The 140,840-nt window shown below is 37.3% G+C and overlaps 14 protein-coding genes and 3 long non-coding RNA genes across 25 annotated transcripts; 6 read left to right on the forward strand and 11 right to left on the reverse strand.

Annotated features, from left to right (window-relative positions):
• The first annotated feature begins 810 nt into the window (after positions 1-810).
• Positions 811-1,968, forward strand: LOC125477007. The gene has a single exon (XM_048583740.1). The coding sequence runs from the start codon at positions 811-813 to the stop codon at positions 1,966-1,968; it is 1,158 nt and encodes a 385-aa protein (XP_048439697.1).
• Positions 1,969-6,020: 4,052 nt separating this feature from the next.
• Positions 6,021-13,325, forward strand: LOC125477073 (pleiotropic drug resistance protein 1-like). Its single transcript, XM_048583841.1, has 23 exons — positions 6,021-6,358; positions 6,913-7,033; positions 7,145-7,233; positions 7,352-7,436; positions 7,538-7,697; positions 7,817-7,893; positions 8,437-8,490; positions 8,577-8,667; positions 8,765-9,066; positions 9,151-9,432; positions 9,523-9,839; positions 9,922-10,082; positions 10,162-10,265; positions 10,356-10,512; positions 10,588-10,775; positions 10,876-11,208; positions 11,331-11,621; positions 11,701-11,784; positions 11,874-12,007; positions 12,152-12,379; positions 12,469-12,640; positions 12,720-12,974; positions 13,068-13,325. The coding sequence occupies exons 1-23, from the start codon at positions 6,021-6,023 to the stop codon at positions 13,323-13,325; spliced, it is 4,281 nt and encodes a 1,426-aa protein (XP_048439798.1).
• A 7,018-nt stretch (positions 13,326-20,343) lies between these two features.
• On the reverse strand, positions 20,344-24,365 carry LOC125477074. Its single transcript, XM_048583842.1, has one exon. It carries the CDS (start codon positions 23,713-23,715, stop codon positions 20,494-20,496), a length of 3,222 nt encoding a protein of 1,073 aa, XP_048439799.1. The 5' UTR covers positions 23,716-24,365; the 3' UTR covers positions 20,344-20,493.
• A 747-nt stretch (positions 24,366-25,112) lies between these two features.
• On the forward strand, positions 25,113-31,062 carry LOC108867522. Of its 2 annotated transcripts, XR_007258324.1 has the most exons (4): positions 25,113-25,305; positions 25,387-26,180; positions 29,091-29,131; positions 30,998-31,062. It is a non-coding gene; the product is annotated as an uncharacterized LOC108867522 (long non-coding RNA). The 2 variants fall into 2 exon arrangements; XR_007258323.1 differs by lacking the exon at positions 30,998-31,062 and having other exon boundaries at positions 25,114-25,305; positions 29,091-30,094.
• Positions 25,635-30,100, reverse strand: LOC125477138. Its single transcript, XR_007258325.1, has 2 exons — positions 29,978-30,100; positions 25,635-26,903 (listed from the first exon to the last, which is right to left on the reverse strand). It is a non-coding gene; the product is annotated as an uncharacterized LOC125477138 (long non-coding RNA).
• Positions 31,063-32,140: 1,078 nt separating the features above from the next.
• LOC125477027 (heat shock 70 kDa protein, mitochondrial-like) lies at positions 32,141-35,596 on the reverse strand. Its single transcript, XM_048583772.1, has 6 exons — positions 35,352-35,596; positions 34,637-34,701; positions 34,437-34,515; positions 33,764-34,330; positions 33,060-33,680; positions 32,141-32,957 (listed from the first exon to the last, which is right to left on the reverse strand). The coding sequence occupies exons 1-6, from the start codon at positions 35,424-35,426 to the stop codon at positions 32,325-32,327; spliced, it is 2,040 nt and encodes a 679-aa protein (XP_048439729.1). The 5' UTR covers positions 35,427-35,596; the 3' UTR covers positions 32,141-32,324.
• Positions 35,597-49,204: 13,608 nt separating this feature from the next.
• Positions 49,205-58,905, reverse strand: LOC125468281 (heat shock 70 kDa protein, mitochondrial-like). Of its 2 annotated transcripts, none has more exons than XM_048583791.1 (2): positions 58,589-58,905; positions 49,205-50,039 (listed from the first exon to the last, which is right to left on the reverse strand). In XM_048583791.1, exons 1-2 carry the CDS (start codon positions 58,598-58,600, stop codon positions 49,557-49,559), a joined length of 495 nt encoding a protein of 164 aa, XP_048439748.1. In that variant the 5' UTR covers positions 58,601-58,905; the 3' UTR covers positions 49,205-49,556. The 2 variants fall into 2 exon arrangements, with proteins under 2 accessions (XP_048439748.1, XP_048439747.1); XM_048583790.1 differs by lacking the exon at positions 58,589-58,905 and adding an exon at positions 50,146-50,243.
• LOC125477040 (U3 small nucleolar RNA-associated protein 20-like) lies at positions 50,960-51,698 on the reverse strand. The gene is made up of 2 exons (XM_048583792.1): positions 51,350-51,698; positions 50,960-51,272 (listed from the first exon to the last, which is right to left on the reverse strand). The coding sequence occupies exons 1-2, from the start codon at positions 51,475-51,477 to the stop codon at positions 50,975-50,977; spliced, it is 426 nt and encodes a 141-aa protein (XP_048439749.1). The 5' UTR covers positions 51,478-51,698; the 3' UTR covers positions 50,960-50,974.
• Positions 58,906-60,447: 1,542 nt separating the features above from the next.
• On the reverse strand, positions 60,448-64,576 carry LOC125477075 (U3 small nucleolar RNA-associated protein 20-like). Its single transcript, XM_048583847.1, has 6 exons — positions 64,237-64,576; positions 63,880-64,159; positions 62,952-63,236; positions 61,711-62,232; positions 61,385-61,517; positions 60,448-60,968 (listed from the first exon to the last, which is right to left on the reverse strand). The coding sequence occupies exons 1-6, from the start codon at positions 64,362-64,364 to the stop codon at positions 60,700-60,702; spliced, it is 1,617 nt and encodes a 538-aa protein (XP_048439804.1). The 5' UTR covers positions 64,365-64,576; the 3' UTR covers positions 60,448-60,699.
• A 3,268-nt stretch (positions 64,577-67,844) lies between these two features.
• Positions 67,845-69,140, forward strand: LOC125477076. Its single transcript, XR_007258287.1, has 2 exons — positions 67,845-68,113; positions 68,843-69,140. It is a non-coding gene; the product is annotated as an uncharacterized LOC125477076 (long non-coding RNA).
• Positions 69,141-69,285: 145 nt separating this feature from the next.
• LOC103948797 (heat shock 70 kDa protein, mitochondrial) lies at positions 69,286-71,670 on the reverse strand. 2 transcript variants are annotated; one of them, XM_048583849.1, is made up of 4 exons: positions 71,140-71,670; positions 70,698-70,972; positions 70,316-70,591; positions 69,286-70,209 (listed from the first exon to the last, which is right to left on the reverse strand). In XM_048583849.1, exons 2-4 carry the CDS (start codon positions 70,968-70,970, stop codon positions 69,946-69,948), a joined length of 813 nt encoding a protein of 270 aa, XP_048439806.1. In that variant the 5' UTR covers positions 70,971-70,972; positions 71,140-71,670; the 3' UTR covers positions 69,286-69,945. The 2 variants fall into 2 exon arrangements, with proteins under 2 accessions (XP_048439806.1, XP_048439805.1); XM_048583848.1 differs by having other exon boundaries at positions 70,698-71,670.
• Positions 71,671-74,724: 3,054 nt separating this feature from the next.
• Positions 74,725-98,669, reverse strand: LOC103948763 (small subunit processome component 20 homolog). Of its 4 annotated transcripts, none has more exons than XM_048583844.1 (31): positions 98,534-98,669; positions 98,299-98,421; positions 98,023-98,180; positions 97,859-97,903; positions 97,578-97,656; positions 91,018-91,091; positions 90,562-90,668; positions 89,862-90,044; positions 89,100-89,303; positions 88,617-88,818; positions 88,442-88,516; positions 88,010-88,356; positions 87,458-87,650; positions 87,084-87,339; positions 86,659-86,998; positions 85,787-85,967; positions 85,528-85,668; positions 85,175-85,436; positions 84,326-84,802; positions 83,004-83,467; positions 81,907-82,043; positions 81,640-81,821; positions 81,155-81,541; positions 80,689-80,814; positions 80,436-80,501; positions 78,515-80,316; positions 78,158-78,437; positions 77,230-77,514; positions 75,988-76,509; positions 75,662-75,794; positions 74,725-75,245 (listed from the first exon to the last, which is right to left on the reverse strand). In XM_048583844.1, the coding sequence occupies exons 1-31, from the start codon at positions 98,600-98,602 to the stop codon at positions 74,977-74,979; spliced, it is 8,169 nt and encodes a 2,722-aa protein (XP_048439801.1). In that variant the 5' UTR covers positions 98,603-98,669; the 3' UTR covers positions 74,725-74,976. The 4 variants fall into 4 exon arrangements, with proteins under 4 accessions (XP_048439801.1, XP_048439800.1, XP_048439802.1 ...); XM_048583843.1 differs by lacking the exons at positions 97,578-97,656; positions 97,859-97,903; positions 98,023-98,180; positions 98,299-98,421; positions 98,534-98,669 and adding exons at positions 91,198-91,276; positions 91,456-91,500; positions 91,620-91,777; positions 91,896-92,018; positions 92,131-93,158; XM_048583845.1 differs by lacking the exons at positions 97,578-97,656; positions 97,859-97,903; positions 98,023-98,180; positions 98,299-98,421; positions 98,534-98,669 and adding exons at positions 91,198-91,276; positions 91,456-91,500; positions 91,620-91,777; positions 91,896-92,018; positions 92,131-93,157 and having other exon boundaries at positions 87,084-87,336.
• Positions 98,670-104,316: 5,647 nt separating this feature from the next.
• LOC125477102 (titin homolog) lies at positions 104,317-107,663 on the forward strand. 2 transcript variants are annotated; one of them, XM_048583945.1, is made up of 7 exons: positions 104,319-104,741; positions 104,879-104,994; positions 105,094-105,212; positions 105,324-105,486; positions 105,580-105,806; positions 105,915-106,236; positions 106,347-107,663. In XM_048583945.1, exons 1-7 carry the CDS (start codon positions 104,583-104,585, stop codon positions 107,425-107,427), a joined length of 2,187 nt encoding a protein of 728 aa, XP_048439902.1. In that variant the 5' UTR covers positions 104,319-104,582; the 3' UTR covers positions 107,428-107,663. The 2 variants fall into 2 exon arrangements, with proteins under 2 accessions (XP_048439901.1, XP_048439902.1); XM_048583944.1 differs by having other exon boundaries at positions 104,317-104,741; positions 105,324-105,806.
• Positions 107,664-108,182: 519 nt separating this feature from the next.
• On the reverse strand, positions 108,183-111,307 carry LOC125477101 (pentatricopeptide repeat-containing protein At1g15510, chloroplastic). Its single transcript, XM_048583943.1, has one exon. It carries the CDS (start codon positions 111,178-111,180, stop codon positions 108,514-108,516), a length of 2,667 nt encoding a protein of 888 aa, XP_048439900.1. The 5' UTR covers positions 111,181-111,307; the 3' UTR covers positions 108,183-108,513.
• Positions 111,308-115,882: 4,575 nt separating this feature from the next.
• LOC125477165 (root phototropism protein 3-like) lies at positions 115,883-118,828 on the reverse strand. The gene is made up of 2 exons (XM_048584120.1): positions 118,007-118,828; positions 115,883-116,628 (listed from the first exon to the last, which is right to left on the reverse strand). Exons 1-2 carry the CDS (start codon positions 118,745-118,747, stop codon positions 116,086-116,088), a joined length of 1,284 nt encoding a protein of 427 aa, XP_048440077.1. The 5' UTR covers positions 118,748-118,828; the 3' UTR covers positions 115,883-116,085.
• A 5,538-nt stretch (positions 118,829-124,366) lies between these two features.
• On the forward strand, positions 124,367-128,847 carry LOC125476991. The gene is made up of 7 exons (XM_048583706.1): positions 124,367-124,861; positions 124,957-125,053; positions 126,803-126,964; positions 127,198-127,244; positions 127,745-127,871; positions 128,458-128,521; positions 128,654-128,847. Exons 1-7 carry the CDS (start codon positions 124,658-124,660, stop codon positions 128,703-128,705), a joined length of 753 nt encoding a protein of 250 aa, XP_048439663.1. The 5' UTR covers positions 124,367-124,657; the 3' UTR covers positions 128,706-128,847.
• A 3,672-nt stretch (positions 128,848-132,519) lies between these two features.
• LOC125477078 (plastidic ATP/ADP-transporter-like) lies at positions 132,520-136,078 on the reverse strand. 2 transcript variants are annotated; one of them, XM_048583852.1, is made up of 6 exons: positions 135,163-136,078; positions 134,407-134,661; positions 133,807-133,950; positions 133,372-133,719; positions 132,748-133,126; positions 132,520-132,714 (listed from the first exon to the last, which is right to left on the reverse strand). In XM_048583852.1, the coding sequence occupies exons 1-5, from the start codon at positions 135,928-135,930 to the stop codon at positions 132,770-132,772; spliced, it is 1,872 nt and encodes a 623-aa protein (XP_048439809.1). In that variant the 5' UTR covers positions 135,931-136,078; the 3' UTR covers positions 132,520-132,714; positions 132,748-132,769. The 2 variants fall into 2 exon arrangements, with proteins under 2 accessions (XP_048439809.1, XP_048439808.1); XM_048583851.1 differs by having other exon boundaries at positions 132,520-133,126.
• Positions 136,079-140,840: the final 4,762 nt, after the last annotated feature.

Below are 140,840 nucleotides of genomic sequence, written 5' to 3' on the forward strand. Positions count from 1 at the left end.
TCAATTGGGATTATTTATTGGAAATTTTAGGGGTAAATTATCAAGACCATGTCCAGTAATATAATCGAAATTCAAGTCATGTAAAAGTAGTTTCATCCACGGCACAATTTGGAGAACCTAAAAAAGAAAATAAGCAGAAGCTGCAAATCAAAACCATTTTTGTGAAGGAGAAGCTGCGGGAAGCCATACCTGCCCCAGTGAAGGAGCTTCCGTGGAGAAAAGCAGCAGATGCAACACTGGAGCAGTTGCTTCTGCTTGGAAAAAAACATTCATATGGTCATATGTTAGTTTGGGCACCCTCAGCTTCTTATCAGACATCATATTTTCCATCTCCAGAAACTATAAATTGGTGATACCATTATTAGTGTATAAGCTGTGAGCTAAGTAAAGTTAAAGTAAATAAGCCTTGTTTCTAATTGTGTATTCACTTAGTCTTAGATTATGACAAGTGTAAGGCTGAGATTGTATTGATGGTAGTGTGAATCCAATTAAGGCTATCAGTTATGTACTCATGCTTGTGTGCGTGTTCATTTGAGAAATATAAGAAAAGCTTCTACTCTCAGACTTTGAGAGAGAGCAGAGTATAGTTTCTTCATACTGTTTCTTTCTCAGTTAACTCATTTTTTCTTCTTCGCATAAAACTCAATTAAACATCAATACTCTAACATGGCCTCAGAGCCTGGTTCGATCATTTGAGGTCTGGGCGTAAAACCAATCGAGCTACACTCGAACTCGTTCCGGGTTGGGTGACGTTGCCGGAAATTTACAAAACTCGATTTCGATTTGTATTCGCATCATCAAAGCTCGAAGATGGCTGGATCTGGAAGTTCTGAGGTGAGAACTCCGATCTTCTCCGGTGAGAACTACGAGTTCTGGAGAATCAAGATGGTGACGATCTTCAAATCTCATGGGTTATGGAGATTAGTTGAAAAAGGGATTACGATCTCAGAAACAAAGAAGAAGAAGAAGGCTGAAGGAAGCTCAGAGGAAGAAGAAGACGATGAGAAAATGGTCGCAGCATGTATGCAAGATGCAAAAGCTCTGGGTATTATCCAGAACGCTGTCTCAGATCAGATATTCCCTAGAATAGCCAATGCAGATTCTGCGAAGATGGCATGGGATCTGTTATATGGTGAGTACCATGGTGGTGATCAGGTAAGATCTGTGAAACTACAAAATCTGAGACGTGAATTTGAGTATGCTAGGATGCGTGATGATGAAACTCTGTCTGGGTATCTTACTAGGCTAAATGAATTGATCAATCAGATGAAAACGTTTGGTGAGATTTTGTCTAATGAAAGGCTTGTACAGAAAGTTCTCATTAGTCTCAGTAAACCATATGATCCCATATGTCTAGTTATTGAAAATACCAAGTGCTTAGAAACTGTAGAATTGCAGGAAGTTGTAGCAATTTTGAAAAGTCAAGAACAACGGTTTGATTTGCATACTGTTGATGCATCTGAGAAAGCATTCTCTTCACTTTCTGTGAATCCAAAGGAACAAAACAAGAGTAGTGCATACTCTAGTTCATCCAGATCTCAGAAAAACTGGAATTCTAAAGGCAGGAAATGGGAGTCTAAGCCTAAGTTTCAACAGAAATCATTTACTAATTCTGCACAGAATTCATCTTCTTCAGGATTCATGAAGCAAGATATAGTTAAACCACAGTGTAAAGTGTGCTCTAAGTTTCACTTTGGAGAATGTCGATACAAGGGGCAATCCAAATGTCACAACTGTGATAGGTTTGGGCATTGGGCTAGAGAATGCACAGCAGGCAAGGTTGTTCAGAAGGCAAACTGTGCTAATCGGGCAGAAGTGACAGGTAATCTGTTTTATGCTAACAGTGCAATTACTGAGGTCAAGGTGAATGAAAACTGGTACATTGATAGTGGTTGTAGTAACCACATGACTGGAAATGCTGAGCTACTTAGGGATGTAAGGTACAAATGCCCACTGGAAATCTGGTAGATGTTGCTGGAATAGGTTCACTTATGATTGATACAAATTCTGGTAGTAAATGCATCAAGGAAGTCATGTTTCTACCTGGTCTGAAGGAAAATCTGTTGAGTGTGGGACAGATGGACGAACATGGATATTATTTGCTATTTGGTGGAAGAGAGTGTTGTATCTTTGATGGTCCTTCACTTGATTGTCTGGTTATCAAGGTTAAGATGAAAAGTAATAGGTGCTACCCTTTGTCTTTAATGCAAACTGATCAAGTTGCATTGAAAACTAGTGTAGCTGAATGTACCTGGACTTGGCACAAGAGACTAGGACACCTAAATCTTAGAAGCCTCAAGCAGCTTAGAGAAAAAGAAATGGTGCATGGTCTTCCACACCTTGAAGATGTTGATGGTGTGTGTGCAGGATGTCAAATGGGAAAACAACACAGAGATTGGTTTCCAAAAGGACAAGCTTGGAGAGCCAAGAATCCTCTAGAATTGATACACACAGATTTGTGTGGTCCCATGAATACTGAATCACTTGCTGGGAATAAATATTTCATGTTGTTTATTGATGATCACACAAGAATGTCATGGGTTTATTTCCTACGACATAAGTCTGAGGCACTAATCTGTTTTAGAAAGTTCAAAACAATGGTGGAGTTACAATGTGGATTTAAAGTAAAATGTCTAAGAAGTGACAGAGGGGGAGAATTTCTCTCAACTGAATTCAGCAAGTTGTTGGAATCTGAAGGCATACAAAGACAGTTATCCATTGCTTATACTCCACAGCAAAATGGAGTAGTGGAGAGGAAAAATAGAACAGTTGTAGAGATGGCTAAGGCAATGCTTCATGATAAAAGCTTGCCATACTTTCTGTGGGCAGAAGCTGTACATACAGCTGTTTATATTCTGAACAGATCACCTACAAAAGCTCTTGAGAACATGACTCCTTTTGAAGTCTATAGTGGGAGAAAACCAGGAATTGGTCACTTAAAGGTGTTTGGATCACTCTGTTATGTTCATGTACCAGCTGAAAGAAGACAAAAGCTTGATGCAAAGTCTGTCAAAGGTGTGTTTGTGGGTTATGCAACTTGTGAGAAAGGGTACAGAGTATTTGATCCATGTTCAAGGAAGTTAATTCTATCAAGGGATGTGGTCTTCGATGAAACTGTGTCTTGGAATTGGAAGGAGAATTCAGAGAAGTCTATTGCAATAACTAACATTCAAGATCGGTATAGGACTGTGGATGATTTCAGTCTACAAGAAGTGAGAGAAATAGTAGACAGTAATCAAATGGAAGAACAAGATAGAGATGTCTCTGAAACTGTTGAGATCACTAGTCCATATGACCATACACCTGTTAAATGGAGAAATATCAGTGATATCCTAGCACAATGCAATCTTTGTATTGTGGAGCCAGAGAAGTATGAAGAAGCTGCACAAGATAAAGCTTGGATAAAAGCTATGAAAGAAGAATTGTCCATGATTGAGAAAAATGAGACTTGGAAGCTTGTAGACAGACCAAGTGATAAGCAGGTTATTGGTGTGAAATGGGTGTTCAAAACCAAACTAAATTTGGATGGCTCAGTACAAAAGAATAAGGCAAGGCTGGTTGCTAAAGGATATGTGCAGAAACCAGGACTTGATTACAATGAGACGTTTGCCCCAGTTGCCAGATTGGACACCATCAGAACACTAATTGCACTTGCTGCACACAGAAACTGGAAGCTATTTCAATTAGACGTTAAGTCTGCTTTCTTAAATGGAGTATTGCAGGAAGAAGTATATGTTGATCAACCTGAAGGGTTTGTGATTAGTGGCAAGGAAGATAAGGTTTACAAGCTGCACAAGGCTCTTTATGGCTTGAAACAGGCGCCTAGGGCCTGGTATGGAGAGATTGACAGCTATTTTGCTAAGTGTGGGTTTGAGAAAAGCTTAAGTGAAGCAACTCTCTACACTAAGACAAGGGGCGAAAAGGATATACTAATAGTTTCCATATATGTGGATGATATTGTGTATACTGGAAACAATCAAGATATGCTGGATGAGTTCAAAGATGATATGAAGGAGAAGTATGAGATGTCAGACTTGGGTCTTCTTCACCATTTTCTGGGGATGGGGGTGATTCAAACAGAATCTAGCATCTTCATTCATCAAAAGAAGTATGCCTCTTCTCTGTTGGATAAGTTTGGATTGAAAGAATGTAAATCTGTCTCTATTCCTCTTGTGGCTACTGAAAAGTTAAGTAAAGAAGATGGAAGTGGTGCAGCAGATGAAGAGAAATACAGAAAACTTGTAGGCAGTTTATTGTATCTTACTGCTACAAGACCAGATGTGATGTATGCAGCTAGTTTGTTAGCTAGATATATGCATGGTCCTTCTAACAAGCACTATGGGATAGCTAAGAGAGTGCTCAGATATATCAAAGGAACACTGGACTATGGTTTGCATTATATGAAAGGTGAGAAGGCAGTTTTGGTTGGTTTCTGTGATAGTGATTGGGGAGGATCAATAGATGACAGCAAGAGTACCTCAGGCTATGCGTTTTCTTTTGGCAGCGGAGTGTTCTCATGGGCTTCTGTGAAACAAAATTGTGTTGCACTATCCACAGCAGAGGCTGAATATATAAGTGCTGCCGAAGCAACATCTCAAGCTATATGGATCAAGTTTGTTCTTGAAGATTTTGGAGAATTACAAGCTGAGGCAACTCCCTTGCAGTGTGACAATACATCTGCAATCTCAATAACTAAAAATCCAGTGTTTCACCAAAGGACTAAGCACATTGACAGAAGATATCACTTCATAAAGGATGCCTTGCAGCAGGGAATTATTGATTTGGTATACTGTCCAACCAAAGAACAAGTAGCAGACATTTTTACCAAGGCTTTACCAAAAGAGAGATTCAACTATCTTAGAGACAAACTTGGAGTTGTATCAGCTCAAAGCTTAAAGGGGAGTATTAGTGTATAAGCTGTGAGCTAAGTAAAGTTAAATTAAATAAGCCTTGTTTCTAATTGTGTATTCACTTAGTCTTAGATTATGACAAGTGTAAGGCTGAGATTGTATTGATGGTAGTGTGAATCCAATTAAGGCTATCAGTTATGTACTCATGCTTGTGTGCGTGTTCATTTGAGAAATATAAGAAAAGCTTCTACTCTCAGACTTTGAGAGAGAGCAGAGTATAGTTTCTTCATACTGTTTCTTTCTCAGTTAACTCATTTTTTCTTCTTCGCATAAAACTCAATTAAACATCAATACTCTAACAACCATTTGGTCTGTTTGTTGGGTGCTTCTTAACTGATATTTTGAAGGAGACATTGTAGGAAGTGCTTTCCAGGTCGGAGGAGAATGCCAATGGGATAGCAGTTTGTTTCGCCGAAAATAATGGAGGGGTGGAGTGGTGCGCTAGGTTTTGGGTCATTGGGTGTAGAGATAGAAACATCAATTTTTATTTTCTTATTTAGCAGATAAAACTTTTTAGTTAGATGTAGAGATAAGATAACTGGATTCAAATAAAATTTCTCTTTAATTAATGATCGAGATTAATGTATTGTCGACAATAGAACATTTTATGCATCTCAACGCAGTTTAAAGCATTGTATGTGTTTGATTAAATGCTAGAATTATATCCTCTCTCGTTTTTTTTCACCAAAAAGGAGGACGATGGTTTAATGTTTTTTAATTTATTTTTTTTTTATTTCTGGTTTAAAATCATGCATCCACAAAAGAAGGTGGCACCATTTCTGAAAAAAAGCAAAAAGAATAGTTCCCTTTGTATATGGTCACCACATATATCTACAACGCGAGAGAAAAGGCGATGACATCTCGATCCCTCTAGTTTTGTTCCTATTCCCACCAACCGTGGAAACATATATATTCTAACGAGAAAATCTTCTGAAAGTCTTTGGTGTAAAAGCTTTTCTCTCTGCTGGATATAAATGAATCTCACATGCAAAAAAAACTTCCTTCAATTATATCTGTATATGTACACTTAATCGTCTTAGGGTTGTTGATACATTAGAGTTTTAACCTTTTTCCTTACATATTAAAGAATAGATTATAGTTGAGGTTGCAATGGACACAAGAAATAATCTTTACGAAGCAAGTCAGAGTTTTCGAGCAAACAGTTCTTCGGTTTGGAGGGACACTGGTATGGAAGTTTTCTCGAGGCCCTCCATGACTTCCAACCATGAAGATGAAGAAGAAGACCTCAAGTGGGCTGCACTTGAAAGACTTCCCACATTCAACCGTTTAAAGAAAGGTTTGCTCACTTCTTCAAGCGGCGAGGCAAGTGAAGTTGATGTACGTAAACTTGGGTTTCAAGAAAGGAATAATTTAATTCAGAGGCTTGTGAAAGATACCGAAACCCAGAACGAGAAGTTCTTAATGAGGCTGCGAGAGCGACTCGATAGGTAATTAATGTACTAACATACTTATATATCAGTCATTCTACAATGCGGTTAACTACAGTTTAAAAAGGTGTGGTCAAGTTTATCGACTGCCTAAGTATCAATAATATCGAATACATATAAGAACTTTAACAAAGTGCAGTTTACCGCACTACAAATGGTTGCTATGGCTGCATTGTTTATATTTGGTTGCTCTTCAAGAGAGTATCGAAAAAATGTACCAGTTTCAAGGGATACACAGCGGAATTTTCCCTTTCAACTGTCGTATTACTAATAAACCATTATTCAACGATTCCCTTTAGAATTACTCTTGTTATCAATTAGCGCTGAAGGAATCACATGAATAGAACCACATTATGGGGATGTCGGCTGTTTTGAGAATATCACACATGTTAGATGGAATACTGCATCAAAAGTTCAAAATTTATTGAACTTCTCCACCCATTGTCAATTGCTTTTGGGTGGATGCTGACATTCTAATGAACCGATTAATTGGTTTTGTATTGTGTTGGATACTTGAACTTTTTAACACCTTTAACTTGTTGGAAATATGTCAGAGCTGGAGTGGAAGTTCCAGCACTGGAGGTAAGATACGAGCATATCAAAGTCGATGCAGAAGCTCATGTAGGAACAAGGGCATTGCCTTCATTCTTTAACTTTTACATTAATTTTTTCGAGGTAAACCTGTAATCGAATCAAGATTACTTCTTTCTTGCTGTTCTAATTAAACCTGGATTTTCTTAATTCTTCCTCCTGCTTATGTTGCCCTTCAATTTTTTTTTTCTTCAGGGCATCTTGTCTAGTCTCCACTTGCTTAAGAGTAGGAAGAAACACGTGTCTATCCTCCGTGATCTTAGTGGAATCATTAGGCCTAGCAGGTAAAAATGCAAAGACTCTGATCATCTATACCTGAAATTAATGACATGTTATAGCTATTACTTGGTTCCCAAATTTTGTTATTAACTTTTGTTTGGGGGGCTGATGCAAATTTTGCAGAATAACATTGCTTTTAGGTCCTCCAAGTTCTGGAAGGACCTCGTTATTGCTGGCTCTTGCCGGGAAGCTTTCACCAGATGTAGAGGTAAGTTAATATTCCTACATATAGAGCTTTAGCTGTTCATGCTGTATTCAGTTAAGTAGCTTCAGAACTAGAATCCATAAGTTTTCAAACTTTACTTACAGTTCTCAGGGAAGGTGACATACAATGGCCTTGACATGAATGAATCTGCACCTTGGAGAGCTTCTGCCTACATCAGTCAGCATGATATCCATAATCCTGAAATGACTGTAAGAGAAACCTTGTCCTTCTCTTCTAGATGCCAGGGGGTCGGACATCGTCATGGTTAGTTTTTTGTTTTATGACTTATGAGTACAGATTCTATTTATCAGAATTCAGATCACTATATCTACTATTTCTAACTTATTCGCAGGATGACTAATTGTTAATATGGCCATCTACAGAATGGTTAGCAGAATTGTCAAGGAGAGAGAAAGCAGCAAATATTCAGCCTGATCCTGATATTGATGTCTTCATGAAGGTAAAAAACTGAAGCTAGATATATTATGTGATTTTCGGGCTAATAAGGATGTCCTTTTATGGACATTCGATTTCCAGAATGTGATTCAACGATCGTTACCATTCAGTTTTTAGAGTCTCTTTCAAGGATTTGCCCATCCCAAAAATTGGCTACATCGATCAGTAATTATTTAGCTGTTTGATTATCCGTAATTTCATTTCTGTAATCTAATAAACAATGTTTTCCGCACATTTTGGATGACGGTACAGTTTTTTTGGTACGGAGATACGCTTGAATAAGGACCTAAGATAAGATATAAACGTTCCGATGAAATGGATTATGTTGTGGCCCTAGGAAGGATGTCCATAACTTAGACTAATGGGACTGGTTGTGACAATCTCATGAGTCCATATTTAAAGCTAAAATATGTATGTCAAGATATGTAGCTTGTGTAAATATTCTCCATTCTTAAAGTCACCAAGATTAAAACCAACTTTTGGTGATTTTGCAATCTTAAGGTGGTATTACTAAATGCTAAGCTTGAGTTGGTTTCAAATATTTCAGGCATCAGCTATACAAGGCCAGAAGGCAAATGTTTTCACAGATTATGTTCTGAAGGTATCATCTCCACATCACAATCCATTATTATTCATTGGTTTCAAAAATTTATCAGATTAGTCATCAACTTCGCTTTCCACTCGCAGATTTTAGGACTAGACATATGTGCAGAAACCATGGTCGGGGATGGAATGCTAAGGGGTATTTCGGGTGGTCAAAAGAAGCGTGTCACAACCGGTATTTAGGCACAAGCTTTTATTTCAAGTGATGTGTTGTACTTGTATGTCTCCTAGACCTAGTAATTGTCTGAATAACTCTACCGATTACATTGCAGGTGAGATGCTGGTTGGACCAGCAAAGGTTCTGTTCATGGATGAGATTTCTACTGGTTTGGACAGCTCAACAACTTATCAAATTGTGAACTCGCTTAGGCAATCCATGCACATTCTCAACGGAACTGCTGTTATTGCTCTCCTCCAGCCACCACCAGAAACTTATAACCTTTTTGATGACATTATACTCCTCTCCGATGGTCAAATTGTGTACCAGGGGCCCCGTGAACACGTGCTAGAGTTTTTTGAGTCCGTAGGCTTCAAATGTCCTGAAAGAAAAGGCGTGGCCGATTTTCTGCAGGAAGTAAGCTTAGATATACATGATTGATCTCTTACCTATGTGAGCCCTTCTCCTTTATGTTTTCGCATAATTGAATTATTGTTGTAGGTGACTTCAGAGAAAGATCAGGAGCAATATTGGGCTCATAGGGATAAGGCTTACAAATTCGTCACGGTCAAGGAATTCACTGATACATTTCAGTCTTTCCATGTTGGGAAGAAAATAAAAGAGGACCTTTCGGTTCCATTTGACAAGAGTGACAAGGGTGCAGAACTTTTGGCTCCCCAAAAATATGGTGTTGGAAAGAAAGAACTCCTTAAAGCCTGCATGTCAAGAGAATACTTGCTAATGAAGAGGAACTCATTTGTCTATGTATTCAAGTTTGTGCAGGTTAATCAGAATTCTACTTTATTAAATTTAGTTTTAGTTATACATTTTTGTGCGTCTATAATATTCTCTTAATCATCTTTATTCTAATAGCTTATAGTGATGGCATTCATTACAATGACACTCTTCATACGGACAAGGATGCATCGAGATTCAATAACAGATGGAGGCATTTTCACTGGTGCCTTATTTTTCTGTATGATAATGGTCATGTTTAATGGAATGTCTGAGCTCAGTTTGACCATTGCCAAGCTTTCTGTTTTTTACAAGCAAAGGGACCTCATGTTTTTCCCTGCCTGGGCGTATGCACTTCCCGGATGGTTGATCAAGGTTCCCCTCTCATTCGTGGAAGTTGGAATTTGGGTTTTCATGACCTACTACGTCATTGGTTTCGATCCAAATGTGCATAGGTAATGCTTGGATTTGTAACTGTGTTGGAAACTTTTGTTTACATTTTTTCACTTTCTGTTCTGTTAATCTATGTGTGTGCAGGTTGTTTAGACAATACTTTATATTCATACTTGTCCATCAAATGGCTTCTGGATTATTCCGACTTATTGCAGCACTTGGTAGGAATATGGTTATTGCTACCACAGGCGGATCATTTGCACTGCTAGTACTCTTTGTAAACGGTGGCTTTGTTCTTTCAAGAGGTATGGTACATACAAGTTTGACACAAAAATAGACTTGCGAAGCAAGACAATCCTTGTAATGCACCTTTCTTTGCTGCAGTGGATATAAAGAAATGGTGGATATGGGCTTACTGGATATCGCCAATGATGTATGCGCAGAATGCAGTGGAAGTAAATGAGTTCCTAGGGAATAGCTGGAAACATGTAAACTATTGACTTAGCCATGTATAAAAATTAAAGGTTTTTTGTTTGTCTCGTAATCTCTCTGAAGTTTGAATTGCTATCGTATGAAAGGTTCTTCCAAACACAGAACAGCCGTTGGGAATTTTGGTTTTGAAGTCTAGAGGATTCTTTACAGAACAACGCTGGTATTGGATAGGAGTTGGGGGCCTGATTGGATTTATAATACTATTCAACTTGGCTTATGTCTTGGCCCTCACTTATCTCGACTGTGAGTACCTTACTTTGAATTAATAACTTGAAATGTGAGAGCTCATGTTTTCACATTGTTCAAATAATTGTACAGCTTATGACAAGGCTCAAAGTAGTCAATCGGACGAATCTCAAGAAAATGAACAAGCTCAAAAAACTGCAAATGAAGGGAACAGAGCTAGCGCTGAGATAAACTCCAGTAAGAAAAAAGGAATGACTCTTCCATTTCAACAACAATCTCTCACCTTTAATGACATTGTGTACTCTGTTGACATGCCACCGGTAATTAACAAATTTTAATGTTTACGATTCAGATAGCAAGTTGTTTTTACTTTTAAAACAGCACATTTACAAAACACAGTTGTTTTAATTGAACTTGCAGGAAATGAAGAATCAGGGTGTCAGTGAGGATAAGCTGGTGCTTTTGAAGGGAGTGAGCGGTGCTTTCAGGCCTGGCGTCCTTACCGCTTTGATGGGTGTCAGTGGTGCTGGTAAAACTACCCTCATGGATGTGCTAGCTGGTAGGAAAACTGGGGGTTATATTGACGGTGATATCAAAATTTCTGGATATCCCAAAAAGCAAGAAACCTTTGCTCGAATTTCAGGATACTGTGAACAAAATGACATCCATTCTCCTCATGTTACTGTCTATGAGTCTTTGCTTTTTTCAGCTTGGCTCCGCCTACCCTCTGAAGTCAATTCTACAACAAGAAAGGTTGCATTCCGGAAACCTCGTCCTTGCTCTTTTACCTGGCTAATAAAGGATGGTTTTATAACTTCGACTAAAAGTTTTAGTGTTCAAAAGCTATAGCAATTCTAAATTCTAACTGATGGCAGATGTTTGTGGAGGAGGTGATGGAGCTTGTGGAACTAAAACCTTTGCGGAAAGCGCTAGTTGGCTTGCCAGGTGTGAATGGTCTCTCAACTGAGCAACGGAAGAGGCTCACCATTGCTGTTGAACTAGTGGCAAACCCTTCCATAATATTCATGGACGAGCCAACTTCAGGGCTAGATGCTAGAGCTGCTGCAATTGTCATGAGAACAGTTAGGAACACTGTGGACACTGGAAGAACAGTTGTCTGCACCATTCATCAGCCAAGCATTGACATATTTGAATCTTTTGATGAGGTGAGAAATGTTGGTACATCACTAAAGCTATATGTTCGCACAATTATCTGACAGTAATACATTCAACAAACTGTTCCAGTTATTATTGATGAAGCGTGGAGGAGAAGAAATATATGTAGGGCCTTTAGGCCACCATTCTTGTGATTTGATCAAGTATTTTGAGGTATGTGATGATGATAATCTGCAATGGAACAACGCGTTTTAGTTATAATCTACATGCTTTTGGTGACGTAGATGTTGCATTATGTCTAGGACATTGAAGGAGTCAGTAAAATTAAAGGTGATTACAACCCTGCAACTTGGATGTTGGAAGTTAGCTCTTATGCACAAGAACAAGCTTTGGGAGTTGATTTTTCCAAAGTGTACAAAAATTCTGAACTGTATCGGTAGGTTTTATCATAAATGCATCATCAGACCTTATGGCATAAAACACATCTAACTGTTTGAAATTCTGTATTTATCTTAGCCTTCATGGTAATGCAATTGAAATATAGTAATGAAGTAGTACGACTGTCTGGCGTGTGTCTCAGGAGAAACAAAGAACTTATTAGGCAACTGAGCACACCTCCTGCCGATTCCAGAGATCTCCATTTCCCTTCTCAATACTCTCAATCATTTTATGCTCAATGCATAGCATGCTTTTGGAAACAAAGATTGTCGTATTGGCGCAATCCACCATACACTGCTGTAAGATTTTTGTTCACAGCTATCATAGCCATCATGTTTGGCACAATGTTCTGGGACCTGGGCTCCAAAACGTAAGCTACATCTATCATTTATCAACAAAAGTTCAACCTTTAGTCATTCCAATCAACATATAAACACATTTCCATCCTCCCCATTGTAGGAAAAAGCAGCAAGACCTGTTTAATGCGATGGGCTGTATGTATTGTGCTGTTCAATTCATTGGAATCCAAAATGCTGGTAGTGTGCAGCCAGTCGTTTCAGTTGAACGAACGGTTTTCTACAGAGAAAAAGCTGCTGGAATGTATTCACCCTTAGCGTACGCCTTTGCACAGGTAGTCGATTTACACAAATTTCATGATTCGTCTACAACGAGGTAATATTTTATGTAAGCAACTTCAATGTTCTATGCAGATTATAATTGAGCTCCCGTACATTTTCATCCAAACTCTGGTTTACGCTGTCATCGTGTACTCCATGATGGGACATCAATGGACTGCTGCTAAATTCTTTTGGTATTTGTTCTTCATGTACTTCACATTGCTATATTTCACCTTTTATGGGATGATGGCTGTGGCTGTGACGCCAAATTTCCACATTGCTACTATAATTTCCTCCGCATTTTATGGAGTGTGGAACCTCTTTTCCGGATTTATTGTCCCGCGAACTGTAAGTATTGTTTTCAAATGCCACCTTTCTTTTGCTCATTTCGTGCATAGACACTAATGAAAGTGTTACTTTATACTTTCTTGTTCGTAACAGAGAATGCCCGTGTGGTGGAGATGGTACTATTATATATGTCCAGTTTCGTGGACCTTATATGGACTAGTTATATCACAGTATGGAGATATGGACGACATGCTTGACAATGGTGTAACAGTTAAACAGTTTTTGAAAAGTTACTTCGGCTTCGAACACAAGTTTCTAGGACCAGTTGCAGGTATTGTTACAGCGTTTGTTATTCTCTTCGGACTTATTTTTGCCGTTTCCATCAAGGTTTTCAATTTCCAGAAAAGATAGAAATTTATTTACGTTGGATGTCACGGGCTAGAACCGTCACTGACCTCGTAGATACGATGAAAGTTATCATCAATCTGTAATTTTGCTTACCATTTGTAGCATGTAGACCTTCAAAATATAAACGATATTATCAGTTTGTGCATCTTGTATTACCACTGATCCCATTCTTGTACGAAGTATTTACCAAAGCACGAGGTTTTGCAGTTCTTGGATTGGCTCGATTTCTTGCATTGCAAGATTTCTCTATCTCCAGGGTTTACTGCAAATTATGAAACTTCAAACCATTTGGATTATCTTCGCATATCTTCGCGGTTAAGATTGATTAAAGGAATTACGATGACTTGATATGTAACTTGTTTTAGTAATCTAAAATTGCTCTTCGCAAATAATACAAAGAAACATCTATCGATTTGAAAATTAAACGCCCAAATACGGAAGGCAAAGATGAATCCAAAGAGCATTGTAACCCCAACACGCACTGCTGCAACAACTACCACAAAATCATGTCTGAAACCAAAGTAATGTGTCAGGAATTGTTCACAGTTTGACGGCCATTACCGAGCACATCGTTCAGATCTCCAAAATGTGATGCAATCAATCCATACAAGGTCCAAGCCACCGGCTGTGGGATGATGAATCCTGAAAAGAGGTTCCACGTTGCATAAAATGCAGAGGAAACAATCGCAGCAATATGATGGTTTGGCGTCACAGCCACAGTCATCATGCCGTAAAATGTGAAGTACAGCATTTTGTATCCCGAGTAAGAGAACGGCAGCATACAGCGAACCCATTTCATTGAACAAAATCTTGTTGCCTTTTTCTGCATCAAATAACACAAAGAAAATTTGAACACATGAACAATGGAGAAAAAAGAAAAATGAAAGAAGAAGAAGCCGAGGTTCCAGAACATTGGCCCCAACATCAATGCTACGACAGTTGTGAAGAGAAATCTTACTGCATTGTATAAAGGTTGCTCCGATATGACCAATGTTGTTTCCATAAGCAAGCAATGGACTGGACGAGAAATGGTTGAGTATTGAGTAGGGACATACAAGTCCTTTGAAGAAGAAGCAGGTGTGCTGAATTCAAGTGATTATTTCCTGCAGTGAACGAACCATATAGAGGGAATTGCATGTCCATCTGAATTGGTACTGAAATTGTTCAAAAACATACCACTTGGTTTATACCTCTTGATTAAGAGACACCACTTCATATGAAACATGTCTCTTCAATTTGAATTGTGTGGAAAATATGGAAGAGAATGCTTTTTCTCATTATATTTCTCTACAAGATTACAAGGATTTATATACATGAAACACTTAAGGGATACAAGTGTGTAGGTTGGACAAGGTAGGACGGCTTGGACAAGGTAGGAGACAAGGTAGGACGGCTTAGGAGACAAGGTAGGACGGCTTGGATAAGGTAGGACGGCTTGGACAAGGTAGGAGACAAGGTAGGACGGCTGCTTGGACAAGGTAGGACAGCTTGTTCTTCCAATACTCCCCCTCAAGCTGGATCAAGGAGGTTAATTGATCCAAGCTTGGAGAGCAGACTTTGAAACTGAGGAGAAGCAAGAGACTTCGTGAAAATATCAGCAAGTTGATCTTGGCTTCGAGTGAATGTGGTTTGAATTACCTTGGACTGGACTTGTTCCCGAACGTAGTGACAGTCAACTTCAATGTGTTTGGTGCGTTCATGGAACACCGGATTGGAGGCAATATGCATAGCTGCTTGATTGTCACAGAAAAGAGACATAGGTGTGTTGATTGAGAACCCCAAGTCCGAGAGAAGGCCCTTGAGCCAAATGAGTTCACATGCAGTGGAAGCCATGGCTCTATACTCAGCTTCGGCACTTGAGCGAGCAATTACATTTTGTTTTTTGCTCTTCCATGTCACGAGGTTTCCTCCAACCAACGTGCAGTAGCCAGTAGTGGATTTTCTATCAATAGCATTCCCTGCCCAGTCAGCATCGGTGTAGGCAATGATTTGAGTATGACCATTGTTTTTCATGACGATTCCCCGACCAATGGAGCCTTTGAGGTATCTGAGAATTCTTTTAACAACATTTAAATGAGCTTCAGTGGGTGCATGCATGAATTGGCTTACAAGACTGACGGCGTAAGTTATATCCGGTCTGGTGATGGTGAGATATATAAGCTTACCCACCAATCGTTGGTAGTAACTGATATCACTGAGAGGTTCTCCTGTCAAGTCCAACTTCAATTTGCTATCAAGAGGAGTACGAGTTGGTTTGCAATCCATCATCTTCACTTCTTGAAGTAAGTCAATCACATATTTCCTTTGACTCAAAAAAAGTCCCTTGGGGGAAGTGGCCAGTTCAATCCCAAGGAAGTATTTTAAAACTCCTAAGTCTTTAATGGCAAATTGTTGATGAAGAGAATGTTTAAGAGTGTGAATCTCATCAATGTTATCACCTGTGATGATGATATCATCAACATAGATTAGTACAACTAATTTGCCAACTGATCCTATTCGAACAAACAGGGAGGAATCAGCATGACTTCTCTTGAACCCAAAATTTTCAAGTACCGAGCTCAATTTGGCATACCAGGCACGAGGAGATTGTTTCAAGCCATAGATTGACTTATGAAGCTTACAAGCCATACCTGAATTCTGTGCTTGTGGATGACCCGGGGGTAGTTGCATGTAGACTTCCTCTTCGAGGTCTCCATGTAAAAAAGCATTTTTTACATCCATTTGGTACAATGGCCATTCATGGTTCACTGCAACAGATAACAAAACCCTTATTGTGCTCATCTTAGCCACGGGAGCAAATGTCTCCTTATAGTCCACTCCAAAAGTTTGAGTAAAACCGCGAGCCACCAATCTTGCCTTGTGCCGTTCAATTGAGCCATCAGAATTAAACTTGATTTTATAGACCCACCGACTGCCTACCACCTTCTTGCCCTTGGGAAGTTGAACTACACTCCAGGTTTTATTTTCATTCAAGGCTTTGAGTTCTTCTTCCATGGCTAGCCTCCACACAACTTGACGATTGGCTTCTTGAAAGTTCCTTGGTTCACTTTCATAGGACAGTTTACTGAGGAAGGCTGCATGAGAGTGAGAGACTTTGGAGTAATTTACAAACTTGTGAATAGGGTACCTTGCATGGTAAGTTTCATAGTCTTGCAGCCTTGATGGTGGATGTCGATCTCGAGTCGGATTCCTGCGGGGTTGAGCTGGGATCACAATAGGTTCAGCTCCACTCTCTTGTATAGATGTTGTGTTATGGTCATGGGGAACTACTTGTGCTTCTGAGGCTTCAGTGTCGTCTCCAATAAGCAGGTTGTCATTAAGGGTTGCATGAGAGTCCCGGTTGTGAGGTAGTGAATGGACACAGTCACTTGATTCGACTGGATTTGGCAATGGGAAGAGATCTGGGAAGTGCTCCCCCTGACGATTTTGATCTGATGATTTGTTGAAATATGGTTGGTTTTCATCAAACCGTACATCTCTTGAGACAAACATCTTCCTGGAGCACGGATTGTAGCATTTGTACCCTTTTTGAGTGGAGGAGTATCCCATGAAAACACACTTGACAGCTTTGGGATCAAGCTTGTCTCGGTGATGGGATTGAATATGAACATAACAGGTACATCCAAAGATTCTCAGATGGGAAAGATTAATTTTTTTGTTTTGCATAACCTCAGATGGTGATTTTGTATCCAGAACACGACTAGGCAGTCTGTTGATAAGGTAGGTGGCTGCAAGAACTCCTTGAGACCAAAACCTCTTAGGCACATTCATTTGCAACATTAGCGCCCTGGTTTTTTCAAGTAGGTCCCTATTCTTCCTTTCGGCAATTCCATTTTGCTGAGGAGTACCTACACAACTTGTTTGATGTATAATTCCATGGGTGCTCAAATAGTTAGTCATATTTTTGGATGTATATTCAGTGCCATTATCAAACCTTAGTATGTGGATTTGGGACGAAAAATGGTTCATGACAAGATTATGAAAGTCCTTGAAAGCATCCATAACTTCACTTTTGAATTTTAGGAGGTACAACCAAGTGGCTCTTGAGAAATCATCAACATAGATAACGTAGTACCTATAACCATCAAAAGACTCTAGAGGTGCAGGTCCCCAAACATCGGAGTGTACCATCTCAAAAAACTTGCTAGTCCTAGACATGGAAGAATTGAATAGGAGTCTAGTAGATTTTGACAAATGACAAATTTCACATACAAGGGAGGATTTGCATAAACTAGGGAACAACGTAGACAACACAGATTCTGAGGGATGGGCTAGGCGTTGATGCCACAACCGATGTTCTAGGTTTGAGCTGACTTGGAACCCCTTTGGAACATTGAGGTCCTCTGAAAAATAGTACAGCCCATTTAAGTAGTGACCTTCACCAATCAGCTTCTTGGTGGCTAGATCCTGAAAAACAACATTGTGGGGGGAAAAAATTGCACGACAGTTTAGAGAGTTTGTAATCCTTCCTACGGACAATAATTGAAAAGGAAAAGATGGAACATATAACGCTGTGGACTCAACAGTTTCTGAGATCAGTTTAACTTTCCCTCTACCTAGAACTGGCACACCTCTACCATTTGCTACAGAAACTAGTGATGGTTTAGTGTAGCTTTCAAAATCGTATAGCTTTGAATATTGATTTGTCATGTGATCTGTGGCACCTGAGTCTATAATCCAAAAATCATGAGAGTGACTAACATTTAGAGCAGTTGAAAGAGCACACATGATACCTGGAATGTCTCCTTGAGGTACATGACCAGATTCAGCTAAGAACCCTGCAAACTGTCCAAGAAGAGCAATTTGACTTTCCCCAGTCGACGTTTCACCTGTGCTTCCTTTTCTGGTTTGAAGGTAGGTTGAGAACTCATTCAACAAGTCAGCCGGATTGGCTGTAAAGTTCATCGACCCGCCGATGGATGTAGCATCAGCAGCATGGTACTTGTTTGTATGTGGTCTAGCGTGTGAGCCCTTATGATCTCTTAAAGGCTTGTTCTCAACCCTTGGCTTCAACTCAGGGTGCAATATCCAGCATCGATCTATTAGATGTCCAACATTATTACAATGTAGACACTTCAGATCTGGCCTTTTTCCCTTGTATACTTTATCTCCAAATGACTTGTGATTTGTCACAAAAGCTTTAGCCTCAGACACACTAGGTTTTACGTCAACATTCATGACTTTTCTGCGTACTTCTTCTCGCTGGATAGTAGTGCAAACACTTGCAAATGATGGAAGTTCGGGATTCATTAGAATATGGCTTCTAAGATCTTCATATTCAGAACCCAAACTTGCAAGCAAATGAAAGATTTTGTCTTCCTCGGACCTTTTTAACAGTACGGCAGCATCGATAGTGTGTGGTCGATACATATCTAGTTCGTTCCACATGTTTTTCATGCAACCGAGATGATGAACAAAGGATTTATCACCTTGTTGAAGACTTGCGAGATTCCTCTTAAGCTGGAACACTCGAGCAGCATTGTTTTGATTTCCATACATGTCTTTGACTGCCTTCCAAAGAGCACTAGAGGATTCTGAAAAACTGAAAATTTCAGACAGCTTAGGATCCATGGAGTTGAGGAGCCACGACATGACCAGCTGGTCTTTGCACAGCCATGCTTCATACTCCGGCGATGCGACGTCAGGTGCTTCAATACTTCCATTGACGAATCCATGTTTGGATCTTCCTCCAAGGGCAAGAGATATTGATCTGGACCATGGAAGATAGTTAAACTCATTTAACAACACAGAACACAAACGTTGGTTTGGGTTGACTTCAGCTTCTGGAAAACTAGGGCGAGGAGCTGTGAAGCTTTCAGCTTCTGAGCCAAAAAGATTATCTTCTGCCATTATCGAAACGAATGTGCAGAAGAAGAGAAGGGACAACAAAGGAGTCAGGCCGGTTAAGGTTCCGGCTCTGATACCATGTGGAAAATATGGAAGAGAATGCTTTTTCTCATTATATTTCTCTACAAGATTACAAGGATTTATATACATGAAACACTTAAGGGATACAAGTGTGTAGGTTGGACAAGGTAGGACAGCTTGGACAAGGTAGGAGACAAGGTAGGACGGCTGCTTGGACAAGGTAGGACGGCTTGTTCTTCCAATAAATTGATATTCGAACTACTAGAACATGTTTCTAATATAATAGAAAGGTTAGGGAGAAGAGCTTGCTGTCTGCTTCACAAGCCTTCACTGTCCCGTTCTGTAACTTCCCTTCTTTCGTCCATCCACGAGGCTGTAAAAAGAGAGAAAGGGGCGGCTATCCAACGGGAGTCGTTTGGGTTGTATGCCACGAGATCCCTATGGACAAGGGGACAAGTGAATCATTGCTTTTGGGTGCGGGCAGCCCTCTACCATCCATCCCATCGCATTCCATCATATCATATTTTACTTAAGTGTTTTATGAGTTAGATATGGAGTATCAACCTTTAATACCAAAAGGACACAACTCCACCTTCGAAAAGGAGTGAGAATTTGAAATCTACAGAGTAGACCGACCGGTCGCCCTTGTCCAGGTGCACTGTTTTGTGCTTTGATGCCTAGGCCGACTCGTTAGCCAGAATACGCCGACCAGTCACCCGTGTCTGAAGTTCCAGACAGAGGCCACAGCCTTTATTTGACCGGTTGTTCGTTTTACCTCAAATGTAATCCAAAAACAAGTCACAAGGTAGGTTAGCAACAAGTAACAACCATAACAATATACCTTGAAGTCTACTATATATTACATTGTCCTGAGTAATACAAATCAGGGTTTTGGTCTTGAGACAAAACGGTGAACGCGCATTTGATGTTAATTTACCGCCAAAGTCCTGCGGCCGGCCTGGGTGATGAAAAAATCGAATACCAAACTTCGAGTGCAAGAATAGACGCTTTTAACAAAGAAAAAAACAGCACACAGAATCTACAAGACACAAAAAAACCACAAAAAAAAAAAAACAAAAAAAACAAAAACAAAACAAAACGAAAATACCAGTACACAGAATCTAAAGGAGCAGCACAAGAAAGAACAGGAAAATTGGAGAATTTGTGTCTTATCATTCTTTTAGAAGCCAACATGAACATGCCAAAGTGAGAACAAACATCAAAGTAACACCAACCGTGCATATATTTTTACAACACCACCTTTTTCTGTATGTAATCTTAAAGGGTTTTACACATTACGATTCTACTCTCCATCATCATTCTCCTTCTCCTTCTCGTGTCTAGCATTACCATTGACACCGGAAACAAGCTCAGCTTCAAATGCCATGGAACTTGAAGGCAACCTCTCATACATTCTCGAACCCAAAGGAAGAAGCCTATATTGCCCCACAGTAAGAGTCTGGCCGATCCTCTCGTAACTCCACCTCTGCTGAGCATAGACTATACCTGCAAGGATGATTGCTGTAACCGGAATGGCAATATCCCCAAACTTGGAGTAAAAATCCGTAGTCGGGTTGACAAGCTCGTAGTCCTCTGCAAAGTAAGGATTGAGAGCAGGAGCTCTAATATAATCATAAATGTGAGGGAAGATTCTGACCAATGTGATTGCAAAGAAATAGAACTTTCTGAGCGGTTTGCAATCAATCTGCCACACAACGTTGCCAATGATTTGTGGGATAAGGAAAAAATCTTGAACAAGACCGACATACTCCTCTAGCTCAGTTTCCCACTCCCACAGTGCATGAGAATTTGCTCTAGCTATTCTATAGCTTTTTGTCCGAATATATCTTCTGCTAGTCGTCATACTATGAATGATTAAGACAATGACATAGCCAATAAAATGTATTGCAAAGGTAGTCAGAAGCACCCGTTTATCACTAGGTACACGATGTGGCTCAAGAGGAGTTTGCGTAAGTAATCTGATTCGAGATTTCCACACCTTTTGACAGAGCCTTAAAGTCAGTAAAAGTGAAACCATCACCAGAAACTTTACCGTGTAATCAAGTATATGGAACCACTGATTGTTCTCAAGGTCATACGAAGATATTGCATTGGAGTCAGAAGATATCCTCTTGAAGAGCGCTTCAGCGTCAGTGACCAGAGGAATGCTGTACCCAATGGATTGGATACCTAGCATGACCAGAGAGATGTAAGGAACAGAATCCACATTATGCCCGATGTAAAACAGTTGGCTTAAAATGCCAGAAATTGCCAGGGAAAGAGTCAAAATCCGGAGGATTCCCTCAATACCCCGACGAGAGAGTATGCTTTCCCGCTGTTTTCTGTACATAATTGGAAGAGTTCTGAGCTTGACTGTACTAAAGAAAAGGGGGTCATCTTCATTCCTTTGACTGGCTACGGAAATACTTGCTGTTGGATTGCCTAACCATAGAGATGTAGTGGGAGGATACGACACAACCACCTCAATTAAACAATCAAGCCCAGCCTCAAGATCCATGCTCTCATACAAGATCTTCCACGAGGCTCGAACATCCCTGCAGCCAACTAGATACATCTTTCCCACATGTGGGTCATAAAGACCCTCCAGAAACAGAACTGAAAAATTGCTGAAACCTTTCCCAGTGATGGTGAGTTGTGCGGATACATTCATAAGGAGCTGCTTTTCAGTGTATTCAGCCTTCGTGTGGTAAGGAGTCTCCTCTTCTGCAGTGGAACTGTTTTGTGGAGACCAAAAGCGCCCAAACAAGGGACCAACTGACAGAATCTCCATCTGAATATCTATTCTTGATGAGTAAAGATCTCGGATTGGATCGAGAAATGCAGACTCATGAAGGGTTAGGTCTTCCGAGAGAAGAGAAAGACTGACTTGAAAAGATTCTGTATCTTCCAGTTTGGGAAAATTCAGCAGTGATTTTTTTATGACGGTTCCAACACTAAAGGCCTCATTTTTTTCCAGGATAATAGCAGCTGAATCAAGTTTTGTGTACCTGTAGTTTGGACTGGAGGTTCTGAAGTAATTCCACAGCTCTGTAGGCTGCACTAGCTTTTCAAAGGAGAGAGGAAAAAACGATGCACCACTGTTATTGATGCTGGATAAACTTCCATAAATAATGCTTCGTTGCTTTATGGAAAAAGAGACTGGTATGTACAGGCAGATTCGACTATTGCATTGACGTCCTTGAACATCAGCAAGTCCAAGGCAACCAGCCATGCAAAGCTGCCCGCTGGTAGACTTCCAAATTCCCTCTGCTGCAACGGTCATGTTGTTAAGCCCAGATCTCTTTGCCGCAGTATAGTCATTCTCTAGCGGGGAAACAGCTCTAAACACAGCTGAAACCCTTGCTGAACTGGCATTTACTGCGGAATTTTTTTGTTCACACTTGATATCCTGCATAAAAATTTTCACACCTTTAAAGCTTCCATTTGATGCCCTAATCTCTTTATCTGCCACAAATGGACCCAGCTTGCTGCAAAAATCACCCGGGAAATTACATCTCCAGTTTGGCAAGACAGTGAAAGCTTGTTCCCGTGTAACTTCTTGGAGGATTTCACAAAACGAAGGACCTTTGTAAATGCTAATGCCACCATATATCAAGTTATCATTAGAAGGGTACGGATCACATGCTCTTGACACAATCTTTTCAGCTCCAAACTCATACGTTGCGGACTTTCCCAACTGCGATGAAATGTGAACCGTATCAAAGTACTTTGAGTTTGCCTTTGAATTTAAGCTTCTTAATTCTCCTTGGATAACCCTATTTGTCAATGAGAAAGTCGCTGGATAATGAAGAACTAGTAGAATCTGATCATCTTCAGAAAGAGGAGGTTGGTCATAATTTACATCAGAAGCCTTCAACCACTCCCAGGGATTAGCAGAATCAGTCTCCCGGGACGGCAACATTGTACTCCCCAACAAACACATTACTCTTTCCCCACCATTTTTCTTGGATTCAGTGTAAATCCCTTGGAAGGAAACTGTGAGCTGAGAATGGCCGGGCCATATTTGAAATTTTGGATTTCCTTCGTACCTATAATCCGCAAAGCTACCACCTTTAGTAATGCCCAAAACCATGACCCCACTAACACTCACCGACTTCTTGGATCGATGGGCACGATCAACATCCATAACCCAAAATGAAACCAAGTTCGATGAGGTACGATTAATATCCTCCACCAAGCTCATTTCAAATTCTCTATCATCAAATGGGATAATTGGGGCATCACCCACCTCCTGCCTCCAGTCCCCATTGACAAAAAAAAGGTCAGTTTTTATGCTATAAATTCGATTATCTTCAGCTTTCAGTTCAGAAGCAGAAGAAAGAACAAAACGACATTCTTTCTTCACTTCATCGATCCGATCATAACTGTAAGTAACAGGGCTTCCACTTCTTTCATTTGTAAATTCGAATCCTGGTTCTGATTGCTCTGAATAAGTGAGCCCCAAATTAAACAGCAACCCATAAACGCTCCAAACCACAACAACCAAACATGCAAACTTCATCATCTCAAACCTTCTAAAATTCCTATCACTTTCTTCAAGGTTTCTCAGCTGCCCAGAATCTTAAACTACTCAAATTTGAAAACCCAATTCTTCAAATCTCAAATTTCTACTCAGTTTCCACAAATTTCATCCATCCACAGAGGTCAAGTCAATGAACAATATAACACAATATCCTTGAAAGGGTACTCAATCTTAAGCCTATACTTTCATGGGTAGTGTTTGAATCCAACCAAAATTTTAAAGTAAGGAACACAAACCTGAATCTGTCCACTCTTGCATGGATTACCGTGAAGAAGATGAACCCCACTTGCTGAAATTTGGATCTAGAGAAAGAGAGAGAGAGAGAGCTAGCAGAGTTGATTGGATCTAGAGAGAGAGAGAGTGAGACGGTTGAGTGAATCTGTCCACTCTTGCATGGATTACTGTGAAGAAGATGAACCCCACTTGCTGAAACTTGGATCTAGAGAGAGAGAGAGAGAGAGAGAGAGAGAGAGAGAGAGCTAGCAGAGTTGATTGGATCTAGAGAGAGAGGAAGTGAGACAGTTGAGTGAATCTGAAGTTAAACTGGTTTCTGGTGGAACACCAAACAGTGAATGTTTTTCTCAAGTTTTTGGCTTTTCGTGATTATTTTTTTCTGCAAGAACTTGAAGATATTTCTTTCTCTCTTTCTAGAAATAACGGTCAACTCCTTTAAACAAACGATTGAACTCCAAACGTCCCCTTAATTTTTTAATTTTTTAATTTTTTAATTTTTTTGACAAAGCGATAGCAATTTTAAATAGAATATTATTTTACATTTGTTACAAAAATCAGTACTGGCATGTTATTATAGTGATAAAAAGATATTGTGCTCTTTTATGACGACATGTTAACTTACTAACGTTATCGTTCGATTAAAAAAAAATTGTTACAAAAATCTATTATCTCTCTCTTTCCATTTTCACACTACCATTTAAATTTGTTAAAAATGCATCTTCTATAATTCTATTGTTATTTTCTAAGTAAACTCATAGTTGCTATTCAAAATTCTAATTAAGATATTAATGTTAGTGCACGGACTATAACAAAAATGGTTTATACCAAAAGAGTAAAATGACAGCTTGCTATCAAAAATTATTTATACCAAAATTACAAGTTTAGGAAGATTGTAGAATTATCTATTCTAAAACTAAGGAGGAATTGACTGTTCATTGGACTACAGTCAATTGTTTGCCCTTCGATTTCATCTTATTTACAAAAAAACCATGAGAATTGGGCTGGGTTTGAAGGATATTATTTGAACTGATAAGGGTGATTTTGTCCAGACGGTTTTGGACGAATTACCCCTTCATTTCACCTTATTTACAAGAAACCTATTATTTGTGGACTAGGTTGGAAGGGCAATTTTGTCCTCTCGGTTTTGAGTGAATTAAGGGGTTGCCGTGTCCTTCCCTCATAGTTTCGGGGAAATGAAGCTCTCACAGAGAGCGGAAGAAACGGAGAGACAGAGAGACAGACAAAGAGAGAAAGAGAGAGAGACATACAGAGAGAGAAAGAGAGAGAGAGACACAGAGAGAGATAGAGATGCCAAGGGGAAGACAGCGCAGGGGAGAGGTATGGCTAATGGATTTCATAAGTGGGAAAGTCGATTTTCTCTTCTCGGTTTTGACTGATTTTGAGGGTTGTTGTGTGCAGTGTCATTTGCTGTCCTTCAATGAGGGTTTCGGGGGGATGGAGACTCTGACAGAGAGCGGAAGAAAGAGAGAGAGAGAGAGAGAGAGAGAGAGAGAGAGATGACGATGGAAAGAGAGCGAAGGGGAAAGCTATCAGTCATGGATTTCAGAAGTGGGGATACGGATTATCCGGATCTACCGCTGCATGCCTGGATTTCGAAAGCTAAGTGCTTCTAAAATTTTTTTTTTTTCTATCAGCTTAGATCTGCCTTTTTGTTGTGGATTATTTTCGAATTTTTTAGTGTGTTACGTCAGATTTTGGGGGAATCATCAGAGATATTTATTTGCCTTATTAGTTTTGTTTTCTCTCATTTTGCACATTGATCTCTCTGTCTGCATATTTGTTCTCAGTCTTAAGGTCCGTAATTTTTTTTTTTTTTTTTTTTTGGGGTTTTTTGTATGGCTTTTTTTTTTCTTTTTGTTTTCCAGGTTATAGATCTAATGCTCTTTTGTGTACCAATCTTGGTTTAGTTTTCTTTTCTCTCATTTTACACATTCATCTCTCTCTCTCTCTGCGTGTTTGTTCTCTGTCTTAAGGTCCGTAATATTTTTTTTTTTTTTGGGGTTTTTTGTATGGCTTTTTTTGTTTTCTTTTTGTTTTCCAGGTTATAGATCTAATGCTCTTTTGTATACCAATTTTGGTTTTGTTTTTCTTGGAAAATTGTTTTTATCTGATTGTGGATTCGTGGGTTTTAATTCCTATCGTTTGTTGCAGGTTGCAAAGCAGGAAGTTCTTACCTGAAGATTCAGTTTAAGGTACTGTTATTATTATTTTTAGTTCTTACAATTTAATGTTTCGAACTAATACGATAATTTGGTTGTGAAATGTGGGATTTGTGTTCGGCTTCTGTTGCGTATGTGATGTTCTCTATTTTTATTACTGGGTGGAGATTCCATTTATTTTAGGTCTCTACAAAACACCTCTTTAGTTCTAGGGGAGGAACTAAATAACACATTCGTGGACTTGCGGATGTTTTTGAAAATACAAGAATTTTTTTTTAGCACTAAAGTTATATTGGTTGTAAAATGGTTTTGGAAGATGATTGTCTCATTATATAAACTGCATATATAAGGATATGGTGAGAAAACTAATTAAACTGAATCTTGGTGATGATTTTGTTCTTCGGAAGTTGTTATAAAGCTATTCAATTTAGTTGCTATTTCTGTTTATGCTTCCAAACTCAGTTTTTGAGAGGTTTTTGGTCACCGAATTTTTATTGTGTTTATGGTTCATTTTTTATTAAAGTTTTTCAATTGTTTTATATTGGGTTGCAAATTTTTATGGAAGTACAAGATTTTGTGCTTTTGTGAATGTGAAGAATTTGTGCGTGCCAAGCTTGATAATGAGTCGTCGATAGATAACAGCCCTCAAATTTATCAGAGTTTAGAGTGTGTGCATTGAACTCTTTAACTCAAACCCATAGAGATCTCTGAACTCTGCACCAAAATCCAGTGACCATGATATGGACACTTGGATACCTACGTGTATGTAATTTATTGTAAATATGTTAATCATTGTAAATGTGATTATAAATAAATTTTCACATGTATGTAAATATGTTGGTAATTATAGTTTCTGGTATCTTTTTGCTGGAATTGTTTTGGTCCCTCCTACAAAGCCCTGATTTCTGCTACTAATTGTTGCTGGAATGTGACTTTTCCTATTAGTTTTTCTATGGATCAATCCACCCATATCTTGCTTTTTCTTTCATTTGGAGATAATTGTGTAAATATGTGGTTTTGTAAACGTTACTCATGTTAAACATACGCACTCTAACTTGCTCTCTAACTTGCTACATTTATGAATGCAATTATATTACTAAAGCATTTTCAATCAATTTTCTATGAATATTATTCATCATCTAAAAACCCGCAGCAAAGCGCGGGCATTCATCCTAGTTATCTATTCTAAAACTAGGGAGCAATTGACTGTTCATTGGGCTACAGTCAATTGTTTGCCCCTCGATTTCATCTTATTTACGAAAAAACCATGAGCATTGGGCTGGGTTTGAAGGATATTATTTGAACTGATAAGGGTGATTTTGTCCGAAGGGTTTAGGACGAATTACCCCTTCATTTCATCTTATTTGCAAGAAACCCATTATTTGTGGACTAGGTTAGAAGGGCAATTTTGTCCTCTCGGTTTTGAGTGAATTAAAGGGTTGCCGTGTAAGGGTTGCACTTACTGTCTTTCATTTATGGTTTCGGGGAAATGGAGTCACAGAGAGCGGAAGAAACGGAGAGACAGAGAGACAGACAGAGAGAGAAAGAGAGAGAGAGAGAGAGACAGAGAGAGAGAGAGAGATTTCGAGGGGAAGACAGCGCAGGGAGAGGTATGGCTGATGGATTTAAGAAGTGGGAAAGTGGGTGATATCTTCTCGGTTTTGACTGAGTTCGAGGGTTGTTGTGTGCTGTCCTTCGATGAGGGTTTCGGGGGGATGGAGACTGTGACAGAGAGCGGAAGAAAGAGAGAGAGAGAGAGAGAGAGAGAGAGAGAGAGAGAGATGACGATGGAAGGAGAGCGAAGGGGAAAGGTATGAGTCGTCGATTTCAGAAGTGGGGATACGGATTATCCGGATCTACCGCTGCATGCCTGGATTTCAAAAGATAAGTGCTTTAAATTTTTTTTTTTTTTCTATCAGCTTAGATCTGCCTGTTTGTTGTGGATTATTTTCGAATTTTTTAGTGTGTTAGGTCAGATTTTGGGGGAATCATCAGAGATATTTATTTCCCTTATAAGTTTTCTTTTCTCTCATTTTGCACATTGATCTCTCTGTCTGCGCATTTGTTCTCTGTCCTAAGGTCCATAATATTTTTTTTTTCTTTTTTGGGGTTTTTGTATGGCTTTTTTTTTTTTCCTTTTGTTTTCCAGGTTATAGATCTAATGTTCTTTTGTATACCAATCTTGGTTTAGTTTTCTTTTCTCTCATTTTGCACATTCATCTCTCTCTCTGCGTGTTCGTTCTCTGTCTTAAGCTTGATTATTTATTTTTATTTTATTTTTTTGGATTTTTTTGTATGCCTTTTTTTTTTCTTTTTGTTTTTCAGGTTATAGATTTAATGCTCTTTTGTATAACAATCTTGGTTTAGTTTTCTTTTCTCTCATTTTGCACATTCATCTCTCTGTCTGCGTGTTTGTTCTCTGTCTTAAGGTCGATTAATTTTTTTTTTTTTTTTTTTTTGGAGTTTTTTGTATGCCTTTTTTTTTTCTTTTTGTTTTCCAGGTTATAGATCTAATGCTCTTTTGTATACCAATCTTGGTTTAGTTTTCTTTTCTCTCATTTTGCACATTCATCTCTCTGTCTGCGTGTTTGTTCTCTGTCTTAAGATCGATTAACTTTTTTTTTTTTTTTTGGAGTTTTTTGTATGGCTTTTTTTTTCTTTTTGTTTTCCAGGTTATACATCTAATGCTCTTTTGTATACCAATCTTGGTTTAGTTTTCCTTTCTCTCATTTTGCACATTCATCTCTGTGTGCCTATTTGTTCTCTGTCTTAAGGTCCATTATTTTTTTTTTTTGGGGTTTTTTGTATGCCTTTTTTTTTTTTTTTTTTCCAGGTTATAGATCTAATGCTCTTTTGTATACCAATTTTGGTTTTTTTTTTCTTGGAAAATTGTTTTTATCTGATTGTGGATTCGTGGGTTTTAATTTCGATCGTTTGTTGCAGGTTGCAAAGCAGGAAGTTCTCACCTGAAGCTTCAGTTTAAGGTACTGTTATTATTATTTTTAGTTCTTAGAATTTAATGTTTCGAACTGATATGATAATTTGGTTGTGAAATGTGGGATTTGTGTTCGCCTTCTGTTGCGTATGTGATGTTGTCTATTGTTATTACTGGGTGGAGATTGCATGTATTGCGGATGTTTTTGGAAATACAAAAATTTTTTTTAGCACTAAAGTTATATTGGTTGTAAAATGGTTTTGGAAGATGATTGTCTCATTATATAAACTGCATGTATAAGGATATGGTGAGAAAACTAATTAAACTGAATCTTGGTGATGATTTTGTTCTTCGGAAGTTGTTATAAAGCGATTCAATTTAGTTGCTATTTCTGTTTATGCTTCCAAACTCGATTTTTGAGAGGTTTTTGGTCACCAAATTTTTATTGTTTTTATGGTTCATTTTTTATTAAAGTTTTTCAATTGTTTTATATTGGGTTGCAAATGTTTATGGAAGTACAAGATTTTGTGATTTTGTGGATGTGAAGAATTTGTGCATGCCGAGCTTGATAATGAGTCACCGATAGATAACAGCCCTCAAATTTATCAGAGTTTAGAGTGTGTGCATTGAACTCTTTAACTTAGTAGCATTTCCTAAAAACAAAGAGCATGATGACTATTTTTCTAATACTAATTAATACCAATTTGCTAATTCATTACCTAACGCGGAATTAAAAGAAAAAGGTCAAAATTCATGGTCTTTTTTGTTGTTCTGGCCTTCAAAGTCTTCGGAAGTAGGAACTTAAAATACGACTTGCCACATAGTGGGAAGATGCAAGGATTTTCTGGATATAGATTAGTGTTGTGATATGCCTGATTCATGGACACTTGGATACCTACGTGTATGTAATTTATTGTAAATATGTTAATCATTGTAAATGTGATTATAAATAAATTTTCACATGTATGTAAATATGTTGGTAATTATAGTTTCTGGTATCTTTTTGCTGAAATTGTTTTCGTTCTTCCTACAAAGCCCTGATTTCTGCTATTAATTGCTGCTGAAATGTGACTTTTCCTATTAGTTTTTTACCCTTCATATTTATGCTGCTTTTAGATTCCATTTGAATTAAATAATGTAGTTAAACTTGATGTGAATTCTCCCTGGAACAATATCCTCAAATTTTGCTGTATCCTCAAATTTTTTATGATGTTTGTTGTGTATTTTGATGCCTTTTCTAATTTTTCCAATGTTTTATAAACATACGCTTCTAGGCGGAGGACAATAGTCCATGAACTCTTTTTCTAATTATGCTATATATGGACTCTATTATAAATCGAATTTTTTCTCATGTGTATAATAGCTCACATGCATGGTAATAAAAACAAATGTCATTGCATAAATATTTTTGCCTTTGCATACGTTGCTTTTCTTCAACTTTGGCTTTGACCATCGTCAAACCTAAAAAAAGTGGTTGCTTTTCTTCAACTTTGGCTTTCACCATCGTAAAACCTAAAAAAACTGGCCTTATTCCTTATGCCTAATTTGACATACATGACAACCGTAGGGATGAATGAGAGACCGAAAGGGACTCATCCTCCTTTAAGTGCTTCAATAATTGCTATTGATAACTGGTCTCTCTCAACGAACAACAAATTATTCAGAAAAAAAAAAAAAATTTCGTAATTTACGTACTTAATAAAATGAGTATAAGTAATCTTATAACAAACACAAATTGGTTATTCAAACATATTTATAAATATTTCTATTCATGTATTCTTTACTTATAAAAAAATAATTGATGTATTTTCTTTGTTGTTTCAGATTTTTAAGAATTTAAACAATGTTGCTCAAGTCTACAAAATTTTATCTTTTTAAAAACATTTATTGACATTATATTTAATTTTTGATTCAGAGAAAAAAAAAATGGTGAAAGAGATCGATCGAAAGGAACAACAAATTCTAGGAGGGGTTTTGGTAGACATCGTGATCGACTACTGCAAAGGATCAAACATATATATTTTTTGGTCATTCCACTAACATGGACATATACTTTTTGCGAATTCGACTACTAAAGTCAACTAATGTACATACCATAAAAACATGTTTATTATGTTTTGCAACTGTTGGAATGATACAAACCCCTGCAGAACATGTATTTTGTCATGTTGTATGAACAAACAAATATGTGTAAACTGCATGGTACTTCAGTCTTTAATGCAAAGACACTATATTTCGTCCTTGCAACTATTGTCAAGACTATCTTTCGAAAGTGAGATCACCACCGGCAAGTAATTTTGATTGTATACTGACTCTCAATATTGACTTAATACATAACCAATGTAAATGAAATTACTTTTTCTATGGATCAATTCACCCATATCCTGCTTTTTCTTTCATTTGGAGATAATTGTGTAAATATGTGGTTTTGTAAACCTTACTCATGTTAAACATACGTTCTTTAACTTGCTACATTTATGAATGCAATTATATTACTAAAGCATTTTCAATCAATTTTCTATGAATATTATTCATCATCTAAAAACCCGCAGCAAAGCGCGGGCATTCATCCTAGTTAAATCTAAAAAACACTACAAGTGGTGGACTGCCTTTGTTGTTAATCTTAAAAACACTGCGTTCTGAGTTCAAACCCGTAGTTTATAGCAAAATTATTATTGTTTTGCATTTTTTAAGTGATGAAAAATGATTAGGAAAAATAAAATAAAAGATTAGCGCGTGTGTGGCTCAAAACAAATTTTGAGTCGCGTGGATTGTTAGTTGAGAAAAAGTGCAAGTATGATTGCAAGAGAAGCAAAAGTCACCATCCCTGGATTTATTCATCTACCTTGTTATTTTGCTAAATTCTTCTTCTCGTGTTGGAACAGTTTATTGAGTTGTCTTTCTATTGGGTTAGTTTGTTCTGTTGTTTAAGATTGTATTCAATAAGTAACTAGATTGTATTGTTTAAGATTGTCACCAAACTAATCTATTTTTTCGTTCAACATACTGCTAAATCCAATCCAATCCAATCTTTGACAGCAAACGAAGCGTCTAGAAATTTTTAGACAATGACTGAATAATTCCCACAAATCAGGGAATCATTCACTACCAAAAAATTTCAATTACTAATTTAAAATTAAATTCAACAAAATAATGTTTTGAAAGCATACTTGCTCAATAGTCTAATTACATGAAAGACATCTTTTATCCCACTTTCATAACTAAGACAAGTGCTTCGCTACTCACTTCTCCATCTCTTGGTACTCTGCCTCCGGAGCTACGTCTCCTTCGTTCTGTGAGCCTCCAGACGATGAGCCACCACCGCCTCCAGAACCCTTCGACATATGCTCACCAATCTTTGACACAGCTTTGTTTGCAATGTCAAGCTTCGACTTTATCTCATCAGCATTGTCCCCTCCAATTGCCGTCCTCAAGTCAGCAACTGCATCCTCGATTTCTTTAGCGATTTCGCTCGGAACTTTGTCATGGTATTCGCTCAAACTCTTCTCAATGCTGTAGATGCTGGTGTCCGCACTGTTTTTTATATCAACGAGAGCTTTCCTCTGCTGATCCTTTTGAGCATGCAGCTCGGCATCCTTGATCATTCTCTGAATTTCCTCCTCCGTAGGCCCTGCACTTGAGCGGATGGTAACCTGTTGCTCCTTACCAGTGGCCTTGTCCCTTGCAGAAACAGTTACTATACCGTTGGCATCAATGTCAAATGTAACTTCAATCTGAGGCATTCCCCTCGGTGCTGGAGGGATGCCTTGAAGGTCAAACTCTCCAAGAAGCTTGTTGTCAGCAGCCATTTCTCTCTCCCCTTGTAGCACCTTGATACCGACGTGAGTTTGGTTGTCAGCAGCTGTTGAAAATACCTGCACAATTCCATAACAAAAGGTAGGATAAGATGCAAACAGTTCAGCAACACGCACAGTTAAGTAATCAATGTAAGTTTAAACATTTTCTTGAGGACTGACCTGACTCTTCTTTGTTGGAATTGTAGTGTTTCTAGCAATCAGCTTGGCGAATATACCACCCAATGTTTCGATACCAAGTGATAGAGGAGTAACATCGAGAAGAAGCAACTCCTTAACATCACCGCGAAGAATACCACCTTGGATGGCAGCTCCCAAAGCAACTGCCTCATCTGGATTGACTCCTTTGCTTGGGCTCTTTCCAAATATTTCTGCAACTACCTCTTGCACTTTAGGAACACGAGTCATTCCTCCAACAAGAAGGACCTCATCCACATCCTTAATAGACATGTTGGCATCCCTCAAACAATTCTTGCACGGTACCTTTGTCCTCTCAATCAGGTGATTAACCAGGCTTTCAAACTTTGATCGGGTCAGCGTGATGTTCAGATGCTTAGCACCCGAAGCATCAGCTGTGATGAACGGAAGGTTTATCTCAGTTTGAGATGAAGATGAAAGTTCAATCTTAGCTTTCTCAGCTGCCTCCCGAAGCCTCTGCAAGGCAAGCCTATCCTTTGTAAGTTCAATCCCCTCAGTTCTCTTGAATTCACTCACTAAGAAGTCCAGCAAAGCATTGTCGAAATCCTCTCCTCCCAAGAATGTGTCACCATTTGTTGCTTTCACCTACATAAGAGAGAGTTCTTACTAGGTCTTCCAAAATAAAGGAAAAGAAGACAGGATCTAACAGTATGGCAAACCGTGCATACCTCAAAAACACCATTGGATATCTCCAGAATGGATACGTCAAATGTCCCACCACCAAGATCAAATACAGCAATTAGGCCTTCCTTGCTGGTCATACCATAGGAAAGAGCAGCAGCAGTTGGCTCGTTTATGATTCTCTCTACGGTTAGCCCTGCAATTCTTCCAGCATCCTTTGTGGCCTGTCTCTGGGCATCATTGAAATAAGCTGGGACCGTGATCACAGCTCTAGAAACAGACTTTCCAAGGTAAGCCTCAGCAGTTTCTTTCATCTTTGTCAGAACAAAAGCTCCAATCTGGCCTGGAGCGTACTGTTGTCCATTGACTTCAACCCATGCTTCTCCATTTGGAGCTTCCACAATCTTGTATGGAACCATCTTCATTTCCTTTTGTGTTTGGGCATCGTTAAAGTGTCTCCCAATCAGACGCTTGGTTCCAGAAACTGTGTTTGTTGGGTTCGTCACAGCCTGACGTTTTGCTGGAGTACCAACAAGAAGTTCTCCTTTCTGATTCATGGCAACTACTGATGGTGTGGTCCGAGCTCCTTCAGAATTCTCGATAACCTTGGGATTCTGTGATAATCCACAATTAATCATCAAATACAAAAACACACAACCAAAAGAATACTTAAACAAAGAATTCAACCATCACAAATATGAGAACATAACGAAGGGTTACCTTGCCCTCCATCACAGCAACACATGAGTTGGTTGTGCCCAAATCGATCCCAATTATATCATTCCCAGCAGGTCTAGAACTGTTTCAAGCAGAACATGTTATTAATAAGCTAAATCGACTAGGAAAAAATCCAAATTAAAAACCGAAAGAAAATCTGCTATAGTAAAACTAAAAATCGACTATCCAAAATTCCAAATTACCTGAAAGGTCTTGCTAAGCTTGCCCACTTCTGGCTCAAAGGTGATGGCTTGGCAATGCTAGTAAACTTTTGCACCGAAAAAGTTAACAAACAAACAAACAGATAATTAAGCTTCTTAATGCAATTGTTCAATTCATATTGCATTATCCTATAAAACTTCAAATCAATGAATTCCACAAACCCAAAATACTATCTTTTATCTTTAGAACTTAACAATAACTAGCAACTTATGAAAACCTATTTCATCAAAGAAGCACATATTTGTCAAAATGTAGTGTCAAGATACAATTAAGGTGAAGATCATACTAGTCCCTCGGCACGTGCTGACGCACACGTAAAACCAAAACCACATCTTGACCAACTGATCTTATTAATCAAACACTTTCAAGCTATACAATAATTTGTACAAAACAAAAGGAAGAATTCCATCAAATGTTCAATTAAATAATAATTAAAAACCACTATTTTCAAACAGCCCTCTTTCACAGCCAAAATATCAATCATATCAGACAACAGTATGAATTCAGAAAAAGACAGAAAATCAAATTTCTACCAAAAATTTAAGAGCTCATGGCTATCAAACAACCCGAAACAAACACCAATTTACAATTAAATAACCACAAGCGAGAGAGAGAAAAAATACATAGATATTCATCGTCCCAGAAAACGAAGGAAAAACCCAAAGACAGAAAATTTAATGAGAATGTGAGACGTACGGAACGGTAGGCGGAGAGGGAGGCCGACGCGACGTCGCGGCGCCGGAAGTTACGGAGCAAAGCAACGGTTGCCATGGCTCTGCTTCGAGCAGCAACAGAGAAACAATGAGAGAGAGGGAGAGAGAAAGAGAGAGAGAGAGAGAACGAGAAGAACAGAGGGTTTGCAGTGAGTGTTGGGATTGTGTAGGGTTTAGGGTTTTGCGGAATTTATGAGGCGGAGAGATGGGCAGGGCCGGAAGGACGACGGCCCAAGAAAACTCGCCTTTCTTGCTGCGAAAGTTAATTGACTTGACCGAAAAGAAGTTTAATTAATTAAATATTTTATATTAGTAATCAGTATTACGGTCTAATAGTAATTCTTTTCACTTGTAAGTTAGAAGTTTTAAGTTTGATTTTTGCCAAAGGCGAGTCTGAACCACATTATTGCTAGCCCATTGTGAGGCTAAGTCCACCTCCTAACGCTATTTCTTTACTAAAATTCACCAACTTTACGGAGTTTTAGAGCTCGTTTGGATATGCTTTTAAAATGATTGAAAGCGTTTTTTGGTTAAAATATTTTTAGAAACAATCCTTAGTAAAAATATTAGTAAATCCTGCAAAAGCACTTAAATACTTCCTGGAAGAAGCACATAACTGGTGTTTCTTGTAGAAAGCACTTAAAGTTCTTTTGGAACCCCAAAACTTTTTCTCTAAAAGCGCTTTCAGTCATTTTAAAAGTACATTCAAACGAGCTCTTAAACTTTTTAAGGATTGCTCATTTTTCATGTATTCAACAAAAACAACTGAAGATTTTTGAAGATTTTCAATTACGAATTATGTAACCTTTAGATTCACTTGACTACTAAATATTATGAGTAGCCAAACACAAATTGGAGCCTAGTTTTTTTTTTTTTTTTTTCACCTCTGCTTATAAAAAAAGTTAAGCAGCCCCAAACTAGTACTTAGTAAGTTTCCTTTTATGGTTTATTACTCTTATCTCCCCGTCTTCTTCGTTAATTTCATCGACCAAATCATAAAACCCATCCAAAGAATGCCTAAACTGGTATTCGACCTATTGCATTCTGCCGCAAAATCTGAAGTTTTAATTTGTTTCATTTTTCCCACTATTTGCGTCTAAACCAGAAAACGTTTCTTAAATTCAAATAATTGTATAATATCTTTATAAAATCGAACTTCTCTTCAATATTAAATGTGATATGAGTTGCCAACACTGAAAGGAAGCAACAACTAAAATCTTGGGTCTTTCACTTTGTTTTGAGTTGGTTATGAGAAGCATGGTGCACTAGAGAGACAGAGAGAGGCGGGGCCTCCTACGTCACTTCAGTTCCCAAACAAAACACTTTCTTTACATTTTTCTTTTGTCCTTCTATGTAATTTTGTAGAAACATAAACTTTTCTTTAAAACTTTCATTAAAAATTAGGTCGGATGATAAAACAATAGGGTGGGCATAATAGCACCCTAAAATGAGGGTGACTGTAGAAGTTATAGAACAACACAAGAATTTGGAAGGAAGGAGAGAAGAGAATACAAAACTATGAGGATTTTTATCACATACAGTTCTTAAAATTAATCAAACTTTTCACTTTTCTGTCATTTATAAACAATTATTCAAAATAAGGGATGATAATTAGTCGAAGTGGTAGTGGGCAGTGGTGGATCCAAGATTCTAACATCGGGTAGTCCTAATCAAGAAACGTTAAGCGCTAGTCCAACAGAGAGTTGGGTGCCTATGCGCCAAGACAAGGTCTAGGCAAAGGCCTAGATGGATTTAACGAAACTTACTATGTGTCATACAAATAATTGCCTATTTACACTTACAAAAAAACTATACTTGTATTGAAAATTTGAGATTATTATCTGACATATAACATACAAAAATATCACAATTATTGCTTTAGTATTTTAGTAAATTTGATGGTATGAGATTATCCACATCATACTTCCGGTACGTCAATCCCTAGAAATCCCATATAATAAATAATCTACCTTTTTATTGTCTTTGATGAATTCTGCCTCTTGGATTTTGATCATTTTATTATTTTATAATTTTTAAAATCTTGGATTGTTTTTTTATCATTTCTTCATATGAGTTTGTTTTCTTGGCTCTGATTTGTATGTAAAGTCAAAGGGATTGGTGAAATTTTTTTTGTATGTATTGGGGATTTCACGTTTCAGTGTTTTTTTTTGTACCATCACAAGATTTGTGTTTGCACTTGCTTTCTTTTCTTCTTTTTTTTTTTCTTTTCTGGGGTATGTGGAAAAATAGTGGATCTGTTTTTGACTTAAAAGTGTTGCGTGAGTCAACCTTGAAGAATAAGGAATGTAGAGATTTTTTGGGTATATTATTATGTAATTGGTATACTTGTTTCTTGATTTATAGGCAATTGTATAAGTTTATATAGTCCTCTATGAGAGAAGAATAATATCAGAACAATATTTACCAAAATCCTAGAATTCTATCTTAGTATCAGAATCAGGGAGTGGGCCCGTATTGTACTGACACGTGATGAGTGGGTCCCTTGGCCCCGCGCGATGATGGTGATTCCCTTGGCCCCACGTGTAGGGTGAGCCCTTTAGCTCCACATGGTTGCGGTTGTCGATGTGTGGATCACCCACGTGTGACCCACTAATTGGGTCCCAGGTGAGGGGGCGTGTTGAAATGTCCCACATTGACTGTATCAATGAGAAAAGAAGAGTTTAAATATCACAACCCCACTCCAACTAATATCGAGGCCCTTTGTGATAAAACTCCACACCTGACGGATTGTGCAGGTGGTAATTACCAAGTTGGGGACAGTATCTGTATTGTTGGAAGTGAGTCGTACTACCTGTTTCTCTAATAATTCTACAAGGTACCAGAGCAGGTTTTGACCTGACTCTTCTTGAAAAACCCTAAACACCGTACATGCCCTAGCCTTCGAAACTCTGGTTCTTCAAATCTTGAACCCATAAATCAAATCTTGTAGCCTTTAGAAGCAACAAGGCTACATTCGGCAAACCTGTCAGTGCAATGGCAGAAGAAAAAGCTGGCGCCATAATCCCTATGCAACCTATGGCTCTTCAGGGTAGTGTCTACCAATATCAATGTTGTTCCATTCAGGTTTCGATTGAGCAAATCGAACTTCAAGGTTTGGTCCAAGATGATGGAGGTTCACTCTTCAGGTCTCAGGAAGCAAGGCTACCTAACGGGTAAAATCCCGGCTATTGATGAAAATGATCCAGGATATGTAAAGTGGTCAACTGAAGATGCCATTGTGTATGGGTGGTTGCTCAAAAGCATGGAACCACATCTACTTGGCCACTTTATAGACTTGCCCACGAGCAAAGATATATGGGAAAGTGTCACCTAGATGTTCTATGATGGTTCTGATGAGTCACAATATTATGAACTCCGGTGCAAGGCTACACAAACGAGACAAGATGGTCATCCAATCATTCTATATTTCACCGAACTAAAGGGTGTTTGGCACGACCTAGACAAGAGACATCCTCTCCGTACGGTGTGTAGAGCAAACCTAAAAACTCGGAAAGAAGTTGCAAATGACAGGGTGTACGACTTTTTCGTTGGATTAGATAACGGTTTTGACCAAGTTCGGAGTGAGAGTCTGAGGATGAAACCTATCCTTGAATCAAAAAATGCTTCAGTTTGGTACAACGAGAATCCCGAAGGAAGACCACTATGATGGGAACAAGGACTACAATGACAGTACCTTGTATGGCTATGGCAACAAAGGCGTCTAGTTCACGTCCACAGGCTAATGAATTCACTCGACCATCCCGTACCCAGAAGGATATTGATAAAGATAAACTCCATTGCAATCACTATAATGGAACATGCCATACTGAGGATACCTGTTTTGAAATCCATGGCTACCCAGATTAGTATTGGGAAAAAAAGAAGAAATTAAAGGCTTGGGGAACTAAAAAGACGGGTTAAGCCTGTGTAACAGTTACAGGACCAGGAGCAACGTCCAATGTACAAGAGGGCTAGACTGGGCTCAAAGCCCAACTTGAAAAATCTGATGGGATCCGAGGACTGCTAATGTTGTAGCGAGTCAACACCAGCCTACTTTGTCCAACCTAATCACAACAGCCCAAGCTGCAAGGTCCACTTCGGAGGCATCGTCAACAGGAGATGAAATCGGCCCACTTCTATCTTTAATCAATCAAATTTCAATGAGTGACAACTCAGAAGATTCAGGTAAAATCGGTACTGTTTTAATAACATCCACCAAAAAAGATATTGGTTGGATAATTGACTCTGGAGCTTCGGATCATATGACTTATGATGCATCATTATTCTATCACCTGACTTCAACATCTAAAGAAGAGGTCATTACTGCCAATGATGATGTTGCTCCTGTGACAAGAGCGGGTTCTATTTCCCTCACTCCATCTTTGTCCATTCACAACACACTACTTGTTTTGTCTTTATCTAACCACCTACTTTTTTGTTGGTCAAGTTACTGAGCAATTAGATTGTGTTGTGCTAATGTTTCCTACTTTTTGCCTATTTTAGGATATCTAGACTTGGGCGATAATTGGGCATGGTACTAAGAAAAGAGGGTTATATTATGTGGATAATGTATCAGCAAGTCGAGTAAATCAAGTACGCATCAGTCACCCAAACAAGAATAAGACAGTCTAGTTATGGCATTGTCAATTAGGGCATACATCTTTTGGTTATTTGAAAAAATTGCTTTCGTCTTTATTTCATGGTGTTTCAGACTTTGATTTCCAATGTAATGATTGCATTCTTGCAAAAAGTCATCGTACTTCTTATAATTTGAGTTTCAATAAAAAAATATTTCCTTTTGAGTTAGTTCGTTCTGATGTGTAGGGGCCTTCTCCAGTAGCTACTAATTATGGGATTCGTTGGTTTGTTATTTTTGTGGATAACTGCACCAGAATGACATGGCTTTATACTATGAAACATAAAAGTCACGTTGGTAAAAAATTTCACCAGTTTTACAGCATGCTTAAAAATCAATACTATCTTCCCCTCAAGGTTCTTAAGTCCGACAATGGTGGGGAATATCTCAATACCAAACTTTCTTAATATTTTCAGGAGAAAGGCATTCTTCATTAGACTACTTGTCCACAAACCCCACAACAAAATGGGGTTGCAGAATGCAAAAATAGACATATTTTGGAAACCACTCAAGCACTCCTTATTGGTGCTCATGCTCCTCGTTCTTATTGGGCGAATGTCGTCAGATACTCTATTTATCTCATGAACCGTATGCCCTCTCGAGTGCATAATTTTTGCACTTCTATGGAAGTTTTTGTCGACCATGTAACGTTACCATCTTCACTTCATTTGCAACCACGTATCTTTGGTTGTGTGGTCTATATGCACCTCCACAAAAATCAGCACAGTAAGTTGGATCCATGTGCAGTTCGATGTATTTTTATAGGATATAATAGTTAGCAGAAGGGGTACCGGTGTTATCACCCACCTACAAAGCATATGCACGTCACCATAGATGTTACATTTTCCAAGCATGAGATGTTTTTTCTTACTGACCACACCTACTATAATCTTCAAGGGGAGATAAGCATAGAAGATTATAGTTGGATTGATCTTCCAACTGAACAGGTGGATGGCCACCGTGAGCTTGAAATCTGCGGTGGTGGAATTTGCCAGCCACATATGATTATCTGAAACCTAATAGTGGGTTTGAGTGATTATCGTGAGCCTAGCAACATGAGTCACCGAGAGCCCAACAACATTAGTGAGCCTAGCAACATGAGTCACCGAGAGCCCAGCATCATTAGTGAGCCTAATCTGGTTTGCTAAGTTTAAGTGATCAGGCAAGTGGGCCTAAAAGTCTAAGAGCCGAGGCTGTTACTAAGCCCAGCGTGCTATATGAGCCCAATGCAAGTAATGGATCAATCTGCAACTCGCTGCACCCTTCGACTTAAAATTTGGACAACCTCAATACTTCAAGAAATAACTCTTCTTTAGTTGTACACGTTCAGGTCCCCGAGGATATCCGTGAGGTAAGTTTGTCCCAATCTGATGTAGCTCATAATTTGACTAACATTGAAAGTACTTATGTATTGCCTCCTAGACAAAATCGTGGGAAACCTTCTAATAGGTATTCTTTGAATGGAAAAGTGAGATATGCAATTGCAAAGTATGTTTCTACACATCATCTATCTCCCAAGTACCAAGCATTTGTCAATACAATGGATGGAATCAAAATTCCAACTAAAGTGGAAGAAGCTTTGCAGGATCCTCGATGGACAGAAGCAATGGAGGTTGAAATGAAAGCCTTACAAAAAAAAAAAAAAGGAACTTGGAGCGGGGAGTCATTATCCCAAGGAAAAAAACCAGTAGGTTGTAAATGAGTGTTCACCATCAAACACAAGGCAGATGGAACCACTGATCTATACAAGGCAAGATTGGTTGCTAATGGGTACACACAGACTTTCGGAGTAGATTATCAGGAAACATTTGCTCCAGTAGCAAAGATGAACATTATTCCGGTTCTTTTGTCTTTAATTGCTAATTTTGATTGGCCGTTGATACAATTTGATGTAAAAAATGCTTTTCTACATGGAGACCTGGAAGAAGAAGTATACATGGAGCTTCCACCTGGGTATGAAGTGCAGAATAGAACAGGTAAGGTGTGTAGACTGCGAAAGGCTCTTTATGGACTCAAACAATCATCGAGGGCCTAGTTTGGAAGATTTACTAATGAGATGAAGGAATTTGGTTATCAACAAAGAAATGCATATCACACTTTCTTTATCAGACGCATGGGTGAAAAGATTACCTTGTTAATAATATATGTGGATGATATGGTAGTCACAGGTGATGATACAGAAAAGATGGAGATACTACAGGTGTATCTCTCTAAAGAGTTTGAGATGAAATATTTAGGAGGTTTGAAGTACTTCTTGGGAATTAAAGTAGCTCGTTCCCGTGATGGTATTAACTTATCTCAGCGGAAGTATGTTCTGGATATTTTGTCTGAGAGCACAATGTTGGCATGTAAACCGATAAAAACACCTATAGTTGAAAATCATCACTTGGTGATATACCCGGACTAGATCCTAGCAAACAGGGAAACATACCAAAGGTTAGTAGGAAGGTTGATTTACTTGTCTCTTACGAGACCAGATATTGCATATGTTGTTAGTGTAGTAAGTCAGTTTATGCAATCTCCTAGTGAGGATCACATGGCTACAGTAATGTGAATATGGAGTTTTTTGAAAAGTGCTCCTGGAAAGGGATTGACTTTCAAGAAACATGGGCATTTGGAAGTCAAAGGGTACACTGATGCTAATTGGGCTGGGAATATTACTGATAGACGCTCTACATCAGGGTACTTTACATTTGTTGGAGGAAATCTTGTGACTTGGAGGAGCAAGAAACATAATGTAGTTGCTAGGTCAATAGCAGAGGCCGAATACTATGGTATGGCACATGGGATTTGTGAGTTATCATGGCTGAGGATTCTTCTTATAGAGAGCCACATGGAGCTATGCTATTGTATTGTGATAATCATGATGTGTGGGAAATAGCTAATAATCTAGTTCAGCATGATCATACCAAAGATGTTGAAGTGGATAGACATTTTATCAAAGAAAAGTTGGATGTTAAGTTGGTGGAAATTCCGTATGTAAGATCTGAAGACCAGTTGGCCGATGTGTTAAGTGTCAGTAAGAGTATTTCAAGACTCACTTGACAAGTTGTGTCTAGGAGATATCTACGCACCAACGTGAGAGGGAGTGTTGTGTGAGTCAACCTTGGAGAATAAGGAATGTACAGATATTTTGGGTATATTATTATGTAATTGGTATTCTTGTGTACTTTTAAATACTTGTTGTATGCAAAACGTACAATATTTGCCCAATGAAGAAATAATTCACTTAATAAAAGTCATATTCCATACCCATAGGCATTGGATAAGAAATAACAATTTAAAGGAATAGCAGTATTTAAGGTTTTAATGAAGTTTAGCCAAAATTCACCAAACGCCACACGGCACCGAAAAGCTTAATTGAAAAGAAAACAATTACCAGAGGAATCTCAATTCAAGAAAACAATGAAATTAATTACCGCGGTACTACTCATAATTACCTTTATCATATAGATTTTGAAAGCCACCAGAGTAAGGGTCGCCGTGGGCGTCGGCTTCCGAAGGGTGGTGTAATGTTATGATCCCACATCGACTACATTTATGGGGATGTAGTGGTTCTTAAGTCTTAGGGGTCCTCCCACCTATTGGACTAGTCTTTTGGGTTGGGCTCTTCCCCTGGGCTTGAGTACCTAACAATATCTACAAACAGGAGATATCTCTCAACCATATTCAGCTGTAAAAACTTTCGAATTTAAACAAATATATCTGCCTTAATCTTTCGTGATCATGCAAAATTTCTTACAGACTAGTTTGATAAATATTCTGCTTAAATATGGTTTTTGAAGATTCTGTGGCTTCTGGACAATCTTCTGGCCTAATGAATGTCTTATAAAAATTTGATGCTCTTCTGTTTTCAAGATGTTCGGCTGATTCTGTTGCTAATTGAGGTGGATTAATGTTTCCTGTAGGTATTAAGGCTAATTCATTCATATTTCTTATTTATCCTATTCTGGAGAGTCTTTCTATTTCTTTCAGTATAGCTTGCATCTGAATCATTTGATTTTCAAATTGAGCTGAGTGTTGTTCTATTTAAGGGAAAATTAGAATCCCATGCACTTTTCTAACAGTTTTTAGATCAAACATTGGTTCTATTTTAAAATTTGATTAGCAAGCCTAAACAATAGTCATGTCAGCATATTTAGATTACATGTCATTATTGTGTAATTTTAATTAAAAATGTTAATCATTAAATTCCATATATATTCTTTTAGGTTGATACATTTTTGCACACGGCTTATTTTGTAGGAAGTCGTCTGGTTTCTTCTCCACGTTTGAGCCATATGGTTCTTCTCCCACATTTGAATTTTGTGATCCTCAATTTTGAATTTTGAATGGGCTTATCCATTTCAATTAGTGGTTGTTTTCACTATTTTATATTGATATCATATGAAATAATTAGACGTATTTCCTATTTTCGAAGGCTTGAGGCTGATACGTTTAGAAGGTTTTATCGAGATTCTCCATGACGTCTACCTTGCTATCTGTGGTACATTATGATAAATACTTATACCTCATTTATACTGATTGTGATATATTGTTGTTTAGACATAAATGTGCGTAATGGGGTTTCAGATAATTGCTTTTTGTAGTTTTGTCGATTTTAATCTGGGTTCGAAAAGGGATTAGAATTGGTTATTTTGTTGTGGGTTTCAGATAACTAACTATTCAGATGCATTCTTTTTAGGTGCCAGGTACAATTGTTATGTTGAGTTTTAATGGAGCGGTGCTTGTGTACATGAGTTGGTTTAAGACTTGTTGTCCTGCCACTAATTCATTTTCCTCATTTTTATTCCTTCTCTTATTAATGCTCATTTATATTGATAAGATATAACACTGGAAGATGCAAGCTGAAGAAGTTGGGTTGAGTTTTTGAAGATTTGAAAGTTGCCTTACACATGTTCGATGAAATGCCCCAATAAGCATTGGTGCTGCGTGCATTTTGCTTGGGTGTGTAAGGCTTAAGAAAGTCATGTTTTACACCAATTTTTTAAAAAACAAACAAGAGAAAAATTAAGCAACTAATAAACTAATATATCTTCTTTGGTATAAATAAGTTGTTGTAGAATATGTTGTTTTTTGCTTTCTTCTCTGCTACTTTGCTAAATAGGAATTCCCTGATCCATTTAGTTTTTCAGTATTGATCGATATAATTTTACATTTTGCATTGGTAATCTCGTGTATAGCTCAGTTTTCCAATTTATGTTTTTATGTAGGACTTCATGGAAGGAGCTATTGTTGGGAGATGTACCTATGCTGATGGTTCCCTTGGCCCCTTGTGTAGGGTGAGTCCCCTTAGCTCCACGTGGTTGTGGTTATCGATGTGTGGATCACCCACTTGTGACCCACTAATTGGGTCCCACGTGAGAGTACGTGTTGAAATGTCTTACATTGACTGTATCAATGAGAAAATAAGAGTTTAAATATCCTAACCCCATTCCAACTAATATTGAGGCCCTTTGTGATAAAACCTCACACCTAACAGATTGTGTAGGTGGTAATTACCAAGTTAGGGATAATATCGGTATTGTTGGAAGTGAGCCGTACGGCCCGTACGGCCCGTTTCTCTGATAATTCTACATGGTACCAGAGCAGGTTTTAACCTGACTCTTCTTGAAAAACCCTAAACACTGTACATGCCCTAGTGTGACATCCCACATCACCCAGGGGAGTGATCCTTAAATGTATATTCGCATCCCTACCTAGCATAAGGCCTTTTGGGAGCTCATTGGTTTCGGATTTTGTAGGAACTCCGAAGTTAAGCGAGAAGGGGCCGAGCAATCCCATGATGGGTAACCCACTAGGAAGTTGCTCGTGAGTTCCCAAAAACAAAACTGTGAGGGAATGGTAAACCCAAAGCGGACAATATCGTGCTACGGTGGTGGAGTGGGCCCAGGAAGTGATTCGACCCGGGCCGGGATGTAACAATTGCTATCAGAGCCTAACCCTGGTCGCGTGTATGCCGACGAGGACGTCGGACCCCTACGGGGGTGGATTGTGACATCCCACATCATCCAGGGGAGTGATCCTTAAATGTATATTTCCATCCCTACCTAGCACGAGGCCTTTTGGGAGCTCACTGGCTTCGGGTTCCGTAGGAACTCCGAAGTTAAGCGAGAAGGGGGCTAGAGCAATCCCATGATGGGTGACCCACTTGGAAGTTGCTCGTGAGTTCCCAAAAACAAAACTGTAAGGGAATGGTAAGCCCAAAGCGGACAATATCGTGCTACGGTGGTGGAGCCGGCCCGGGAAGTGATCAGTCCGGGGCCGGGATGTGACACCTAGCCTTCGAAACTCTGGTTCTTCAAATCTTAAACCCAGAAATCAAATCTTATAGCATTTGGAAGCAACAAAGCTAGATTCGGTTAACCTGTTAGTGCAATGGCAGAAGGAAAAGCTGGCACCATAATCCATATGCAACCCGTCACTCTTCAGGCTGAGTCTATCAATATCAATGCCGTTCCATTCAGGTTTCGATTGAGCAACTCGAACTTCAAGGTTTGGTCCAAGATGATGGAAGTTCACGCTTCAGGTCTCAGGAAGCAAGGCTACTTAACGGGTAAAATCCCGGCTATTGATGAAGATGATCCAGGATATGTAAAGTGGTCAACTGAAGATGCCATCGTGCACGGGTGGTTGCTCAAAACCATGGAACCACACCTACTTGGGCTTTTTATAGACTTGCCCACGGCCAAAGATATGTGGGAGTGTCACCCAGGTGTTCTATGATGGTTCCGATGAGTCACAATATTATGAACTCCGGTGCAAGGCTACACAGACGAAACAAGACGGTCGTCCAGTCATTCTATATTTCACCAAACTAAAAGGGTTTGGCAGGACATAGACAACAGACGTCCTCTCTGTATGAAAATAAAAATCTTTTTGTGGGAAGTTATGACATACCTCCAACTTGAAAGCGGTTTCCCGAAAGTTTCTTTTACAAACTATTTTACAATAGAGTTGCTACAAACAAGGCTTACTAACTTCAACTTCTTCTGAGAGCGTGAAGGATTGTTAGCTCGGGGCGGGGCGCTTGTTTTTCGCAATGAAATACAACACATATTTATGCGAATCTCTCAGGCCATAGTGGTCCCAAAGAGGGAACTAAAAATATTCGTTTTTGAGATATTTTGGGAATAAATTCCCTTATCTCTTTATTTTACATACAGTTTTTCTTTGCGTGGGCGCGAACTAGTGAGTGAACGATTACTCTACATCGTCCATGGGATCAAGATTCGTTTGGCTGATGAGGACGACGTTTGAGCGGGAAAAATGTGGCAAAATCCAGTAATGAGGTCTTGGGCTAGAGCGTCATTGTGCTCCTTGGATTGAATCTCTGTACTTGACTGGTTGTGGATTGAGAATGAACCAACTGCTTAAGGTAGGCGTTCATGCGAGCTTGGACTCGGTCTTCGACTTCCTTGAGCATATTTTCTGTGAATGACGCTTCTGCTTGTAATGGCTCTGCATCTTCTTCTTGAATTCTTTTGGTTTTCAAGTCATCAACTTTCTTGGAGATTTCTGTTGTCTTGTGCTGAATGGCTTGCCTTTCTCTGAAAGTCTGCATTATCTTCTCATGCTATTTCCTCTCTTTCTCTAATCTTGCTGCTTCTTCTTCAATCTCCTTCATTTTCATTTTGTCGCTCTTCTCCGGCTTTTCTAGCTTTCTCTAAAAATTCTTCGCTCGTCTTCATCATCTCTTTGGTATTCTGCTGCTTTGACATCTTCATAAGTCTTATCTTCAAGATTAACTAATGGTGTTGAATCTGGTTGAACTTGCTTCATTGCTAAAGCAAGGCTGGATCCTGGTGCTGCTTTGGCATATTCTGATGGCTTGATCAAACTGCTGCTGCTTGGCTTAGCAAAATTGGTAGAAACCAAGCTGTGACATCTGGGGCCTTCTGTGATTTCTTGTGACTGACAGGGACGAATCCCAACTTGGTAAAACAAATACGATCCTTGGTAATAAATGCAGCTCCGTCATGTTGATAAATAAATCTAATTCCTATGACAAAATCAGCATCAATATTGAGCTTCTTAAAATCCCGTATCCAAGTATGTTGTGGAAGACCATATGGTTGACTCAATGTATCACAATTAGTTTTAAATTGAATTGTGGCTGGCATAAGTAAATGAGTACAAGTATATTTAGATGGTACTAATGATTTTTCTATAATACAATCTGTTGCTCCTGTATTGGAGAAAAACTTGTATGGGGCTTGGCTTGCCACTGGACTTCATTAAATGGCACTACAATCCACTTAAAACTCGCCACGTGGCAAGTCTTAAATATATTCTTTTATCATTCTTTTATATTTAAAATTTTTATAATTATTTTTTTAACTAATTAATATATTATATATATTAATGTTATGTTTCCTTTTTTATTTCTTTCCCCCTATTTATTTTCTTCCCAAATCCCCCCCACACTTTGTTTTGCCGTAGGTCTTAGGACTCCCTCCCCTTTCTTTCTTTCTCAGTTTTCTTTCTTTCTTTCTTTAAAAAAAAAAAAAAAAAAAAAAAAAGGAGAGGTTATGCACCCACTCCAAGTTTATCATGGAAAGCAACCATAAGTTTCTTTTCTTTCTTTATACAATAGTTGCTATGCACACTCCAAATTATCGAGTCAATTTTTTCATATTTGTTATCTTTCACTGTTTTGATCGTAGTAACTTTCTATTTTCAAGAAAGTACTTCTCTACCAAATATAATTAAGAACTATAGATAATACTATTTGAAATAAAACTTTGATCAAAACATTAGCTATCAAAAAACTTGATATCCCAGGTGAATGTGAAAGTTATTTTGACTAATTGTCAAGCAACCAAACTATATAAATAAAAAGAAAAAAAAAATCCCACATTGTCTCTTCAATTCATCCATCTTCAATCCATGAGCTCTATGTTTCCAGCATCTGCGCATTTTTCTAAGAATTCTTGAAGTTGAAGAGCTAAAGTTGTGTTATCCAAGATGTCTACTGCCAAGCACACAACCGATGACGTGTTGAAAAGAAATTTACATATTCTTAGTTGCTTTCCATGATAAAATTGGAGTGGGTGTAGAACTTTTTTTTAAAAAAAAGAGAAAGAAAGAAACGAAACTGGGAAAGAAAGAAAGGGGAGAGAGTACTAAAACCAAAACAAAGTTGTCCGGGGGGGGGGGATTTGGGAAGAAAAAAAACAGGGGGATAGAAATAAAAAAGGAAACATAACATTAATATATATAATATAATATATTAATTAGTTAAAAAAATAATTATAAAATTTTTAAATATAAAAGAATGATAAAAGATTATATTTAAGACTTGCTACATGGCGAGTTTTGAGTGGATTGTAGTGCCACTCAACGAAATCCAGTAGCAAGCCAAGCCCCACACAAGTTTTTCTCCCTGTATCGACTAAAGCTGTGAGTTGTATGAAATAATCATCAATTTTAATTCGTGCTCTTACTCCTGGGGAAATAATATCAACTGCCTGTATATCTTCTTGATATTTTTCACGAGCTTGAGCTTGTTCGTGTTCTGGTATATTTTCTAATTCTGGCATTTCATCCATTTCAAGTAAAAATACTCTGTCGCCAACTTCCTGTAGTTCTTGAGTTAATAAAGTAATTTTTCTTTCTAAAGTATTTAAGTCTATACCTTGTGGCCTGCCTCTGGGAATCCTTGAAATAAGCTGGGACCGTGATCACAGCTCTAGAAACAGACTTTCCAAGGTAAGCCTCAGCAGTTTCTTTCATCTTTGTCATAACAAAAGCTCCAATCTGGCCTGGAGCGTACTGCTGTCCATTGACTTCAACCCATGCTTCTCCATTTGGAGCTTTAACAATCTTGTATGGAACCATCTTCATTTCCTTTTGTGTTTGGGCATCGTTAAAGTGTCTCCCAATCAGACGCTTGGTTGCAGAAACTGTGTTCGTTGGGTTCGTCACAGCCTGACATTTTGCTGGAGTAGCAACAAGAAGTTCTCCTTTCTGGTTCATGGCAACTACTGATGGTGTGGTCCGAGCTCCTTCAGAGTTCTCGATAACCTTGGGATTCTGTGATAATCCACAATTAATCATCAAATACAAAAACACACAACCAAAAGAATACTTAAACAAAGAATGCAACCATCACAAATACGAGAACATAATGAAGGGTTACCTTGCCCTCCATCACAGCAACACATGGTGCTGAATCTGGTTGAACTTGCTTCAAGATTAATTAATTGCAGCTTTTCTTTGCATGAGCACTAAGATAACTAAAAAAAGCTTTTCTTCGCGTGGGCACTAAGATAACTAAAAATATTCGTTTTTGAGATATTTTGGGAATTAATTAATTGCAGCTTTTCTTTGCGTCATTGGGCTTCTAGGATTGAATTTGCTGAAGTTGACTGGCTGTGGATTGAGAATGAACCAACTGCTTAACCTTGAGCATATTTTCTATGAATGAGGCTTCTACTTGTAATGGGCCTTCAACTTTCTTGAAGACTTAAAAATATGTAATTATTGGGGTTCTTTGTTGTTGTAAGTTCTCAGATTTTGAGTGCCTAGTTTCTTTCGTACGCTGTCAGTAACTTCTTGTGCTAACTGCTTCGTATTTTCTGGTGCACAAAGGAAAGCAACTTGTCAGATAGCAATTGAAAAACAATAGGAACATGGGAAAAGTTTAAGAGAGCTTTGGGCTATAGGACAGAGAATTGGGCATATTGTATCAGTTAGGCTCCCCTCACACACCAACCACTTTCTTATAAAAGTTCTAGTAACATTAACATACTGAAATCTTGCTAGAGAAATATATCTGAAACAATAGTGTTTCAAGGTTTCTATTCTAGATAACACCATTGCATATACCCATTCTGCGGTAATTAATTCAATAAACTAATTGTTCTCTACAATTGGGGGGGAATTAATATGACAAGACAGTTCACAGAAGAAGAGCAAGAAATCATAGCATTCAAATGAGAAGACTAAATAACTTTAAATTTGAGAAGTTAATGTGAAAACTTTACCTGTGCTGCAGCGCTCCATAATTGCTGCTTCCCACCCAAATACCAAGATAGGCTGTACTCAAGAATGGAACGAAATGAATGTGAGCTTATATAGCCAATGAGACATTTTATAGCAACTCCAGCCAAGGAACGAACTTCATTATCTTGATCATTAGCCAAGCAAATCACCAAATGGACAAAAAAGGTCTGTGACTGCTCATCTACAACGTTTTGTGGAAAGTTAACAGTAATTGTGTGGAGCATCTCAAGCACAGTTTTCCTTCCACTTGAATGCTCATACCTGCAACAAGAGTCAAGCCATCATCAAAACACAAAAATAAGGAAAGACAGTCTTCCAAGTCACCATTGGGCACTCACCTCAGATTTGACAGCAGAAAATCCAAATGTTGTTGCAAACGTTTTGTAGAGAGACGATATTCAAGTAAGAATTGCAATAAAATCTTGCTACACTTGTGACGAATTGGTTCTACTTGACTTGTTACCATCAAATTTGCAACTCTTGTTACAAGATCATATATCTCAGGAACAACTAGCCTGCGATTAACAATTGCCTTTAGAAGTGAAAGAGCAACAAAGGAGGGATTGCTCTCAAGATCAACAAACAATGGAAGCTGAATTAGCAGATGTAGCTGATCGGAGGAAAGAGTGATTTTGGTGCCGCGCAGAAGTTCTGTTAACAACCTCAGGCATGACTACATTTGAGAACTTCCAGTTTTACCCGTACTTCCAGCAATACCAAACAGCGCGGCTTTAACTATCTGCCCGAGATTCAATGGCAGGTAAAGTGATGCAGATACAACATCTTCATACTTGGACTTCAAGCACTTCCCTAACAGTAAGACAAAAGGATCCAACATCAACAACATTTGTTCATCAGCTTTTCCCAATTTCACATTCTTTATGCATTTCAGCAATATCCCAAGAGCAAAAACTGAAATAAGATGAGAACATACTGATTTACCACCTGAGACACCCCCCGAGGAAATATCTTTTCCAGTCATAACATTTCGCCGACGTCCATTTACCCATGTAATAAACAAATTCTCACTCTGACCATTTTCTTCTTTTATTCCATCTTCAATCAAGCCTTGTACGAATATAAATAGGTATGTCTGGTCAAAAGTTGGATTGCATTCAATACCAGCACCTATGTGAGTTAACATACTTTCCAATTTTGTCTTGGTTTTTGGTGTCAAATGTTTCTCGAATTGAGCTGTAACAGGTGACAGAAGCTTCAACGCGCGGCTTTTGAATGTTATGCTTTGAGAAATCAATTTCAGGGTTTCAAAAGACTTCTGTTTCTTAGTTTCTTTCATCTTGGAAGCAATCTTTTCAACATCTTTTTCCTCAGCAACATCTCCAAGACCATCATTCTGTACAATACAAAGGAGATCTTCCAAACAGTAGTCCAATTTTCCACTAATTGGAGTAACAAGAAACTTCGACAAAATAAAGTTTAGTGTGTATCCCAGCACATGTAACTCATATCCCCGTTTCAAGGTAGCTCGCAAAACCTTGACTATAAAATGCAAGTATTCCAGCCCCAATTCCTTCAAACAAGCACCCAAAGCGGACCTAGCTTCATCTCCCAAGTACCAAGCATTAGTGAATACAATGGATGGAATCAAAATTCCAACTAAAGTGGAAGAAGCTTTGCAGGATCCTCGATGGACATAAGCAATGGAGGTTGAAATGAAAGCCTTACAAAAAAAAAAAAAAAAGGGAACTGGGAGCGTGGAGTCACTACCCCAAGGAAAAAAAACCAGTAAGGTGCAAATGAGTGTTCACCATCAAACACAAGGCAGATGGAACTATTGACAAATACAAGGCAAGACTGGTTGCTGAGGGGTACACACAGACTTTCGGAGCAGATTATCAGGAAACATTTTCTCCAATAGCAAAGATGAACACTATATAGGTTCTTTTGTCCTTAGCTGCTAATTTTGATTGGCCATTGAAACAATTTGAAGTAAAAAATGCTTTTCTACACGGAGACCTAGAAGAAAAAGTATACATGGAGCATCCGCCTGGGTATGAAGTACAGAATAGAACAGGTAAGGTGTGTAGACTACGAAAGGCTCTTTATGGACTCAAACACTCACCAAGGGCCTAGTTTAGAAGATTCAATAATGCGATGAAGGAATATGGTTATCAACAAAGAAATGCATATCACACTTTGTTTATCAAACACATGGGTGAAAAGATTACCTTGTTAATAATATATGTGGATGATATGGTAGTCACAAGTGATGATACATAAGAGATGGAGTGACTGCATGTGTATCTCTCTACGGAGTCTGAGATGAAAGATTTAGGAGGTTTGAAGTGCTTCTTGGGAATTGAAGTTGTTCGTTCCCGTGATGGTATTTACTTATCTCAGTGGAACTATGTTCTGGATCTTTTGTCTGAGACAGCGATGTTGGCATGTAAATCGACAAAAACACCTATAGTTCAAAATCATCATTTGGCGATATACCCGGACCAGATCCTAGCAAACAGGGAAAGATACCAAAGGTTAGTAGGAAGGTTGATTTACTTGTCTCTTAGGAGACCAAATATTGCATTTGCTGTTATTGTAGTAAGTCAGTTTATGCACTCTCCTAGTGAGGATCACATGGCTGCAGTAATGCGAATATTGAGTTATTTGAAAAGTTCTCCTGGAAAGGGATTGATTTTCAAGAAACATGGGCATTTGGAAGTCAAAGGGTACACTGATGTTGATTGGGCTGGGAATATTATTGATAGATGCTCTACATCAGGGTACTTTACATTTGTTGGAGGAAATCTTGTGACTTGGAGGAGCAAGAAACATAACGTAGTTGCTAGGTCAATACCAGAGGCAGAATACCGTGGTATGGCACATGGGATTTGTGAGTTATCATGGCTGAGGATTCTTACAGAGATCAGGTTCAAGCCACATGGAGCTATGCTATTGTATTCTGATAATCAAGATGCGCGGGAAATAGCTAATAATCTAGTTCACCATGATCATACCAAACATGTTGAAGTGGAAAGACATTTTATCAAAGAAAAGTTGGATGTTAAGTTGGTGGAAATTCCGTATGTAAGATCTGAAGACCAGTTGGCAAATGTGTTAACTCATACAGTGTCAGCAAGAGTGTTTCAGGACTCACTTGACAAGTTGGGTCTAGGAGATATCTACGCACCGACTTGAGGAGGAGTTTTGCGTGAGTCAACCTTGGAGAATAAGGAATGTACAGATATTTTGGGTATATTATTATGTAATTAGTATTCTTGTGTATTTAGATACTTTTTGTATGCAAAACGTACAATATTTGCCCAATGAAGAAATAATTCACTTAATAAAAGTCATATTCCATACCTATAGGCATTGGATAAGAAATAACAATTTAAAGGAACAGCGGTATTTAAAGTTTTAATGAATTTTGGCCAAAATTCACCAAACGCCACACGGCACCGAAAAGCTTAATTGAAAAGAAAACAATTACCAGAGGAATCTCAATTCAAGAAAACAATGAAATTAATTACTTTTATCATAAGGATTTTGAAAAAAAAAAAAAAGGTATTACGAATCCACATGATGATCAAAGACTAACCATATTACGCAACATTCAAAATGAATGGGAATTATATCTACAAACAGGAGATATCACTCAACTATATTCAGCTGTAAAAACTTTCGAATTTAAACAAATATATCTGCCTTAATCTTTCGTGATCATGCAAAATTTCTAACAGGCTAGTTTGATAATTATTCTGCTTAAATATGGTTTTTGAAGATTCTGTGGCTTCTGGACAATCTTCTGGCCTAATGAATGTCTCATAAAAATTTTATGTTCTTCTGTTTTCAAGATGTTTGGCTGATTCTGTTGCTAATTGAGGTGGATTAATGCTTCCTGTAGGTATTAAGGCTAATTCATTCATATTTCTTATTTATCCTATTCTGGAGAGTCTTTCTATTTCTTTCAGTATAGCTTGCATCTGAATCATTTGATTTTCAAATTGAGCTGAATGTTGTTCTATTTAAGGGTAAATTAGAATCCCATGCACTTTTCTAACAGTCTTTAGATCAAACATTGGTTCTATTTTGAAATTTGATTAAGACGCCTAAACAATAGCCATGTCAGCATTTTTATATTTATTTAGATTACATGTTATTATTCTGTATTTTTAGTTTAAAATGTTAATTATTAAATTCCATATATATCCTTTTAGGTCGATATATTTTTGTACGTGGCCTATTTTTGTAGGAAGTCGTATGGTTCCTTCTCCACATTTGAGCCATATGGTTCTTCTCACACGTTTGAATTCTGTGATCCTCAATTTTGAATTTTGAATGGACTTATCCATTTCAATTAGTGGTTGTTTTCACTATTTTATATTGATATCATGTGAGATAATTAGACGTATTCCCTATTTTCGGAGGCTTGAGGTTGATACGTTCAGAAGGTTTTATCGAGATTCTCTATAACGTCTACCAGCTATCTGTGGTACGTTATGATAAATACGTATACCTCATTTATAGTGATTGTGATATATTGTTGTTTAGACATAAATGTGCTTAATGGGGTTTCAGATAATTGTCATAAAGTTAATGCTTTTTGTAGTTTTGTCGTCTGGGTTCAAACGTCTGGGTTCGAAAAGGGATTAGAATTGGTTATTTTGTTGTGGGTTTCAGATAACTATTCAGATGCATTCTTTTTAGGTGCCAGGTACAATTGTTATGTTGAGTTTTAATGGAGCGGTGCTTCTGTACATGATTTGGTTTAAGACTTGCCATCCTACCACTAATTCATTTTCCTCATTTTTATTCCTTCTTTTATTAATGCTCATTTATATTGATAAGCATTGGTGCTGCGTGCATTTTGCTTGGATGTGTAAGGTTTAAAAAAGTCATGTTTTACACCAATTTTTTAAAAAACAAACGAGAGAAAAATTAAGCAACTAATAAACTAATATATCTTCTTTGGTATAAATAAGTTGTTGTAGAATATGTTGTTTTTTGCTTTCTTCTCTGCTACTTTGCTAAATAGGAATTCCCTGATCCATTTAGTTTTTCAGTATTGATTGATATAATTTTACATTTTGCATTGGTAATCTCGTGTATAGCTCAGTTTTCCAATTTATGTTTTTATGTAGGACTTCATGGAAGGAGCTATTGTTGGGAGACGTACCCATAATGATATTACTGCTTCTATTCCCATTTTTTAGCACACTTCATTTTCTGAATTGTGCAACCAAGTTAGCTCAAGGTTCAATGGTTTGGTAGTTGATTCATTTAACCTTACATATGCTATGAATGGATGCGCATGTTGTCTTTTGGAATGTGACATGGATGTGCGTGTATTGCACATGTCTGTAACGAAGGAGAACACATATTTTGTTGATATATTGGTGAGCTTAAAAGAATCAAATGAAATTGGCAATGCTAGTCAAGATATTTGTAATTACAGAACCATTTTTGGCTGAAGGTATAATGCACACTGATGGGAATGAGTTTTTGGGGAAATTTAAAACACCTAATGCTAAGACGTATTTATCGCATCCTTGGAAAAGCTATATTAGTCATGTTGGTCAGGATTATGAGGGTGGAGCGGATGAGTTCAGGCATAAACTATATGCAAGTATGCTGTTGAGATGGGTTTTGAATTTGAGTATGTGGCAAATGAGCATAAAAGGATAACAGCTTCTTGCATTAAGAAAGATATCGAAGGTTGTCCGTGGCGTGTTAAGGCATCTATATGCAGTGCTAATGGCCATTTTGTTAACCGAACATTAAATAATTAGCACACATGCACCGGTCGCATTTGAGAACGTAAAAGTGGGATGATGACCTCAAAGATTGTGTGTTCCATAATGGTTGAGCAAATTCAGTCCAATCCACACATTAAACCAATTCAGATAGTTGATGATTTCAAAAAGAATTATGGTTTGAATATTTCCTATTACAATGCATGGTACGGAAAAGAGATGGCAGACCAAGGGTTAAGAGGATTAAGTTTAATGGGGAAAGACAAATCAAATAATTGATACATTTGGATTAACACACCAACACTTCGCCAAACCCTTGTGTTTCAAAAATTTTAAAAATTTACGTACCTTGAATGATCTAATTTAATATTATATCATGAACCAAACAATTATTATGAGTCAGTGTAACATTAAGTAACGTACCAAACTCCTGGTACATTACAAACACACTGTATAATGTTTTTCCAGACAAATACATTTCAAAAATAAAAAAACTTTGCGTACCAAACGCCTGGAATGATCTAATTTAATATTATATCATGAACCAAACGATCATTATGAGTCAGTGTAACATTAAGTAACGTACCAAACTCCTGTTACATTACAAACACACTGTATAATGTAACATTAAGTCAGTGTAACATTAAGTAACATACCATGCTGAGACAAAGTTGATTTGTGGAAATTGTTTTTGGACTGTAGACTATGGTCGAAGTGAAATAGGGCTACTTTGAGGTGGTACTAAATTTCTGGAATTCATTGAACTGCTAGGCGACATTCGCCTTGCTCCTGCATTTCTTGGTGTAAAACCCTGCATCTGTTAGCAATTTTAAATAATGTGGCTGCATGGTCTTTCTAATTCCTATGACAAAATCAGCATCAATATTGAGCTTCTTAAAATCCCTTAACTGTCTCATAACTGTCTCATATCTGTCTCATAGCATTTTCTTATATCTTGGTCTGTCCTATATTTGGGTCTGCACTTGTTAACATTTCTGAAACTGCATTTACAAAATTGAGTGGGTCTGCACCCATTCCCATTAAATTTTGATATTTCTGCCTAGTATCTGGATGTACTTTATATGTTTCCCATAAACTTTTGACTGAGGGACCTAAATATCCTTCCATTATTCCAAAGCAATCTTCTCCTGTACCTTGTCCAAATTGTCGCTTCATTAAGTATGCTTGACATGCTTGATTTTTCCAACGATCTATGGTGTCTGTCCATAATTATCGATCGTGACTTGGTAAAAATAATATGGGTCTTAATTGAGTTTCTCCAATTCCTTGTTCTAATGGTATAACTCTATTAGAACCTTGAGGCTGATTATAGGCTACTCTAGTTCTAGGCATTTGGGTCTGGTCCTATGGTTCCATGTGTTCCTATGGTTCCTGAGCTTTCTAATTCTGGCATTTTATCCATTTTCTAATTCTGAATGGCTTGCCTTTCTCTGAAAGTCTGCATTATCTTCTCATGCTCTACATCGTCCATGGGATCAAGATTCGTTGATGAGTTTGGCTGATGAGGACGTTTGAGCGGGAAAAATGTGGCAAGAAGCTGACTGGCTGTGGCTTGAGAATGAACCAACTGCTTAAGGTAGGCGTCCATGCGAGCTTGGACTCGGTCTTCGACTTCCTTGAGCATATTTTCTGTGAATGAGGCTTCTGCTCGTAATGGCTCTGCATCTTCTTCTTGCATTCTTTTGGCTTTTAAGTCTTCAACTTTCTTGGAGACTTCTGTTGTCTTGTGCTGAATGGCTTGATAATCCACAATTAATCATCAAATACAAAAACACACAACCAAAAGAATACTTAAACAAAGAATGCAACCATCACAAATACGAGAACATAATGAAGGGTTACCTTGCCCTCCATCACAGCAACACATGAGTTAGTAGACTTTCTCCATTTGGAGCTTTAACAATCTTGTATGAGTTAGTAGACTTTCTCCATTTGGAGCTTAGCAACACATGAGTTGACTTCAACCCATGCTTCTCCATTTGGAGCTTTAACAATCTTGTATGGAACCATCTTCATTTCCTTTTGTGTTTGGGCAAAATTCTTCGCTCTTCTTCATCATCTCTTGGTATTCTGCTGCTTTGACATCTTCATAAGTCTTATCTTCAAGATTAACTAATGGTGCTGAATCTGGTTGAACTTGCTTCAAGATTAATTAATTGCACCTTTTCTTTGCGTGGGCACTAAGATAACTAAAAAAAGCTTTTCTTTGCGTGGGCACTAAGATAACTAAAAATATTCGTTTTTGAGATATTTTGGGAATTAATTAATTGCAGCTTTTCCATGCGCGGGCGCAAAGTAGTGAGTGAAGCTAGACGCTACATGATGTGACCAAGATTTGTTGATGAGTTTGGCTGATGAGGACGTTTGAGCGGGAAAAATGTGGCAAAATCTGGAAAGTCTGTAATGAGGTCTTGGGCTAGAGCGTCATTGGACTTCTTGGATTGAATTTGCTGAAGCTGACTGGCTGTTCAAAAACAAATCTCTCAGGCCATAGTGGTCCCAAAGAGAACTAAAAATATTCGTTTTTGAGATATTTTGGGAATTAATTAATTGCAGCTTTTCTTTGTGTGGGCACTAAGATAACTAAAAAAGCTTTTCTTTGCGTTGCGTGGGCACTAAGATAACTAAAAAAAGCTTTTCTTTGCGTGGGCATTAAGATAACTAAAAATATTCGTTTTTGAGATATTTTGGGAATTAATTAATTGCAACTTTTCTTTGCGTGAGCGCAAAGTAGTGAGTGAAGCTAGACGCTACATGATGTGACCAAGATTCGTTGATGAGTTTGGCTGATGAGGACGTTTGAGCGGGAAAAATGTGGCAAAATCTGGAAAGTCTGTAATGAGGTCTTGGGCTAAAGCATCATTGGGCTTCTTGGATTGAATTTGCTGAAGCTGACTAGCTGTGGATTGAGAATGAATCAATTGCTTAACCTTGAGCATATTTTCTGTGAATGAGGCTTCTGCTTTTAATGGGCCTTCAACTTTCTTGGAGACTGGAAAGTCTGTAATAAGGTCTTGGGCTAGAGCGTCAATGGGCTTCTTGGATTGAATTTGCTGAAGCTGACTGGTTGTGGATTGAGAATGAACCAACTGCTTAACCTTAAGCATATTTTCTATGAATGAGGCTTCTGCTTGTAATGGGGCTTCAACTTTCCTGGAGACTAAAAAATATGTAATTATTGGAGTTCTTTGTTGTTGTAACTTCTCAGATTTTGAGGGTTTTTTTTTAATTTTATCCAAGCTCAAACGTTTTTCGTCGTGTTTCAAATCCCTCTATCTAAACTCAAGGTAAGCAATGGGCGTTGAATTTAGTATTCTTATATTCTAAAGTTACTGAATTTGAATAACTGTTGACATTATGTCAATTCAATAGAATCTAGATGCAAACTAAAAGACTTATTTTAGCATATGGATTCACTTGCTTTGATTGATTTATGAATTATTTAGAAATGAGTGTGTTAAATTGTGGTTACAATTTCAAAACCCGCAACGAAGCGGAGCGCGGGTATTCTTACTAGTTTGTACAAAAACAAAAAGAACTATTTTATTTGTTACTATTCTTTTCCTTATTTTTTCATAAAATTAGATTTTTTTTTTTTTAAATAAATAATGATTTAATTCATAAATCACCTGACGCTATATTATTAGCCTTGCGACGGCACTTTTAGGGACTATTTGTAATAAAAAGTAAAAACTCAAAACTATAAATACTGCCAGTTCATCATGTCTCCTCATCTTAAAATGTTATTTACATCAAGTTCTGACTTGACAAAAAATAACGAGGGAAAAAGGAAACAAAAATAAGTGCCACCAAGCCTCTCAACATTTCTCATGAAATCTACCTTAAGCAAAACTGTTAATACCGTAACCGCCTAACCACCGAAGCCGACAGAGTCACCGGAGTTGGGGCCACCTACGTGCTCGTCCAAGAAGTGCATCGGTTTTTTGCAACATTTACTTTGGCTTCGAATGTGTCCACCTCCCCATTTTCATCGACATTATTTTCCTTTTCTTGTTGGCCCGATGCTTCTCTGCTATCCTCAGTTTCCTCTTAGCATTCCGCATGGGATCAACGACAGCCATGCGCTTTTCTTCGTTTTTCCTCTTATCCCTTTTCGCCTTGAGATTCTTCCTGATGTCACCGTAAACTAGTACAAACTTTTGGATGCCTAGTTTCTTTCGTATGCTGTCAGTAACTTCTTGTGCTAACTGCTTCGTATTTTCTGGTACACAAAGGAAAGCAACTTGTCAGATAGCAATTGAAAAACAATAGGAACATGGGATTCAGCCAATATGCCGTAAACGAAACTAACTTCAGGTTTCCATGACACTAAACCCCTCGAGGATTCGACCAGAAAACTACTTGAAACAATGGGGTAATTTGGTTTAGGTCACAGAATATTTTCAATGTTAAGATTGGGCCAATCAACATTTTGTGTTTTCCAAAGGTAAATGAAGATAAATTTTAGCAAGTGGTATAGGGGAAATGACCATCGCAGATATGACATGCAAAGAGCACGAGTGCAAGCTATTTACTGAGGCAACGGAGCCAATAGCTTTTGGGATATGCAGGAGCAACTTTCTACTCATATGCAACAAAACTGGGCATTGGGAAATAGCATGAGACAAAAAAACTCACCATGAATCACTCTCCCAGAAAATCCTTCGCAAACTTTATACAACGGCAGCAAGATTTCATAGGCATAAAGCCGGCAGTCTTCCTCACTTAAATAGGATGAAACTTTTTGAAAACTATCAAAGACAATTTTCATCTGCATAGAACAAATCACAATTACAATATAAAAAAATTGATGGGAACAGAAAACACAGGCGAATGACAATATTAACCTTAGTAATAGCTGTTGTAGAAAATATAGACAAATAAAAAATGCTTGGTATGCCTATGCTAATAAACATTCCCAAATGTCACCAAAAATTTTAGGAAATCAGTCCTTTTGTACAAACCTGAATCGCCTCCATTTGAAGGGCAGTCTTGCCCATTTTTTTGAGCAGGTTAGAGACGAGCAAGTATCGGATATTCTTAGAGGCGCTTTCATCATTTGGGTCGCATATACCAGAGGTAAGGGATAAAAACATGCTCCTTCCTTTTCTAGCATCGAGCAACTCAAAAGCTCGAAGAAAATGGGCTTGCTCATGCTGTTCAAGGTTGGACCAGAATTGATGTGGATCAGCACACTCTGTTTGTCCAATCAATGAATGCACATGACAAACACTGAATGCAAGATTTTCAGTAATCAGATTGCTGGCAGCATCATCATTGAGTTGTGTCTTCATTTGGCAGCAGAGAGACGCAGCTATCATGAAAAGTCTACTTGGTCTAATAAGATAGTAAATTCCTAATGGTTTTCCATCGTCTTTAGAGGCGGCTTTGGCAGCATCAAAGTACAAAGCTACAAGGCGACTGGAAATGCAGCGTAACCACATGTGTGGATGCAGAAGTATTTCACAAATTGCTGCCCATATATCCTAAATTTTTGCAAAAGAATGGACTTGTAAGAGAAAAAGATTACAACAACTTCAATGTCCAGAGAATAAGTTAAGATTTATCTACCATTAGCATCTTTTATGATAATTTACAATGAATGATAGTATGTTTGACAAACTTGAACCCTCCTGTTTCTGATTACCATAATATGAATTTGCATTTTGTTTGAGGAACTTTTGATAAACCATATTAGATACCACCAACATTAATCACATGGAATATGACAGAAAATTAACATTTTCATGGTAAAAAATATCCGTAGACATCAAAACCGTATTCTGAGATGGTTATATATGTATGAGAGATTATGTAGGATTTTATTTTTTCTTTCTTTCGAACTAACTAGATTCTTAGATTTCTAAGTGACACTGACAAGATCCACAGGCAGCATAGACAGTCCAAGATTTCTCCTACATCTAGAAACTAAAAGTAATAGGATTATGAATGCTCCCACTATAGAATCTCTTTCTAGAAATGAAACTTAAGTGAATCTTGCTTTCTTTATGTAAAGTCGAAAACATGGAAATGAAACTTATCAATTCACAGATCACCTTCCACCGCCCCCCTTTCTAACTAAAAAAGAAAACAAAAAATAACATGCAAGAACCTTGTGCAACAGTGTATCACATACAACTATACCATATGAAATATTTAGGGAAAAAAAAAATGAAATGTTTATGATGTTTGTCTAATAACATACCTCAAGATCCCTATCAAAGCATAAACTACGAAACTGATGCAGCATTTTCTCCAGCATAACTAACGAATAATATGCCTCCTTCCACAAAGGAATGCTAGTTTCATTAGAAAAGTCTAGTTGCTCATCAGTGACTCTATCAATGGCAGACAGTAAGATACTCTTAGTCGCTGCCAATATTCTGTTGATATGCTTAAGAAATTCTTTCTCCATGTCTTCAACTGGCAATAATTTATTGACATGCTTCTGAAATTCTTTATCCATGACTTCAACCAGAAGTCCCAAAACCTGCCAAATACACAAGGGCATTAAGCAAGAGCAATGCGGCACACCCCACCAAAAGTAGACTTACTAATATCAGGATTGGGAATACAACTATGACAATCTCCTCAACTATAGGATTATAACGTTTGACACTATAACATGAGATAGCACAGACAGATATAAGGACGATGCAGACCAAATTTTTGTACACAGTAACGAGTCCCTTACCTCAGCAAAACACATGCAGCTTCATACAAAACCTCAATCAAATTGACGGTCATTTCTACGTTCTTTTCTTACTCAACAAATTCCAGAAGGAAAAGTTTAAGCGAGCTTTGGGGTATAGGACAGAGAATTGGGCATATTGTATCAGTTAGGTTCCCCCCACACACCAACCACTTTCTTATAAAAGTTCTAGTAACATTAACATACTGAAATCTTGCTAGAGAAATATATCTGAAACAATAGTGTTTCAAGGTTTCTATTCTAGATAACACCATTGCATATACCTATTCTGCGGTAATTAATTCAATAAACTAATTGTTCTCTACAATTGGCGGGGAATTAATATGACAAGACAGTTCACAGAAGAAGAGCAAGAAATCATAGCATTCAAATGAGAAGACTAAATAACTTTAAATTTGAGAAGTTAATGTGAAAACTTTACCTGTGCTGCAGCGCTCCATAATTGCTGCTTCCCACCCAAATACCAAGATAGGCTGTACTCAAGAATGGAACGAAATGAATGTGAGCTTATATAGCCAATGAGACATTTTATAGCAACTCCAGCCAAGGAACGAACTTCATTATCTTGATCATTAGCCAAGCAAATCACCAAATGGACAAAAAAGGTCTGTGACTGCTCATCTACAACGTTTTGTGGAAATTTAACAATAATTGTGAGGAGCATCTCAAGCACAGTTTTCCTTCCACTTGAATGCTCATACCTGCAGCAAGAGTCAAGCCATCATCAAAACACAAAAATAAGGAAAGACAGTCTTCCAAGTCACTATTAGGCACTCACCTCAGATTTGACAGCAGAAAATCCAAATGTTGTTGCAAACGTTTTGTAGAGAGACGATATTCAAGTAAGAATTGCAATAAAATCTTGCTACACTTGTGACGAATTGGTTCTACTTGACTTGTTACCATCAAATTTGCAACTCTTGTTACAAGATCATATATCTCAGGAACAACTAGCCCGCGGTTAACAATTGCCTTTAGAAGTGAAAGAGCAACAAAGGAGGGATTGCTCTCAAGATCAACAAACAATGGAAGCTGAATTAGCAGATGTAGCTGATCGGAGGAAAGAGTGATTTTGGTGCCGCGCAGAAGTTCTGTTAACAACCTCAGGCATGACTACATTTGAGAACTTCCAGTATTACCCGTACTTCCAGCAATACCAAACAGCGCGGCTTTAACTATCTGCCTGAGATTCAATGGCAGGTAAAGGCAACCTGACCAGTCGGGTGAGGTATCTAAGTGATGCAGATACGACATCTTCATACTTGGATTTCAAGCACTTCCCTAACAGTATGACAAAAGGATCCAACATCAACAACATTTGTTCATCAGCTTTTCCCAATTTCACATTCTTTATGCATTTCAGCAATATCCCAAGAGCAAAAACTGAAATAAGATGAGAACATACTGATTTACCACCTGAGACACCCCCCGAGGAAATATCTTTTCCAGTCATAACATTTCGCCGACGTCCATTTACCCATGTAATAAACAAATTCTCACTCTGACCATTTTCTTCTTTTATTCCATCTTCAATCAAGCCATGTACGAATATAAATAGGTATGTCTGGTCAAAAGTTGGATTGCATTCAATACCAGCACCTATGTGAGTTAACATACTTTCCAATTTTGTCTTGGTTTTTGGTGTCAAATGTTTTTGGTGTCAAAGGTAGCTCGCAAAACCTTGACTATAAAATGCAAGTATTCCAGCCCCAATTCCTTCAAACAAGCACCCAAAGCGGACCTAGCTTCATCTCCCAAGTACCAAGCATTAGTGAATACAATGTATGGAATCAAAATTCCAACTAAAGTGGAAGAAGCTTTGCAGGATCCTCGATGGACATAAGCAATGGAGGTTGAAATGAAAGCCTTACAAAAAAAAAAAAAAAAAAAGGGACCTGGGAGCGTGGAGTCACTACCCCAAGGAAAAAAAACCAGTAAGGTGCAAATGAGTGTTCACCATCAAACACAAGGCAGATGGAACCATTGACAGATACAAGGCAAGACTGGTTGCTGAGGGGTACACACAGACTTTCGAAGCAGATTATTAGGAAACATTTTCTCCAGTAGCAAAGATGAACACTATACATGTTCTTTTGTCCTTAGCTGCTAATTTTGATTGGCCATTGAAACAATTTGAAGTAAAAAATGCTTTTCTACACGGAGACCTAGAAGAAAAAGTATACATGGAGCATCCACCTGGGTATGAAGTACAGAATAGAACAGGTAAGGTGTGTAGACTACGAAAGGCTCTTTATGGACTCAAACACTCACCAAGGGCCTAGTTTAGAAGATTCAATAATGCGATGAAGGAATATGGTTATCAACAAAGAAATGCATATCACACTTTGTTTATCAAACACATGGGTGAAAAGATTACCTTGTTAATAATATATGTGGATGATATGATAGTCACAGGTGATGATACATGAGAGATGGAGTGACTGCATGTGTATCTCTCTACGGAGTTTGAGATGAAAGATTTAGGAGGTTTGAAGTGCTTCTTGGGAATTGAAGTTGTTCGTTCCCGTGATGGTATTTACTTATCTCAGTGGAACTATGTTCTGGATCTTTTGTCTGAGACAGCGATGTTGGCATGTAAATCGACAAAAACACCTATAGTTCAAAATCATCATTTGGCGATATACCCGGACCAGATCCTAGCAAACAGGGAAAGATACCAAAGGTTGGTAGGAAGGTTGATTTACTTGTCTCTTAGGAGACCAGATATTGCATTTGCTGTTATTGTAGTAAGTCAGTTTATGCACTCTCCTAGTGAAGATCACATGGCTGCAGTAATGCGAATATTGAGTTATTTGAAAAGTGCTCCTGGAAAGGGATTGATTTTCAAGAAACATGGGCATTTGGAAGTCAAAGGGTATACTGATGCTGATTGGGCTGGGAATATTATTGATAGATGTTCTACATCAGGGTACTTTACATTTGTTGGAGGAAATCTTGTGAATTGGAGGAGCAAGAAACATAACGTAGTTGCTAGGTCAATACCAGAGGCAGAATACCGTGGTATGGCACATGTGATTTGTGAGTTATCATGGCTGAGGATTCTTACAGAGATCAGGTTCAAGCCACATGGAGCTATGCTATTGTATTGTGATAATCAGGATGCGCAGGAAATAGCTAATAATCTAGTTCACCATGATCATACCAAACATGTTGAAGTGGAGAGACATTTTATCAAAGAAAAGTTGGATGTTAAGTTGGTGGAAATTCCGTATGTAAGATCTGAAGACCAGTTGGCAAATGTGTTAACTCATACAGTGTCAGCAAGAGTGTTTCAGGACTCACTTGACAAGTTGGGTGTAGGAGATATCTACGCACCGACTTGAGGAGGAGTTTTGCGTGAGTCAACCTTGGAGAATAAGGAATGTACAGATATTTTGGGTATATTATTATGTAATTAGTATTCTTGTGTATTTAGATACTTTTTTTATGCAAAACGTACAATATTTGCCCAATGAAGAAATAATTCACTTAATAAAAGTCATATTCCATACCTATAGGCATTGGATAAGAAATAACAATTTAAAGGAACAGCGGTATTTAAAGTTTTAATGAATTTTGGCCAAAATTCACCAAACGCCACACGGCACCGAAAAGCTTAATTGAAAAGAAAACAATTACCAGAGGAATCTCAATTCAAGAAAACAATGAAATTAATTACTTTTATCGTATGGATTTTGAAAAAAAAAAAAAAAAAAAAAAAAAAGGGTATTACGAATCCACATGATGATCAAAGACTAATCATATTACGCAACATTCAAAATGAATGGGAATTATATCTACAAACAGGAGATATCACTCAACTATATTCAGCTGTAAAAACTTTCGAATTTAAACAAATATATCTGCCTTAATCTTTCGTGATCATGCAAAATTTCTAACAGGCTAGTTTGATAATTATTCTGCTTAAATATGGTTTTTGAAGATTCTGTGGCTTCTGGACAATCTTCTGGCCTAATGAATGTCTTATAAAAATTTGATGTTCTTCTGTTTTCAAGATGTTTGGCTGATTCTGTTGCTAATTGAGGTGGATTAATGCTTCCTGTAGGTATTAAGGCTAATTCATTCATATTTCTTATTTATCCTATTCTGGAGAGTCTTTCTATTTCTTTCAGTATAGCTTGCATCTGAATCATTTGATTTTCAAATTGAGCTGAATGTTGTTCTATTTAAGGGTAAATTAGAATCCCATGCACTTTTCTAACAGTCTTTAGATCAAACATTGGTTCTATTTTGAAATTTGATTAAGACGCCTAAACAATAGTCATGTCAGCATTTTTATATTTATTTAGATTACATGTCATTATTCTGTATTTTTAGTTTAAAATGTTAATTATTAAATTCCATATATATCCATTTAGGTTGATATATTTTTGTACGTGGCCTATTTTTGTAGGAAGTCGTATGGTTCCTTCTCCACGTTTGAGCCATATGGTTCTTCTCTCACGTTTGAATTTTGTGATCCTCAATTTTGAATTTTGAATGGACTTATCCATTTCAATTAGTGGTTGTTTTCACTATTTTATATTGATATCATGTGAAATAATTAGACGTATTCCCTATTTTCGGAGGCTTGAGGCTGATACGTTCAGAAGGTTTTATCGAGATTCTCTATAACGTCTACCTAGCTATCTGTGGTACGTTATGATAAATACGTATACCTCATTTATAGTGATTGTGATATATTGTTGTTTAGACATAAATGTGCTTAATGGGGTTTCAGAAAATTGTCATAAAGTTAATGCTTTTTGTAGTTTTGTCGTCTGGGTTCGAAAAGGGATTAGAATTGGTTATTTTGTTGTGGGTTTCAGATAACAATTCAGATGCATTCTTTTTAGGTGCCAGGTACAATTGTTATGTTGAGTTTTAATGGAGCGGTGCTTGCGTACGTGATTTGGTTTAAGACTTGCCGTCCTACCACTAATTCATTTTCCTCATTTTTATTCCTTCACTTATTAATGCTCATTTATATTGATAAGATATAACACTAGAGATGCACACTGAAGAAGTTGAGTTGAGTTTTTTAAGATTTGAAAGTTGCCTTACACATATTCGATGAAATGCCCCAATAAGCATTGGTGCTACGTGCATTTTGCTTGGGTGTGTAAGGCTTAAGAAAGTCATGTTTTACACCAATTTTTTAAAAAACAAACGAGAGAAAAATTAAGCAACTAATAAACTAATATATCTTCTTTGGTATAAATAAGTTGTTGTAGAATATGTTGTTTTTTGCTTTCTTCTCTGCTACTTTGCTAAATAGGAATTCCCTGATCTATTTAGTTTTTCAGTATTGATCGATATAATTTTACGTTTTGCATTGGTAATCTCGTGTAAAGCTCAGTTATCCAGTTTATGTTTTTATGTAGGACTTCATGGAAGGAGCTATTGCTGGGAGACGTACCCATAATGATATTACTGCTTCTATTCCCATTTTTTAGAACACTTCATTTTCTGAATTGTGCAACCAGGTTAGCTCAAGGTTCAATGGTTTGGTAGTTGATTCATTTAACCTTACATATGCTATGAATGGATGCGCATATTGTCTTTTGGAATGTGACATGGATGTGCGTGTATTGCACATGTTTGTAACGAAGGAGAACACATATTTTGTTGATATATTTCATGAACTAAACAATCAATATGAGTCTGTGTAACATTAAGTAACATACCAAGCTGAGACAAAGTTGATTTGTGGAAATTGTTTTTGGACTGGAGACTCTGGTCGAAGTGAAATAGGGCTACTTTGAGCTGGTACTAAATTTCTGGAATTCATTGAACTGCTAGGCGACATTCGCCTTTCTCCTGCATTTCTTGGTATAAAACCCTGCATCTGTTAGCAATTTTAAATAATGTGGCTGCATGGTCTTCAATTTTAAATCTAATTCCTATGACAAAATCAGCATCAATATTGAAATTCTTAAAATCCCTGAACTGTCTCATAACTGTCTCATATCTGTCTCATAGCATTTTCTTATATCTTGGTTTGTCCTATATTTGGGTCTGCACTTGTTAACATTTCTGAAACTGCATTTACAAAATTGAGTGGGTCTGCACCCATTCCCATTAAATTTTGATATTTCGGCCTAGTATCTGGATGTACTTTATATGTTTCCCATAAACTTTTGACTGAGGGACCTAAATATCCTTCCATTATTCTGAAGCAATCTTCTCCTGTACCTTGTCCAAATTGTCGCTTCATTAAATATGCTTGACATGCTTGATTTTTCCAACGATCTATGGTGTCTGTCCATAATTGTCGATCGTGACTTGGTAATAATAATATGGGTCTTAATTGAGTTTCTCCAATTCCTCGTTCTAATGGTATAACTCTATTAGAACCTTGAGGCTGATTATAGGCTACTCTAGCTCTAGGCATTTGGGTCTGGTCCAATGGTTCCTGAGCTTTCTAATTCTGGCATTTTATCCATTTTCTGATTCTGAATGGCTTGCATTTCTCTGACAGTCTGCATCACAGCAACACATGAGTTGACTTCAATGCTTCTCCATTTGGAGCTTTAACAATCTTGTATGGAACCGTCTTCATTTCCTTTTGTGTTTGGGCATCGTTAAAGTGTCTCCCAATCAAACGCTTGGTTCCAGAAACTGTGTTCGTTGGGTTCGTCACAGCCTGACGTTTTGTTGGAGTACCAACAAGAAGTTCTCCTTTCGGGTTCATGGCAACTACTGATGGTGTGGTCCGAGCTCCTTCAGAGTTCTCAATAACCTTGGGATTCTGTGATAATCCACAATTAATCATCAAATACAAAAACACACAACCAAAAGAATACTTAAACAAAGAATGCAACCATCACAAATACGAGAACATAATGAAGGGTTACCTTGCCCTCCGTCACAGCAACACATGAGTTGACTTCAACCCATGCTTCTCCATTTGGAGCTTTAACAATCTTGTATGGAACCATCTTCATTTCCTTTTGTGTTTGGGCATCGTTAAAGTGTCTCCCAATCAGACGCTTGGTTCCAGAAACTGTGTTCGTTGGCTTCGTCACAGCCTGGCGTTTTGCTGGAGTACCAACAAGAAGTTCTTTCTGGTTCATGGCAACTACTGATGGTGTGGTCCGAGCTCCTTCAGAGTTCTCGATAACCTTGGGATTCTGTGATAATCCACAATTATTCATCAAATACAAAAACACACAACCAAAGGAATACTTAAACAAAGAATGCAACCATCACAAATACGAGAACATAATGAAGGGTTACCTTGCCCTCCATCACAGCAACACATGAGTTGACTTCAAACATTATCCGGATATCTATATGATCCGATCGATTGCGTAAAGCCCGCGGTAGCAACGGAACCGGGGAAAGTATACAGAAAAGACAGTTCTTTTCTATTATATTAGCATTTTCATTAGTATTAGTTAGTGATCTCGGCTCAGTGAAACCGCTCATGCCCGGTAATGCAAGAGAAGCCATTGATAAGATACTGAAAGTCGTGAATATTTTTGGTCGAATCCTTCCGTCCCAGAACATACCTGACCCACGATCATTTTATTAATCTATAATAAAAAATAAAATATATATCTATATCATAATCTATATCAGAACGAAGGCGAACTGGCTTTGATGACAAGATGCTTCTGAATAGTCCTACAAGGCTGATAGACAGCAAGACTAAAGAAAAGAGGGGATATGTAAGAACCTAGGCTTGCCTTTCTCTGAAAGTCTGCATTATCTTCTCATGCTCTACTTCAACCCATGCTTCCCCATTTGGAGCTTTAACAATCTTGTATGGAACCATCTTCATTTCCTTTGTGTTTGGGCAAAATTCTTCGCTCTTCTTCATCTTCTCTTGGTATTCTGCTGCTTTGACATCTTCATAAGTCTTATCTTCAAGATTAACTAATGGTGCTGAATCTGGTTGAACTTGCTTCAAGATTAATTAATTGCAACTTTTCTTTGCGTGGGCACTAAGATAACTAAAAAAAGCTTTTCTTTGCGTGGGCACTAAGATAACTAAAAATATATGTTTTTGAGATATTTTGGGAATTAATTAATTGCAGCTTTTCTTTGTGTGGGCGCAAAGTAGTGAGTGAAGCTAGACGCTACATGATGTGACCAAGATTTGTTGATGAGTTTGGCTGATGAGGACGTTTGAGCGGGAAAAATGTGGCAAAATCTGGAAAGTCTGTAATGAGGTCTTGGGCTAGAGCGTCATTGGGCTTCTTGGATTGAATTTGCTGAATCTTCCTGGCTGTTCAAAAACGAATCTCTCAGGCCATAGTGGTCCCAAAAAGAAAACTAAAAATATTCGTTTTTGAGATATTTTGGGAATTAATTAATTGCAGCTTTTCTTTGCATGGGCACTAAGATAACTAAAAAAAGCTTTTCTTTGCGTTGCGTGGGCACTAAGGTAATTAAAAAAAGCTTTTCTTTGCATGGGCACTAAGATAACTAAAAATATTCGCTTTTGAGATATTTTGGGAATTAATTAATTGCAACTTTTCTTTGCATGGGCGCAAAGTAGTGAGTGAAGCTAGACGCTACATGATGTGACCAAGATTCGTTGATGAGTTTGGCTGATGAGGACGTTTGAGCGGGAAAAATGTGGCAAAATCTGGAAAGTCTGTAATGAGGTATTGGGCTAGAGCGTCATTGGGCTTCTTGGATTGAATTTGCTAAATCTGACTGGCTGTTCAAAAACGAATCTCTCAGACCATAGTGGTCCCAAAGAGAAAACTAAAAATATTCGTTTTTGAGATATTTTGGGAATTAATTAATTGCAGCTTTTCTTTGCATGGGCACTAAGAGAACTAAAAAAAGCTTTTCTTTGCGTGGGCACCAAGATAACTAAAAATATTCGTTTTTGAGATATTTTGGGAATTAATTAATTGCAGCTTTTCTTTGCGTGGGCACAAAGTAGTGAGTGAAGCTAGACACTACATGCTGTGACCAAGATTTGTTGATGAGTTTGGCTGATGAGGACGTTTGAGCGGGAAAAATGTGGCAAAATCTGGAAAGTCTGTAATGAGGTCTTGGGCTAGAGTGTCATTGGGCTTCTTGAATTGAATTTGCTGAATTCTGACTGGCTGCTCAAAAACGAATCTCTCAGGCCATATTGGTCCCAAAGAGAAAACTAAAAATATTCGTTTTTGAGATATTTTGGGAATTAATTAATTGCAGCTTTTCTTTACGTGGGCACTAAGATAACTAAAAAAAGCTTTTCTTTGCGTTGCGTGGGCACTAAGATAACTAAAAAAAGCTTTTCTTTGCATGGGCACTAAGATAACTAAAAATATTCGTTTTTGAGATATTTTGGGAATTAATTAATTGCAACTTTTCTTTGTGTGGGCGCAAAGTAGTGAGTGAAACTAGACGCTACATGATGTGACCAAGATTCATTGATGAGTTTGGCTGATGAGGACGTTTGAGCGGGAAAAATGTGGCAAAATCTGGAAAGTCTGTAATAAGGTCTTGGGCTAGAGCGTCATTGGGCTTCTTGGATTGAATTTACTGAATCTGACTGGCTGTTCAAAAACGAATATCTTAGGCCATAGTGGTCCCAAAGAGAAAACTAAAAATATTCATGTTTGAGATATTTTGGGAATTAATTAATTGCAGCTTTTCTTTGCGTGGGCGCAAAGTAGTGAGTGAAGCTAGACGCTACATGATGTGACCAAGATTTGTTGATGAGTTTGGCTGATGAGGACGTTTGAGCGGGAAAAATGTGGCAAAATCTGGAAAGTCTGTATTAAGGTCTTGGGCTAGAGCGTCATTGGGCTTCTTGAATTGAATTTGCTAAATTCTGACTGGCTGCTCAAAAACGAATCTCTTAGGCCATATTGGTCCCAAAGAGAAAACTAAAAATATTCGTTTTTGAGATATTTTGGGAATTAATTAATTGCAGCTTTTCTTTACGTGGGCACTAAGATAACTAAAAAAAGCTTTTCTTTGCATGGGCACTAAGATAACTAAAAATATTCGTTTTTGAGATATTTTGGGAATTAATTAATTGCAACTTTTCTTTGTGTGGGCGCAAAGTAGTGAGTGAAACTAGACGCTACATGATGTGACCAAGATTCATTGATGAGTTTGGCTGATGAGGACGTTTGAGCGGGAAAAATGTGGCAAAATCTGGAAAGTCTGTAATGAGGTCTTGGGCTAGAGCGTCATTGGGCTTCTTGGATTGAATTTGCTGAATCTGACTGGCTGTTCAAAAACGAATATCTCAGGCCATAGTGGTCCCAAAGAGAAAACTAAAAATATTCATTTTTGAGATATTTTGGGAATTAATTAATTGCAGCTTTTCTTTGCGTGGGCGCAAAGTAGTGAGTGAAGCTAGACGCTACATGATGTGACCAAGATTTTTTGATGAGTTTGGCTGATGAGGACGTTTGAGCGGGAAAAATGTGGCAAAATCTGGAAAGTCTGTAATGAGATCTTGGGCTAAAGCGTCATTGAGCTTCTTGGATTGAATTTGCTGAAGTTGACTGGCTGTGGATTGAGAATGAACCAACTGCTTAACCTTGAGCATATTTTCTGTGAATGAGGCTTATGCTTGTAAAGGGCCTTCAACTTTCTTGGAGACTGGAAAGTCTGTAATGAGGTTTTGGGCTAGAGCATCATTGGGCTTCTTGGATTGAATTTGCAAAAGCTGACTGGCTGTGGATTGAGAATGAACCAACTGCTTAACCTTGAGCATATTTTCTATGAATGAGGCTTCTGCTTGTAATGGGGCTTCAACTTTCTTGGAGACTTAAAAATATGTAATTATTGGAGTTCTTTGTTGTTGTAACTTCTCAGATTTTGAGGGTTTTTTTTTAATTTTATCCAGACTCAAACGTTGTTCGTCGTCTTTCAAATCCCTCTATACTCATGGTAAGCAATGGGCATTGAATTTAGTATTCTTATATTCTAAAGTTACTGAATTTGAATAACTGTTGACATTATGTCAATTCAATAGAATCTAGATGCAAACTAAAAGACTTATTTTAGCATATTGATTCACTTGCTTTGATTGATTTATGAATTTTTTAGAAATGAGTGTGTTAAATTGTGGTTACAATTTCAAAACCGCAACGAAGCAGAGCACGGATATTCTTACTTGTTCGTTCAAAAACAAAAATAACTATTTTATTTGTTACTATTCTTTTCCTAATTTTTTCATAAAATTAGATTTTTTTTTAAATAAATAATGATTTACTTCATAAATCACCTGACGTTATATTATTAGACTTGCGACGGCACTTTCAAGAACTATTTGTAATAAAAAGTAAAAACTGAAAACTATAAATACTGCCAGTTCATCATGTCTCCTCATCTTAAAATGTTATTTACATCAAGTTCTGACTTGACAAAAAATAACGAGGGAAAAAGGAAACAAAAATAAGTGCCACCAAGCCTCTCAACATTTCTCATGAAATCTACCTTAAGCAAAACTGTTAATACCGTAACCGCCTAACCACCGAAGCCGACAGAGTCACCGGAGTTGGGACCGCCTACGTGCTCGTCCAAGAAGTGCATCGGTTTTTTGCAACATTTACTTTGGCTTCGAATGTGTCCACCTCCCCATTTTCATCGACATTATTTTCCTTTTCTTGTTAGCCCGATGCTTCTCTGCTATCCTCAGTTTCCTCTTAGCATTCCGCATGGGATCAACGACAGCCAGGCGCTTTTCTTCGTTTTTCCTCTTATCCCTTTTCGCCTTGAGATTCTTCCTGATGTCACCGTAAACTAGTACAAACTTTTGGGTGCCTAGTTTCTTTCGTATGCTGTCAGTAACTTCTTGTGCTAACTGCTTCGTATTTTCTGGTACACAAAGGAAAGCAACTGGTCAGATAGCAATTGAAAAACAATAGGAACATGGGATTCAGCCAATATGCCGTAAACGAAACTAACTTCAGGTTTCCATGACACTAAACCCCTCGAGGATTCGACCAGAAAACTACTTGAAACAATGGGGTAATTTGGTTTAGGTCACAGAATATTTTCAATGTTAAGATTGGGCCAATCAACATTTTGTGTTTTCCAAAGGTAAATGAAGATAAATTTTAGCAAGTGGTATAGGGGAAATGACCATCGCAGATATGACATGCAAAGAGCACGAGTGCAAGCTATTTACTGAGGCAACGGAGCCAATAGCTTTTGGGATATGCAGGAGCAACTTTCTACTCATATGCAACAAAACTGGGCATTGGGAAATAGCATGAGACAAAAAAACTCACCATGAATCACTCTCCCAGAAAATCCTTCGCAAACTTTATACAACGGCAGCAAGATTTCATAGGCATAAAGCCGGCAGTCTTCCTCACTTAAATAGGATGAAACTTTTTGAAAACTATCAAAGACAATTTTCATCTGCATAGAACAAATCACAATTACAATATAAAAAAATTGATGGGAACAGAAAACACAGGCGAATGACAATATTAACCTTAGTAATAGCTGTTGTAGAAAATATAGACAAATAAAAAATGCTTGGTATGCCTATGCTAATAAACATTCCCAAATATCACCAAAAATTTTAGGAAATCAGTCCTTTTGTACAAACCTGAATCGCCTCCATTTGAAGGGCAGTCTTGCCCATTTTTTTGAGCAGGTTAGAGACGAGCAAGTATCGGATATTCTTAGAGGCGCTTTCATCATTTGGGTCGCATATACCAGAGGTAAGGGATAAAAACATGCTCCTTCCTTTTCTAGCATCGAGCAACTCAAAAGCTCGAAGAAAATGGGCTTGCTCATGCTGTTCAAGGTTGGACCAGAATTGATGTGGATCAGCACACTCTGTTTGTCCAATCAATGAATGCACATGACAAACACTGAACGCAAGATTTTCAGTAATCAGATTGCTGGCAGCATCATCATTGAGTTGTGTCTTCATTTGGCAGCAGAGAGACGCAGCTATCATGAAAAGTCTACTTGGTCTAATAAGATAGTAAATTCCTAATGGTTTTCCATCGTCTTTAGAGGCGGCTTTGGCAGCATCAAAGTACAAAGCTACAAGGCGACTGGAAATGCAGCGTAACCACATGTGTGGATGCAGAAGTAATTCACAAATTGCTGCCCATATATCCTAAATTTTTGAAAAAGAATGGACTTGTGAGAGAAAAAGATTACAACAACTTCAATGTCCAGAGAATAAGTTAAGATTTATCTACCATTAGCATCTTTTATGATAATTTACAATGAATGATAGTATGTTTGACAAACTTGAACCCTCCTGTTTCTGATTACCATAATATGAATTTGCACTTTGTTTGAGGAACTTTTGATAAACCATATTAGATACCACCAACATTAATCACATGGAATATGACAGAAAATTAACATTTTCATGGTAAAAAATATCCGTAGACATCAAAACCGTATTCTGAGATGGTTATATATGTATGAGAGATTATGTAGGATTTTATTTTTTCTTTCTTTCGAACTAACTAGATTCTTAGATTTCTAAGTGACACTGACAAGATCCACAGGCAGCATAGACAGTCCAAGATTTCTCCTACATCTAGAAACTAAAAGTAATAGGATTATGAATGCTCCCACTATAGAATCTCTTTCTAGAAATGAAACTTAAGTGAATCTTGCTTTCTTTATGTAAAGTCGAAAACATGGAAATGAAACTTATCAATTCACAGATCACCTTCCACCGCCCCCCTTTCTAACTAAAAAAGAAAACAAAAAATAACATGCAAGAACCTTGTGCAACAGTGTATCACATACAACTATACCATATGAAATATTTAGGGGAAAAAAAAAATGAAATGTTTATGATGTTTGTCTAATAACATACCTCAAGATCCCTATCAAAGCATAAACTACGAAACTGATGCAGCATTTTCTCCAGCATAACTAACGAATAATATGCCTCCTTCCACAAAGGAATGCTAGTTTCATTAGAAAAGTCTAGTTGCTCATCAGTGACTCTATCAATGGCAGACAGTAAGATACTCTTAGTCGCTGCCAATATTCTGTTGATATGCTTAAGAAATTCTTCCTCCATGTCTTCAACTGGCAATAATTTATTGACATGCTTCTGAAATTCTTTATCCATGACTTCAACCAGAAGTCCCAAAACCTGCCAAATACACAAGGGCATTAAGCAAGAGCAATGCGGCACACCCCACCAAAAGTAGACTTACTAATATCAGGATTGGGAATACAACTATGACAATCTCCTCGACTATAGGATTATAACGTTTGACACTATAACATGAGATAGCACAGACAGATATAAGGACGATGCAGACCAAATTTTTGTACACAGTAACGAGTCCCTTACCTCAGCAAAACACATGCAGCTTCATACAAAACCTCAATCAAATTGACGGTCATTTCTACGTTCTTTTCTTACTCAACAAATTCCAGAAGGAAAAGTTTAAGCGAGCTTTGGGGTATAGGACAGAGAATTGGGCATATTGTATCAGTTAGGTTCCCCCCACACACCAACCACTTTCTTATAAAAGTTTTAGTAACATTAACATACTGAAATCTTGCTAGAGAAATATATCTGAAACAATAGTGTTTCAAGGTTTCTATTCTAGATAACACCATTGCATATACCTATTCTGCGGTAATTAATTCAATAAACTAATTGTTCTCTACAATTGGCGGGGAATTAATATGACAAGACAGTTCACAGAAGAAGAGCAAGAAATCATAGCATTCAAATGAGAAGACTAAATAACTTTAAATTTGAGAAGTTAATGTGAAAACTTTGCCTGTGCTGCAGCGCTCCATAATTGCTGCTTCCCACCCAAATACCAAGATAGGCTGTACTCAAGAATGGAACGAAATGAATGTGAGCTTATATAGCCAATGAGACATTTTATAGCAACTCCAGCCAAGGAACGAACTTCATTATCTTGATCATTAGCCAAGCAAATCACCAAATGGACAAAAAAGGTCTGTGACTGCTCATCTACAACGTTTTGTGGAAATTTAACAATAATTGTGTGGAGCATCTCAAGCACAGTTTTCCTTCCACTTGAATGCTCATACCTGCAACAAGAGTCAAGCCATCATCAAAACACAAAAATAAGGAAAGACAGTCTTCCAAGTCACTATTAGGCACTCACCTCAGATTTGACAGCAGAAAATCCAAATGTTGTTGCAAACGTTTTGTAGAGAGACGATATTCAAGTAAGAATTGCAATAAAATCTTGCTACACTTGTGACGAATTGGTTCTACTTGACTTGTTACCATCAAATTTGCAACTCTTGTTACAAGATCATATATCTCAGGAACAACTAGCCTGCGGTTAACAATTGCCTTTAGAAGTGAAAGAGCAACAAACGAGGGATTGCTTTCAAGATCAACAAACAATGGAAGCTGAATTAGCAGATGTAGCTGATCGGAGGAAAGAGTGACTTTGGTGCCGCGCAGAAGTTCTGTTAACAACCTCAGGCATGACTCCATTTGAGAACCTCCAGTATTACCCGTACTTCCAGCAATACCAAACAGCGCGGCTTTAATACTATCTGCCTGAGATTCGATGGCAGGTAAAGGCAACCTGACCAGTCGGGTGAGGCATCTAAGTGATGCAGATACAACATCTTCATACTTGGATTTCAAGCACTTCCCTAACAGTACGACAAAAGGATCCAACATCGACAACATTTGTTCATCAGCTTTTCCCAATTTCACATTCTTTATGCGTTTCAGAAATATCCCAAGAGCAAAAACTGAAATAAGATGAGAACATACTGATTTACCACCTGAGACACCCCACGAGGAAATATCTTTTCCACTCATAAAATTTCGCCGACGTCCATTTACCCATGTAATAAACAAATTCTCACTCTGACCATTTTCTTCTTTTATTCCATCTTCGATCAGGCCATGTACGAATATAAATAGGTCTGTCTGGTCAACAGTTGGATTGCATTCAATACCAGCACCTATGTGAGTTAACATACTTTCCAATTTTGTCTTGGTTTTTGGTGTCAAATGTTTCTCGAATTGAGCTGTAACAGGTGACAGAAGCTTCAACGCGTGGCTTTTGAATGTTATGCTTTGAGAAATCAATTTCAGGGTTTCAAAAGACTTCTGTTTCTTAGTTTCTTTCATCTTGGAAGCAATCTTTTCAACATCTTTTTCCTCAGCAACATCTCCAAGAACATCATTCGTTACAATACAAAGGAGATCTTCCAAACAGTAGTCCAATTTTCCACTAATTGGAGTAACAAGAAACTTCGACAAAATAAAGTTTAGTGTGTATCCCAGCACATGTAACTCATATCCCCGTTTCAAGGTAGCTCGCAAAACCTTGACTATAAAATGCAAGTATTCCAGCCCCAACTCCTTCAAACAAGCAGCCAAAGCGGACCTAGCTTCATCACGGATGCTTTCCAATCGATTCTTCAAAAAATTTGAAACTCGATGAACAATGCTAGGCAGCTGTGAGTCCATTACATCTCCAGGAAGCAACCTTAATACTCTTAGTGTAGCAAGACTGATGTTAGCATTGACCTTTTCAGAATCACTCAGTAACTTTTGTATCTTAGGCAGCACGACTTTTTGAAGGCAAGTCTGTATTTCATTTACCGAAACAGAATTGCTACACTTACGCAAGATTGTAGACCCAGTATCAGTGGTCCCTGTGTTGGAATCATTGTCCAAGGAGTCTTTGGCATCTGAAAAGTGAAACTTGTCCAAGATGGAACAGATTAGCCGCAGAAGGAGCTTTTCTTTATTAGGATTCTTGTTCATCTCATTAAAGCATCTCATCAACAACGAGTAGTATGAATTCCATTCCATGTGACTCGAAATCGAAGCAAGGGCCTCTATGCACATATTTTTGACATGTTCTCCTTTTCCTTCATGCTCCTCCAACAACATATTGAAAAAAAGGGGTACAAACACTTTCTTTGTGATGCCCTGGGAGAGAGATCAGGAGAGTAGACTTTAGGGACTGAGTTGAAAAAAATTATGAGAAGTGAAACAAATCGAGAAATTCTATTTTGAGAAGAAAAAAAGAGGGAGAGGAAGAGAGAGACCTCTGGCATGTAGCTGGTACTGATAACATTCCTAAAGCGTGTCAATGCCCTTGCTCTCCTATGTTTCTGCAGAAGCAAAAGTAAATATGTGAGAACAATTTTGTCACTCCTTTTCCGAACAATTGCTTTCTCTGAAATGATCAACGATTGGTTTACAAAAAGAATATTGCAAGTAAAGATCACTTTTAACAGTAATTTCTGTTTAAAAAGATGACCCAGAAAGAGCCATAGTAGATATAATAAAAAACTCAACCTGTAGGTGAACGATATTGTTGAAAAAATCTATTTCAGCATCATCATCACAAAGATCCTTCAATGAACCCAGATTTGCCACTTCTGGTAGATTTTTCACCATTTGTCTTAGTAAATCAACCCATTCCTGAAACACACCAAATAACCATAAATAGTGTGAAATTTATTAAGCCATGTAGCTTGGAGTTGCAATAAATCATTATTCCTTTCTTTTGCTTTTTTCACCCCATTTTTTGCCAGTAATTGGGCATTTCTATGAAATTTGAACACATTTTGTAAGATTTCTTAAAGATTCCATTGGCAGCGACTCTCTGCTTAGCTGTAGTTAGAGATGCATGTGCATAAGCAGGTATATGCAGATTCTGTTAGTGTATTTACAAGATTGTGTGATAGTGCAGATTTGACGTTGTGTTTCGTTGCCATTTATATACCGTCAGACCTGAAGGAACACAAGAACAACTTAATACCTTTCTGACAGAAGTTCCTCTCTTCAAAGCATTGCCCATATGCTTCAAAAGAAACTTGTTTGTTATTCTCTGAATGCACGCTCTGGTCCAACAATGATCATCAGATGCTGACATCTTGTCAGGCATTTCACAGTGGTCTACTTGGCCAAGAATTAGGGCAGCAAATTCAACAAATGAGCGCAATGAATTGTAAGCACTGTGCCTCAAGATTAATTCTTCAGACGACATGTCATAGACACAATGAGACAAAATGACTAATGCATGATCCTCTGGGACTGTATAGAAGATATCAACACTGATCTTTTCATAAGCATTGACAACTTTGTCATAATCAAGGCTACCCAGTTCAGTAACAGAGGTTGCATTCAAGTCCTGTAACAGTTTTGCCTGCATTTGTTTGAAGAGTTACGAGAAAATAAGGACAACATAAAAAAATAACAAAGCCAATGCAATACTACTAAAAGAGAAAAAGGGCCACACGATACCACAAATTGAACAGAAGGGTCTGCTCTAGCAACAGCCTCAAGAAGATCACAAATAAAAACACGTTTATCTAGATCAGTAGAAGTAAGTAGTGGAGATACTGCATTAAGAATTTTATTTGTAATCGCATTCCCCAGTATTGGAACCATATCACGAATTACTTGCACTGCTTCAAAACAGAAATCTGCAAGATAAATAGAAGATTTTAAGTTTTGCAGGTGGAAAATTTTCACTAAGTACAAAAGCTGAGATTTCCAAGATAGTACTACCTGAATTCTGAGCTCCATTCGCTAAAACCGGAAGCAAGATATCCAAAAATTTCCTGGCTGGCAAAGCATGTTCTATATACTTAGGTAAGAACTGAAAAATTCTTTTCTTTGTCTCTCCTGGGTGTTTATATAATTTCCTGGCACAATAGTAAGTGATGGAGACAACATATCAGATGACATCCTTTCCTTTCCACAAAATTCAACTGGAAAATGACCAGTGCAGAATGTAAATGAAAGATGAGGTACAAGGGTAATGCAGAAATCCAAATAGGGGCAAGGCTATCAATTCCTAAATACTATATGGGATCTTTAAAAAGGGAGACGATTTGAATCAACTTGAAGCACTGACTAGGCCACAAACGTATTCTAAATTATAAGATCAAGGACACAATCACACTTAACAGCAAGAGATAATCAACTGAGTTTATCTCGTGAAAGTTAAACAAATATTCCAAATGAAGACTGGGAAATGCTACTATCGTTTATCTAACTTCATTTTAGTACTAATAGATAATACATGGTGGTAGCCAACTCAGCATCAACTAGGCAGCAAGACAGTAAATATGCCTGCTTCAGACAAGGATCCCAAGTCCAGTCAACAAAAGTGCAACAAACCATTTGAAAAGATAGAACCTTTTGATTATGACAAGAGAGCATCCCAAAGGTATTATGCATATTTGATATGTAAAAAGTTTTGGGCACACCTTACAATGGGTCTCACTGTCTGTACTCAACCCACAATATATTTCTTAGGCATTTAACAACCGAACAATGTCATTCAAGTTTCCATGTTGATTTTAATCATCTTAACTGAATTCTGATTTCTGAAGCAAAAATACCTATAGAGTCAATGTGATAAGGGTCATAACTCTTAAGATGATATAAGCATCAATAAAAAAATAGCAAATCAGCTGCCTATGAACTAGCATCCGTCCTAGTTCCAAACTAAGGTGACTTTAGAAAATGGATTCGCACAAGCAACAGAGAAAATGCGTCATTGCAAGCACATCAAGAAGGCGGCAAGTCTGTTTTATACTTTCGTATGTATGTGTGTGTGTGTGTGTTTTTCCATGTACACATAAAATGAACCATATTACCTCTTGGCAGCATTATTACTTTGAAAAAGACAATGCAGGTTATCGATGAGTGCTTCAAGGTTTGGGAGTATAACTCCTTTCACAGCACTATCTTCATCACCCCACTCGTGATCAAGAGTCAACAGGTTATCAACAAACTTGAGAACACAAGATACAATAGCTTCAGATGTTGATGTGACCGTTAGAATTGAGAGTATATCAGGAACAAGTTTTTGTTCCCTGCAAAGTAGTGGTACAAGTTTTTGGCTTCTAGACAGCGCAAGAAAACAAGAGAAGAGCGAACTAGGTTTCTGGCCGCTAGATCCTTCCTGCTTGAAACGATCAATTAAAGGCTTGACTGACACAAAGAATAGGTCCCAGAACTCACTACTAAAATCATGATCTTCATACTTGTTGAGAACGAAGGAGATAATTTTCAGGCATAAAGACCTGAGATCCCTAAGCTGCCCCAAAGCTGGGGAGATCTGCAGATAGACCATAAATTTCTCAGTAAATTGCAATAAATTTGTTGACTCAATTTGCAGAAAGAAAACAAAAGTAAGTTTCATGTGCCAAGTAACATAAAATTAACTTCCTGGAAAATGGAACAAAACCAAGAAGGCAACCAGCAAAAAAATTTTACATATATCTTGCCATAAGAAAAACTAGTACATTGTGGTAACAAAAGATGTTTCTTTCGTGTTTTGATCAAATCTAAGCACATGCATGTACGTACAAACACTACAGAAAAAGCAAGGACTACAAAAGGACAAATATGAACCAACCAAAATGCTCTTAGAAGTGTTATAAGTGTTCGCAAGGCAGTACTTTTTCACTCTACAATTTGTTGATAAAATCGAATATAGATAGAATTCTGTATATGATATGAAATTTAACAAAACCGCAAACAGCATCTCAGCATAACTGGAATTTTGGAAGTCAAAACGCTTGAGCCTCATTATGACAAATATCAGATCACTTTAGTTACAGCCCTGAAGAACATACTAATAAAAAAATATTATCTTGTCACAAACATGGTATGAGTATTAGGCATATATACAATTTTAATAACATTGAGTAATTTTCTGTGGTTTCAGACTAAAATAATGGAAGCATATATCTATTAACTATACAACACAGTAAACATTCCACTCAAGACTTGGCATCCAGTAAAGTAATACCAGTTTGTGCATCATTGGACAATATTGTGTCACAAAATAAAATAAAATAAAATTGTAGTAGTATCAAGATAGTGGACATCATCTGCACGACCTGACACAAATCATAATTCATAAACTATAGCTTTGTTTTATCTGAAAATAGATGGACACATGAAGTATTACCGAAACATTAGTCTCCACTGCACTATCTTTTCCAAGCAAAGTACGGTTCACATCCAGATTATTTTCCAATGAAGATCCCTTGGCCTTCCCCGCCTCTTTGGCCTTTGCCACCTCAATACTTAAACTGCAGCTTTCTAATAACCGGGCAACACATCCCATAAGAAAATCAAGAAAGGGACCAACACGCAATATATCAAAAACTCCAATGATATCTTCGATCACATGCAGAAAACCAGATCTTTTCTTCCAAGACAGGGCTGATATACTGCTAACAGTGAAATATTTTAAGAAATGCGATGCCTGAAATTCGGCCAGAGAAACATTTGGCAAAGTCCAAAACCAGTTTGCAGCACCATCACTTCCCATTGGAACAATTTGCAAAGGCTTTACCAACAATGCAAAGAAAAGAGGAAGTTCTTCAACATCAACTTGAGATATGAAACCAAGAACTGACTTCCGATGATTTACTCCTGAATGCTGACACAAACAATAAAGAAAGAAAGCAAGTCATACATGGTAATATAAACTGCAACAATGATGCAAATGAAAAAAGAAATACAATGATGCAGCACATACAAACTCGCACACGTGCATTGATCTGCTGGAAATATTCACACTCCAACTACATAGAATTGACAAAAGAAATATGGAGCTTTCGGAATTGTTATATCATACATAATACCAGTCCACACAAAGCCCCTTCTATGGATATCCTCTATTTTATAGAGGAATCCTACATTTAAAAACTATAACTATATGAAAATATACATGCAAGCAATCTACAGACAATGTTGAGAACTACAGGTCCAGAATGATTAAGAATAAATCATATTGAAAGTTCAAACATACCTTCTGATTAGCATGTTTCTTCAACTTGCGGACTTTGGGCATCAGAAGACGGATAACTATAGGCACCAGGTAAGCTCTGTGATGTTCCTCAATTAGATTGGACTCTCTGGATAAACTCCACGTTGTTAATTCCTCTCTCAAATTATGAAAGCTGGCTAGGTTTTTCAATTGTTGACAGTATGGAAGCAGGAAATCATCTTTCCATATGAACAGACAATCAAGAACCTTTGTTTGTATTTCATCATCATTTTCATCTAAAAGTCTGACAAACAGGAAAATATATAAATAAATAACCAATAGGCGAACCAAAGGACGACAAATGGAGAGTCTACATATCTGGAATTTGTACCAACCTAATTTGTAAAACGTCTTTAAGGAACTGATTTTGATAGAAGGACTTAAGGTTGTGCATCAGTTTCAGCAGGTTTAACCATTCTTTAAGGACACCTTTCCACTCTTTGCCTCTACAAACACTTGCATTGAAAGACCCGATGCTGCAGCTACAAGATAAAGACAAATGAGCACACAAAATATTTTGACTAAAGCCTGTTCAAGTTCACAATATCCAAGAGCAAGTATTCACTAACAAACACAAATCCAAGTAAGAATTACCTTCTAAAGTCTTCGCAACTGTAGCCCACAAACTTCAAAAACAAAGGTAAAATCTGGCGAGACTTAGATTCAATTAGGGTCGGAATTCTTTGTAAAGACTGGAGCAATGAAGATAACACGGCCGCAGAAGGTGTACTAGTAGATGTGGAATTAACACACAAATCAAAGTGTCCGAGCAGGCCTGCAAAACAAAAAGAGGATAAACCTGAGCATACAAGAGAACAACTCGATTGCCATTCAGAGTTGAATATACATGATAAACTGATGGGTATAAGTCATCCTTGAAAACCGGGTTACTAAAGAGTGTCCATGTGTTTATACTCTACACAATAAACAGCTTAAAGATACCTAGGGGATGTATATTCCAACACACCCCCTAAGCGGCAAGGCTAGTCAGCTCTCCCCATCCGAACAGGGCGAGTGCCACCAAACACAATTCATCCTTCCTGTCTACCTATGATAATACAATGTCAAACCCATGGGTAGAACTGCTCCATGAAATCCAGCTTATAAAGAAAGGGTTCTCGTGTGTTTGTACACCATACATCCCAAATGTACCCTTGCAATATTACAAAGGAATCATGTCCAACCAATACAATGAAAACTTAAAGGTTGGATATTGGTCACAAAAGAAAAACAGAGAAAAACTGAAGCAACTTATTACCAATATTGCACAACCTGCTTATGAGTACCATAAACCTTCCAGACATATTTTTTTTAATTACCTGGACAATGAGAATTTCTTAAATTTATAAAGGTTGTCTGGAACACACAAAAATTAAGAAACATAACTAAATGACCATAGGATAATTAGAGTCTGGATATTCATTCTGGATATAAAATATAATAGGAAATATCAAGTTGTTACATACCAATTGACTTGTTGGTCGTCCTAGAATTTACTTTGTCAATTTGATCGAAGGATGCTTGAAATCTCGATTGGCATTGTTCAAAATAACTAACAAAATTTTCCCACACAAGTCCAATGTTTTGGCTAATCAGAACTGCAAGGCACTCTGATGCAGGATTCCAAAGGTAACTAAACCGGTTATGGAAGATACCAATCATCCCATTCAAAACAAGGGGCAGATAAGCTTCAGCTATTCTACCAGCAGAGAGGGCCATCTGTATTCTAGAAATCAAGAGAGTAACTTTCCTGCTGGTAGAAATTGAAAGAGGAGTTGACTCAATGGAGAGAAGGAGAGCAAGAACCTGACATTTGAAGCGAAATCAATATGGAAGTTCATAAACAGAATATTGATTCCAACACGAATAGCATGAAGAAAGAGAAGCATACATTTAAGCTGTGTTTATCCACATGACAAGTTGGAGAAACTTCAGTTCTCATTTTCTTTGCAACTGGGTAATCCTCTGTGAAAGTATTGCAATTTAGAGTTTCAAAGTGGCACAATATTCGAAGAGTGGAAGCGCGAATCTCTCTGTCTGACTGGCATAAATTATCAGCAAATATGTCTAAAGCCTCTACAGCCATATCTGCTTTTAATTCTGGATGATATGTTCTAGACTCGGTGTCTCCTTCCATCATAGACCTACTATTTGTAATAGCAAGAGGTCATATAATGCATGATTTTATACAGAACTGATTTATAACTCAATACCATACTTAACTTTTAAAAAGGGGAAAAATCTACATTACGGAAATAGTCATACCCGTACACCGAATCCAAAAAGTCAGCAACAGCAACCAACACTTGTGCACATGATTTGTGTCTTTTTCCAAGATGCAAAAATCTGCTTGTTTCGTCAAGCTCAGATTTTTTACCACGTATCATTTTGTAATAGGAATTCAGGGTAGCACCAATTAGGCTCTCCCAAGTGTGCTTAGGAAAACCTGCAACATTGTCTGCAAGAGTAGCACATGAACAAAATGTCAAGGGCTAGAAATGGTCCAGGCATATCTGTAAACATTCCCTAAATACATCACAAACATACTTAACTCAACCAAACCAACAGATCAAACCATCATAGTCATTCAGACAAAGAATATGCGGTGAAAATAATAAAATAGTAAAATACTGATAAAAATAACAGTGCATTCTAATACACCATCTAAACACAGATTCTCCTTCTACTCAAGTTTAAAAAAACGATATATAAATAATATATATATATATGTATATATATTACACTTGAAACAGAAAGGGACAGGGCATCAAAGAATTATCAAGCAACAAACTAATAATAAAAGATGAGGTAGTGTACCAGCTTCAATCATCAGAATTTGATCATATGCATTTATTAAATCCTTTAACAAGGATAAATCATTTTCAGATTCTACTACTTGGGGAAAGCAGTTGATGGTTCCCCACAGCAGAGCCAAGTCAACTTCAAGAATTATTGTGGATGATGAGTCCCCATTTCCAATACCCTTTAAAACCCCAACCCAGTTGTTGATAGTCCCACGCAGAAAATCTTGAATCCTTGAAACTCTTTCAGGTGTTTCATCTAAGAAGGTCAAGCTTTGGATTTCCGTTTGCTGTTTTTCACAGAAGGTGAGTAACAAATAAATAACATCTTCCTGGGAAGTTTCTATTAAATCATTCATCGCCCTGAAAATTCAATTAAAAATGTTAAAAGCCAGATAATAGATATAATACAGAAACACTCTAGAGAAAGTTAAAATATCGATCTTACCTTAAAATGTTAGCTCTGAAGATATTTACAATGCAAACATCCTCTTTTAATAATTCTCGAACAAAACCCAACAAGCTGTAGCACCAAGCTTCATATGTCAAACAAACTAATCCAATAAAAAGAGAAAAACAGAAAAGCAACTCCAGAAACCCAAAGACTTTGTTCGAGGCAGTACCTTGGGTTCTTTAGATCAAATACAGGAGCCCACTGCAATGAACAGCTAGAGATGGTTGACATATCACTTAAATTGTGCAGTCCCCTAAGAATACAGAGCATTAACTCTAAAAGCTTATCAACAACATCAGATGAAGACTCCTCTGTCATTGGAATGCCCTTAGGCATGACCAACCCCACAATTTCAATCATTTGTTGGTAATCTGTCAAATGTGGCAGTACAAAGAACAGACAAACACATCATTACTTTCTTCTCTTTTTTTTTTTTTTTGGCTAAAGGGAATTATATTAGGAGAGGGAAAAAGCAAACAGAGAGGCTGGTCCAGCATACCAGACCAAACACCCCAGCCACAACAAGGAACAGAAAACCAACTAACGAAAACAATCGACAGCCTAAAACACAAACACATCATTACTAAAGAGCAAGGAATGCTTGACAGTAAAATAAAGGACTCAGGCAAACAAAAACATTCTTATCACTCACCAGAAACCCTTTGGCCATTCTTAACTTGCACAGTAGAAACAAGCAACGACAACAGGCGGCTTAAACGTTCAACACCTCCATTAATCACAGAGTCAGTTATTTCCCGATATAAGCAATTGAACATTAAGTTCAATTCCTTGGAGTCCAAATCCACACATAAACTTTCTAACGCAGACTTTAAGACTTCAAGAACAGTCTCTGAACCTGCAGGAGAAAGAGAGAGGGTCAAAGACAAGCAAAACCAATATAACTCCCAAATATATAGTTTATGGTCCAATAATATTTTATAAACATACTGCTGCATTACACATAACATACAAATTGAAGAGAGAACAACAAAGTCAATGTACAAATGAACAATTAAACCCAAAAAAACATATAATTTAGATTTTACTACCAACATCATTTTTCCCCTAAACCACACAATCATTCTCACATAACACTTTAGCAAGCCATAATTGCTAACATACTCGGGTAGTCTTGGATTAGTATCAGATGAACCTTGACCGACAACAAAGTATTCATGCATCAACTGTGAATATAGAAACAAAAAATACACTTTTACCATAAACAATAATTAATAGCAATATGATATAAAAATAGGTAAAAGCATAGTGAACAAGCTTTCCACTAACTCTACATCAGTGAGCTTTAAAATCCAGCTACCCTAGACATTCAATAACATCCAAAAATATATCTAATCAATTTTTCAAGACATCTAAAATAAACGTACATAAAGCCTTTGTTTAGAGAAAAACTTGCCTTCGTTGAATTGTTCACCAATGCAAAGTATCAAGTCGTCCATCAGGAAATGCAACACTCTCTCAGCTCTAGAATGGAACCTTGATGAGGTTCCTCTCATGACAAAATACAGTAATTTACTGACTCCCTCTTTTCTAGTATCAGTTGATTTCTTCACAACTTCAAACATGATCTTTCTGACACCTGTGCCAATTCAATGAGGACAAAAATTTATCAATTCCCATTAAAGGAACTTACTTCAAGTCTTCAACAGAACACTAGAATATACGGCAATATGGCCAACAATTTACTGTTATCTAAACTAAAATTACATATCCAGCTACAAGTGCTTAGAATCATAAAATATTAATTAAGACATAAAGGAAGTCAGTTTTCCATCAGATGTATGTAGTGCATATCAAGTTAGAAACTACAGATTATTATTCATTAATCACAGTATATCACAAATTTGATTGTATCATGGGAAAAACACAAACATCTAGATGATAATTGTCACCACATTAAACATGAGATGAAGAGTCAGTTAAAACACATAGAATTGCATTGTTTTGAAGTAAAAAAAATGGTCCCTCAATCATTCAAAATAAATAAGCTATAAAGCATGCTTCAAGGGGACCTGTATAGAGATAATCCTACATTTCCCATCAAAAAAAAAATCCAACAGGCTAAAAGTGAAAACATAAAATATGCAAGGTTGTACCTTCTTTAAGTTGTTCAAAAGGTGCATTTCTCAGCAAGAATGAGACCGCTTCTGCCATAAATTTTTGGATGTGATATTTTGGATAGTACCTCAATTTTACAGTAACCCTGCAAAATGCATGTATATATATTATATACATATATTTATATATATCATAAGAACTGAGATTATGAGAGGAAAGAGAGTAAAAATGCATCCTCACATGAAATTGCAATGTAACAATCACTTATTCGTACAAATTGGACCAAAGGGAACTCAATACCAAAATTTTCAAAACTCAAAGAAAACACTAACTAAGCCTGATTAACATATTTTTCAAATAATCTGATATTTCTCAAAGAAATATTTTCACCATCAAATTCTGAAAGTTAAAATAGACATATTTTTGTCTACAATAAATGCACATGGTTTGCTTCAACGTAATAATCAAAATAACTAAGTGATACAGGAACTTACTTTAGTATATGCTTAATCTTTTGTACAAGATATTTTTGTAAGTACATCATAATAGATGACCAAGATGTAAAGATCTGCACAAAACCACCGTACACTATGAGTTCATGTCGAAATTAAAATGCCAACCTGTAAACCTAATAAAAATTAAAATTAAATAACAATCCTTAAAATAAATTGGACCTGCTCAATGATCTCTGGCTCCCTATCTGTACCACTTTCTAGAAGAGACACTAGAGAATCAGCAATCCTCGGCAAGAAACTGGAAGAAGAAGAAGAACGTGACCATAAATACATGCATCAAAAGCAAAAGGGCATGATGGGATTCTACAGTACACTGGAGCAAGTCGCCTTGAATATTCAATACCAATTAAGGAAGTAAAAGCAACAAACAACAAGCAACTACAAGTTAAATTCATTCTAAAGGATGACAAAACTCACGGGATAAAGTCCTCCAGGAGATCTCTTGACAGAGCAGCGATTAACCTGCCCAAGAACACAGCTTATTGAGAAAGAAAACAAAAATCTCCAATCTCGGAAAACATTAAATTCCAACTAAACAATCAAATATCTCAAAAGGGTTGGCGTCAAATAAGCTAACATACGTGAGAATGGGCTCAAGCGACAGCCTTGCATCCATCTGTAATCTCGAAACGAGTTCTGAGATTATGGTTTCCTTGTGCAACAGAATCAAAGGCAACGTTTGGACCAACGGCGTCATTTGCTCATAGAAAGAGATGAAATCCTCAGCCGTGTTCAGTTCCTACACCCGAATCAGCAAAACAATCATGAAACCAAAAACCCAGAAGAAAAAAAATACATATACATATACACACATATATACATATGGAGAAAAATCTTAAGCAAACTTGAAGAATTACCCTCCATTCGATGAGGCAGTCCCGGAAAAAAGTAGAGCCCTCATGCGGCTCCGACTTAACTTTATCGAGGCTTCGGAAAACATCGATTTCTACATCATCAAGTCTCTCAGAGAAATTCTTGAACTGCAAATACAAAAGCCAGCAAATAAAATTACCAAAAAAATAATTTGAAGCATGAAATAAGACGAACAAAGAGCTGGAAGCTTCAAACGGCGGCGTGAGAAAGAGGGCTTACAACGAAACGGCGGCGTCCGGGGGATTTGTTGAGGGACTTGACGGCCTGAGCTTGGGAGAGAGTGGCCATCTACGATGCACAGACACGGCACATCGGCCGCGTATCGCGTGTCAGATACGCAAATGGACACGATACGCTTCTGGTACGGTCGGATACGCGTTGGATACGTATCTGGATCAACAGATACGGCGTTTGACAGATGGATACGGGTATCCGACGGTTTAGATACAGGTATCCGACTGTCTAGATACGGATATCTGCACCATGACGCAATCTGGTGGAAGGACACCTCGCAAAGAAGATGACGCAATTTGATGGAGGAAGGCGTCGCACGGAGACGACCCGATCTAGTGGAGGAGGCTTCGCAAAGAAGATGACTGCTGAGAGCCCTTCTCTCTGCTTGAGAGTTTTTCTCAGCGTTTGTCTGAGGGCCTTATTTCAGTGCAGATCAGGGGGCGCTGACCCTAGCTTCGGCTGGGGTTGGTTAGCCCATCTGTCCTTCCTTTTTTGGTCCCCTCCTCCTTCCTTCGGCAGAGTTTTCCCCCTGCTTTCTATTTCGTTTTGCCCTTTTCGTCTTCTCCTACTGGCGTCCCTCCTTCTCGGTCATCCACACTCCAATCTTCAGTCACGCTTCTCTGAGATGGTGTGTAGAGCTTCGGTGCATGCACAGGCTCGGGTGACTCAACACCACCACCTTCTCGATGTCTGCCTCTGTTGGCACTGTTGCTTGTGGATCTCCACGGGCTTCTTTCTTCTGGTAGCCGGAATTCCTCTTCTGGTTGCCTGATTTCTACTGTGGTGGCTGCGTACAAGGTGGTGCTCGGGGTTGGATGCTCTGATCGTCGGGTTGGCGTGCGGTTGGAGGCATGGAATTGGGTGAATCTCGAAATACTGTTGCAGAGGCGGCGGCTGTCGAATTCTTGGTTCTTCCGGCGTTCTTATGGTGTTTCTGTTTTGGGCCCACGTTGTGGGTTGGGCTTAGGTTTTGTTTGCTGGGCTGGTCCTTTTTGTTTGTATATGTACTTTTGTTTTTGGACCTTAGTTTGTACAGGTTGTAAGTTTGTCTGTTTCTTGTGGTAATTTAATTACCTTTTTTCCAAAAAAAAAAAAAAAAAAAAAAAAAAAAAAAAGATGACTGCTAGGTCAATATGCCGTTTGTTTGTTTATGTAGTAAAAAACGACACCACATTATTATTATTATTTTATTATTTTAGGGTTTAAATGAGACTAAAGCCCAAAACTACATAGCCCACCGAATTTACACCACTACCATCCTTTCTTTTTAAGAGTTTGAATAATATAAATTAAATTTTGAGTAATTATTTTTTTTATTGTTATTTAAAATATATATTTTAAATATATATGTATTATATAAATTACCGTATCCATGCCGTATCGTGTCTTAGTTTTTAGAAATTTGATGTATCCCCGTGTCGTACCGTGTCGTATCCTCGTGTTCGTGTCTGTGTCCATTCATCGTAGGTGGCCATGGTGGACTGAGAAAGCAGGTGGAGAAGAAGGGGGAGGGTTTTGGTTCGGGGAGGCTGCTCGCCTCTCTTCTTCTTGGAGTTCAGCAGCGCTGCTGGTGAAACTGACCTTCGACTTTTGGAATGGGGTTTAACAACCCGAGAAGGAGGCTATTTGGTTTTGGGTCGGGGCAGGTCGGTTTTTGAATTTTTGTTTTTAATTTTTTACTGGATCGGCTTCAAAATGTAGGCCGGGAAATTGGGCTCAAGAATTGCAAAACTCACTTTCAGCCCACACCTAAAAGTGGGGCGATTGCTGAGCCCCAGTTTGCGGGACTGCCCGATCAGACAATTTCTCGCCCGACCCTGAGCCCGAGTTTGATCTAACATCATGTTGACGTTAGCATGACGTCAGTCGCGATCAAAACCCAAATCTTCCGCAACCTGCCATTATTCCTCTCTTGTGGAATCCTCGTCGCCGCAGCCTATCATTGATTCCCACCCATCATTATTAGTCAAACAGAAAATGTAGCAGAAACAGAATTTAGAGAGAGAAAAAGAGGGGGGAGAGAGAGACTTACGCGAACACAGAACTATGGAGATAGGTCTCATTGAAGCCTGACTATGAGGGTGAGGTGGTGGTGGTGGTGGTGGTGGGGTGAGGAGGAGGGTGCCATGGTGGTGAGGGGATTCGAAGCATAATTATACAATAGTTACGTAGAAAACATTAAAAGTACACATGCATGCAGTAAGAATGAATGAATGTTATAAAAACCATATTCCTTTTAACATTGTGAAATATCAAGCTTTCTAGATGGGGTATATGTTAGAACCAATCAAATGTTAAGTATATATTATACAACAATTTGCACAGTTTTATTTCGAATGGTAAAACTCAACAACAAATACAATATATTAAAACATAAACACTTAGTGTAATTATATATAAAATCACAAATCACTGACTTGTTCTTTGACGATAGAGGCTTGCAGAAGCAATCTCCTAAGACAGAAATTCGTCCCTACGCCAGTGCAGCAGTTCGATGGACGTCTATCTTGCAGGATACAACTATCTAATCTAAGTTCTTGCACTCGAACTTGGATTCTTAGCGAATTGGTTGTGTGGTTCTCAGCGAAATATGGAGGAATGAATTTGGAAAAACTTAATTGTAGTTTCTGATTTTATTGCCATATATATAATGGCATAATGTGAACTTATCCAACCATTCATGCTTATCAGTTTTTTAAAAAGAAAACCGAATGCAACTGTTAAAAACTGAACGTAACTGTTCAGTCAGTTTTATCCTTTCAGAAAAAACTGAATCCAAAAAATCAAAAACGTAACTTGTGTTTTTCGTCCATCCGAGCCCAAGAGCCCCAAGGCCCAAAGCCCATCTTTGACATTTAATATATACACCCAAACTCTCCAAGTCTAAGGCCCAAGGTCCATGGCTTTGGCCCAATTCATTTCAAACTATAAGTGAGTGAAATCACTTATAAAGACTTAGTATGAAAAGGGTTTGGGTGATGTGGGACTGGCAGTCCCACATAACACAAGTTTCCAACAGTATATATACGAATGCTTTTGGTGGCCTTCATTTAGTTTATTACTAATATGACCTCAACCATTTGAATTTTTTTTACAGCCCTCTCACTCGAACATATAAAGCTAGTTTGGTATTGTTGTGTTTGTTAACAAAAACTGCTACTAGTGTGTTAAGAATAAACATATGTAAAATAAAGCAATTGAGTGTTTGGTAAATATTTTTTGTAAAACTGCTTTTAACGAAAAAAACAATATTGAAGTGTTTGTTAAATTTTATATAAACTATTATGACTATAGTAAATGAATAAAAATGGTATGATGTTGGAGGTGATATAGTAATTTAATTTTTTGTATCTATAAACTTTATCTTCTCTCTTTACAGAAACCATCTTTATCTTGTCTCCCTCAATAAGATTATCATGAATTTGAAAGATATGGATAATAAAATTGATGATGAGGATCAATCTTAGATTTTGTTGTTCTTTAGCTCCTTGGTATGCGAATTTTGTGGAAATCTTGTGGCCAAACTAAACTCAAGTCAAAACGAGTTATTCTATCAGTTGTAGTTAATATATCTTGACCACCGCATCAGCTCGATGTTAAAAGTATTCTCTTTGTGTGGAGAATAGAGTTAAAGAAAAAAGTATTTGGAAATTCGAATGATGCTCATTCTGAGACTTTGGTAGCACGAGGCAAAGATAAAGAATATGGTTTAAATAGTAATAGAGGAAATTCGAGATCTAAATCTAAGACCAGAAACAATACATGCAATTATTGTCGCAAGGAAAGGCATTGGAAAGTTGATTGCCTTAAACTCGAAGATAAATATTATAGTTCCTCCAATTTTGGTACTAGCGCGAACGTCGTTGACAACGCCATCAAATTTGTTCTATGATGAATGTTCGACTGCACCAAAATTGAAACAAGGAATCTTGTGTTTTAGGTACTCTTGAATCTCTCTGCTACACTTGGAGATTTAAGAATTTGTAACAATTGTTTCTTATGATTTGAAAAATAATTATTGGTAGCCTCTATGTAGAGTGGAGTAGCAAAATTCTTAGGGTTGTTAGTTGCCTCTTCATCAATTTTTATTTTTGGATATTGGTATAGTTCTGTCTTTTGGTAAAGTTGTATTCAATGAAGGCCAATTTTTCAAGTTCTATGAAGTTGTGATAGTGAGACACCACATTATTTTGGAGACACAATATGTAATTGCAGAATAATTGTGTAGAACCCTCTTATAAAAGGCAAGTTGTATGTACCATTAGCATTAGTAGATTTTAAATGATGAAAAAATAGCTTTAGTATACGAACGGCAATTCTTCGAGAAATAATTGTATATCAATCATCGATTAGATAAAATTACATATCAATTAAGCATACAACAAACCATGCGGAGGCAAGCACTGCACAATAGTCCATTAAGACATTCTGTCAAACATTTGAAGAGCAGTGTTCAAGGGATGCATAGAAACTCAAAGTGGTAACTCTTAAGGCCTTCAATGGTGAATTCACTCAATAATTCAAAATTTTCATGTCAAATTACAGTATGTTTGTCAATTGTATTTGATATTTCTTTGTGAAAGACAATCATTTTGTTATAGAAGTGAAAGATAAACAAAGCTCTAAAGAATTGGAAAAGCAAAAATGTCGTTGAAGTAGTTGGAGTCGTCATTCGATTTGCAACCACATTTAAAAAAATTGATTAGCTTATTCACTTTCCTTTTGTTTATGGGTGATTTTTTTATCAATAAATGTTTAGTGTTAGCAATAATTTCAACAATATTTATAATCATGTATTGAGATATATTAAGACCAACTCAACCCTGGCCAAGGCCAGTACTTTTAGGCCTTTGCCATTTGACCTTGGCAAAAGAATTGGCCTGAGCAAAAGAAAAAAAAAATGAAAAATGAAAAAACAAGATCTAGGCCACGACCAAAACGAATAGGAGCCACCTTTGCAAGTAAGTTCCATGTTTTGCCCAGCACAACGACGCACCAAAGGGCCCACCACTGACAGGCCCGTCGCTCACCATTAGCTGCTTTGCATAGCTAAAATCAATGATCGTCAGTTGATCAACAGTCATATTTCAAAAAATAAAAAACGTTAATTTACTTTTACTTGTAATCCAACAGCTGTGATCAAATGAGTTAAAATATAATGGTAAAAAGTGATCCAACGACCCAAATTAAAATCTAAAGGTTGTGATAATTTAAAAAAAAAAATTATTTAACTCAAATTTCACCCCCAAAACACTATAAATACCCATCCATTTGTTCATACATCCACTTGTTCCACACAAAATATGTGAAAGTGTGGTTCGTATGTGTCTATTGTGTGATTTTTCATACTTTATTTGTCAAATTCTAGTCTCGGCTCCGCCGTAGCATGATAAAAATTAAAATTAAATAACAATCCTTAAAATAAATTGGACCTGCTCAATGATCTCTGGCTCCCTATCTGCACCACTTTCTAGAAGAGACACTAGAGAATCAGCAATCCTCGGCAAGAAACTGGAAGAAGAAGAAGAAGAAGAAGAAGAAAAACCACGTAGAGTGACCATAAATACATGCATCAAAAGTAAAAGGGCATGATGGGATTCTACAGTACACTGGAGCAAGTCGCCTTGAATATTCAATACCAATTAAGGAAGTAAAAACAACAAACAACAAGCAGCTACAAGTTAAATTCATTCTAAAGGATGACGAAACTCACGGGATAAAGTCCTCCAGGAGATCTCTCGACAGAGCGGCGATTAACCTGCCCAAGAACACAGCTTATTGAGAAAGAAAACAAAAATCTCCAATCTCGGAAAACATTAAATTCCAACTAAACAATCAAATATCTCAAAAGGGTTGGCGTCAAATAAGCTAACATACGTGAGAATGGGCTCAAGCGACAGCCTTGCATCCATCTGTAATCTCGAAACGAGTTCTGAGATTATGGTTTCCTTGTGCAACAGAATCAAAGGCAACGTTTGGACCAACGGCGTCATTTGCTCATAGAAAGAGATGAAATCCTCAGCCGTGTTCAGTTCCTACACCCGAATCAGCAAAACAATCATGAAACCAAAAACCCAGAAGAAAAAAAATACATATACATATACACGCATATATACATATGGAGAAAAATCTTAAGCAAACTTGAAGAATTACCCTCCATTCGATGAGGCAGTCCCGGAAAAAAGTAGAGCCCTCATGCGGCTCCGACTTAACTTTATCGAGGCTTCGGAAAACATCGATTTCGACATCATCAAGTCTCTCAGAGAAATTCTTGAACTGCAAATACAAAAGCCAGCAAATAAAATTACCAAAAAAATAATTTGAAGCATGAAATAAGACGAACAAAGAGCTGGAAGCTTCAAACGGCGGCGTGAGAAAGAGGGCTTACAACGAAACGGCGGCGTCCGGGGGATTTGTTGAGGGACTTGACGGCCTGAGCTTGGGAGAGAGTAGCCATGGTGGACTGAGAAAGCGGGTGGAGAAGAAGGGGGAGGGTTTTGGTTCAGGGAGGCTGCTCGCCTCTCTTCTTCTTGGAGTTCAGCAGCGCTGCTGGTGAAACCGACCCTCGACTTTTGGAATAACAACCCGAGAAGGAGGCTATTGGGTTTTGGGTCGGGGCAGGTCGCTTTTTGAATTTTTGTTTTTAATTTTTTACTGGATCGGCTTCAAAATGTAAGTCGGGCAATTGGGCTCAAGAATTGCAAAACTCATTTTCAGGCCACACCTAAAAGTGGGGCGATTGCTGAGCCCCAGTTTGCGGGACTGCCCGATCAGAAAATTTCTCGCCCGACCGTGCGCCCGGGTTTGACCTAACATCATGTTGACGTTAGCATGACATCAGTCGCAATCAAAACCCAAATCTGCCGCAACCTGCCATTGTTCCTCTCTTGTGGAATCCTCGTCGCCGCAGCCTATCACTGATTCCCACCCATTATTATTAGTCAAACAGAAAATGTAGCAGAAACAGAATTTAGAGAGAGAAAAAGAGGGGGGAGAGAGAGATTTATGCGAACACAGAACTATGGAGATAGGTCTCATTGAAGCCTGACTATAAGGGTGAGGTGGTGGTGGTGGGGTGAGAAGGAGGGTGCCATGGTGGTGAGGGGATTCGAAGCATAATTATACAATAGTTACGTACAAAACATTAAAAGTACACATGCATGCAGTAAGAATGAATGCATGTTATAAAAACCATATTCCTTTTAACATTGTGAAATATCGAGCTTTCTAGATGGGGTATATATACGAATGCTTTTGGTGGCCTTCACTTAGTTTATTACTAATATGACCTCAACCATTTGAATTTTTTTTACGGCCCTCTCACTCGAACATATAAAGCTAGTTTGGTATTGTTGTGTTTGTTAACAAAAACTGCTACTAGTGTGTTAAGAATAAACGTATGTAAAATAAAGCAATTGAGTGTTTGGTAAATATTTTTTGTAAAACTGCTTTTAACGAAAAAAACAGTATTGAAGTGTTTGTTAAATTTTATATAAACTATTATGACTATAGTAAATGAATAAAAATGGTATGATGTTGGAGGTGATATAATAATTTATTTTTTTGTATCTATAAACTTTATCTTCTCTCTTTACAGAAACCCTCTTTATCTTCTCTCCCTCAATAAGATTATCATGAATTTGAAAGATATGGATAATAAAATTGATGATGAGGATCAATCTTAGATTTTGTTGTTCTTTAGCTCCTTGGTATGCGAATTTTGTGGAAATCTTGTGGCCAAACTAAACTCAAGTCAAAACGAGTTATTCTGTCAGTTGCAGTTAATATATCTTGACTACTGCATCAGCTCGATGTTAAAAGTATTCTCTTTGTGTGGAGAATAGAGTTAAAGAAAAAAGTATTTGGAAATTCGAATGATGCTCATTCTGAGACTTTGGTAGCACGAGGCAAAGATAAAGAATATGGTTTAAATAGTAATAGATGAAATTCGAGATCTAAATCTAAGACCAGAAAAATACATGCAATTATTGTCGCAAGGAAGGGCATTGGAAAGTTGATTGCCTTAAACTCAAAGATAAATATTATAGTTCCTCCAATTTTGGTACTAGCGCGAACGTCGTTGACAGTGCGGTCAAATTTGTTCTATGATGAACGTTCGACTGCACCAAAATTGAAACAAGGAATCTTGTGTTTTAGGTACTCTTGAATCTCTCTGCTACACTTGGAGATTTAAGAATTTGTAACAATTGTTTCTTATGATTTGAAAAATAATTATTGGTAGCCTCTATGTAGAGTGGAGTAGCAAAATTATTAGGGTTGTTAGTTGCCTCTTCATCAATTTTTATTTTTGGATATTGGTATAGTTCTGTCTTTTGGTAAAGTTGTATTTAATGAAGGCCAATTTTTCAAGTTCTATGAAGTTGTGATAGTGAGACACCACATTATTTTGGAGACACAATATGTAATTGCGGAATAATTGTGTAGAACCCTCTTATAAAAGGCAAGTTGTATGTACCATTAGCATTAGTAGATTTTAAATGATGAAAAAATAGCTTTAGTATACGAACGGCAATTCTTCGAGAAATAATTGTATATCAATCATCGATTAGATAAAATTACATATCAATTAAGCATACAACAAACCATGCGGAGGCAAGCACTGCACAATAGTCCATTAAGACATTCTGTCAAACATTTGAAGAGCAGTGTTCAAGGGATGCATAGAAACTCAAAGTGGTAACTCTTAAGGCCTTCAATGGTGAATTCACTCAATAATTCAAAATTTTCATGTCAAATTACAGTATGTTTGTCAATTGTATTTGATATTTCTTTATGAAAGACAATCATTTTGTTATAGAAGTGAAAGATAAACAAAGCTCTAAAGAATTGGAAAAGCAAAAATGTCGTTGAAGTAGTTGGAGTCGTCATTCGATTTGCAACCACATTTAAAAAAATTGATTAGCTTATTCACTTTCCTTTTGTTTATGGGTGATTTTTTTATCAATAAATGTTTAGTGTTAACAATAATTTCAACAATATTTATAATCATGTATTGAGATATATTAAGACCAACTCAACCCTGGCCAAGGCCAGTACTTTTAGGCCTTTGCCATTTGACCTTGGCAAAAAAATTGGCCCGAGCAAAAGAAAAAAAAAATGAAAAATGAAAAAACAAGATCTAGGCCACGACCAAAACGAATAGGAGCCACCTTTGCAAGTAAGTTCCATGTTTTGCCCAGCACAACGACGCACCAAAGGGCCCACCACTGACAGGCCCGTCGCTCACCATTAGCTGCTTTGCATAGCTAAAATCAATGATCGTCAGTTGATCAACAGTCGTATTTCAAAAAATAAAAAACGTTTATTTACTTTTACTTGTAATCCAACAGCTGTGATCAAATGAGTTAAAATATAATGGTAAAAAATGATCCAACGACCCAAATTAAAATCTAAAGGTTGTGATAATTTAAAAAAAAAAATTATTTAACTCAAATTTCACCCCCAAAACACTATAAATACCCATCCATTTGTTCATACATCCACTTGTTCCACACAAAATATGTGAAAGTGTGGTTCGTATGTGTCTATTGTGTGATTTTTCATACTTTATTTGTCAAATTCTAGTCTCGGCTCCGCCGTAGCATGATATGGTCCGTTTTGGGCCCCGATCACGCCCTCACGGTTTTGTTTTTGGGAACTCACTAGTTTCAGGTTCCATCGAAACTCACACCCATCTGGGAAGTTCTTATGTGGGTAAAAAAAAAGCTTTTGAAAACATAGTTGTCCTTATGAACATACTAACCCCTCATGATAAAACCCATATAATTTCGTAGAAAATGATAACATGTAAGTATATAAAAACAATGCTTAGAAGCAGTGAAAGCAGAGGTATGCCATGTCAAGAAAGCATCACTATAAATCTCAAAGTTCGCACTCATGTGTTTTGTTTTGCGCCCCTCCTGGTTCTATGTAGCTGATCATCCTTGGTGGCTCACGAGGACTTCACGGCGATTCTGACACCTCTATAAATAAGTAGGGATTTTCTCTCTGTTTGTATAATTAGTACTCATTCAGTTTGATTGCACTTGTGATACCTATGCTCTAAACGTTTGTAGCATGACTAGGTCACTTCTACACACACTTCATATTATCTTTAGCATAGATAAGTTTTAATTAGTTTTTTTATTTTATTTATTCACAATTTCTTATTATCATTTTCACTTCTGTTGCGCACTTGACTACGTCACCCTCTCGCGACGGCCAGCACGTCTCAACTTTGGTCGAGGCGTGTCAGTTTGTGATCCTTATCCACACTACTGTACTTTATTTATGCTCTGACGTCGCGTATGGAATGGGTTCATTCCCGCTCACAACGCACTCTTGTCTTTAGGCACTTTTAGGTTTAAATTTATTCACATTTTCCACATCACTATACTTTATGATTTCGTCACCTTCCAGGTGTCGGCCAGCACAGCTCGATTCGGAGTCCCAGTAAACATTTCGGGTCGAGGTGTGTCATTCTTGGAATTTAAATATTTTAAGGTTAAAATGCTTATAAAATTAAGCTAAGTTAATCTTAATAAATATTATTTTTCAAAAAGTTCACGGAAAAAAAAAAAATGCTAAAACGATATTTAAAATTTTTTTCTAGCATAACATTTAGGCCATACTATTAGTCGAAAAGCATAGTTTTCTGGCCAAAGGCCTAAAATGAAAAGCCTAAATTTGTTTTGGCCTTAGGTCAAGGATTGGAGTTGGTCTAATGCAATTTTTTTTTAAGAAGTACGATATTCATTAAAGGGGAGAAAATGTATAAAGCAAGAGGATAGAGTGCATAAAAGGTTCTCGATAAAAGAAATTGCCGAGAATTTTAACCCGGTCGAAGAAAAGAGAGTGTCTTGCACAAAACAACTTAACTATAGTTAACTATCCTTAGAAAGCATTAAAGTTACATCAACATCAACTAAGGTTGCGATGAGAACTGTCCTTAATTAGGACGTCAACAAGCATATCAGGAGGTCAAAAACGTTACTTTGTATTTAATTATCTTGGGACTTCCTTATTGACCTATAAAATAGAAATTTCTCATTATTATATGGCTAATGAAAATATTTAATTGATTTTGAACTAAATTCCGTTCTTTGTTTTGTTAAACAATAAACCCCAAACTAAAGAAGTCCAAGAACAATGATATGTTTGGATGGACTGGACAACACTAGCCGGCCCTCTTTCTTGTAGGCCCTGAGGGCAAAGTGAATATTGGATTCGACTTGAGCTAAAAGGAGCTTTCTGCCGCTTTTACAGATGTGTTTATTTTTTGTTCAAACATCAAATGATGAAGAAATCATTGCTTCATTATCGCTTTTGACTTGAACAAATGTCGATTTTTTTTTTTCCCTTCAAGCGAACGGTACTCTTGCGGGTGCTCGTAAAATAAGTTGAGGGATATATAAAAATAGGAAATCTTTAAGGGGAGGGATATTTAATTTTTTTATAAAAATGGGGATTAGTCGTGAGATTTACTTTAACGATCCAAACAGTCTATTTTTTGAGTTGTACCTCATAAATCATCTTTGCAAAATATTAGTCAAATTAGAAATGTTTAAGACACCTAATTGGGTTCAAAGAAATTAACGAATATTTTGTTATATAAGAAACAATGAAATTTTATTTTGATAATTAAATAGGCAAATGGTTTCGGATTGAATTGAATTTTTGCAAAGATGATCCATGAATTGAGATTGAGAAAATAGACAGTTCGCATCGTGAAGTTCTATATGGAGTGAGCCCCACACACCTAGTCCCTATTTTACTTACTCTACTTATATTATGAAACGCCCTTTAAATACGCGGTACTTAATAAAATCTCTTTAAAATTTCCCATCAAACATATTCCACCTAATATCATGATGACATGGTCATGATTAACAAACAATGTCTTCTCACAAATAATTTACAGTGTGATATGCGTGTAAACAATATTATCTTTTTTTACTGTTTTAGTAAGTCATTTCATCGTGTTGCAATCTAAATTTACAGATAACTAAAAATAACTATACCGTAAAAAGTCAAATAAACTTATCTCTCTTCTTCTTTTTCTTTTTTAGTAAAATCTACCCCTTCTCAAAGTCCTGACAAAACCCTTTTCCTATCAAATTTAAATGAAGGAGGGGGAAGAAATGTAAAATCAAACAACCAGGTACCAAATTTTAATTATATAAAAATCCAAGATGTATGGAAGTGGTCAAGACTTCGTTACAAAAATTTAATTATCATAACCACTGTGGACCATCCCCCCTATTCTAGCCGTTACACCATCGCCTTACCGTTTGCTGACGTGTCAACCAAATCTTCAACCCTCCAACCTTTTTAAAAGAAAAAAGAAGACAACCAATGTGACCGTTAACTTGAATCTCAGCCAAAACAAAACGCCTCTGCTGCCCCTGTTTTTCTTCCGTGCACCCAATCGAAGTACAATGGCTTTCGATTACGCATTCACCGGAGGCGAAATGGAAATCGATGACGGCCTCGGGTACCCAAAAGCCTACGCGAAGCTCTGCCGTGACCGCAGCGTTGGACCTTACAGCCATGGCCCTCCTTTCACTTTCATGCCTTACTGTCTGCAGCAAGAGGAGGTATGAGAAGTGAAACTTTTAACTTTCTGTTTGTTTCCCAGGAAAGTGAGAGAAATGTAGGAAGGAAATTGGAAATTGGGTTGTTTTCTTTCTTTGATTCTGGGAATGCTAGGTTTATGATGTGATGTGGTTTTCAGGATCTGAGAGCAAGAGATTTAGAGCAGATGTTTCCGGTTATTGACCCGAAAGCGAAACCTACTGCCAGGCCAAAGATTTTCGTCAGTCTTTTGTGGAAGCAGCTCAACCACCTTGGGTAAATCGCTTGATTTTGCTCCATAAACCTTCAAAATTAGAAAACTTGGAGAATTCAACAATGATATTCTTTTACCTGACTTTATACTTCGAATTTCAGGAATGCCGGCTTTGATCCTGCTGTAATTCGAGTAGACTCGTATGGCAACGTTCTGTATTTCCATGCTGATTCTGCTTCTCCTCTTGCTTGGGACATAGATCACTGGTTTCCTTGCTCAAGTATATAGCTCTATCTTCTCTCTCTCTCTCTCTCTCTCTCTCTCTCTCTCTCTCTCTCTCTCTCTCTCTCTACATATTTGTAATCTCCGGTCATTTTTGCTGAAAATTTAGGGGGAGGACTGACTGTCCCAAGCAATTTGAGGATACTGCAATGGCAAGCCTGCAAGAAGAAGCATGACATGCTTGAATTTCTCATTCCATGGTGGGATTTTCAGTTGGGTATATCCGTCAACCAGTTCTTATCGATATTTGCTTCTACCAATGCCGATTTCAGGTGGAAGTCTACTTCATATTTCTCTTCATACACGCTTCTTGTTTCAAGAACATTGACTTGTGACATATTTGTGTCCTTTCACAACATTGGCAGGCACAGGGCATTCTCGTTTCTCTTTGCTGAAGGTGAATGCGAGGAGCTCAATTCTTCACAGACGGTAGAGTCCCATGCTTTTCCGAAACATTATGTGGAATCGAAAGAGCACTTGGGCCTAGCTCCGGCTGCCATTGTTGTATCTCGAAGAGAGTCATATGGTTCTTCATCTGCTTTGAAATCCCTGGACTACAATAAGCAGATAAGGCCACAATCTCCTGCAATTGGTTAGTGCTTAAGTAACAACTACTCAACAGTTTTTATTGTCTGTTTAGTAATAATGAGTATCGTAATTCATAATCATTTTTTTTTTTTTTTGTTTTGGATTGTGTTAGCTGCAAGGAATGGGAAACATGCTGTTTTGAAAGAAAATGAGAACCCGGAGTACGTTAGAAACCCATACCAAGCGATTGTCATGGCAAGAGATTCCCTAAAACAAAGAGAACAAACTGCAAAGATGCAGGCTGAGATACAAAATTTGGATGATGAAGTGAATGAATTGAGGCGAAAAAATGAAGATGAGAAGCTCACCATTCAAAACTTGGAACTGACGTTGATAAAGCGAAGGAGAAGAGCAGAGAAGTGCCGGCGGCTAGCAGAGGCACAATCATCATATAGGACCACACTCGAAAAGATGATTCGAGATGCTATGCACCAGTAAGATTAATAAACAATGTTCTGAGTAGAGGATTATCATTTTCGACCTTTATAAAATGTGTTTTACAGACTGATTCATTAACCCTTTTCCCTTTTTGTTTTTGCTTAAGGTCTGTCATTTACAAGGAGCAGCTGAGACTGAACCAAGCCGCAAGTAGTGCGCTCATGGCAAGACTTGAGGCACAAAAGGCAATATGTGATGCATCGGAGAAAGAACTTCATAAGAAATACAAACAAAGAGATGAGCTTGAGACACAGATACGGCCTGAATGGGAACAAGCAAGGAAAAGGTCGAGAATGGATGATGCATTAGCTGAGGAGAGAGACAGCAAGATGGTCCTTTGTCTACCAGCAACCAAGCCAACAACGCCTTTACGTAAGGAACTAAGGGTGTTTCTAGAGGAAGAACAGAAGGCATGTGATGCTGCTTTATCACAGAACGAAGACGATAGAAGAATTCAACTGTATGAGGAACTGGAAAGACCGAAAAAACGTTTGTCTATTGACAACCTCAGAGAGCAGGCCAGATACAGTGTTGCATTAGAGGATGAGAGCTTGTTAGAGAATCAAATGCGGACACTGGAAATAGAAGGGAAGCACAAATTCCAATTCCCTGTCATTCGAGAACCGGAGATTGTGGAAGATGAAGAAAGCAGAAAAGAACGTGGCAAGGGGAATGTAGAGAAGTGGCTTCAGATTCTGTTGGATAGTTCTCCAGAAGAGTTGGATCCTGAGAACAAAAGTGCAAATGAAGAGCACAAGACCGGTGATATAATCAGTCAAATGAATTTGAAGTACCCACAGGAAGTCAAGAATCTCAAGTGTCCAGAGGCTAATGCTAAAGTAGGTGTACCGAAGCAGCAGTTAATTTTCCAAGAGAGGAATGAAAATGCAAATCAAGTGCATACTCCCGTTAAGGCCCTTAAGGGAGTTTTTAGCAGGAAGAGTTTTGAAGGGAGGGAAAGAAGGGACCATAGTAACGGAAAGGAAAGAAAACTTACAAGGTCTGAGAGTGCTAGAGTCTTTCGACGAATCCCATCTTCTCCGTCTATAATTTTGGGCATGAAAAAGGGTGTTGACTGCATACGAAAGAAGCCCATGGTAACCAGTGATGATGAAGAGAGCTATGCCACGGGAAACAAATTTATGAAGTCATCTATAAAAACAATCAAGAAGGGATTGAAAATATGAACAGAAGTTCAGTTGCTCATCTATTTTTCAACTGTATTCATTCTTTTTCTTCTCCATTGTTTTTCCTAGGTATGGTTTTCTTCAGTAAAGAGTGCAAGCAAGGCGATGACGCCATAAGCTAAGAATAATTGTGTCCAGCTTAAGTATTCTTTTATAATGTTATTTGTGTATAAGATTGATTTGCGATAACAGCTAGTTGTACTTTTACTAAATAAATTCAGCTTCCGTTTCCTTCATCGGCTAAAATATGCATTCTCTATTTTACCTATATAAGGATCCTATTCAAGTTCCTTGTAAGATTTCGGTTGCCAGAATCATCCCAAATGTTCAGCTAGAAAGTCTACAACAATGCAGAAGAAGAAAATCTGATAAGGAAGACATTAGATATTACCATGAGCTCCGTTAAATGGAATAGATGCAGACTCATACAAATGTAAGTCATGCGTGATAATGAAAGTCGAATTACATTTTAGGCCTTACGTGAAAGTCGAACAGAAGCGGACATATCTGCAGCAAACAAATCCAAACAAACAAATCACACATTTAGAAGCATTAGTGCATAAGAGATAGACAGCGCTCTACAATATACCGATAAGTTCACTGCATATCCAGTCCAGCATTCTTATCCATTGGTGGTGGAGAAAGTTTGTGGTTTAATAATGCTGTATTGCATAAACAACCACATTACCGAAGGCCACATGTGTATTTCGAGCTTATAAGGTTGCCCCAAAAGTGTAGTGGTAAAGCATAAATCGGATAAATCTGACATGATATCGTATCTATACAATTTTCTAAACCATTACCCCCTTTACAGGGTAATTATGTATATAAAAAACTCAAAAGCAGAAAAGATAAAGGTACAACATATTAACTGTTATGAGATAACAATTACCCCCGAGAAGGGTAGCATTGAAAAAATTTCAATTTAAAGTGCACTCACAGTGTCCCTATTTTTTTTTTTTCCTAGTGCTAGTGTACTATAATAAGCAGCTTACTTCCTCTCCTGAGATCTCTGTTGCACATCTTCTTTGAGCCCAAATTATCTGCTGCCCCACATTATCTAAGATTAAATATTCCTCCAACAGCTCATTTGTCGGAGTTTCTCCAGTAACCTTCATCCCCACAAGTGCAGGAGCCGTCCTTAAAATGGTGAAACTTTTCTGTATCCCTTACAGAAATCTCCCGACGCACAACCTTAGAGATAAACTTGATAGTACTGTGACAGCTTTGGCACATGTACAGGTTCTTAGTCACCCATATAGGCATCCCAGGCGCTGTGTTAATGAGCCCAAATGCAACTGCAAGTCTTTCGCTGTGTCCACAGAAGATCTCAGCTTTTGAAGCTTCAAATTCATCTGTTGGACGGGTTTCGGGCTCTTTGACACCCGCAAATCTCATCTTCTCATAAAATCCGTCCATAACTGCATTTATTTCCTTAAATTGAGGATGCAAATTATCACCACCTAGGAAAGCATGAACTTTTCCCTTTACCTCCACCCAACTGCATCCAGGATCTACAGTTAGGCCCCTTTTCCTCATCATCTTTCTTACTAGTGCCACTTCTTCCCATTTTCCACTGTCAGCATAGAGATTACACATAAGTACGTAATACCCAACACTTTCTGTATCCATCTTAAAAATTTGCTCAGCTGCAAGCTCACCAAGTTCAACCTTCTTGTTGATCATGCATGCATTTAACAAGGCTCCCCATATAGCTGGATCTGGATTTATAGGCATCTTCTGTATAAACTCGTGCGCATTATCCAATTGACCATCACGACCAAGTAGATCAACAACACACGCATAGTGCTTCAGATTAGGTGTGATAAAATAATCAAGTTTCATGCTTCTGAAATACTCCAACCCTTCACTAACCATACCAGACCTACTGCAAGCACATAATAGTGAAATAAATGTGATCTCATCCGGATCTAACCCGGACTCAACCATACTGTGAAATAGCTCAACTGCTTCCCTTCCTTGCCCCCTCTGTGCATACCCAGTTAGTAGGATATTCCAAGCTGCAACATCCTTTTTGTTATAGTTAAACTGGTTCCATGCAGATCCCATCCTCCCACACCTTACGTACAAGTCTAAAAGTGCATTGGGTAAATGACCGTCAAATGCTACACCAGTCCTTAATGCATGGGCATGAATTTCTTTTCCACACATCAAAGCTCCTATTCTTGCACAAGCAGATAGGACAGAAACCAAGGTAACAGAATTTGGTTTCAGCCTGAGTTTCATTTGCCGAAAGAAAATCAAAGCCTCAAAGCACCGATTGTTGATCCGAAGGCCGAGTATGATAGAACTCCATGATATGACATTCTTGCTGGGGATGCCATGGAACACTTCCAAAGCCTTATCGACGCATTTACACTTAGAATACATATCAATGAGTGTATTGGCAACTATCACATATGATATGTACCCAGTCCGGTAAGCAAGCTCATGAAGCTTCATACCCATATCCAAATTTCCTAAACATGCACAAGCAGATAGAACACAGGCTATGGTTATTTCATCTGGCATGATTTCCTCTCTCTCCATCAGTCTGTAGGTTTCCACCGCCTTGTCAGGCAGTGCATTATTGCCATAACATGAGATCATCGATGTCCATGACACCACATCTTTATATTCCATTCTAGAAAAAACTTTTTCAGCCTCCGTGAAATGGCCAATGATTGAATACATCTGAATTAAAGAATTACAAACCGAAACATCCTCCACAAACTCCGTCCTCAAAATGTAACCATGGATTTCCCTCCCTAATTTATCATCCCCAAGAAGCTCACAAGCAGATACCAAGCTAGTCATAGTCATCAAATCCGGATAAATTGAAGACTCGCGCATCATGAGAAACAATTTCAACCCTTCCAAAAACTCTCCATTCTCAAAATATCCCGAAATCATTGCGTTCCACGAGATCCTGTCCCTCCTAGGCATTTTATCAAACAACTTCCGTGCAGTACCAACAGCACCGCATTTCACATACATTGTGATCAACGCATTAACCACATCAACATCGGACTCAAACCCGAATCTAATCACATGTAAATGAATCTCCCTTCCCCTCGCCAAGTCCGGCACGCCCCCACAAGTCCTAAGAACACAAGGAAATGTATAAATATCAGGAACAATCCCAACCCACAACATTCTATGATACAAATTCAAAGCCTCATCGAAAAACCCCGCTTTTGCATACCCGCCAACCAAAACATTCCAAGAAAACACATCCCTCTCACCCATTCTTCCAAACACATACCAAGCATCAACCAAATTACCAAACCTCACAAACATGCTCAGCAATGCATTCCCAAGCCGAACACTCAAAAGGGTCGTCGAATTCGATATGTACGAGTACACGCGAGCTCCTTCCTCATGCGTTCGCTTCCACTCACACAGCCTTACCAAAGCAACGTAAGCATCTTCATCCACTTTAACCTGAACCTCCTGCATCGAATCCAAGAGCTTCAAAGCTTGTTCAAGGTTCCCATGGCGGCAAAGCTCGTTCAAATCATAGTTTGGGTTCTGTGTGGAAACAGAGGAGGTGCTGCAGACTCTGATTTCTTGGGTTTTTCTGTAGGAAATTTGGTGGGTTTGGAGCTTGTGTGAGAAATCGATGGTTTCGAGCTTATTGGTCTTGGGGAATTGAGGATTGGGAAGATGCGGAGAGTGAGGTATTCGAGTGGTTTTTGCTGAAACCGCCATTTTTGGACACTCAGAGCATCGTCTTCCCAGAGGGTTTTGCATGAGGTTTAACGGTTAAAGGATAAATGTTTTTATTTCTGGAGAAGAAGTATTATCTAAAGTCGTCTGTTTAACCAACTTAAACGGCCATTCTATTTGGTCTTCGTGTCTGAATCTTTGTTTTCTCATCCAAACCTATGGACAAGGAAAACGAAAAGGAAAGGATAATGCAAGTGTTATCCGTGAATCTACTTGTTCTTTTATTTATAACTAGCATATACTCACACACAAAATGTAAAAAATTTTATTTTCGTTTTTAAAATTGAGGGAGAAGGAAGATGAGATTGGGAGAGAGGAAGAGAGGGGAGAGGTTAAGTTTTTTATATATTTTTATTTTTTTAACTTAGAGATGTTAAAATCACATGTAGCCTGTAGGTGAGGCTTAAACAAAAAGCAACAAAATTTGTTCTATGAAATTACGTTATTGCTCTTAACTTTTTTGTTGTGATAGAAAACTACATGGTCTTTTCACCTTCTTTTGGTTGACAAAAAAAGTTCTATTAATATGTAGTTTAAATTAATGTATCTTCATCGTAAGAACATCATAATTAGAACCGTTCATTTTCTTTACCATCATTTAAATATCATATCTGCAAAAAGTCATTCAAAATGGAAATAGTTTAGCTATCTGTGTGTGTCAAACCAACCGAAGGTTTTGGTTACAAGCATCATCATGATAAACAGTTTATTTGTTTGGCGCATATGAATGGCTAAAAGATCATAATACAAGTTATTACAACTTTCAAGTTAAAAGCTTGCACACTCAGCTGAACATGTATACCCATGCTTGTATTAAGTGGAGGGAGATTCGACTAAGTGTGCAAAAAGATAGCACAATGCTCTAATCAACTTGATCAAATTGTGCTCTAGTCTATTTTCCATGTTTGAACTATATGTTGAAAAGTGCTTAACTATGATTTATTGTCTTGAGTTTTATTCACACGAGCCTCATAACTTATCTGATTTTTCATGTGTATGAAGCTTCATAGCTTACCCAGGGGTGGGTCTTCATAGGGCAATTTTGTCACTACTTATGAAACCGAATCTGGGTGATCTATCCATGACCAAGATGAAGCTTGGGTGAAACTTTAATACCCTGAAAAAATTTAAATGTATGAATTGGATATTCATAATTATGAATATGTGAAAAGAATTGAGAATTTATATTAATTCATAAAAGTTTAGTTTTAAATTAAACTAGTTACAAGGCTTAAAGTTTGGACATTAATTATTTAAAATACGTAGACCTTTTGAGGTCAAAATTTATATTTTTGAATAGAGCTCGATCTCACGAACGCGTAGGCGCAAACTGTTCGTGAAACGGAGTTAGAACAGAGAAGTTATTAACGTTTAAAGTCGGGGATAAATTGGTAATTTTAAACATCCTTAGAAGGCTCCAGAAAATCTGGAGCCATGTGACATGCCACATATGTGGCTGAGATGAAAGGAAGAAACAAAAAAGGGCGGTGGGGATTGAAAGAAAAGCATAGAAATGAGAGAAGGGGGAAGGAGTCAAGGGGGGATGGCCAATAGGGGTAGAGAAGAAGGAGAGAGGGGAGAATGAGGGAATCCTTCGACCCGGCTATACCCACAACCCGACCAAGTCGGATCTTTTGATTCATCCTTACTTCAAACCCAATCGTTCCCTCTTCCTAGTACACCCCAAAAATAATAGATTTGACCTTGAAATTAGGAAAAACGCAACGGTAGGTGCGGTGGTCATTGCTCTCAGGATTCCCCAAATTTTGATATGTTTCCATCAAATTACTACCACTAGTAGACTCCCCTTGAGGCCTGAAACAAAGTTCATGCATTGGTTGGGGCGTCAGAGTTGTTTTGGAGTCGAATCAAGAACACCCAAATTCAAAGGTTTCCGGCGGGTTCGAGGCAAATTGGAGCCTTTCTAGGCCAAATTGGACTTGGCCATAGTTATAAAGTTTGCTCTACTCTTTGAGATCTTCATTTCTATAATTTTTGAGAACTTTTAGAAACAGTTGAATTTTCCGGCGAGCCGGGACAACCGACCGCCACCTGCTGCGGCGGGTGCGACAACGCACAGCCAGGGAGGTGACATTGTGTTTTTATGTGAATTTTGTTATTCTCATTATGCTTTTGAGTAGACCTGGCAATGTCTTACACGACCCGTTATACAGGACACGTAAAAGACACGAAAATAACGGGTTTTGGGTCAACACGATAACTAATCGGGTCACACGATAATAACCCGTTAATAACAGGCCCTTAACAGGTTTACGCGAGAGTGACACACGGGTAACCTGTTTCGACATGATAAGAAAAATGCTATTTTGATGATTTTAATTTTTTTAACTACTAAAAAAAACTTACTATAAAATGCAATAGATATAATGAATATGTATATATTGTTTATTAATTATTATTATTCTATATAAATTTTAAAATTTAATAAATTTTAAAATTTAAGTTTTATTTATTTATTTTTATAGTATATTATAGGCAAAGATTGAGATTAAAAATCATAAAACACATTAAAAATAAAAATACCAAGTAATTCAAAAATACCAAACACATAAAAAATTATAATAATTAATTTCCCGCCTAATATTTCAAGAGTTTCATCCATTTCCCGCCTAATGTTTGGGAAATTTTGCAGCCTATATCCATCTATTTCTGGCCTAATATTTAACCCAAAGAAACTCTAAGTGTTAGTTAATGTATCGTTTTGATGGGATACGCATCCTATGAATCTAATTTCAATGATCCAACCGTCAAACTTTTTTATATATACTTCGAGATCGCATAAGCCAAAATTTGCAAAAAACAAACATTCAGAGATCAAGTAACGAGACAAAACTTTTCAACGGTTATAAATGAAAAATCACAATTTAACAGTTATTTTTAACTCTGATTTTGATGATTTTTTTACAGCTACACTCCTTGACCCTATATGAATACAATGAATGAATTCGATCTTCAATTTAAAATATTTACACTAGTGGATACCACAAAATCTTATGTTATACTTGATGAAAGTATAAATAAACTTTCAAGTGTTAGTGAATCTATCGTTTTGATAGGATACACATCCTACGAAACTAATTTCAACGATCCAACCGTCAAACTTGTTATATATGCTTTGAGATCACATACACCAAAAATTGCAAAAAACAAACATTCAGAGATTAAGTAACAAAACAAAACTTTTCGACGGTTATAAACAAAAAATCACGATTTAACGGTTATTTTAACTCCGATTTTGATGATTTTTTACAGCTATACTCCTTGGCCTTATATGAATACAATGAATGAATTCAATCTTCAATTTAAAATATTTACACTAGTGGATATACCACAAAATCTTATGTTATACTTAATGAAAGTATAAATAAACTCTAAGTGTTAGTTAATGTATCGTTTTGATGGGATACACATCCTATGAAACTAATTTCAATGATCCAACCGTCAAACTTGTTTCTATATACTTCGAGATCGCATACACCAAAAATTGCAAAAAAACAAACATTTAGAGATCAAGTAACAAGACAAAACTTTTCGACGGTTATAAACGAAAAATCACAATTTAACGGTTATTTTAACTCCGATTTTGATGATTTTTTACAGTTACACTCCTTGATCCTATATGAATACAATGAACTAATTTGATCGTCAATTTAAAATATTTACAGAAGTGGATACCACAAAATCTTATGTCATGATGATCTATGAATATTGAGGATTTTGTAAAATGAATAACATGTAAGCTTTGAGTTCCATTGGTGAGGTTACGTGGTCGTTTAGATTTTTAAAACCCTCCAAATCTCATGAACAATGTTATTTATTTGAGTGAAAAATTAATAAAATAATAATAATTATTGTAGAAGTGTTAAAAATGTAATCACTCGTAATGAAAAGCTTTACAAGTTTCATTAAGGGGTCATCTCCGAAATTTAGTATGTATATACTAATTTAGTATTATGTTTTACATTTTTTTGGGTCAAATTATGTTTTTCATTTTCATTTTTATTGATTTAAAATATATTTTTCTTAACAGGTAACGGGTCGGGTCATATTACCGGAAAATATTAACGGGTTGATTTCGGGTCGGGTCATATTACCCGTTTACTTTAACGGGTATTACACGACACGACCCGTTAAGCTATCGGGTATGAAACGAAACACGACACGAATGCCAGGTCTACTTTTGAGATCTAACTGCTATGGTTTGAATATTAATACCACTGTGGTATACATTGGATTAAATGAATATATTTGGATTTGGTTTGAATTTTTGGAAATGTGAACTATGAATGGCTTGATCCCTGTTTAGAATACGTAGGCAGTCTAACGTGACGTTAGATGCAGCCATTCAATAAGTGAGATTAAATAAACGAGACAAAGCTTTGCTTGAGAAATTGAACTAAGTAAGGAGTTTGGAATTTTATTATAAAAGGAAATCTTATGTTTTGTATATATAAATTGAATTGGGCCTATCATTGGAACTATTTCCCGAAAATAAATTTTTTCGGGCCCGGGGCATGACAGAAACTAAGTGGAGGTCTGAACCGACTGATGTTGAAGAATCAGCGGATGAGTTGTGGTTAGGGGTGAAATGCCACTCGAACCCAAAGTTGGTGGGAAGGGGGGTGTTCTGATGTATCATCCCTTCTAAACTTAGACAAAATAAACTATATGTACGAAACTTCTTTTTTGAGATGATCATACGAAGTCTAACAAGATCCTTGACTTAGAGGGTTCCAAATTGATTTTATGTAAATTTGTACATGAACATATTGTGCAGAACTAACGGTTATCATCACCCTTATTACTTCTCATGTCACAACACACAATAAAAAAACATACAACATAAAAGGTACGTAAAACAAATAAATACAAAAAAAACCCATTAACCCCCAACTCTTTCTCTCACATTCAAGATACAGATTTCCTCCACTTTGGAGTAGCCCTAGCTCTAACAAGCATGGTCTTCATATCAACTGGCGTTTGTTTCCCATACCCAACCTCCCCATCTCCAGCCTCATTAATCTTCACGACGCCCACATGACCCCTAAAAGAAGGCATAATCCCCAAATTCCTAGTCCACTTAAATAACCCTTTCTTTTTGTCTTTCCTCTCTACCTGTACTTGCATGGAGTTGCACTGGTTTTGAAGCCTAAGCACATCTTCCTTCAAGTTCCTTATCTCCATCTGCATTGTACTCATTTCACGCTTCGAAAAGCACCGTGCAGGCTGGTCAAGAAAGGGGTTCGGGCTTCTGGCGCTACCGCTGAATGAGCCACTCCAGTCAATGTTCCTGTGAAGCTTGCTTTGCTCTGAGAAGAGGACTTGGATTACTGCTCGGACAGGCAGGCGATCGTTTTGTGCTGCATGGAGAGATGCCTCTGGGGAGAGTTTTCGACTGTCGATTAGTCTACAAAGATTCTTTCGATCTTGCTTGGAGACTCCAGGATGTGCCTGTCATGATGGGAATTATATATGGTTGCATATTGATATGTCACTAAGAAAAAAAGGGCAAATCACCTGAGCAAGAGTAGCTGTTGTTGTAGATAGCTTAATACGAAAACAAAAAAAAATAAAAAGTCAAAAAGTGGCTGGAAAAGCGTGACCAATTACAAAGAATCTCACTTTTTGTATTAGCCACCCTGATAACATCAACCCCTTTTATATTAACTACTGTATAACATATAAATTGTCAAGTTTACTTATTTTGGATTGAGTTGCAAGCAGGATCAGTTGAGTTTGTGAAGGAAATAATAATGTCATTTAATCTACAGGCACACTAGAATTGGGTTCACTTGAAATATGCAATGTCGAATGATTTTATTTTTAAAGATTTTACGTATTATGTCATCAGATTGTCAAAACACCTCATATCAATTAAACAACAACTATAACATTTCTACATAAACCTTACAAATATAATATTTCTCAGCTAAACACCTACAAGTCCATCTCTTTAAAGCCAAAAAACTTTTGAGAGATTTTTCAGTGTGCCTATATGCCATATGTAAATATACAAATGAAGGGGAATTTTTTTTTTAAGTGTCCCTCCACTACTTATATAATAACATATAGCGTATGTGTTCGTGTCAGACACACTAAAAAACCTCTGTAAAATTTCAATGATAATTTTCTACGTAATAAAAACCCATTGGGCTCATTGCTCACAATTGAACAACAGAAAAAACCGAAGTCAGAAAACTCTGGGACCGGCCACTGTCTATCCCGAAACAAAGGGCATTTACATTAATTTACTAGTCGTATGGGAATATATCCACCTAAAGCCTAAAACCCTTTCACATAACTTACTTGATTGTGACAACACAGCCATGTATTATACATTTAGAACGCAGAGAGATAAGATTCCTTGTTCATGTCATGTCTTCACCCTTCATTTCTTTCGTTACATTCTTTTCAATAAAACACATATATGTATTCACACTCATTCATACTGTCTTAGCTAATAGCCAAAAATTGGAGTCATTTAAAACTACAGTCTACATTTAGGTTCTATTTTCGTCGAAGTTGAATTTAAACCACATTACTTGTAGTCCATTGTGAATCTAAGTCCACCCACTCACCCTAGTGTGATAATATAGTTTACTAAAAAAAAAAAACCCAAAAATTGGAAACCAATAATTGATTTTTTTATCATTGAACACAAACCTATTATTTATCAATTAGTCTAATCAAATTAAGTAATTAATAGTTGAATTATGGGATGATGTTGTTCGTACATTCCACGTTTAAAAAACACACACTGGAAATTATTTGTTGGAACAAAGTGCAGAAATAACTGAACCCTAATCAATCAAGTACTATAAGAACTTACTTTGAGATATGTATCAATTGCTCGGTACAAGCCATCGTCAGTGGCACGGGAATGGCTAGGCAGAGCCCCAGCAAGCGCTCCAAACTCATTCAAACTCAAATTCGCATCCAGGGCGGCCTCGGCGAGATAACAATCCACGAGCTTCGACACCTTCACCATGGCGGCTCCGCTCTTAGCCGCCTCATCCAAGTTCACAAACCTCTTAACTAACCTAGTCACAAGCTCGACATCCAACAAAGTCCCACAGGTGTGACTAAAAGACGGTATCATGAGCTCTTTCAGCGAGGCTTGGTCCAGCTGCCACGATATCCTCTTCTCCAGCTCCGCTCGGTACGCGGGCTCCACAGCCACCATGTTGGCGGTGCGGAGCAAGCGGAGGAGGAAGTTGCATGGGATGGAGTCCTTCTCGGGAGGGAGGACTCCCACTAGGGTTTCGACGAAGAAGCGTTTTCTCATCCACAAGCCGGTGATGCTTTCAGGAGAGGATGAGAAGTTGGTTAGGTTCTTTTGGTCGGAAATGTTGCTGTCGCCGGAGAGGTCCGGGAGCCATTTGGATGCGTAGTGGGTGATTATGGAACCGATGAGGTCTGGACGTACACCTTTGGCTTGAATTCCGGCTAGGGTTTTGACAAAGTAGTCCATGTCGAGTATGCATGCATCATCGAACCAGCATTCCGCCGCGAATTGGGAGGGTTTTCCCGGGAAACTGATGGATTCTTCCAAGTCTGGGTTCTTCATCATTTTTTGATGCAGTGGTAAATAGAATGTCTGGTTAATGGGATATATATACTTGATGTATTTACATTTGACATGATAGAGTAGTAAAAGTGATTTTTGGTGTTTCGTATGGATGAATTTATATGTGTACCTCAAACACGGATAATGATAGATTTTTTTTACGTGTTATCAATACATGTATTACAATCTAAGAATTGTAACATCGCGTAACAATATAATTTTTTTTAACAAACGATATTATCTATACTAAAGAGATAGTGGAGTGAGCTCTCAATTAACTAGCAATAATGTGGTCCAAATTCGCATTTTGATGAGAATTGAACCTTAAGACCTTTGACTTACAAATAAAAAAAATACTACTAGATCATAATATTAAGTAACAATAGTGTTTTAAGTACAGAGAAAAATCTTTTACTGACACAAAGCTAAATTGGCAAGAATGCCCTTAGATTAGTTAATGTGAACACGAGAAAAGGACATGGGTGGCTTCAGATTTAAGGAATAACGTATGGTATAACTGTCCGAGAGAGCTAGAAGGATGGATGGGTGAGGAGGAAGATGCATGGATAGAAGAGAGGGAGAAAGAAGAGTGGGGGTGGGGGGTGGGGGGTTTTGGTGTGTGGGGTGGGGTGGGGTGGGGGAGAGGAGAGAGAGAGGACAAATGTTATAATTGCAAAATAGTGAAATATTCCTTCCTATGACACACAACGCTTTACCCTCTGGCATGGAGAACAAAATTCATTATAACACCACCCAAGATGAAAGGGACTCCTAACAGAAAATTCTCTCTCCCTCTAAAAGTTTGGGCATGGTAAAACTAGGAGAAATATATATGGGTAATGATAAGGAGACTAAATTTGTAAATTAAATGATATGTCATCAATAAGAATAAGCATGTTTATCAACGCTTAAGTAGTAAATCAATCATCAACTTTCATGTCCTTTAATTTTCAAAATTTTGTTTACAAATTTAATCTCTCTAGCATTAGCCATGCTTAAGGCCATCTTCTATATATGCAATACTCAAATTTGCAATATTTAAGGTCCAAAAGTGGTAAGAGAGCTTTATTATTAACCAAGAGTTTGAGCTATCGAGTTATAGCCACTAAAGTCATCTCCAGCCCAGGACTATAGGCTAGTAATAGTGTATAAGTGGAATATTTATCGAGTTATTAGCAGTCGATAAATATTTTACCTAGTTCGTTTTATAGGACTAATATTAGTTCCCATTGTAAATTTTCTTGTAGTGAGTTATGATAAAAATCAAATTTGAGTTTTGAGTTTCTGAGGCATTATTATTCAAGAACGAAAAAAAAATCCTAATGCATTAGAGAGGCCCTAACTTATATTTGAGTCTGAACATTGAAGACGGCGTTCAACAAGAAAAATATTTCATTTGAAATATAAATATGCACCACCATTTTCAAAGAGGTATATTAGAGGATTTCACTCCTATCAGAAAAACATGATCAACAATATGGTTCGTAATCGTAAATGTAGTACATGCCTCATTTTTTGGGGAAAAAAAGGTACAATGCCATTCGGTGATAATCGTACTTGCATGATTATACACAAAACTAGAACCTCAATCAACCGGACAAGGATTGTCTGCCCTTTCACTTCCGGTGTCCTTCTGTGTCCTTCTATTTGTGTGGTCACAGTTAAACCATGACAACATTTTATATTACTATTTATTTTTGTCTTATTATCTCTATAAAAAAAACAATATAAAATGTTGACGCGGCTTAACCGTGACCACACAAAACAGGAGGGCACCGGAAGTGGGAGGGCAGACAATCCTTGTCCCAATCAACCCTAGCCTTACCAAACAGACAGAAATTGGGGGATTGAACAATTAGATTACCGGCCAATCAGTATTATGATGTGGTGGTATTCCTCTTTACTTGGAAGTGAGAGGTTTTAGGTGTGAATCTCGTGGATGGCAAATTCGATGCCAAATTAGGCTGTCCATTGTGTGGTTTCACCGAACTCCCTCTTCCTATAGTGTAAAATATCGATGTACAAAAAAAAAAACGATTAGATTACCTAAATTGATAACCACAACAAGTGGCCCAGTGGTAAGGCCGCAGATTGCGGCTTCCTAATAAACAAACAAATGTGGAGGTCCCGGGTTCGATGCTCTAAGTTGGTAGGTCTCATTATGGCCACTGGCATGGTGAAATTCTCCATAGCCTCTCCAGACTCGGAAGAAGTGGATAACTTCTCCATAGCATCTCCAGATCCGAAAAAGGTGGATAACCATAACTTGCCACTAATTGTCCCCTTTTTGTACCTTAAAATAAATTAATGAAAGAAGAATGGTAAAATAGCTTGAAAAAGGAAAGATAAAAAAGGAAAGAATCACCATCTTGAGAAAGTTGACAAACGCAGATACATACAATATAAGAAGGTGATGGGATATTGCCGATTCTTGATCCAATTAATGCTTGTATTCTTTTGTCCATAGATCGCTGTTTGTTGTATTTTGCATAACAAACAGCACGTGAACTTCCTTTGGTCCAAACTCTGGCTGGTATCTTAGCTGTTATACGGCAAGCAACGTATAAAAGCATGCTCTGGTGTTTGGAAGGAGGCGGGCTGTTTTTTTGGGATCATTTTGAGCCGATGTGTTGTTTAACATCTTAGCTGCCGACGCTAATGTAAGATTTACTTTAATTTTTGAAGTAAAACTCAAATTTTAAGTTTTAACTTAAGGAAACTAATGAAAATGGTTTGAAAATTTTGAGTTTTAATAATAAAAACAAAATAAAGGGTAAAGTGAATAGTAACCTGATTAACTTTTTAGTGTAAAAATATGGTTTTTTGTTAAAATGTCTATAAAATTAAATTAGAATAGTCTACATAATTTTTTTTCTTTTCAAATGTTACTTTAAGAAAAAAAATTATCCTAAATTTATTCTTTAATAATCTTGGACTAAAAATTTAAGCCAGAAGGTTTGTATGAGAAAAGCTATTTCTGAGTTAAAACCTAAATTTTCTGAGTTAAAAATTGTAAATTTTAACCCAATGATTATGGTCTAACCGTTTGATTACGAGTAATTTTCAATAAAATTTATCCTTCAATAAAAAAAATGCTCTGTTGTTTGGAAGAAGGCTCAATAAGCATATATACAAGCTAGCCCAAGGCATATTTATTGTTACAGATTTTACCTGGAGGCTTGACATGGGATTCCCTCGGCGTACGTCCCTGTTGTTGGTTGATTAGGGTTGAGGAGACCACAAGAAAATGAGACGTGCTGTAAAACTATTTCGAGATAATTGTAGTAATGATCCTCAACTTTAACTTAATTAGAGTTTTGATTCCTGAACTAAAAATCCGTGAGTATTGGTTCTTGAACTTGTTATAATGTGGAACAATATTCTTTTTAACAAACTCTATTAGAACTTCCATTCAAAATAAAAGGTTTAAAACAAAAAAGAAAATTGAATGGAAGTTCTAACATAGTTATAATAAGTTTAAGGACCAATACCTACGAATATTTAGTTTAGAGACTAAAGCTGTAATTGCGTCAAAGTTCATAGACTTTTGCTCTAATTTTCTCAAAATTCTTTTTTGATTCTTTGAAAACATGCATGGAAAAGATATTGAGTGATGAAAAGTTGTAACTAGTCAATGTGAAGACACTGGATTTTCTTGGGCGGGACGAGAAAGATAAGGAGACAGTTGTTGAATATGCCACAAGGAAACCACGATTTCTAATGCTCCTATAGATTTGTTGTCAAACGCGTTGATAGACTCTGAAACATGACAAGTCAGTAGTCACTTGATTGAGTAGGGATTTAAATTACAATAATGATTGATGAATGAGAAATTTGTATGAACGCTTATTTGTTTGTCAACCCTAGCAAGCTTATCAAATTATTGTGTTGAAATTGAATTTTAAAGTTAAATTTTTTGTAAATTTTTTATTTATGATAAAATACAATATGATTTCATTAAAAGCTATGAATAGGCTACTCAGTACAAGAGATGAAGAGATCCTCCTCAATCAATTATATCACAAATCAATGAGGGAGTTTCATCAAACCAAGTACAATCACCTCCTTAGAGGGCAAAATGAGCAAGCCTATGGGCAACATAGTTAGTTTGACGACGAACATGGGACACAGTAGCTTCAATGACCAAGTGTAATAAGGATTTGGCATCTTCAATGATAGGTCCGGTAGTAGACATATTCATAGAAGACTCCTTTAATGCATAAGTGATCTGAAGCGAATCACTTTCCAACAAAATATTTTGGAAATCCCTTTCGATTGCCATCAAAAGACCCTCTCTAGTTGCAAGTGCTTCAATGTGAATAGAAGAGAAGATATCCCCAAATCTTCTACTCGCAGCAGCCACACAAGTTCCATGTGCATCCCGAAATATCAACCCCACACCACCCAGATTAGTCTTCTCGCACCAGGCTCCATCCACATTAAGTTTGAGCCTCCCGGGTGGAGGACAAGACCATTAGGATCAAAGCCTACACAGCAACATGGGAGTTGGTGTTGTTACGCACTTTATGTTTTGTTTTGGTGTTTATTTTATAAGTTAGGACTCAAAAACACACCCATATACCCACTCAATAGTACAAAGATTGCAACCACAAAGGTTATGTAGCTATTGAATGGTAAAAAAACAGATCGAGGGTAAGAGGTTTCAGTTGGTATAATTGAAGAGATTAAAAGAAAGAAGCTGTTTTTTTTTTTGTGTGGAAGGAAATGGTAATTTATTGTCGTAAACAAAAGGTATATCAATTGGTCCATTTACAAAGTGAAGTAATAATCAAAGATATGAACCAGCTAAGCAACAAATAAAGAGCCAATACAAGGATTTAAGCCCAAAATAAAAGAACAAACTCTAGAAATCCTAACTACTCCTTTATCACAAGAACCACCATTATAGCAAGTAAGGAATAGCAAAGAACAAGCCTCGACAAGACGTCTGTAGAAGATGGGATTGGAGTTTTGTACTTGAGCCAACCTGCGTCATTCTCAATCGATCAAGGAAAAGAACCACCACAGACTTGAAGTCCACAAATGTGGTAAGGACTGGGATGAGAATCAACAATAATCTAAGGCAAAGAGAGTAAAATTTGATAAATCTAGGGTTTGAGATCTGAGGTAAGAAGCAAAACAAGTGCTAAGGAGATGAGGTGGATGTGGCAAGGATGAAAGAAAGTGGTGGAGGAAGATGAAAATCTATAGATCAAGAAAGAGAGAAAGGAAAACATAAACTAGAAGAAAATACAAGACGCGCATACCATCCAAATTTGAGACAACTGCTCAGAAAAACTAAGATAGAAGCTCAGATAGCTTTAGACAAAATGCTTAAGAAAAATAGGAATTGCCGCTGACCCTAACTGAAGCAGACAACGAGTCTGAGGCGAAGTGAAGCAGGTGTTGGAGATGGGATTAACAATCCTCTCCTTTTAGGGGAGGGGGGTCTCGCTAAGGCCGCGTAGCAAAGGATTTAGTCTACTGGAGTTCGACTTAATCCCATTAAAGTCGGTCCCTTTCTCATACCAAAACGAACTAGTAACCCACTCCAGTCTAGTAAAACTTAGTAAGGCCAAACAAATGTGCCCATATATTTTGAATGAAACTTCAAAACAAAAACAAAAACAAAAAACCGGAAAAAGAAATCAAAACGCCGTCGTTCATTCTTCTTCCTCTCCCAAACGAACTTACTCTCCCTCATTCATTCCACACAACGATTCCCAAGGCCAACCGGCAAAATCAATTTCCCTCGCCGTCCATCCCCTCCCCCAACAATTGTAACAGCGGATTAACATCTGCAGATTGAGATCGACAACTCCATATTCGACGCTACAGTTGCCAATCGACCCGACGAGGTCAGATCGCAAATTGGTAAAGATGAGCTTGGGATGGAGGATTTGAAGCCAAAAAATGGAGGGGTTAGAAGTAGATTTGAAGCCCATATTCGGGCAGCCCAGGGTGGAGGGGCCGGCTAATGCTTTGACTCCGCCGCGGCAGTTCCTGTTCCACGTCCATGGCTCCACCGCTGGTCCTGCGCACCTCAGAATCCACGTCACCGATTTCCACTCCAGTCACTGGGAGGCCGTGCGCTCCGTCTCCCAGCTCGACGACCTGGTATTTCTTCTCCCAAAATTTTCTAATTTATTTATTGATTTTGTTTAAATGTGTTCATGTATGTATGTATGTAAATTGTTATTGGTGAATTGCAGAGGGACAGCATTGGCATAGGAGGGTCTTGGTCAGAGTTCATAGAATATCTTGTTGCTTCCCTAAAGTCTCAAGACGTAAAGCTTTCTTTCGATGATGGTACATACTATATACCCTTTTCTTTTTGAATAATGAAATGAATCATTCACCATTCCATTCCTGCAATACTACTGCTGCTACTACTACTAGAGGCCGGTGTCATTTTTGTTTCCTTTTTCCAATCATTTGGAATCATCAAATTACTAGAGTGAATTATGAGTTTTTCTACCTTTACATGCGGTGCCGTATTTTATGTGTTACTAATTTAATAGCAAAGAATGGTGAGGCTTTAGGAGCATGCTGTTGTTTTACCGGGGCCGGGATTTTACGCAAATCTCTAATTGGTTTATGACATTTCTTGGTCCTGACTGTGCTTGAGTAGTCGTAACTTTTATAGACATGATAACGGTTTATTCTTCAACTTCAATGTATTTGAAAGAAGTCCTGAACAAATAGTTTTTTTACCTGGTTTTGCTTGAAAATGAGGAAGCTTGAGAGTGGAATTCAGACTTCCATTTAGCTTGAGGGGAATTAGTCATTCTCAATGTGAAAAATGGGAAAACGCCTAATTTCATATTTTGACTTAGAAATACTTGATATTCCCTTCAAGTCTCTTCAGATGCGGAAAAGTCAGAAATTTGATTATTGAGTGTTCAAAGTCTATTTTAAGACGACTTAACACATGTGTATGCATAATTGTTCACAATCAGCAGTAACTGTCTTGAACTCGCATGTTTTACTTGTTAGTTGTTACTCGTATTAACCCTATTGGAATTACGTAGCTCTTTGAATGATAATTATTCTTGTAATGTTTTGGAGTCTCTACCAAAAGCTCTTTTTTATTGGTATTAAGCTCAATATGACGACCATACGTGTATCCCTTTCCCCTTCCATTATTCAAAAATGTTCAATTGATTAAAAGAATTTTGTTGGAACGTTGATATAACTAATGGAATGTTTAGAGTAGCCCCATTACCCCACCAAGCACGGGCGACCAGAAAACGCCTCCCGTCCACCCACCCCCACCCCCTCTCTCCTCCTCTTTCTCTCTCATTTGTACATTTAATGTTGACTACATCTCTCACAAAGATGAGGTGAGTCCCATCTCTATGAAAGATTTGTTCGGTAAATGTGGTCCATGTAGTCGTACTCGGTTTGTTAGGTATACAAATTTTATTTTTTACCATTGAATTGTATAATCATTTGAGTTGTGCTAGCAACAGATTCTAGCTCAGGCGCTCCATCAGTCCAAAGCTTTTGGTTAAGTCACGTGTCCAACTTCTTAGTTTCCTTTTGTTTGCTTGTTTTGAAGACTGCCTTTTCTATGTAATTAGGAAGTTGCCACTGAACTTCATATTTATTTTCGACAATTAAATAAATTAAAAATTCAAATAGAAAGGGAAAGGCATACCACTGACTCACAGAATTGTAGCCCACCATCACCCCCACCCCCACCACCCCACCATACCAACCACCCCAAAACTGAATCCTTCGAATAGTTAATCATCCATCATCCTCAAATTAATCACTTCTAGCACCGCTCTAATTATATATGCTGACTGAACCGTCCAGCCTTAAAAAAATGATGCTAACTTGAACAAGCTATAAAAAATTCTTGACACTTAGAAAAGTTTTTTATTTTAATGTTTTGGATGGACAAGTAAATTTTGAGCCGTTTTTTCTTAAGAATAAAAGCTGTGTATGTTAACAACATACACGATCTTATATCTGCAACAGCATGTAGATGTATAAACTTTGATAAGGGAAATATGCTCAATGCTTACGTAGACTCTGTTATGTGTATTTCAGGTTGTGCACATGCAAAATTAGTTGCTCAAAAATCAAAAGGAATGCCTCGAATTTCCATTTCTCTCACAAAACTTGTGGGTACTGCTGCTAGTGAAGCTATTGCAAATCTATCTCTTCAGCTTTTCGGAGAATTTAAAAACCTCCATGAGTCTTACGTGGAAGGTTGTCCTCTCAATATCCTGCAGCAGAAGGCTGCATTCTCATTTTCTTGCCTACGTTGTGTTTTTCTGAATTGGCTATTACACCTTCTATACTTAATGCATCACGTTTATTTTTTCAGACATTATTGTGTATCTTAAATCCCTTGTTTGTGCATCTCTGCTTGATTTGTCTACTTGTTATTTCTCTTCTTCTTGTGCTGGAATTGATTGTACTTCTTTCTCATTGTGCTTCAGAACAACAGCGCTCTGTTGAATTGTCAAAAGTGATATCAGCAGAAAAGGTATGGCTCCCTGCTGCACTCTATTATTATTTAAAGCATTTATTCTGTGTCTTCACACATTCTGGGACACGGAAAAATGTCAATACTATACTGAATTATGTCTACATATTCCTACACGGAAGAATATTTGGCATGTTCCCGGTGCTGGAGCCTAGATTTTATCTTAATGGGAGCATGACAATAAAGCTCTCAAATATTGATTGTTCTCGTATACTTACGGCATGGTTCTCTCCTTAGAGTTGCTCCTCTTCCTGACTATACAGTTTCATAGGTGAAATACTGAGTGACACTGTAGCAAACCAGCCAATAATGAATAGTTCGTTTTTCAGTTGGAGTTTGTGGTTACTCTATGGTTTCAGGATTACGTTTATGTACCGTACATCATTATTATTCATTGTTAATGTGCACTTTATCCAGATTTTTTATTCTCTGTCCACTAATTTATCTTTTATTTATCACCAGTCCATTATTTACCTAAATTTGTTTCTTATATCTGTTAGGAAAAAAATGCTAGTATTCAGAGTCAACTGGAACAGTATACAAGAAGGCAAAAGTTACAAAGGATTAATTCCTCAGATAGAGCAGATGCTTCTGGACTATTCAGCAATGGTGTAAATAATTCTCCAGGTGTGATTTAATTGTTTCTGCCTAAAGCATTTGCCGTTTTGGTAAAGTGAGAAGTTCCGAGTTTCCCAAACAATGCAATTTGTGCGTGCGCATTTTCATATTAGTAAGACAATAGAAAAGAAAAATTAAATTGTTGATCATGTTGCTGGTTCTTGATAATATGTAGGTCAACTTCTAAATATCTTCTTCTGTGCTTGTTTGCATTGTTGATTGCTTTCCATGTAGCCATGAGTTCAGGTTTTATTATGTTCAGTCTTAGAGCAAAATATGCAAGAAGAAATGAAAAAGATAAGTAAGTTTAAAAGTTAAGCTGCGTCTGTGTGCGACATCATTCAGAGTGCATGGTAACTATGTGGGATTTAGTACATTTCTTAACTATGTTAGCCGATATTATTCAGTAATCGACAGAGCTCATCCGAGTCTCAAGTTTTTACTTTTGAGCATATACTCTTGTTGAGTAACTATATTTATTTTGTTGTCTTTGTTCTTTTTCCTCTATTCCCCGCTTACAGTTATTGGGATTCATCTCACGCAATTTTGTATTATCATTGTGTATCAACTGATCATCTCTATGTTATTGTGGCAGAGAAACGAGCAGCTCGTGATGCCAACTCAGCAACTGCCAATCGGGTTGTGCCTGCATATCGTAGGTAAGTTTGTCTCTCGAACACACATCAATCCCTTCTTTCTAAATTTACTGTTATATATTTACCATATATACGAGAACAATCAAGTGAGTGCTCCGGTTCGCTTCACATGAATAACAAATTTATTCTTAACAGGGCAAAAGTAAGAGGTGCTGTTCTGCAGGATACAGAAGATGAACAGAAGTGAGTGCTCCTGTTAGCTGACAATTTGTTGAGCGCCCGGTTCTGGAAAAATGCATTTTAAGAGTGAGTTTGTTTGTTTGGTTTCTACTTGTAAATTCAACAGTTGAGAGTTGAATAGTTTCAAGGAAAGGTTATGTTTTGTAGCATTCAGTTTAATTGATTTATTGTTAAGTCATAACATCACGTCGGGTGGCACAGCAGAACAATCACGCACACTATCCCTCAAGTCCATTTTAATTGATCACAACCTATCTCATCTAACCCACCAAAAGGGGCCAGGGTTAAGGGAGTGGGTTAAGTTTCACAATGGGTTAGTCATAATAATTTGGTTCAAATTCGTTTTTGGCGAGAATTGAATTTAAAACATCGGTAAAATGAAATGGAACCAGATGGATTTATTTTCATGGACAACCCAAATCATACTGTCACTGTTGACGAAATAGAACAAGTGCAAGATGTAGAATTTTCCAAGGCTTGTTCGGAAGAAGGCTCAATAAGCCTGAGGATTTGGCTCCATACCACCGAAGTGAGACAAAGAATGAGATAGGAGTTATGCTTCTTGCGATGGCTGGTTGTCTCCACCAACTCTATGCTGGTGGTGGCGGTGGCAGTGGCCGCGGCTGCAGGTGACCGTTATAGTAGGTTTCTTCGCTTTTTGCTTGTGGCCATTTTGGTTGCGTGGGCCTCCTCTTTACTTGGGTTGAGATTAATGGTTAGGCTTAAAGTAAGCAGTATTGTCTACTTCAGTATGGAAAAGGATCATTGCCGAATCATTTTTCTGGAGATCTCGGAGATCTTATGATCATGATCGTTCATTGTATATTGTGCGGTTAGAAATTATTTAAATTTTAAAATTAAATATAAATAGTACCTAACGAAAACTAACCGTACGATATACGATGAATGATCAAGATCACGGGATCCAAAGGGATTCGGCAATGATCCTTTTCTTTAGTATGAATAGATAAATTGGACCCTACGTCTTTTTTTACAATAAAATACTCTTATGTGATCCAGTCCTTCAATGAATTATGAATAATGCTAGGCAAGCACACAAAACCAAATAATGTGATACCAATCAAATTTGTATTTAAATTTAAGTAAGCAAAATTATGAATAATGCTAGGCAAGCTTCATTTGGGGCTGATAGTTATGCTTATCACTGGTGGTCTATAGTTCCAGGATTTTTGCCTCAACACAGGCTTGTGACATTTTATCTTGCCTTTATTATCGGTTTCTTTGATCATTTGATCATGGCAAGTATTAACTTGGTCCCCCTGATTGTATTGTTTCTTTTACTTTCATTCATATTTCTTAATAAAAATGGTGGAGAAGGGATGGCCGCAGGGTTTCTAGGTCTAATGGTCCTCACCCCTACGGTGAAGGGTAGGCGCTTTGCACTCGACTATTGTCGAAGAGCTAATCTCGCTTAATCTTTTTGCAATGAACTTTAAAAAAAAGTATGAGAAATGCTAAGAAGACTCTCAAAGTGAGACTCTCCATGGACTATTCCAGCTCATACTTTAACGTTATTTCTCGTGCCAATATAACATAACATTGTTCCAAAAACATGAGGTGGTAGAAAGTCCATGGAGAGTCTCAATTTTAAGAGTCTCCTAAAGATTTCTCTACAAGTAAATATAATTACAAGGATCCCTACAACATAGCTGATTGGTACAAAATAAGTAGTAATCAACCCATCATACCTTTCCTTGTTAACGTTGATTGAAGGCCAACGAAGGAAAAATATCATAGGAATCTCAACACTCTCACTTAAATTCCAAGGCAAATTTGGATGGATCCAAGACCACCCAAATGTCCGGCAAGAGGGAACACTCTTTTGGTGGAGTCATCGCCATTCCCTTTTATCAAAACAAGTTTCGATAATGGCTATAAAATATGCAACCCGACTAGGCCGCCGGTTCAATTAATAAACGATAAAAGTTTGGCTTCTTAAGATTGTCAAGGAGTTCTTTCTTGATATGCTTTGTGAAAGATTTATAATACTTCGTCTTTATGATCAACATAGTCCATGTTATAATTACTATGTACATATCATATCTACAAAAAAAATTAATTTAAAATCAACTATTGCAACTATCTAACCATTTGTTTTTATATCATTCAATCAGTAAACGATCTCTTATTGATTTTTTGCAGAAATAATATGTAAAAAGCGATATAATAAATATGAACAATTCCGATCATGCACATAAAAAATCGTGAATCAATAACAAAGCATCTTGAAGAGAATTCATCATCCATTAACAAGACAAGTGGGTTTCTTAAAAAAGCATGACCATGTTGTCATTTTCCATCTTGTCCATCCCACCATGAAAGACACTGGCAAGTGTGAGCCATATTTTTATTTTATACGAATTCAACGAAGTTGAACCCCATTGGAATAAAAATTGTCAGCCCACTGTATTCAAATCTAGTTCATAAAAAATTTAACTCAAAGCTTCCGTTGCATCAACTCACTGCATTTTAAATTCAAACTCTTCTCCTTTCTTTATGCTATATTTAGATGAGGGAAATAAACTCGAAATTTTGACAAAAATAAGAATTTATAATTGACATGAACAAATTCCTTTGTTACATTTATAAACATAGAAACTTAGAATTTCGGCATGGATAACTAGACTTTGAAGCAGTCATTAGTTGTAAATAAGTGTCATTTCCAAATTTATGTGAGGAAGAGTTTAAAATAATAATTTTCGTATTCAAATTTCATTGTTCTGTTAGGTTAACCAAACAAGAAAATTAACAAATTCTAGAAAATAAAACTCCATCATTCCAATTTCCGTCATTTTAGAATTCCTTAGTAATCATAAACTTACTATCCAAACAAAGTGTTAGTATAGTTTAGCAAGAATTTCGCTTGTTTTCAAATTTCCAGTCCAACTTAAAAAATAATATAAAACTGAGTGGATCCAGTTAGTCCTTAAATAACCCAGAAAGAAAACAAAAGTAATAATCTGAGAAAATAATAATGATACCACATAAGATTAGAAATCAACCAAGTTTATTTCATTGACGTAAAAGTTTGGCTTCTTAAGATTGTCAAGGAGTTCCTTCTTGATATACTTCGTAATAGATTTATGAAACTTCGTCTTTATGATCAACACAGTTCATGTTATAATTACAATGTAAAAATCATCTCTGTAAAAAAAATTAATTTAAAATCAACTATTGCAACTATCCGATCATTTGTTTTCATATCATTTGATCAGTAAACGATCTCTTATTGATGTTTTGCAAAATAATATGTAAAGAGTGATGTAATAAATATGAATAGTTCCGATTATACACATAAAAAGTTGTGAATCGATAACAAAGCATCCTATTCATCATCCATTAATGAGACAAGTGAGTTTGTTAAAAGAGCATGACCATGTTGTCATTTTCCATCTTGTTCTTCCCACCATGGAAGGCACTGGCAAGCGTGAGCCAAATTTTATACGAATTCAACGAAGTTGAACCATATTGGAATAAAAATTGTCAGCCCACTGAGTATTCAATTCTAGTTCATAAAAAATTTAACTCAAAACTTCCGTTGCAGTGTAGTGGTGGGTTGTAATTGTTCTTATGATTAAGATTTTTCTTTTCAACTCACTGTGTTTAACAAATTCTAAAAAATAAAACTCCGTCATTTTAATTTCCGTCATTTTAAAATTCTTTAATAATCATAAACTTCCTCGACCAAACAAAGTGTTAAAAAATAATATAAAACTGAATGGATCCAGTTAGTCCTTAAATAACCCTAAAAGAAAACAAAAATAATAATCTGAGAAAATAATAATGATACCACATAAGAATAGAAATCAACCAAGTTTATTTCATCGACGTAAAAATTCAATCAAATATTTCTACAAAATATCAGTAGCAACTTCAACTAAGCAGATAATGTAGTTTCAGTATCTATGGAAAACTGGACTTTGAAGAAGTCATAAGCTGCTTATTTTCAAAGCAAACTAAGATCCTACCAACCAATAACTTCACCAAATATTTGCTTCTAGATCTCATCAACCCCACTGATTCTTTCTTTTGGAAATCAAACACGACACGTTACATGTTGCGCGGAGGTTTAGTTCCACTGGTTGAGTCTCCGGCTGTTGGGTTCAGCACCGAGTCGCTGGCAAGAGAACTGTTCCCGCCTCCCTCTTGAGCCACAACTGGGATCTTAACTGCCGCTCTTTCCATCTCCTTCTCGAGCTCTTCCTCCTGTCGCAGTGCAGTGAACTGTTTGTCTAGGGAACTGGCTGCTGCCAGCCATGCAAGAACAATCACCAGTAGTACTCCTCCAAGGTAAGGTGTTGAATTGGCGAGTGATCCGAAGGTTAAAATCATAAACTGCTGAATCAGAGCACCACCAGACTTCCCCAATGGGTTGCAGACAACATCAATGGCCGCCTTTCCTTTAACCTACAGCAAGAATTTAACAAGGAATGTAAACAAAAAATGCCTCATAAGGAAACTCAAATTAGAAAACTCGAACTTTTCCCGGATTAATGTGATTAACAAATGACAGAAACCTCCCCTCTACAAAGATAAGATCCATAATTCAATTCGCCTGTCTTAATTGATAGGTGAACCAAATAAATAGAAACAGCAATAGATGACACTATTTGCGAAGCCAAATTCTAAACCGGAAGAGTAAGAGTCCAAACCTTGGTGTCCTCATCCAAGGGAATGTATGCCATTTCTTTGCATGGGTCAAACAAGCTGTACTTGGCACTCTTGCTGAAAATGTTTTGCAGAGCACCCACATATACTGCTGCAAGAAGAGGAGTCATCCCGAGGCTTGCAATAGCCGGTGAAAGTGGGCCACCGAACAATATCAAAGAGAAGAAACCAACTCCAGTGAGAAGTAGCACTGTAGGTGTGATCTTTGCAGCAACTCCCCATCCGTACTTTTCGAATATAACTTGGCTGAGCAACATCATTGTGAACGTTGCTATTCCGGTGGCAGTTGAGAAGTCGCCCATGAAAGAAGAGTACTCATTTGGGCTTGGAAACTGTGCGAGTAGAGTAGCAGGAGAGAGAGAGGCCAATTAGTAAACAATAAAATAGGCAAAGATCAAGTAAATTGGGTTACAGTATACCTGAGCTTTGAGCTTCGATTTCCATGTAACCTCCACAACGTTGATACTGATACCATATGCAACCACCAAAGTGGCAAGATCACGGATGTATGGTGAAGACACCAAAAATTTCAAACTCTCCATTGTCCCCATCTTTGGCTTTTCCTGCGAAGTAAATGGGAGTTAAAAAAAGATGCATCAGGTCCAAATATAGGGTTTTGAATTCAAGGATATATTCATTTTTTCGGAATTCCTTCTGCATAGTTTAGAAAAATTAAAACTAGGGCCAATGGTGTCCCTTCATAACAAATGAGGCGTCACTCAACTAATATAAAACTTCCATCCATGCCATAAAGAGTTATTACCAATACAATGAGAAACAAATATGGCTTCGTGAAGATTTAAAAGAACAAAAATATGGCTTTAACACATTTCAGAATCATTCAAGCACTTAATAACCAAAATTAAGAAAATAGAAAACAACTAAACAAGTGACCGGAATACGTACAAGATAGTAAGCAATAAGATGTTACTTTTTCAACATGGTGCTCATAAACAGATGAGACCTAATGTCAGGACCAAAAATAACAGATTCATGCAGATGTGACAAAAAGATATTACCTTCTTCTTCTTGCTACGGGTGGGAAGGGGAACGTAAGCGTTTACCCACCAGTATAGGCCACAGATAGCGAACCCCAACAGCACCACAATGCTCATCATCCCCCTTAAGGACATAGCCCAACCATCAACTCCAGGACCCAAATTTTGCCTCAGTTTAGAGAAATACTTCACTGTTCTGCCTGAGAAAATTAAAGCAACATTCGCTCCCAATCCAAAAAGAGGGTAGAACCTCTTTGCTTCCTCAACAGTAGTTATCTGCACAAAATGCATGTAATATTTAGTTATTTACAGTTCCCGTCAATAACAGTGATGCAGACCTCAAATTTTGACCAAGGAAAACTTCGACAATATCCCATAAGCATCCATATCTTGTTATACAACTCAAACGGGGTTGTTGCAAAATAAAATGTAAGATGAAAAAAAAAATTCCGATACAAATCACAGGATATAAACATGCTTTGAAAGCCAGAACCCTTGAGCAGAAAACTTAGTTCTTGTTCGATCTGCTGTGCCAAATAGCAGATAAAGACATCCAAAAAGGAATCTAGCATATTTTGCCTGCTTATTAAATAAAACAAGCTTCCAATTCCAATCTTAAAAAACATTTCAGAGCAACTGACACATCGTACAGACATATTGTGCTCACATAATTCCCCAATCCTATACAGATGTACAGCAGAAAATAATCATCAAACAATCATCAATTCATCCCAGAATTATATTCTTGGTAAGATAAGATTATGTCAGCGAAATTACCTGATTGGCAAAACCCCAGAAAAGCACAGAAATCACCACACTCCCCCACAATTCAGCCATGACATAGAACAAACAAAAGCTCCAAATCCTCAAAATTGCAAGAGGACCGAGGAATCTCGGGCCGAGAACGTTGAGAAGACTATCAGCAAGGGCTTCAGGGTGGATATAGCCGCTGAGCGGATACAGGACGAATCCAAACGCCCCGAAAAAGGCGATAAAGGGAAGAATAACAGAGTAGAAGAGAGCCTTTTTGGACAAAACATTAGAGAGTTTTGTGTAGAGCAACATAAACCCAACAGCCATAGGAAGATTCACCCAAGTCTTCAAAAATGGTATAATTTCTGCACTGCTCCCTTTGGCTGTCACAACCAGCACATCCTTTGTGTCCCTGAGGATTGTGTAATTGAACAAAATACAAAAGAACATCAACCCAAGTGGGATGATTTTCTTGAAAGTCACAGTCTCAATCCCAAAGACCTTGGGCTTCTCAGGTTCCCCAAATGCTGGCTGCCCATCACCTGGTGAAGCAGCAGCTGCAGCCTCAGCCCGGCAGATGAACAAGTTCCTCTCTTTTGGGACAACCCCATGATTTTTTGGGACAAAGCTTGGAAATTTCTGGAACCCATTGGAGGATAGAGAAAACCCAGCTGGGGTTTTGGGTTTTGTGGAGAAAAATCTCTGCTTTAATCCCAAAGAAGATTGAAAAACCCTGGTTCTGGGGTTTGAGGGAAGAGAGAGAAGCCCTTTGGTTTGTAGGACACCCTCCATGTCTCCCTTCTCTTAGGCTCCTACAGGAAAATACACGGGTATGTTTTCTCAGGAGAAGAACATGAAGAGAGAGAGAGAGATAAGGGGAGGCAGAGGGGGGAGAGATAATGCGGCTGGCTCAATGAAAAAGATTTTCAGAGAAGTGTTAAAGGGCAGATACAAATATATATATATATATATATTTTTTTTTTTTTAATGAAAAATGAAAAATAAAAAAAAATACAAAATTTAAGTGCAGATTTTTTTTTTTTCAAGTTTGGAAGATTAAATTAAAAAATTGGGCTTTGTAACCTGTGAATCATAACCAGAAAGATAAATCTCCCTCGATGAAGAAGAAGACAGAAAATTAAATTAAAATGTAAGTGACGTTCAACTCTTGAATTATAATGTCAAGTTGAAATTTACTATTCAACTTTTTTTTTTTTTATTCGTAAATTAATTCTCTAAACTTTCAAAAATTGGCCAATTAAATCTCTTGCCATCAAATTTTAACTGATCATTCATGTCAAATTGAAGGACAAATCATCCAGACAATTAGACACCAACTTGTCTTTGCGGGTGGGGAGGGGAGTTAGGAATCGTTGTTATCAAATTTTTTCTTTTATTACTTATGATTCTTTAATTTTATTAATTTGGGAATTAGATTTAAGAAAAGTTAACAAAAAAAATTAGATAAAATCTCGTCAAATCTGAAGTGAATTGCCAACTTTGAAAAGTTTAAATCTTTAATTTATGAATAAGTCAACTTTAATTGACGTTAAAGTTCATAGTGTCAAACAACATTTTACTCAAATTAAATTAAGCAGAGATGAGTGAGAATGGTCAAATGAGACTGCGAGAGGAGGCTACTTCGGAACATTGAATTGGTCAGAAACACAATCAGGGGTTGATGGAAAGCCAACAGGATTCTCTCTAGATCATTTTGGTGAAGATCCTAACGATTCGTAAATCATGTTCGTTCATCGTATATCATGCGATTAGTTTTTATCAGATACTATTTGTATTTAATTTTAAATAAAGTTATTAAAAATAATTTCTAATCATACGATAAACAAATATAATTTACAAATCTTTAAAATCCTCACAAAGAACATCTGATCTGAATTCGGATTCGACCGAAGGGAATCCCCAAAAGAGGCAAAAGAATGATTCTTGTGGCAAAGTGCATTGACCAAAATGCACCCATCTTGTGACTAACAAAAACCCCCCTTGAATGGGACAAGATAAAGATGAGCACTTTGCCCTTGAGATATTTTTTTACTTTTTGATACTTGGAGTTGGAGTTGAGGGACTCAGGCTTCATGGCATGTGAAAGTTACATGTGGGGTTGAAAATTCGTCATTCAATTGGACTTCTGACATTACTAGGGTTTTTGCTTTGGCATAGACCATTTTTTCTAATAATATGACCATAGCGTCAGAATATTCATACTCATTGTAAGTTATTTATACGGCAGATGCTTAACTGTTGGATCTTCGTTGATTAATTAAAGAGAGTTTTAACGAAAAACACGCAGTACTGTTTATTTTAACAAAAAATTATATTTTTACACTAAGAAGTCAATCTTGATACTATTCATTTTACCTTTTATTTTGTCCTTATCGTTAAAACTCAAAGTTTTCAAATACTTTTCATTAGTTTTTCTTTAATTAAATGATTAAAATTTTGAAGCAGAGGATGCACAGGAGCATACTAGAAAGTTTTATGTTATAGCTGATAGGTTCAATTACAAACGACATTACTAATCAAAGTTATATTAAGGTCACATTTGTTATGCAAGAATACTAACATGAAAAGTGAATTGGTTTCCATTCCATCCAAATTTGTTGTTCGGTTTTTATATTTTTTATATTTTTTTTTATATTTCTATTGGTTGGAGTCAATTATGTTACAGTTGAATTGCACTACATACAGGTAAATAGAAGGTTTGAACTCAAGAGGCACTTTATTAAAGAAGACCGTATCTATCAAAGCAATACATCACTTGCAGATAAGTTCACTTGTAACATTTTTTTATTGTCCCTGTACTTGTTACATGTATCTTGGGAGCAATAATTCAGTGCCAAAAACAATAGATTTGTCCAAGTAGGGACAGAGGAAAGAGCTCACCAAGATCGGACAAGGATTGTCTGCCCTCCTACTTCCGGTGCTCTCCTATTTTATTTGTTCACGATTAAGCCACGTTAACATTTTATATTGTTTTTTATAAAGATAATAAGACAAAAATAAATAGTAATATAAAATGTTGACGTAGCTTAACCGTGACCATACAAACAGGAGGGCACGGGAGTGCAAACAATCCTTGTCCAACGAGATCAACTCTTAGAAGGGTATATTCAATTAGGAGTTTAAAGAATTTTAAAAGAGTTTACAAATTTATATTTATTCAATCAAGATCTTAAATGAATCCATAGAGGTTCATGGGTATTCAATCAAGATTTAAAAAAGTTTATAAACTTCATAGCAATCTGAGTGTATTCATTTCGAATTTTAAAGTAGTTCATAAAACTCTATATGTATTCAATTAGAATTTGATTTTAAAGCATTTAAAAAAATGAAAAATTTAATGAATTTGAAGAGATGTTATAGTACTTTTTAAGCTTTAGGAAATCAGACTCTCACCGTAACATTTCAAATGATTTCACCCTAAGTTCACATAAAGTCTATAAAACACCGTGAACTTATAACTCTTTCAAAATACTTTCAACTTCTAATTAAACACAACCCCCTTCCTTATGAAAAATCAAACACAAATAACTTTTTTATGACCAACCTTCCTTCATTGATAATTAAAATAATCCATTATAACCCATAAAACTGACATTTCCTTGTTTTCCCACTATTACAAAACACACGAAATAAAAATCTCCTTTCTCATCCTCTAAGAAAAGCCAAAAATTCAAATTTATTGAGAGAAAAAAAACAAAAACCGAAGAGGGAAAAGAAAGAACTAAAACACTGGCAATTCAAAAGGATATGCGAACAACTACAACACGAGTCGAGGAAACACCTAAGAAGAAAAGCATGCTAGCTTCAAGGAAGGACATTCAATCCAAGAAGTGTCCACTTCTTATTACGTGAAGGACATTCATTGATAAAAATATGCAAGTTGTTTGGAGAAGGCTTTTGGTCCATGGAAATCAATTTACTTTTAATAATACCTCTGTGGAGAAGGCTTATGTTCTTCTTCTCCTTCCACATATGATAAATAACAACAGCCAGACAAGCCGTAGGGACCATTGGGAAGAAGCCAATCCAATGAAATTATGCCAAGGTAGCCTAAGCCAAATGATACTATAATTTTAACGTGTGATTTCTCATCCTATTCTGCTTCTATTTATAGTAGTAGGAAAGTAAATTCTTTATCCTTTAGGTATATTACAATATAATCATGGTATTATCTAAAAGATATGGTAGAATCTCACAAAGATTCACTTCCCAACTAAGAGTAACCAGCAAGTAATAAGAACAAGTCTTTTTCATATTACGTGAAAGACCCCCAACATCCTTTTATGTTGATACAATAACTAAAGAGGATGCGACTTTTACATGTTTTATTCTCCTTCTACACACTTTTATTTTTTAATTGCTACTTGAGTTGAATATATAAAAGAAGAATCAAACGATATAAATAAACAAGAGTCAATAAATGTGTAATAATAAAAAACAAAAAACAAAAAAAATATTTGTGAACATCATTTTGTAGTTATATCATTTTCGTACAATTTGTTTAGTTTGAATCACAATCCTTTCGGCGGTCAAGACTCGTGTTTGTGTTTCTTGCAAGCTTCTAATTAAGAGAAGCAAAACACAAAGGAATGAACTCCCACAAACAACCGGAAGTCTCAAATTCATGAAAACGAAGGGTCTTATGCTTCAAATACTTATATTTCTTGGCTAATTATTTAGATACCATCGATTTTTCTCACACCAAAATAATGTTTACATATGAAGACAATCAAGTCATTCGGTAGTTGCACGTTTGCACCAACGACACAAGAACATATACCCCACAAGACATAAAAACAATCGTTGTAAAGTACAGTTTGAACCAACATGGGAACTATGGTTTTGCTCTCCTGGTTCCAATCGACTGATAAATTCACGCCAAAAATCGTTAACTACTAATTTAGAACGATTTGAATCTTTCTTAATAGGGAAATGCTAAGGAGACTATCTTAAAGTAGAATTCTTTATGGAGTCTTTATGGACTCTCCATGACCTTTTATTTTCGACATAATGTTTTATAATGTTGGTACGGAAATTGTATCAAAAACATGAGATGACATAAAATCTATGAAGAATTATACTTTCGAAAGAATTTTCTTAACATTTTTCTTCTTAATATTCATTAGAGCAATATTTTTGACAATCGCACACGTACGCATGCTTAAGTCCTAACAATGATGCGTATACATAAAGGGGACAAATAACTTGATACGACGTCTGGAAGCATAACACCGCATAATGTATTAACAATTAATTAAAGTCATTTTGTTGCTAATTGTCACTATTTGTGCTTGAGATACGAGAAAATGTATGAAGAGAGAATTTAAGAAGTGATGGGTAAAAGGAGAAGAAATCAAGAATGATGAAAATACTTAAAAGTATTTTTAATTTTGTGTATCTTATGGATTAGTTATACTATATGAATAATACTTGACTACTCAAAGAATGAATAGGAGTTTCTACTCAAAATTATTAGTTGCATTCATAGAACTTCGTGTTTATAATCAAAACAGTTCACATTATAAATCACTTTATAAATATCGCATTTGCAAAAAACCAATTAAAATTAAGGTTTAAGACATCGACTTGTATAAAACAAATGAATGGAATTGGTAAAAAACTACGAATCGTCTATATATTTACTACAATAGATTGACTAAATAACCTTAGTTTTAATTCAT

Source organism: the organism of the source record quoted next, unplaced genomic scaffold, assembly GCF_019419815.1.
Source record: "Pyrus x bretschneideri cultivar Hongxiangsu unplaced genomic scaffold, Pyrus_bretschneideri_v1 Contig20, whole genome shotgun sequence".
NCBI lineage: Eukaryota > Viridiplantae > Streptophyta > Magnoliopsida > Rosales > Rosaceae > Pyrus > Pyrus x bretschneideri.

Bases quoted from the DNA above. Each gene is read 5' to 3' on its own strand.
- LOC125477074 (XM_048583842.1), bottom strand. From the start codon at position 23,715: ATGATGAAGTTTGCATGTTTGGTTGTTGTGGTTTGGAGCGTTTATGGG.
- LOC125477040 (XM_048583792.1), bottom strand. From the start codon at position 51,477: ATGGTAACAAGTCAAGTAGAACCAATTCGTCACAAGTGTAGCAAGATT. The intron at 51,273-51,349 runs GTGAGTGCCCAA...CTCTTGTTGCAG, and splicing joins TTTCTGCTGTCAAATCTGAG to GTATGAGCATTCAAGTGGAA.
- LOC125477078 (XM_048583852.1), bottom strand. From the start codon at position 135,930: ATGGAGGGTGTCCTACAAACCAAAGGGCTTCTCTCTCTTCCCTCAAAC. The intron at 134,662-135,162 runs GTAATTTCGCTG...CATTTTGTGCAG, and splicing joins TCTGGGGTTTTGCCAATCAG to ATAACTACTGTTGAGGAAGC. The intron at 133,720-133,806 runs GTATACTGTAAC...CTACTCGCACAG, and splicing joins AATCGAAGCTCAAAGCTCAG to TTTCCAAGCCCAAATGAGTA.
- LOC125477007 (XM_048583740.1), top strand. From the start codon at position 811: ATGGCTGGATCTGGAAGTTCTGAGGTGAGAACTCCGATCTTCTCCGGT.
- LOC125476991 (XM_048583706.1), top strand. From the start codon at position 124,658: ATGGAGGGGTTAGAAGTAGATTTGAAGCCCATATTCGGGCAGCCCAGG. The intron at 125,054-126,802 runs GTACATACTATA...TGTGTATTTCAG, and splicing joins AAAGCTTTCTTTCGATGATG to GTTGTGCACATGCAAAATTA. The intron at 126,965-127,197 runs GTTGTCCTCTCA...ATTGTGCTTCAG, and splicing joins CCATGAGTCTTACGTGGAAG to AACAACAGCGCTCTGTTGAA.
- LOC125477102 (XM_048583944.1), top strand. From the start codon at position 104,583: ATGGCTTTCGATTACGCATTCACCGGAGGCGAAATGGAAATCGATGAC. The intron at 104,742-104,878 runs GTATGAGAAGTG...TGTGGTTTTCAG, and splicing joins ACTGTCTGCAGCAAGAGGAG to GATCTGAGAGCAAGAGATTT. The intron at 105,807-105,914 runs GTTAGTGCTTAA...GGATTGTGTTAG, and splicing joins GCCACAATCTCCTGCAATTG to CTGCAAGGAATGGGAAACAT.
- LOC103948797 (XM_048583849.1), bottom strand. From the start codon at position 70,970: ATGTTCTGGGACGGAAGGATTCGACCAAAAATATTCACGACTTTCAGT. The intron at 70,592-70,697 runs GTAACCCTTCAT...GGATTATCACAG, and splicing joins TTGCTGTGATGGAGGGCAAG to AATCCCAAGGTTATCGAGAA. The intron at 70,210-70,315 runs GTAACCCTTCAT...GGATTATCACAG, and splicing joins TTGCTGTGACGGAGGGCAAG to AATCCCAAGGTTATTGAGAA.
- LOC125477165 (XM_048584120.1), bottom strand. From the start codon at position 118,747: ATGATGAAGAACCCAGACTTGGAAGAATCCATCAGTTTCCCGGGAAAA. The intron at 116,629-118,006 runs GTAAGTTCTTAT...CCATCATGACAG, and splicing joins CAATTGATACATATCTCAAA to GCACATCCTGGAGTCTCCAA.
- LOC103948763 (XM_048583844.1), bottom strand. From the start codon at position 98,602: ATGGCTACTCTCTCCCAAGCTCAGGCCGTCAAGTCCCTCAACAAATCC. The intron at 97,904-98,022 runs GTATGTTAGCTT...GTTCTTGGGCAG, and splicing joins TCGCTTGAGCCCATTCTCAC to GTTAATCGCCGCTCTGTCGA. The intron at 87,651-88,009 runs GTACACTACCTC...CTACTCTTGCAG, and splicing joins AATTCTGATGATTGAAGCTG to ACAATGTTGCAGGTTTTCCT.
- LOC125477101 (XM_048583943.1), bottom strand. From the start codon at position 111,180: ATGCAAAACCCTCTGGGAAGACGATGCTCTGAGTGTCCAAAAATGGCG.
- LOC125477027 (XM_048583772.1), bottom strand. From the start codon at position 35,426: ATGGCAACCGTTGCTTTGCTCCGTAACTTCCGGCGCCGCGACGTCGCG. The intron at 34,331-34,436 runs GTAACCCTTCGT...GGATTATCACAG, and splicing joins TTGCTGTGATGGAGGGCAAG to AATCCCAAGGTTATCGAGAA. The intron at 32,958-33,059 runs GTCAGTCCTCAA...GGAATTGTGCAG, and splicing joins TTCCAACAAAGAAGAGTCAG to GTATTTTCAACAGCTGCTGA.
- LOC125477075 (XM_048583847.1), bottom strand. From the start codon at position 64,364: ATGGTAACAAGTCAAGTAGAACCAATTCGTCACAAGTGTAGCAAGATT. The intron at 64,160-64,236 runs GTGAGTGCCTAA...CTCTTGCTGCAG, and splicing joins TTTCTGCTGTCAAATCTGAG to GTATGAGCATTCAAGTGGAA. The intron at 60,969-61,384 runs GTGAGTTTTTTT...TTTGTGTACCAG, and splicing joins TTCTGGGAGAGTGATTCATG to AAAATACGAAGCAGTTAGCA.
- LOC125477073 (XM_048583841.1), top strand. From the start codon at position 6,021: ATGGACACAAGAAATAATCTTTACGAAGCAAGTCAGAGTTTTCGAGCA. The intron at 7,034-7,144 runs GTAAACCTGTAA...TTTTTTCTTCAG, and splicing joins TTTACATTAATTTTTTCGAG to GGCATCTTGTCTAGTCTCCA. The intron at 12,380-12,468 runs GTAAGCTACATC...TCCCCATTGTAG, and splicing joins TGGGACCTGGGCTCCAAAAC to GAAAAAGCAGCAAGACCTGT.